The sequence below is a fragment of the Rhinolophus ferrumequinum genome, chromosome 3, assembly GCF_004115265.2.
Source record: "Rhinolophus ferrumequinum isolate MPI-CBG mRhiFer1 chromosome 3, mRhiFer1_v1.p, whole genome shotgun sequence".
Lineage (NCBI taxonomy): Eukaryota > Metazoa > Chordata > Mammalia > Chiroptera > Rhinolophidae > Rhinolophus > Rhinolophus ferrumequinum.
In genome coordinates, this window is record NC_046286.1 from 83,201,520 (window position 1) to 83,345,698 (window position 144,179).

General features: G+C 38.4%; 2 protein-coding genes across 2 annotated transcripts; both read right to left on the bottom strand.

Annotated features, from left to right (window-relative positions):
• Nucleotides 1-28,113: 28,113 nt before the first annotated feature.
• Nucleotides 28,114-46,584, bottom strand: IL22RA2 (interleukin 22 receptor subunit alpha 2). Its single transcript, XM_033103142.1, has 5 exons — nucleotides 46,372-46,584; nucleotides 42,754-42,889; nucleotides 40,258-40,436; nucleotides 29,639-29,808; nucleotides 28,114-28,650 (listed from the first exon to the last, which is right to left on the bottom strand). The coding sequence occupies exons 1-5, from the start codon at nucleotides 46,430-46,432 to the stop codon at nucleotides 28,501-28,503; spliced, it is 696 nt and encodes a 231-aa protein (XP_032959033.1). The 5' UTR covers nucleotides 46,433-46,584; the 3' UTR covers nucleotides 28,114-28,500.
• A 12,441-nt stretch (nucleotides 46,585-59,025) lies between these two features.
• On the bottom strand, nucleotides 59,026-80,396 carry IFNGR1 (interferon gamma receptor 1). Its single transcript, XM_033103276.1, has 7 exons — nucleotides 80,121-80,396; nucleotides 70,415-70,529; nucleotides 69,205-69,368; nucleotides 67,476-67,645; nucleotides 64,711-64,900; nucleotides 61,609-61,736; nucleotides 59,026-60,170 (listed from the first exon to the last, which is right to left on the bottom strand). Exons 1-7 carry the CDS (start codon nucleotides 80,311-80,313, stop codon nucleotides 59,592-59,594), a joined length of 1,539 nt encoding a protein of 512 aa, XP_032959167.1. The 5' UTR covers nucleotides 80,314-80,396; the 3' UTR covers nucleotides 59,026-59,591.
• Nucleotides 80,397-144,179: the final 63,783 nt, after the last annotated feature.

Below are 144,179 nucleotides of genomic sequence, written 5' to 3' on the forward strand. Positions count from 1 at the left end.
ATAAACTGTACCAGATTAATAAATTATTATAAAGCATTTTCAAATAATGATAAATTGTTTAAACATTAAATAATAATGAAAAAGAAGTAGAGCTTAAGATCACCTCTGTCCTAGGATGTTCTCCTTTCACTCCAGCTCATGGGACACCCCTCCTTATTGTCAGATTGGATTTCACAGTCAGTTCAAAAGTGGGATTTCTTCCTTTTATTTATTTATTTTTTAGAAAAAATAATCATTAGAATATAATTATAATATATTATTGACTTTGAAGATGTAAAGGAAGTCTGACATTTATTCAACAATTATGGATGGTTGGATATCTTATATACAAAGTATAGGGAGGGCATCCTCTCTGTGTTGGGATGGGTAGGTGGTTGATTGAGCACATGGTTTAGGTCTGTGTCTTGGGAGAGCTGTGGCTCTGAGAAGGGAAGGGCTCAGCCAGTTGGATATGATCGTTCATGCATTCATGCATTATGGATAGAGCACCTACTGTATACATGCCAGGCAATGTGTTTTCAGCATCAGAGCTCTGAACAGTTTTAAGTCGAGCTGAGGCCTGGACGTTGCTCCAGGGGTGGCTTAGAACAGATAGAATGTTTTATAAGAATAGACTGAACTGGTTTCAGTTCTCCTCTGCTATTGGGGCTTCCAGGTATTCAATGAGATGGTACTTTCTGCTCTGGAGAGAGATTTCAATTAAACGGGGATTGTAGTTGTCGTAGTTTTTGGGCAATTCAGGAGAATGCTAAGGATTTCCTATGGTTCTTGAAACATTATACTTTAGGAAGAGCTTTCACAGGAATTAATTTAACCCTTATCCTTCTGTAAGGTCAAGACTGAGACCTGTCACTATCACATATGCAGTAAAGATCAGGAGGGTCTGATCTTGTGAACATTCTCGTTTCTGTCCCCCACTTGCCTTCCCAAGGCTTAGAAGAGGTGCCAGCAAACTATAATGTGTAGTCCAAATCTAGGTTGTGGGCATAACCCAGCTGTTTAGGTTTTTTTTTTTTTTTTTTTTTCAGGAGGGTATAGCTCACAGTGGCCCATGCGGGTATCGAACCGTCAACCTTGGTGCTACCAGCACCACACTCTAACCAACTGAGCTAACTGGCCACCTCCAGCTCTTTTTGAATAGCCTAAGAGCTAAGGGAAAAAATATATATAGATGATATAGATACAGATATAGATAGATTAGGTAGATATTTATATCTATCTTATCTATTTAATCTATCTATCTATCTATCTATCTATCTATCTATCTATCTATCTATCTATCTATCTATCTAAAAGGATTATAAAAATAAAGAAGAGTATGTGACAGAGACAGTACATAGCCCGCAAAGCCTGATATGTTTACTGTCTGGCTGTCTTATCCATTCGGGTTTCTGTAACAAAATAACAGACTGGGTGACTTATAAACAACAGAAATTTCCTTCTCATGGTCCTAGAGACTGGAAGTCCAAGGTCCGGGTACCAGCAGAGTCGGGTGAGGGCTCTCTTCCCAGGGGCAGGTGTTTCCTCATGTTCTCACATGGCAGTAGATGGGAGCTAACTGTGCCACTGACCCCATTCATAAGGGCTCTGCCTTTATGACTAATCCTCTCCCAAAGGCCCCATTTCCTAATGTCATCACCACAGGCATTAGATTTTCAACATATGAAAGTTAGAGGCAGGGACACAAATGTGCAAGCCATATCGCAGTGGCCCGTTACAAAAAAGTTTTGCCAATCATTGTCTTAGTTGCTTATGTACGAGTCTTCATGCTGTCTACAGACTATTAGTATAACTTACTCTGGAAACACATGTGACAAAATTAATAGTAATTCAAAAGCTTGCCAAAATTCTTGTAACCTAGTCTTCAAAACAAAGCAGTTCCGGCTTATTCAAGAATATGAAGAGTACCAGCTTACAAACAGCTTGTACTTGGCCCTGGACCAGTGATGTGTCAGAACCAGTTTGCAAGACTTGACTAGGCACAGACGAGTATCTTCCCAGCTCCAAGTTTAGTGATGTCAACTTGGTAGCTTGAAGTGGGCCAGGATGGAAATAAGTACACCACAGAAATTGGCAAGATCTAAAAATTGGGGCCTTATCTCCCCAGGAAGCTGGTTTTGAGACATTTACTAGTACACCACTGAATGTTTGTCTTTTGATGGCTAGTCATTTATAACCCACACTGACGTACCTATTCTAGTAATGATGAGTTTTATAATTTCATAGAAGCTATTTTTTGACGTGGTATCGATACATTTTCTTAGAACCCAAAGCAAAGGGCATATGTAGGTATATATCATCTCTATAAGAGGAATAAGAAAATTAACTACATTATTGGGTTGTTGTGAGAATTAAATATGTTAATACTTGTAAATTTTGAAAGGTAAAACATTTAAAGCAGTGCCAACACTTGCTAATTATTCTACCAATGTTAGTCTTTATATATCCATATCCAGATTCTAGCTCTGTGGAACAGAGCACATTCAGACAAATCCCATCTAGGTCCCATGTGGAGATAACTTTGGGCTTGGAGTCAAAAGAATGGACTCTCCATCCATGTTCTGTTCTTTACTAGTTTGCATCTCAGGCAAGTCAACCTCAGCATGTCTGACTCTCCTCATCTGCAGGAAAAGCTTAATGTCACCCACCTTGCCACTTAGTGGGAGGATGAGACAAGATGATAAATGGGAAGGCACTTTGCTAATGGTAGCACACCACACAAACATAAGGTGTTATTATCTTACAATAGTACGGTCTTGAAAAGTATGCGGAAGACTCAGACTGACATTCTGTTGAAAAGAAGAAATAAATGAGTCACATCTTTCTTTGCCTCTCACCCCCTTCTGTCAAAAGAGGTGAATCACTGCCAAAAATGTAAATGAGACTGTCTTAAAGACTCATATGAAAGTTTTTATTCCACTTGGAGTAGCTCTGATGGCAAAACTAAACTATCGACTGGAAACCAAAATACTGAACTCTACTACTGCAGAAAATAAACATATCTGTTCAATGTAGTTCATTTGGTTTTCTCTTATGTAAAATATTTTACCCTCTTAAAATGCAAGTTGTGCTATGTACTTGCCAAAAAGTGATTTTACATTGATGTAATTTTACTACTATTGCAAAAGTTGGTGAAGAAATGTCTTATAAGGTACTATTCTAAACATAACTCATAAATTAACTAATAAAAATGAATAAAATAACTGCAAATTAAGCTTCCAATGCAAGATTGAGTTGGGAGAGAACAATCCTTTTATGAATATTTGCTACTAGCACTCCAGAGCTTTGCTACTCAATCATTAACGTACATATGAATCGCCTTCAGATCCTGTTTAAATGCAGATTCCATTGCAGCCAGTGTGAAAGGGAGCCCCATTTAGTGCATGTCTCACAAGCACCCCGGCCATACCCAGGCGGCTCTTCTGCAGACCACAATATGAGTAGTGGTAGAGGCTATGCAATCTTTAGCAGGAGGAAAAAATTCTTAGAGCCTCTGCCAATTGACTGCAGGTTCTATTCAGGCTGTCAGTGGTTGAGGTCCTCAAGAGATAATGCCCCTCTTTTTGTATAAGTTCTACACTATTTGAAAAATTGATCAAAAGGGTGAATATTGAAGAAAAAGTAACACCTTTATTACTGATGAGAGACTAAAGTGGAGGATGTGACATCACATGAGAGCCAAATGGACTTGCTATGCCTCCTAGGCAGGCCAGCCTTCCCACCTGCCCGAGCAATGCAGGGCTGTGGCGGACTCCTACGGAGAAAAGCAGAGGAGAGTTCCTGCTCTCCTGGACTAGCTTACTCCCAAGAGGAAGAAGGGCAGCGTGCGATTGAGAATGCCTAGTTGTTCTTCCTAAACTGAGCAATCAGGCGATTAAAGGGATGGAGAGCAGCCTGGAGTTATAGTCCTTCATAGGAAGTAAACAACCAGAGGACAGAAGAAACAGTTCCCTTTAATATCGGGGACTGCATCATCTCTCTTTATTTTTTAAAAAAGAGTTATTGACTCATTGATTTTATTTTTCCAGTTTCCTACAAACAACTTCTTTTATTCCAGAGTGCCCCAAACTCATGACTTGATAGTTTATTTCTGTACACTTCCTTCAGTACTATCGATGATGGGAGGCCCAAGAGCGAGGCCTAGTGTGGGCACCCTGTGAGTTAAAGGGGAGTGGATGAGACACAGGACCTAGGACCCCAGGCAGAACAGAGCACGGTGCTCACCACACACACCTGCTGCCTTTGCACCAGGCAGCGCCAGGTCAGCAGCATCTCCATCTTTAACCCTTAGGAAGAAGATGCCTTAGAAGGGGGCAAACTCCCCAGGAATCATCAGCAAATTTAGGGGGTTGGTGGGCAGTCTGCACCTGTTTCATCAGCATTTCATCTGAGCTGTGCTTTTGTGCTGCCCAGATAGAACCCCTTGGAGTCCAACACTGGAGACCAGCCACAGTTACACAGTGAAAGGGAGGCAGGGATTACCACAGGACAGTGTGGGGAGAACAAGGGAAGAACTTCAAAGGTTTCTTCCAGACTCACTGCCTCTACCAGCTGCCTTCCCTCTCAATATCATCTAGATAGTGGATGGAAAACATCAGAGTAATCAGTATAGCTTAAATCTATATCAGAAAGAAAAGAATTATGGGGAAAAAATGCAGAAGAGATGTTCAGAGAGTCACCAGAATTAAATGGAATTGATAAAGATGGAAAATAAGATACACCAAAAAAAGATATGGCCAATAAGCATGCGAAAACACACTCAATATCATTAATCATTAGCAAGATGGCAATTTAAAATCATGAGATAGCATTACACCTGTTAGAATGGCTAAAATTAAAAAAAAAAAAATGACAATGTCGACTATTGCTGAGGCGGATGTGGGACAACCAGAACTCTCTCATTCTTGTGGTAAAATGGTATCATCACTATGGAAAATAGTTTGGCAGTCCCTTCAAAAGTTAAACATACACCTACCATAAAACTCAGACATTCTACTCCCAAGTATTTACCCAAGAGAAATGAAAAGATGTATCCATACAAAGACTTACAATGTTCATGGCAGATTTATTTGTAATAGCTCCAAACTGGAAACAATGGAAGTGTCTTTCAAAAGGTGAATGTTTATTTTAGAGGCTAATGTATTTAAAATAAATATTAGTTTATATTTTGGGGCATACAATGTATAAGGACGTAATTTTGTGACATCAACAATCAGAAGAGGTGGGGACCGAACTGTAAAGGAACAGAGTTTTAGTATGTTACTGAAATTAAGCTGGTATAAATTTAAATTAGCGTATTATAACTTTATGATGTTCAATGTAACCCCCATGGGAACCACAAACAAAAGAGTTATACATATACACAAAAGGAAATGCGAAAGAAACTTAAATGTTTCACTACCAAAAATAAACTAAACACAAAAGAAGACAGTTATGCAGGAAATGAGGGACAAAAAAGCTATAAGGCATATGGTAAACAAACAGCAAATTGACAGAAGTAAGTTCCTCCTTGTAGCTATTTAAATGTATATGGATTAAAATCTCCAATCAAAAGACAGTGATTGGCAGAATGAATAAAAACATGTAATCCAACTCTGTGCTGTCTATAAGAGAATCACTTTACATCCAAAGACACAAATACATTGAAAGTGAAAGGATGGAAAAAGATATTCCATGCAGTTAGTGACAATAGAAAGCAGGGGAAGCTATTCCAATATCTGACTAATATCAGATAAGATAGACATTAAATCAATAAAGTTTACAAGAGACAAAGAAAGACATTACATATTAATAACAGCTGTACTACAGCAAGAAGATATAGCAGTTTTAAATATTTATGCTCCTAATAACAGACCATCGAAATATATGAAGCAAAAACTAACAGAATTGAAGGGAGAAACAGACAGTTCTTCATTAATAGTTGGAAATTTCAATACCCCACTCTCTATAATGGATGGAACAACCACACAGAATATAAGTAAGGAAACAGAGGACTTAACACAATAAATCAACTAGATTTAACAGAAATATACAGAACACTACCCAACAACAACAACAGCACACACATTTTTCTCAAGTGCACATAAACCATTTTCTAGTATAGACCATATTTCAGGCCACAAATTAAGTCCCAAAAGATTTTAAAAGATTATACAAAGTATTTTCTCTGACCACAGCAGGATGAATTTAGAAATCAATAACAGAAAAAAAGCTGGAAATTTTAAAAATTTGTGGAAATTAAACAATGTGCTCCTAAAGAAGCAATGGATCAAATAAGTAATGGCAGAGGAAATTAGAAAATACTAGGAATAAATTAAAATGAAAACACAACGTACCCAAACTTATGGGAAACAGCAAAAGCAATGCCGTGGGGGAAATTTAAAACTATAAATGCTTACATTAAAAAACAAGAAAGATTTCAAATCAACAGCTAACCTTACAATTTAAGAAACTGAACTAAACCCAAAGCTAGCAGAAGGAAGGAAATACTAAAGATTAGAACAGAGATAAATAAAACAGAGTACCAGAAAACAATAGAAAAAATCAGTGAAATCAGAAGTTGCTTCTTTGAAAAGATCAACAAAATTGACAAATCTTTAGCTAATGGACTAAAAAAAGAGAAGACTCACTAAAATCAGGAATGCAATGAGGACATTATTACCAATTCATACAGAGACAAAAACGGATTATAAGAGAGTACTATGAACAACTGTATGTCAACAAATTCGATAACCTAGATGTAATGAATAAGTTCCCCAAAACACCAGACCTACCAAGACTAAATCACAAAGAAACAGAAAATCTGAATAGACATAACTTACTAGTTATGAGATTTCTAACCAAGAAAAGCCCTGGACCTGATGGCTTCACAGGTGAATTCAACCAAACATTTAAAGAATGAAATCAGTCCTGCTCAAACTTCTCAAAAAAACTGAAGAGGAGAGAACACTTCCTGACTCATTCTCGAAGGCCAGCATTGCCCTGATGCCAAAGCCAATGAAAGACACTCCAAGAAAGAAAACTACAGACCAATGTCCCTTATAAATATTGATGCAAAAGTCCTTGTGGGGACAGAGTCCCATAAAGCAGTTTCCAGGCTCTCAGCCTCACGTGGAAAGGTGCTGGCTCGTGTAGGAGATGGCCATCAGCTGTAGCTAGTGGGCCATCAACTGTAACCAGTTAGCCATTGGCCACTAATATTACTGCCGTGGCTAAGATAGCAAGTGCAGATTGCAGTTAGCAAGTAAGGTTGGTTGGTTGGCAGAGAAGTGGACAGCAGGTTGCCAATCGTGTGGCTCCTGCTTCCTGTGTCTCCAACCCAGCCGCCAGCGAGACTATTGTGGTATGAACCCCCTAACCATGGCTCTGTGGGTGTTCCTGTTTGGCCTCAGCATGTCCTGCATTCTTGTGTGGGGAGTGAGACCAGAGACCGCGCATGACACCCTACATGACAGTCCTCAACAAAATACTAGCAAATTGAATTTAGCACCATATTAAAAGGATTAAACCCCATGACCAAGTGGGATTTATTTCTGGAATTCAAGAATTTTTCAACATACAAAATCTGTCAACCTGGGTTTATAAGCTCAGTAATTCCACATCCGAATATAATGACAAGCAGCTTCCCAGTGACGGGGACCTCTCCTGCGTTGTTTGCCCTCAGAAGAAATTGGTTTTAAATTGAAAATGGCACCTTGGAAGATGGCTCCTTGAAATACGGCCACAGGAGGTCAGTAGCGTGCTGTGGGTCTACAACAAGGTGAAAAAACTGAGCCCCCCTTTGCTATCTTTAATCCATACATTCCTTATTCTAAACCAGGAGGACCTTAGACCTTCCAAACTTTCAGAAAAGAATTGACAGATTAGCTTGAACAAAGTATGTTTGCAGCTTACAAAACAGAATAGACACTGCACCTCTTTTTAAAGATTCATGTACTGTGCTACTGGTGTGTTGAAAGAAATGGTATTTGGAGCTAAATTGGTTTGCCACCCCATAATATGGGAAGCCATTTGTATCATCTGTAGTCTAGGTGGATGATAAAACCCTTTCGTAAAATTGGGGTTCAACTGTTTATGTTGGAAAAGTGGGGTTTGGAGGGAGGTGTGAGGTAAAGAAATTGATGGTAAGGGAAGACTCAATTTGTAGCTTTTACTAGCGGTAAAATCTGAAGCCTTGTAAAGTCTCAATAGTGCCCAATTACGTAAAAACAAGTTAATGTTTCTCGCGTTCAGTCAAGATTTAAAAGCAACTTTGGTGAGCCATGTTGGGACACCTGTGTGTTGAAGCATGTGAAGACACAGCTGTGACCACATTTGTAGTATTCCATTGAATACTATGCCTCAAATTCAAGATGTATAATTGCAAATTTGTAATGTTTACAGACCTGTTTGCATAAAGTGACTAAAAAAAAGTTACACTGAGGTAAAATCATGGAAAAAAGAAGGCATCTCGTTTCCCTCACCTCCTTCGCTTTTTGAAACCCTCTCTTTGAACTTAGGGCTTTATCTGATGGTTCTTGCCCTCTAATTCTTAAATATTCCCCAAATCACTTTAAAGTCTTAAATGACTCCTTTCTGTGTGAAGCAGAGACACCTTGCAGTAGCCCCTTTGCTCACCAACTCTGATATGTGAACAAACCTCCATACTGATGAATGTTTGGCATATGGTCAAAGGGATGTTACCTTTCAAAAATAAACACAGGAAAAATGTGGGTAACCAAATCTAGTAAAGAGAATGCACTTAAAATCAGAGTGTAGTAGAAACAAACAAGTTACTTTTTCCTGCATCCCTGATGTTGCTCAGTCACTAGATGAGTCATTTTGAGACACCTCTGTTTGTAGCATTCGAAGCTGACAGCTGGATCACATTTATATATCATTCCACTCACTAACGTGCTTCAGAGTCCAGGTTTAGAATTTCAGATTTGCAATTCATAGACATACTTGCCTCTGTGTATCAGAAGACTTTTTAGTCGGATAAAATCAGAGAAGAAGGCACATCATTCTACTGCAAATATTTTGGTCTTTTTTTTTAAACTCTCTTTTTGCAAAGAAAGTATTACTATTAGTATGATAGTTCATCCTTATATTGCTTTATTTTGAGTAATCTGAAGATCATAAACTATTCGCCTTCCTACTAATCAGAGTCATAGGTAGTAGTTTCTTTGCATTCCTGCCCTAAAGCCCAAAATGCAACCCTGCAAACAATTGAAAACAACTTTTTAACGTGGAATATTGTTGAATTTTACGATGAGTCTTGTTGAATTCTCCAGTCTTTCGAGCATCAAATGGTGGGATGGACGCGGTCTGTGGAACCTGATAGATCTCTGTTCAAATAGCAGTTTAGTTAGACATCCTAGCTCATGGAGCCTTGCTTTATTCTTTGATGAAATGAGTAAAACAATGCCAACTTTACAGAGTTCTTTCAAGGATTAAATGAGATGACAATAATAGCTACGATTCATGAAGGAATTTTTATGTGCCAGAAGCTGTTAGGGAGGAAAACTTTTCCTCTACCCTCCTATGTTCAGTGTCTGGGGGCCTGTGCATTTCACTGGCAAAAGACAGATTAACAGGAGAGAAGGAATACAAATGTATGAATATTTTTTATGTGCCCAGGAGTTCACAGAAGTGAAATTCAAAGGAGTGTTTAGACTTGGGAGCTTATATAACATTTTAACAAAGGAAAGAGGGTTTGGACTTCAAGGCTCTATAAATCGTGGAACTAACTAGGAAATACATGGGAGAACTAATGGAAGATAAAGGTCACTTTAGTAAGATTTGTTTATGCAAACTCATCTTGATGCTGACTCTGTCTCTGGTGATAAGGGTTGTTTTCCTTATCGTGGTACAGCAGAGTGGGGAAAACTTATTCCACCTTCACAAAAGGAAATTTATGCCCTCCTTGTAGGCAGGTAAAGGGAGGGCAGAGAACTCTTCCTGTACCTTTTAGTTCTTCATCGCCTTTAGCTCAAAATACTCTTTATGCCAAAGTGGCATATTTGGGGGAGGGGGGCATATACTGATCCCTTCAGTACTGTGTTGAGAACATCACATAGACTAGACACTTCATACAGATCAAGTGTATGGAAAACGTGGCACATTAACTAGGCCAGAGAAATGTGAATTTAATCCCCCTTCCTTATGTCATTACAAATTCTTGTAAGAATGATAAAAACCATTCTTGATTTTTGGCTATTATGAAATCATTCTGGGCTATTATGAAAACATAATAGCCTCGTGAACACATCCTAATGTACTTTACCATTTCCCTATACTTAAACAACATTTGGATTGTTTCCACACTTTGTTTTGCTCTTACTACAGCAAATATCACTGTACCTGAATTTATATCTGTGTTTTGAAAATTTTACCTTTAGTATAGAGACCCAGAAATACAAGTACTGATTCAAAAGATATGAACACTTAAAAGCCAATTTGTTTTCCAAATTGGTTGCCCTAATTTATCGATCTCATTCCATCCTTGCTACTACAATTTTTTTTCTAGTTGATAGGTATAGAATGGCCCTTTGTTTTAATTTAGGATTTAACATTACTAGTTAATTGAACAATAAAAAAAATTACTGAAAATTTGTATTTCCTCTTTGAGAACTGCTTATTTATGTCTTTTTTTCTATTTGTCTATTGCTTTGGGGTTTTTTTTTCTTGTTGATCCCCAAGAGCTCTTCATATATTAAGATTATTAATTCCTTGTTCACTATCTCTTGCAAAAAAAAAAAATCACACCTTACTGTTTGTCTTTTTATTCAGTTTATGTTAAATTTTAAGATTTAGAAAATTTTAAGTTTTATGTGGTAAAATCGATCGATCTTTTGCTATTATAACTTCTTCCTTTGGTTTTATAATCTAAAACTTTTCATCTCCTAGAGATCAGAAAAAAATTGTTAAAGTGTTTTCTTCTAAGTTTATTTTTGTTTTGAGTTTTTCAGTTTAATTCTCTGGTCCATCTAAAATTTGTTTTGCTGTGTGGGATGAGAGGAAGAACAGGGTATTCTTTTGATTGTACCTCCAAGATGAACACACATAACATGGGTCCTATTTAAAAGAAATGAACAAGGACACCTAAAGGAAAACACCCAAAGCCAAGAAATCAATTAATGGATTTTCTTCTGGAAAAACTGTCTTTATAAAGGAAGGAAACTTAGAAAACTTTTATGTAACCTCAGGTTTAAAACTTTTATGTAACCTCAGATTTTTAAAACACATGGAAATCTCTTTTCTTTTTATCCTAGTTGTTCAAGGCATACGAAACATTACTTTTCCCTAATCTGGTTCTTTTGGTATATAAAGACTCTGAGAATTATATATCTACCTCTATCTATATACATGCATACATTCCTCACTTGGCCACTACCCACCTCCTACACCTTGTGAAAATAAAATGATCCTCCAAGGGAATCAGGAACTTACAGTTGTGAACAAAGGACCTATTGGGCTAAATTCTCTACCATGCTGCAAGTTAAGATCTCAGAAGGGTATCCTTACTGAGATTGAAATCAGCTACATAAATGAATCCCCAGCCAATGCCTTATTTGAATAGATATATGGGAGTTGGGGACAGACTTGACCAGATGCTGGACCATATGATAAACACAGTGGGTTGTGGTGTGGTATAACTGGGCATTTATATGGTACAGCTGGCCATGCATAATCTTCTACGAATTTATAAGGTCGGAGCATCTGCTCTCTAGCTGCCACTCTTTCCGATTTTCTAACGGCCTTCTCCTTAAGTCTCTTATTTAACTGAGCTGCACCCCCATGCTGTGGGAAAAAAAGGGGGGTCACTGCCAGGGAAAAATGACATACCCAGAATCCTTCCTTTCAGGGAAGAAAGAGAGAAATACCTCCAGAAAGAATGAAAGCCTCTCATTGCTTTCAGTCAGTGTTAGTATTTTTGTTTGATTCAAACTAACTGGCATTATTGGGGACCACACAGGCAAAATTGGGAGGCAGGAACTATGATTCCCCTCCTCGCCATACAACTCCGTTGAGCAAAAAACCTTTGAGAATATCTGTCTCTCTACTCACTATTTTTTTCTTCTGTTGCTATTTTTCTTTCTACATCTTCCCAGGGGAGGAAATTATGAGTTATAGTGGTGGCACGCCCTTTATTCCTGCTAGATTAGGCCCAGCTTTCTATGACCCCTTTGTTTAATGCCACAGATTTATAAGTTGATGGAAGCTTAGAATATTTTTATTTTAAAAGGAACTTCTATTGATATTAAAAGATTAAAAGGAATGAACATCTCAATGACAAATTTTTGTTTTCTGGGACACATAGGTAATTAGTTTAAAGAGATTGTGGGGACAGAGCCAAGAGTGCAGTTTCCAGGCTCTCGGCCTCACGTGGAAAGGTGCTGGCTCAGGTAGTAAATGACCATCAACTGTGATTGGATGGCCATCAGCTGTGGCTAGTTGGCCGTCAGCTGTAACCAGTGAGCCATTGGCCACTAATATAACTGCTGTGGCTACGCTAGCAGCAAATGGGGGCTAGCAAGAAGATGGTGGCTGAGCTAGCAAGCGCGGATTGCAGTTAGGGCAGATTGCAGCTAGCAAGAGAGGTTGGTTGGTTGGCAGAGAAGTGGACGGCAGGTTGCGGATAGTGTGCCTCCTGTTTCCTGTGTCTCCAACCCAGCTGCCAGCGAGAATGTAGTGGTATGACTCCCCTACCTATGGCTCCGTGGGTGTTCCTGTTTGGCCTCACCATGTCCTGCGTTCTTATGTGGGGAGCGGGAGCAGAGACCCCGCAGGATGCCCCGCATGACTCCCTGCATGACAGAGATGGACTACTTTACCTTCAAATAATACTATTTTAGAAGATACCCATTGGTCTAGAGTTTAGAGGAGGCTTCAGTCTTTATTCTGCCACCGGTTGCCTTGCGTTGTTCATATCACTTAGCCTCTCTGAGCCTGTGTTTTCAAAATGTCCTAGTGAGGATAATAAGACCTAAGACCTCCAACACATTTTACAAAACTCCCTTTTAAGATACAAGATATTAGACAAATATGAATGACTATGATGAGACCCATATGTGAAATATTAGAGCTATAAGTAATTTATCTAATTTAAATAACTAATATAATTTACCTAAACTAAGATACTTCTGAGAGAGAATGAGGGTGAGGACTGCACAGGAAGCTGGCGTAACAGTAGGATGTCCTGGGATACCTGCACATATGGCCTCCTTGGCCATAAGAGTCCCTGGAAGCCATATGCTGTACTTACTCATAAGACCAGCTTTGTCCCTGAACCCTGGACACACAAGAGAGGATATAAAAATAAGTAAATAAAAGGCCTTTCCATTGATAAGTTTTTATGTGTTTGGGGAAACCAAGCACATTCAAAACACTCAATGAATGTTATGTTTGATGACCTTCCAATATTGCCCTTTGACCCAATGTCACCCTTGCCATTTGTACTAACTCGAGTCTTCTGCCCTCCCATCCAATAGTATTGATAGGGTAGTGCAGAAGCATGCCAAGTGGTTGAGGTGATTTCTGCAGTGCTTTACCCACAGTGGGAAAGGGTCAAGGCCAGACTGTGACCTTGATGATCCCTTCTTACCCCCTCCTTCAGCTTTACCCAATTCTCCTGCGACCTGCTTGCTCTCCTTGAACACCACGATCTACCTATCATGTCTTGCTTCAACCTGAGACCATATTCACTGATGGTGCCCTGAGTTTTGCTATAATAACATTTCCCGCACTCCTCTGGTCATAAGAATCACCTGAGGTGCTCTCCTGGTGATTCTGATGCAGTAAGTTTGGGGTGGAGCCTGTCGATCTGTATATTTACCAAGTTCACAAGACAGTCTTATGATCACATGAGTCTGGATTTAGTAAATATGAAAGTAGATAGATGTTCTTGAGCTCATTTAAGCCAGTGGTTCTCAAAGCATGGCTCTCCAACCAGCAGCATCAGCCTCATCTGGGGACTTGTTAAAAATGCAAATTATCAGCCCTATATTGAGTAGGAACTTAGGAGGTGGGGCCCAGACACCTGTGTTGTAATCAGCCGTCCAAGTCATTCTTATGTAGGCTAAAGTTCCCGACCTCTGATTTAGAGCAACCCTTTCTTCCTGTCCTCCATTTATAGGTAAGGAACATCGGCACTTTCATCTCTCACTTTAGGACCTTGGGTGTTGGGGTTAGGGAGGGACAAGTGCTATAATCCCTAGATGGTTGTAAACAGGCTGGGAAAACGGATGGTAGGGGGCTATTGAAGATGGGGCACCAGTGGGCATGGCCCTCAATTCCTTCTCCCTACACCCAGAGGGAGGGGTCTTGTCTATGTAGAGAAGGTCTCAAGTTTGCCAAGGGGACTGTTAAAAGACACAAGACTTCCGAATAGCCACGCCTCTGTGGTAAACCAGAGTCTGGGTTTTAACTGTGACTCGTCACCTAAGAAATCCCCTGAGAACCCAGATGCCAAGAAGCCCCAGTTTCCTCCAGCGAGAGACATGTACTCTTGAAGTTTCAGCTCTGCTTTTCGTGGTCAGTCTCTGCTCACTCTCAGGGTGGTTGATGAAAGACTCTTCTAAGTAGTGCTGCAGAAGGATCACCTGAAATTATAACCTATGGGTAGAAATTGCTGTGGTTTGATCACATGCCTTCCCCTGTCAGACAGGTGGGAAAGAATGAGTGTTCAGCAGCGAGTTCAGACGTTCCTCTTATGGTCAAAACCAGTGTTCCCAAACTTCAGTCACTGACTACAATTTTCACAATGTTTTCAATGTTCAAGTACCATATGTACTATCATTTATGTAGTATTTTTTTATTTACTGAACTTAAAAAAATAAACTTTTTTTCTGTTCCTGGATCCCATCCAGGCTACCACATTAAATTTAACCATCGCATTATATTTGAATCCTAAACAGATCTATTGAACAGCGAGCCACTGTAAAATAATGATACTCTGGCTACTGCTATTGCTGTGAGTATCAAAACCTTTGTCTCTGACCCAGGATTTTCGTGTTTTCTGCCAGGGTTTAAGAAACTCTGACAAGCTATGTACCTTGTTAGCTTCCAGGTAGGGTAAAATACCAGACCTCTTACAGCTCTTGACAACTTCTTTGTTATATAGTTGAAGTAGTCAAAGATGATATAGAATATATCGAATTCATAAATATTTCAAATAATTCAATTAAGTTATAAAAGCCCTCTTAAAAGTGATTATTACAAGTTGCCAGATTTATAAACAGAGTAATAAGATTTATGAGTTAAAAACTCAAAGAATAAGAAGGAATTTGAATTTGTAGTTTTCATAAATCAAGTATTAATTGAAAAAAATCACATCTTCTGAATAATGTTTTCTGGCCCAAACGCCACTGTTAAGGATATTGTAGGTTCTTGGGTAGAACTCACAAGTTCTTGGGTTGTACCGTCCAATATGATTCAAATCCAAGTTTTGATCATAGGCTCAGGCCTCTTTATAAAACCATTTTCACTCGCTTCATCATGGAGCCCTCAGATCTGCGCCTCTTATAAAGAGTCTTACTTTTTGAGCCATGTCTTTCTTCAAATGTTACAGCCTTCAAGTTTTTTGACACTAGCTGTCCATTTTGGTATGTAGACATTGACTAGTGATATTTTTTAAATGTAAGTATTTATCATTAGTATTTTATTAAAAGTAATAACTATAATTAGTAGAAATTTTTCCTTCCTAGAAAATGAGACTTTGAGTTTGCCTAGGTACCTCTCCTTTTTAGAACATTTGGTGTTTATCCTTTTGAAAGCCTCTCACCAACCATCTTTGTAATTGATCTTTATGGGTAATCACTGGTGCTAATAACTGTTGGGGCCCCCATCTCCCTAACTGTTGTGTGAAATCAGCAGAGCTGATCAAACCTTCCTATTCTTGGTACAGTTCCTGCTTCTCTGAATGTGTTTGATTCACTCACATGTTTTTGTTCACCCTTTCCTGTTTCTGTAGATAGAAACAAATACATATGTATACTTTGAAAGATGTATAGGTTAATAGAAGAAAAAAATTCCATGAATATCAACATTTGCCTATATTTAAAAGTCAATAAATATAACCAATTCTTTTTATTTTTCTTTAGTATTGCAACTATTTTTTGTGCTTCTTGTGCTGACTTTTCTCTTTTGAGCGTTGTTATGAGCTCTTTCTCAAATAGGCATAATTTGGCTTTTGCTAACTCTCTTCAAGCTACCTTATACTTCATCCTTCTAGCTCTGACCCTGTTGTTTTATGACAAAAATAGGATGTTCCAGACCAATTCTGATATTTTCTTTTTCTGTTATAAGCTATAGGACGCTTATATCTGTGAATTGGGGGCTAGTGTTAGAAATCAAAATCTGAGGGAAGGTTGCGGGGGGAGAAGGAGGGGACATATGAGAATTGTGAAGAGCACGAGTACCATTGTTGCAACTGTTGATTGAACAAGAAGTAAAGATGTTAAGATTATAGTTTCACATTAATCTTTCAAATTTATCCTATAGTTTTATCTCACTTTTATTGTAATAATTGGTTTCATGCACCACTAAGATGTCCTTTCACAGCGACAGAGTAAAACTCAGTAAAGGGTAACTGTCGTATAGTCAAGGGGTGTGTGTGTGTGTGTGTGTGTGTGTGTGTGTGTGTGTGTGTGTGTGTGTTGGGGTGAGAGGAGGGCTTAGCTGAGGTGAGACTCAAGTGAAGACAGGTATGACACTCCCAAACATTCCTGAAATTTTTGATGTAAAGATACAGCTTTATTTTCCTCTCTTTCGATGTTGACTAGGTTAAGGGAGTAGATAGCATTGTTTTTGAATGTGTTGGTTTTGGAAGCGTTTTGAGTCAAAGGAACAAACATTATAACATCATTACTTTTTTTCTATTTTGAAACAAAATTCTTTCCTCAAAAACTAAAACTTACATCCTCATGACTGCTGATTCACAAACCAGAGAGAAATTTATACAAAGAAGGGCTTGTGAGTAGAGGCAGGTGGTCCAGGCACATCACGGCAGTGCAGTGAGCTCAGGGACCCAGGCTCATTTTTGTCTTTCCACTTTCCCATGCTGCCTCATGTAGGCTTTCGTCCTTATTCTTGTTGCCTCATGACTGCAAGATACTTTCTGCACCTCCAGGGCTTGTGTCCACTCTGCCATCAGGAACAGGAAAGAAGAGGCAAGGGTAAAAGGTGCAGCAATCTCTAGTTAATAACATAATTAGAAGTCTTGAAAGTTCCACCCAGCATGGATGGTGGAAATAGAGAGATGCAGATGAATTTAAGAAATGTTTGTAAGGGAACATTAATAGGACTTGGAATTGGATTAAATATTAAGGATGAGAAAGGGGAGGTGCCAAGGATGATGTTGAGTTTTCTGGTTTGGGTACCTGAATAAACGGCATTACCAGTCACTCAGAAAACGGCGGAAGAACACACTAGATTACAGGAGAAGATTATTAATTTTGTTTTGGATATGTTGAGCATGAGATGCCTTTAAAACATTCCAAAAGAGATGTCACATAGACACTTGGATATATTTACTCTACTTCTTTCCCTGTCAAAAGAGTTCTTCTGTCAGAGCAGTATTGTGATAGTGAATAAGACACTTAGTTAAGTCCATAGGTGCTGGGCCAGACAGAAGCATTATGGGCTAGGAAAGCAAACCCAAATCTTGATGTGGAGGGAAGAGGGAGACTGGGGACTGCACTGGGGACAAATCACTGCCCCCTCCGAGATGTGGTGACATATGAAGTGTTAAAAGGTTGCATACTGCTACTGCTGAGGGGCGCTCCGAGTGGCAGGAGTCAGGTCAGCCTTAGAGGAAGCTTGTGCTTTTGGGTGCTGTATAATAAATAGCCCCCATGCCTACTGAATGGATATCTGCTCATGAGCACATTGGCTAAATGCTGTTGTGGAAAACACAAAGCAAAACAAAACAAAACCAAAAACTAAAGAAAATACTATCGTGTCTGGGAAAGAGGCTGAGGAGTTCACATTTTCTAAGAATGCGTCATCTTGTCTATTGATCCTCGAGGTCCTGAAGCTTATTTGTGCTGTAAGAACATGTTTGTGCCCAGTGTTGATTATTTCTTTCCTGCCTGATGGTTTGATGACCCAAGAGAACACCCATTTGTGATGGGAACCTCAGGTCATGTGGTCACCTGGCATCCCTCAGGGCTTGGTAAAAAGCCAAAAGCTGTTTTCCAGAACTAGACTAGTTATTTGCTGACGGTAGGGTTTTGTTCCCAAATCCAAGAAGCCCTGGCTGTGGTCTACCATGAAGACGTCACAGACTTCCTTCTTGGTTTCCTATCAAGTGTTGCCTCCTCCCATCTAATGATAATGTGATTTCCAGAGTGATTTTCTAATACTAAAATCCAACTATAGCATTTGCTTTTTGAAAATCATTAATTCGTTCAGTCACAATGCTTTAGCACATGTTTAATGAGCACTAATTATGTACCAGTTCTAGGTGGTGAGGGTTCAGCAGAGACCATGTTAGGGGGCCGTTGCTGTGAGACACTGCTACATCTAGAGGAGAATTGAAAATAATGTGAACAAACAATGGTCAAAGAGTGTGATAATTACAAGGAGGAGAAAACAGTCTTGTGATACATAATCATATGGCGATGGGAGACTTATTCTAAGTGGGATAATGACAGAAGGCCTTTTGAGGACATGACATTAATCTGAAAGCTGCAGGATAAGGAGCTAGCCAAATGAAAAGGGAGGAAGGACATTCCAAGGTGTGGGAACATGATACCTCCCTGTCTCTTACTCTGTGAAATAAAATCCAATAGACTGTGGCATAGCAAGGGCTTTACAGTCTTGCACCTGTTGTATTAGTTGGGGATTATGTTCCACTATGAGGAGCAGGGATCCAATTCCAATGACTTAAACAAATTGAAAACTGAAACTGCTATCGGGGAATTTTGGTTCATCATGCCACAATGTGACTGCCCCAAATGGGGTAACTGATTATCTGGGGTAATTGATTCTGAACTTCAAGAGTACATACAATTGCTCTTTCCAATGCAGTCATGGAGGAATACATCTGGCACCCAAGACATTCTCTGGGGTTTCTCCCAATACTTCCATGTCGAGTAGTAAAAGTTAAAGAACAGGTGCTGGAACTAAATTCACATATGGTTCTGAAGCCCCAGGAATGAAGGTGATGGTCAGTCACCTGTTACGCATCCTGTGTGACCTCAGGAGATAGATAAAGACAAAGAGAACATGGAATGGGTATCAGAGGAGGGGAATCCTGATTAGGAAGATGATTGTAGAATCCTTCCCTGGGTTTTGTCTCCCCTGTCATCAAAATTGACAAAGCTGAAAAATTACAATCACCAACACACTCTATAAAAAGTGGTGAGGGATGGAATAGAAAAGAAGAGAAATTAACAAAATAAATATATATGCCTATGTATTTATGCATAAATATACCTAATATATTATACAATATACATATTTTTTCTCTTCTATCCCTTTCCTCACTGCTTTTCATCAGGTGTGTTGACAGTTCTTAGTTTTCAGCTTTGCCCACAAAATACAATGAATTGGTTATTCTGGATCATAATAACCGATTAGCTGAGCTGCTTATCAGGTAGCCTGAATGGGCTAGAAAGCCATCTCGTGTTCTGGATCAAACTCAAATGTGGCAGTTTTTCAATGTATCTGGTAAATGCTTAGAAGTAGTAAACTACAAACCTTTTCACTGTCAAACAGGCCTATCCTTGTCCTACTGGTTGCTATTTATTAGGATATTTTACAATTCAAGATAGATGTTAACTTTGAGAACATCGAATGGCATGTAAACCATTCTCTCCAGAGCAATGCAAGGGATTTTTTCCTGTAGAGATAGAAATGATTTCCAGTAGAAAAGATAGCCCTGAAGGTTACAGTTTTATTGACCTGTGGGACATTGACCACGTTTGTATCTAAATTAGCATTCTTTCTTTCAATGACTATAAATACTTCTCCCTCTCCTATAACCTTTTGAATAAGCTTTACCATTCTTCTGGTTTCCTCTGTCACGAGTTATATCTTTAATTACATGCTCACTTAAACACGCGTATACACACACACACACACACACGTACACATGTACCACAATGGAATATGACTAAATACCCGGTTAAAATTAAAATTAGAAACAATACCAAATATTTACAAGGATGTAGAACAACTAGAATTCTCTTATTTTCCTTGTGGGAATATAAATTGAAACAATTACTTTGAAAAACTGAGTTTGTTAGTATCCACTGAAGCTCATCACACTTAAACCAAATGCCCTACCCCTGGGTATATATCCAACAGGAGTCCATGAGGCTGTCCACCCCAAACACACATAAGGAAGTTTCTAGAAACTTTGTGATAGCCCCAGTCAGGAAGCATCCTAATGTCCATGAATGGAGCAGATAAATTGTGTTATAAGTATACAATGGAAATCTGCACATTAATTTTAAAAATGAATAATTGATACATGCCACCACATGGATGAATTTTACAGACCTAACATTAAATGAAAGAAGCCAGCTGTTGAACATTACACACTGTGTGATTCCATTTATATCACGTTCAACAGCAGGAACACTTGTCTCTGGGATAGAAATCAGGGCTGCGGTTATCCCTGGGGAATACTAAGTGAAGGTTCTACATTTAAGCCTTAAGTGTGTTGAAAATACTTTAAATCTTGATCTGGAATACATACAGGACACATATGTAAAACAGAGTATCACCCTAGATCCTTAAGACTTGTGTACTTTTCTGCGTATGTTATAACAATTTTAAAAGAAAAAATAAATGGACTTTGGGCAACTCACCGCCTCCCCAGGGAATTGAAGATGGGACAGGGGACGAGAACCAGATTTGGAGGCTGTAAGGCCAGGAACAATGTCCCAATTGTGTCACGGACTGGTCCATTGAAGACTTTTGTGCGGCCACTGGTCACACCCACTACAACTTATACCCCTTAGAGCTCTCACACTAGACATTGGATACTGCCACCAAAACTGCAGCCACAGCTGTCCCTGTGCCTCCTTCCCACCACTCTGGCCAGAATGGATTCTGCACAAGACTGCTCATTTGTGACCTAGCTTGCAGTTCAAATTCTAGGGCAGGGATATCAGATTGGCAGAGCCTCGGTACTTGTCCTTTAGTTGCAAGGAAGATTTAGAGAGAAAGGAGCTGCTACTATTTCATAAACCAGGGATTTCGCAAACGTAAGACAGGGATTGCAACATGAAGCATCCTGCAAGAATGACAAAGGTCTGTACAGTGAGGTAATTCAGTTTGTCAACAGATACTTAACGCAAACCCATCTTGTATTAATCATTGTGCTAGTGAAGGAAATCCCTGGGTTGCTTTTTCTATTAGATCACTTAGTTGCAGGAAGGCAATGGAATTTGTTCCCATTCAGGGTGAAGCTGCTGAGAGATTAGCTTCAGATATATGCGTAGTAGCTTAGTTCTTTTCTTTCCACATTAACCTGAGTTCAGTTTTCCTTTTATAGGTTTCTGAAAAGCAACTACCTATTTCTTAAAAGAGACAGATTTATTATTTTTAATAATGAACTTGAACCGTTGTAATACTATACTTATTAACGGCAATGGGTCCCAGCTCGTGGAGGTCTGTCAGACTATCAGTCTCTTGCTTCCACAGCTCCATTCTTGCCACTGTTGCAAAACTTTTGATAGCCCCAGCTCTGTGCCCTGGAGTGTAGCTGCAACATCAAAAACAAGCACTAATATGCAGTTGGAGGCTGTTCTTCTGATGAGTAGTAGACAGATAGTTGTTTCTAGAAACATTCCTCTTTGCTAAAGTCATTTTTAGAAGGCAAAAAAATGACGGATTAATTTTGACCCATGCAAAATATTATTCTCCACTTACAGATGAGGATACTTGGATGGAATTTAGACAGAGTTACAAAGCCCTGTTCTCAAAACAGTAGAGATGACATGCTGGGGGCCTACAATTGCAGATGGTGTGTCTGTGATTATGCTATGCATGTGTGTGTGTGTGTGTGTGTGTGTGTGTGTGTGTGTGTGTGTGAGAGAGAGAGAGAGAGAGAGAGAGAGAGAGAGAGAGAGCTGCAAGCATTTGAAACAAGCACTAAAGATATTGTAGATATGGTATATGGAACAGAGTCACTAGCACTGCACTAGGCATACATTAGGATGTCAGTAAGTATTTGTGGCCTGAACTTGGGACATTCCAAAAGGACTTGTTCACCTTGAAGATTATATAATAGAATAAGAGGGAGGTATGTACTGACTCTTTGGTTATAGTATTCAGGCAGCCCTATGATTTCCGAAGAATATCAAATGGGAACTTGATTTACTGTTATAAAAATAAGTAGAAATAAAATTCCACATGTTTTTAGTACCAAGGTAGCTCTGAATTGAACCAAGTAATATAACCAAGATGAGAATTTGCTGAACCCCAAGACCTTGGCTGACACCATCTCTGATAAAGACTTGACCAGAATCACACACACATTTCTGTAGAGCTTTCCTGAACTCAAACTGCATTAATTGTATTATCTGTAGAAATACAGATTTTCTAGCCATGTTTCTCTCAATATTTAGAGGTTATAGTAGACATGGAAAAAATGTACTTTTGTTAGTACAGCACACAATTCATGCCACACATACTTGTGATTTTATTCTATTGATCCTAGTCAAGGATCTTTTGGTTGAAAGTGATACAAATTCTAATCAAAGTAAAATAAGGAGGAAAAGCAAATTATTTGCTCACTTAAAGTCAAAAAATTCAGAAGCTAGGCTAGTTTTCAGCACAGCTGGACTTACTTGAATACCATGAGAAATCTGTCTGTCTCTGCTCTGCTTTCTTTTGTGTTAACTTCATTCTCTAACGGGCTTTATCTGACAGGAATGTTGGCCTGTGGCTGCTCCATGCTTAGTCAATCCTTACAGAGCATAATCCCAGAAGAGAGAGCAGGCTCCTCTCTTCCATTCTTGGTGTCAACATTTGACAATAACTCTGAGTAACTTACTTGAGTCCACAAGGTGATCATGGTGTGTACGTGTGTGTGTGTGGAGGGGGGTAGGTCGGAGGCATCCCTTTGACAAGGTGACAACAAACAGGGACACAGAAAGGAGACAATAAGCAGAGCTCTGGGGGCTGTCATATGGAAATCCTGGGGTTGGTGGGTAAAATGAAGGGTAAGTGTAAAGAAAGGATAAGCTGTGCAGAGACCACAGTAGCTGCCATACTGCCTCTTCTCAGCCATCTCTTTCCTTCCTAGATTTCCAAAAAGATTAAACAGACTCATCTCCAGGATCATCAGCCCTGGGCACAGTATGATTTGGGGGGCAGGATGAAGGGCCTTTCTGTCTAAAATATATTGTCCAGTTTGGAATGCCAGTGTCTGGAATCAGTTTCACTTAGGGCAAAGCAAATCATTCTAGATTAATCTTTTACAGGTGAAAAAGCCCCAAATGCAAATATCTGGCAGAACTGTGTCATTCATAGAGTGTCAGTCAAGCATAACTGGCTGCTTTTTTTAACCTTCTGGGGATCAAAAAGGAGGAAGGCCTGGGGCTCCTGAGAGGGAAAAGAATGCCCAGTAGACCAAATCAGATCCAGAAGGTTTGGGTAAAGGGAGACTAACTATTATTGAAGAAGTGCAGAAAGGAATTGAGGTCTTAGCTTAAAAACAACCTGCATCTTTAGGGCATTGGGGTTAAGGTCCTGTTCCTTGGACCAACCTCTACTCTGTAGAGATCAGCTTTAGTGATTCAGTCCAGGTAAAGTCAAGCACTTGGCTATGTTGTGAGTTTTTTCATTGTTTCAGCACAAAAGCTTATTTTCCTTTCCAGGAAACATGGTCCCAAATAGCAGGATAAAATAAACAAAAGAAAATTCACGGAAACAACGAAACGTTCTACTCTCCAAATTCACTTTTTTTCTCTAGGTAAATGGAATGTAAGTAAAGGGAACAATATAGTTTGGGGTAAGAATTTCAAAATGGTTATACTTTGAAAAGGCTTGTCTAGAGTTCACTCTAAATCAGATTTCAAGCTATCAGGTCGTTTTATTGTTGTTGTTCTTTGCCTTGAAAACTTTGGAATTTCAGTTACAAAATAAATTTCTGCATTTTTGCTTAAAAATCAAGACACCATAGAAATGATTGACAAAAACAAATTGGTGATGGACCTTACCAACTAGTGAATGTTTGCCAATAAATGTGTGGACTTAAGAGATCTTTCAGTGAATGCACACCTTCCAACCGTGCAGGACAAGTAGGTATTGTTAGGTACTGCTCTTATTTGTTCCCAAAAGCAGGTAGCCACCCACCAGCTGCCCAGCTGTCCTACCAGCTCTCCCTGCCCCGATGCTCTCTTGTCCTAAAGGTCAACACTTGCCCTTAAATATCTTGACTGACATTAAAGAAAGGAAAAAAAAAGAAAGAAGAAAGTACCGAAGTTCAACAGAGCAAAACTGACATTTAAGAAAGGAATTTTAATTAACAGACTTAATGGAAAACCATATGTACAAAAACCTAGAGGAATTTCTACAGGGTCTGATAAAAAGTGCTTCAGCTGTGGCATTAGACAGATGTGGTTTCTGACATTGACAGATCACCTCTCGAGCTCACCTATGGAATAGATGACTACCTTTCATAATAATCATGACCACCTTGTGGGCAGCTGTGAAGGTTAAAGAAATAATGTCTGTGCAAGTGTAGACTGTAGACAGGCCGAAGCCTGGACCTACTGAGGGATGTGCCTGAAGAAATGACTGTCATTTCACCCACTCTTACAGCCAGTTCCCCTGGGAGAGATGGGGCTGAAATTATATGTCACCATATATACTTGTTCCTTGTGTTCAGGCATAACTTTTCCAGGCTTCTCAAAAAATAGATGAGAGGGGAACTAAGATGGTCTCCAATCCCTGTGAGATTGGCAAAGAGGGCCTTTCACCTGGAGGAACTTTGTTCTGAGCAGCTGGCAATAGCTGCAATCCTATGTCTTTGTGGGGAATTGTAGGGCTCTGGGGAACGAACGCCCATCTCAGAGCTGTGTGTTGTGCTTCATGATTTAACCATCTCCTGAAATGTCCTTATCTTTTACCATTGAAGAAACGTTATGCCTTGTGTGTCCATTGGAGTCTTCCCGTCATTCTCATCATGATCCTATGGACAGCCCCTAATGTGTAAACGCTTGGCACATCTAGAAGCACAATAGAAGTTAGCTCCTTACTGTAGCCCACTCCAACAGACCATTGATCCAACCCCAAATGTAACAGGCTCGCCTGCTGATAGGCCAGCTTAGTTTCTCATGATTTTCTATTAGTCACCTCAACCCTTTCTTGAGAACACTCTAAAGTTCCTTCTCATCAATGTGGATATCTCCTTTTCACATTCCCAATTGCACTCCCTCTCTTCTTTTAAAGAAAATCTGGGACAGGCCTTCTGGACTTGACTACCAGCCAACAAGAACAAATAATGCCTAGGAAGTGACACTCAGTTGGAGGAGAAGCAATTATTCTAGAATAGCTCTTTGCTATGGTGTCAGAATTGTCTGTCTAAGACCTCGTCTCCACTTATCTCCACCTCTGCTTCTCTGTAAAGAATGGCTCACTCCCGCACACTAACCTATAGAGAAGATATGGCAGGAGGTTGTGCAAATTATAAGGAAAGCCTCTAATCCAGTCATCCTCACACACCCCTCCCCTGCCTTCAGTGGTTCCACTCGTGATTCATTAATTTTTCCAACAAATATTGAGTGTCTGCTACGTACTGATTCTGTTTTAGATAATGAAGATACAGCTGTGGAGGGAAAAAAAAAGGCAGACCTGCCTTTACATTCTATTGAGAGAGAGGAAGACAAACAATGAACAAGTAAACTATAGTGTGTCAGGTGGTTTAAGTGCTATGCTGTGGAGAAAAATGAAGGGTTGAGAGAGTTGCAGAGCATAGTTTGCAATTTTAAATCAGGTGAGGAAAGTCTCACTGATATGGCAACTTTCTAGCAAAGGCCTGATAGAGATGAGGGGAGGAGCCTATGGATATCTGGGGGCACAATTTACCAGAAAGCAGCTGGTGCCAAGGCCCAGAGGCCAGAGTATTTGTATTTGAGGGCCAAGCAACAGGGTCAGTGTGCTGGAGCGAAGTGAGCATTGCTTGAATTAGGGAATGGGGTCTGAGAGATTATGAGAAAAGGAATCCGATCATGCAGGGCCTTGGAGGCCATGATAACGATGGAGTTTTACCCTTAGGAGATGGGAAACCATTGGAGACTTGGGAGCAGAAGGTTGTCATGACCTGATGTATGCTTACAGGGTCGCCTGGCTACCCTGTTGAGACTAGACTAGAGGGAGGCAAGAGCAGCGTGGGGAGATCAGTAAAGTGGCCATAGCCATTATCCAGATGAGAAATGATGTCAGCCTGGAATAAGGTAGTTGTGAGAAATGTTATGGAACTAGATCCAAGAGAATTTATTGATGGATTGAATATATGATGTGAGGGAAAAGAGAGAGAGAAAGATGGCCCCAAAGCTTTTGGCCTGAGAAACTGTAACCGTAGAATTGCCTTTTGATCATTGGGCAAGATCGGTGAATGCCTGGAGTCCTGCTAAACAGTTTGCTTCTTTCGGGCTGGAACTTAGTGTGGGTCCAAGAAGTCTAATTAGGATTTCATCTGGATAGACTTAAAAGGATAGACTTAAAAATTCTATCCTTCTTTTAAACAACCCAAACAACAAGGATTTCACATTGCAAAGCAAAAAATTAAAAGATTTATTAAAATAGGATGACAGTATATTCCCAACACAATGAAGAATGTGACAATTATTATTTTTTACAAAGTATTTTATTCTTGACTAAGCATGCCTAAGTGACTTGCCTAAGCATGAAAGCAAAAACAAAGCAAAACAAACAAAATAAACCCAAAACTTGATGCTGTTAATAACTTCTGTTGGCTGCATGCAATCTTCACCCTTCACCCATCCCATTGCCCCTAATTCACTCTCAAAAGGACAAGAAGAAGGAGAAGGAGAAGGTAAAAAGCTCATTTCAAAAACATAGATTAAAATAATTTTTTGTCTCCAGATCTGTGCTCCATTTCATATTTTTCTGACCATATAGGAAAGCCATGAAACCAGTTCTCTAGCTCTTGCTGTGTCTCTTACTCTGTCCCTCCATGCGTTTCTGAATAATTTTTAATCTATTATTGTGTATACTTGTATATAACCAGAAGCACTTACTATATTTTTGTCACATTTTGGAGCAGTTTCCATGAGGAATTGTGCAAATGTTCTCCAATATATGTATCCTCACAAGAAAGACAACCTTGGACACATATGTCAGATTAAACCCAGAGGGAAGAAGACAACTTTCTGTTGATTACACTGAACCTTAGGCCACACCCCTTTATCAGGGGGCAATGGAGCTGCTAGGAGGTTGTTTGTGGGCTTTAATCCTATAATCTCTGCCAGCACCAGACCCTCTCCCAAGTAAACCTATCACCCACCGCATGCTTTCAGCTTCAAGCAGACTTCTCCACCTGGCCCTCAACCATCCCCCTTGTCCCCAGTCAAACTGTCATTCATCAAATCTTTGTACATAGAGACTAGGAACATGCAAGTGGCCTGAGATCCTTCACCAGGAAGGTAGAGGAGTATGATATAAATTAGAGCTAAGATTTCTTTTTTACTTTGTTGCTGAAAAACATCTCACCTGATTTTGAGAATAAGAAGAAATTCTTAGGACGACATTAAAAAACAAAATGAAACAAAACAGAAATAGAAAAGAAAACCTGAATGTGAGTATGTGTTAAATGAGGGAAATTGTGTTGAGTTAAATGAGGGAAATAGACTTCGGTATTTAGATGTTATTGTGGATAATCTTAATCTAGACAATAATCCAGAGATCATGAGGTTTTTTGTCAAAATCTATTCTTATTTACATGGAATACAATTTAAAAGAAAGCATTGGTTCATTAAGTAGAAATATTTTATAATAGAAACTAAGTGTATGAAAAGGTATATTCATATAAAATAGAAAGATATGGGAAAATATTCATTCATGTAAAAATTCCATTCATGTAAAAGTTGGCACATCTGTGTCAAGTTGTCTAAATAGAAAATGAAAAATATTGCTTCAGGATTGCCTATTTATAATGATATTTGTAAAAAAAATTAATTCAACAAAAGTTTGTTAAATGCCTACGATTCTTTAGTTCTTAAATTTTTTTAGAAGAATGGGGATTGTTAGGGGAGTTATATTCAGAAAGAAAGGTCTATATTTCATAGAGCCCTTATTTTCTGCCACTTCTTTAAATTCTAATGTTTTTGTTTGTTTGTTTTTGGAGGGATAGGTATTGCTTAAATTTACTTTACAAATAAAATATAAAGGGAGAAAGAATGGTTAAACAAAGAAGTACCCGAAGTGCCATGTTGCTTTAAGAAAACACAAAAACTTTTCAATGAGATCCTTCAAACAGGAGCCATCCCATTCTCAGAGAGCTGCTGATTTCTGTATGGCAGAGCACTCCACACCACTTTAAGGCATTTCCACACATCTCTCTTCACTTTTCTGACTTCTTCTGTCTAGCATGGGCTGATATATTTCAGCTACTACACAGTAACCAGTGTGAGGTGTTAGAGCTTCAATTTCAACAACTCTGTGCGTCCCTTCATATACCTTTTGCTCCTATACACAGGGGAAAATAAAAGAGATGATAAACGGTTTTCAGTAAGTCACTGGTTTACTCTCTTTTTGATAAAATTAATAAGTTATTCCTGGTCACAGCAGTAGATGGCCTGTAGGGTTTCTTCCCAGACACATCCTTCTTCTCCAGAGTCCTGAAACACAGCCTGATAGAGCAGCAGGTCAAAGTGGCTGTGTAGGTACTCCATGAAGGCTACTGATGGACTGACCCAGTGGCCAGTCTCTTTTTTAAGAATTTGAACTGTGCAGTAAGGAGAATGGAGTAGATTTGGAAACAGCTGTAGACGTGCAACATGCGACCACAGAGAGGCAGACTAGGGTTCTTTAAGACTTGCTTCTTCATTTTTCCTTCCGTCACTACAAAGCATGGCAGTACTTTATTTCTTGCTTCTGGCTGTCCATAAGAGTACTTGTTATCTCCTATCAAAACTCTTCCCCTTTTCTTTTTGAACAAGTTTGAATGGGTTCTTTACAACCAAAGGAAACCTATTTTAGATGAACACCCAAAAAGGAACATACACTTAACCACCAAACCAAGATAAACGCACTGACAATGAATTAGAATATTACATAAAAATTGGTGCAAGCATATAATGCTCTGTTTGATCCAAAAGCCACTTTAAAATAATATGTGGAAAGTCCATAAAAATTAATAGTTGTCACAGTCAAATTGAATTAAATATTGTTAATACCAATCTTTAGATATGCAGGGAAATCAAGTGGAGAGAGGCTGAATGACTGAAAAGATGCAAACACATATACACATACACACACACACAAATTCTGATGGCAATGGTAAGCACTAATTGCTTACCAATGAATGTGAAAGTGAGAAGGGACTAAAAGAAGATAAGGAAAAATAAGAAGGGATAGAGTAGCAAGAGAGATAACATTTTATGGCTAACATTTTGTTCATAGTCAAATGAACAAAAGAAAAAAATACCAAACTTATTTATTCATTTGAACTTACCTTTTCTAGTGAATTATTAATTATAAAGACTCGGTATACTAGCTCATAGTAATTTTCCATTGACACATTTTTTCCTTTTTGGTTTCTATATGGTATATTTGGAGCATGGAGAATCACCAACAAGGATCCATTAATTTGGGTTACATTCATAACTGGAGGATCTATTTTTGCTGGAGAAAGAACAGGACATTTTGACAAAATGTTTAAAAAAATGTAATATTTCACATGGCCACATTATGCATAGCAACAAGTCATTATTAAGTTCAGAGACCTGGGAAAAATGAAGAGGTACTGCTGACACCTAAAATATACCTGAGATATACCTAAAATATACCTAAAATACCTAAACATATACCTAAAAATATACCTAAAAAATACCTGAGACGTTTCTTTGAAGATAGATTTTTATTTGCAAAGACTCATAGATTCTGTTTCAGCTTAAAAGGACATTTATCAATCATTTCTACAGTCTGCAGTGATTGTTTTTGAAAATGAAGTCTAAAAAGTTATTTGAGTGGAGATCTTAGAGGAAGGCAAATATTTTGTAGGTCCTTAAAAGATGTAAAATTTCAAAGCAGCTTTAAAACCATTTGAAGACTTGTTTCTATAAAATTAATTCAAAATTATGTACTATAAGACAACATGGGAAGGATCAAGAGAGAATTTTTGGTTCTTGCATTTTGGTGTCAATAACCAGATCTTTATTAACTAGGAAAGAAAATTGGATAAATTAATCGTCACTTTAATTTTCCCCAGGTAAACTACAGTAATTCTAGGTGGATTTAATTCTTTAATAGATTTTATTGTTCTTTCCTTGTTTGTATTCATTGTATATTTTCAGTTTGTAGATTCATAACTTTTGTAATTCTTGAGAATTAGCCATGATCAATAGATAGGTAGATGATAGATAGATAGATAGATAGATAGATAGATAGATAGATAGATAGATAGATAGATAGATAGACAGATGCTTTTCTTTTGGAATTTCAATCAACATCTATTAGAATTTCTTATTCTATTCTCCATATATCTTAATTCTCTTATATTTTTCCTTTTTATCTCAGCAGAATATTCTGAATGGTTTCTTCAGACCTGTGTTCATTCCACCAATTTACTATTTAGTCATATATGAACTGATCTTTAACCACCAAGATTAATTATTTTTATTTCAATGGTTGTATATATTTTTATTCTATGAGATCTACTTAGGTCTTTTTCAATCTATCTTGTCTTTAAAGAAATAAAATGTTGTCTTCTGATTATGTTTTTATTCTCTCTGTTATATCTTTAAACTTATTTATTTTATTATCTGCTTGCAATATTACAAAACTTGAAGTGCTGGTCAGGTCAGTGCTTGTTTCTTCCAAATTTGCTTATGTAAATCTGTTTCTTTGTGTTTTTATTGTAAGCATATGTTTAAAAGTTGATACTTTATTTTTTGTTGCTTTGGTTTGAATTTTTATTTTAAATGAACTTTTTATTGACCTATAAGATAAATATAGATAAATAAATAAACCATAAGGATATAGCTCAATAAATCTTTACAAATAAACACTGTATAGCTACCACACAGATCAAGAAATAAGACATCACTAGCACCCAGAAACCTCCTTTATGTTCCCTATAATTACTTAACCCCAGAAGATAACCACAATTGTCCTGACTTCTACCGTGTTTCCCCAAAAATAAGACCTAGCTGGACAATCAGCTCTAATGCGTCTTTTGGAGCAAAAATTAATATAAGACCGGGTCTTATTTTACTATAAGACCCGGTCTTATATAATATGATATGATATATGATATGATACAATATATGATACAATACAATATAATACATATAATATAATTAATATAATATAATATAATATAATATAATATAATATAATATAATATAATATAATATAATATAATACTGGGTCTTATATTAATTTTTGCTCCAAAAGACGCATTAGAGCTGATTGTCCAGTTAAGTCTTATTTTCGGGGAAACACTGTATTACCATATACTTTAGTTTTTGAAATCATATTTTGTGTCTGGCTTCTTTCACTGTTTCACTTTTATTTATGTATATAATTATGAACTGAACTGTGTCATGCCCAAATTCATAGGTTGAAATCCTAACCCCCAGTACCTCAGAATGTGACTGTATTTGGAGATGGGGACTTTAAAGAGGCAATTAAGGTAAAATGAGGTCATATGGGTGGTATGGATGGGCCACAATCCAAAATGACTGGTGTCCTGATAAGATGTAGACATGTACGAGCGCAGAGGGGTGACCGTGTGAAGACACAGGGAGAAGGCAGCCATCTGCAAGCCAAGGAGAGAGACCTCAGAAGAAACCACCCCTGCTCACACCTTGATCTTGGACTTCAAGCCTTCAAAACTCTGGGAAAATAAATTTATGTTGTTTAAGACACCCAGTCTGTAGTATTTCGCTATGGCAAGCCCTAGCAAACTAATCTCTATCTCTATCTCTATCTCTATCTCTATCTCTATCTCTGTCTCTGTCTCTGTCTCTGTCTCTGTATCTATATCTATATATATTGATAGCTAGCTAGACAGCTAGATAAAGACATAGATACATAGATATATCTATAGACTCGTATATTTATCTATGTTGTTGCATGTATTAATAGTTTGTTCTCTTAATTGCTGTGTGGTATTGAATTGTATGAATATCACACTTTGTCTATTATGTAATTCAAACTTTTAGGTTATTTCTAGTTTGGGGATATTATGAGTTCTGTGAATATTCTTGTACGTGTCATTTGGGAAATATGCATGTTGTTGGGAATATAACTAAGAGTAGAATTGCTAGGTGGTAGAGTTTATATACGTTTAGCTTTCGTTGACATTGCCAGTTTTCCACGGTGGATTCACCAATTTATATTCTCTTCAGCAGTATATAGAATTTCCTATTTTTCACATTCTCTCCAACACTTAATATTATTTTTAAAAATTTTAATTTTAGCAGTTCTGGTAAGTATGTATACCAATTCTTTGTATTTTTTAATTGCATTTCCCTGATGGCTAATGGAATTTCATGTTAGTTGCTCATTTGAATACCCTCTTTTGTGAAGAGCTTGTTAAAATCTTTTGCCCATTTTTTAATTGATTGTCTTGTCTTTTTATTCTTGATTTGTAAGAGTTCTTTGTATGTTCTAGACATAGTCCTCTGTCAGATACATGTATTGTAAATTTCATTTTTTTAAAAGTTTATTAGGGTAGCAATTGTTAGTAAAGTCACATAGGTTTCAGGTGTACAATCCCATAATACATCATGTATATCTCACATTATGTGTTCACCACCCAGTCAGTTCTCCTTCCATCACCATATATTTGACCTCAAAAAATTAAGAATAGAATTACCACATGACCCAGCAATCCCTCTCCGGGGTATCTACCCAAAAAATCTGAAAACATTTATCCATAAAAACATATGTGCTCCAATGTTCATTACAGCTTTGTTTACAGTGGCATTTTCATTATTTTAATGCTATATTTTGATAAACAAAAGTGCTTAATTTTAGTGTAGTCCAATTTACGTTATTTTCTTTAGCATTAGTACTTTTAGGGGTTTAGCTACTTCAAAGTCATGAAAATATTCTTCCATGTTACATTATCGCATAGCCGTCAGCAAACATTTGCTGTAAAGGGACAGATAAATATTTTAAGCTTTGTGGACCGTATATGTTTCTGTTGTAACTCCTCTGAGACTTAGCCATTGTAATGCATGTGAAAGCATTACGTAGACGAAATGTAAATGAATGGGTATGACGGATGCTCCAATAAAACTTCATTTACAAAACAGAAGTAGGTCAAATTTTGCCCATATGCTGTAGTTACCAAGTTTTATTGTTTTCATTCACCTAGACTTGGCTTTCTAAAGGGGTGATGTAGGGTCCCAAGATTTATAGTTTCCCACCCGTTTTAGTCTCATTTATTAAAAAGACCATAGTTACTCTATTGCATGTAGATCAAATGTCGTGACGCTTCTGATCTCTGGTTTAACTATTTGGCTTTGCTTCTGTAAGGTGTCCTGTGCTACCATCAGCCTGGTACAACCTCAAATTGGTGTTTTCTAGAACATGAAAGCTGTATATGTTGGAATCTCAGACCTTGATGAATTTAGGAAATACTTGGTTCCTAACAGAGTCAAAACTGAAACATTAACTCTTCTTTGTTTCTTCTCTTTTATGGAAAGGCTTTCCTGAGTCTGCTCTTTTTTTTTAAGGAGGTTACAGCTCAGTGGCCCACGTGGGGATCGAACTGGCAACTTTGGTGCCATCAGCACCACGCTCTAACCACGCTTTCTAACCATCTGAACTAACTGGCCATCCCTGAGTCGGCTCTTTTATTGAGAGTGTAGCCCTTTGAGATTTTATGAGTCACTACTTGTAAATCCCCATCTTGTGTTGGCGTAGGACCTTGTTCTCTGCCCCAATCAGGTTCTAGTTACCAAGTTGGGCAAATGTCGTCAGGGCAGTGAGATTTCACTTTGTTTATCCTCTGGTTTCCCCTCTGGTTACAGCTACTTTGTTTTGGCCCCTGGAGATTTCCTTTATTTTCTTTCATGCTTCTTTGTAGCGTTAAAAGAATGTGGTTTTTCTTTCCTATAATTTCTAAGCATTTTAGAAGAAAAGCAACCCTTCCCCCCAATCCTACCTCTGGCTTTTCATCTGGAACCAGAAATTTTTAATTTACTTTTCAACTATGTTGGAAATTTTGCCAAATTGTTCAAAGGAGAAGGAATTCCTCTTTATTTACACTTAATCCTGCAAAGTGGTTGATATATAATCCTGTTTGTGTTTTCCATGCTCAAAATTCTGATTACAATAGATCCCTTGCCTGTCCCTTACAAAGTGAGAAGAATGAATCACTGCTCAGTTTTGTAGGCTACTATGATATATAATTAATTTTCTCCTAGATAAAAAAACATAATTCTCACATTCTTGTCCTGAATCTGTACAGATATTTTCCCTGGGGTGGCTAAAAAGCAACTTAAACTCAACATATTCAAAATTGAACTCATGATTTCCATTACCGTGCACCACATTTCACTGGTATTTTCCCACCAAACCCCATCAAAAACATTTCAGTGATTCATCTAACTATGCAAGCCAGAAACTTATAGGTCGTCTGTGGCATGTCCTTCTCCCCTACCACTTTATCCAACCCATCACCATGCCCTGCCAATTTTTTCTATCATATTGTCCCTCCAATGGTATATTTTCTATAGCCCTTTTCATTATCTGAACTCAGGTCAAATACTGTCTCCTGTCGACTACCTGTCTCCTGTCAACTATTACAGGAATCTACTATCTCCCTTACCTATATCCAATCTGTTCTATTTTTTTTAAACTGATATTTTTAAATTTGGTTTTAATTGGGGAATATTGGGGAACAGTGTGTTTTTCCAGGACCCATCAGTCGTTGTCCTTCAATCTAGTTGTGGAGGGTGCAGCTCACTGGCCCATGTGGGAATAGAACCGGCAACCTGTTGTTAAGAGCTCACGCTCTAACCGACTGAGGCATCCGGCTGTCCCCAATCTGTTCTGTTTTTTATCTGTACCCCCAAATATAACCAAAGTGATATTTTCAATACACAACTCTGATCATGTGGCCCCCTGATTAAAATTACATTTTTCTGAAAGAAGTCAGAGCTGCTTAAAGGAAAACACCCATTGACGACCAACTTGTCCAGTCTCACCTCATTTCATATTTTCTCCTGCCTGCTCTTCTTCACCATACCAGTGGTCTTTCAGTCTCTTGTATTTGCCATGCTTCTTTCTGTTAGAGGGGCTTTGCCAATGCTGTTCCCTTTGTCTGGAATGCTCTATTCTTCCCTCTTTACCTAGCTAACCCCTATTCATCTTTAGATATCAGCTCAAGCGTCATTTCCCCAGAAATGCTTTTCCTGACATCTCTCTCTGATCAGGTCCTTCCTTGACTAGGCTCTCATACACTGTGCATGTCTTTTGTACCACCTGTCATTGGTATTATTTAGTGTTTGTGTGATTATTTCATTAATTTCATTAATGGTTGTCTTCCTCATTAAACAGAAAGCTCTATGAAGAAAGAGACTTATCCGTGTCTGCTGTGCTTTCTTTTTGCTCCCTAGGGCCTAGCCTAATACCTGGAACATAGTAACTACTTTACAAATACTTGCTCAATGAATAAAGAGACAAGGTAATTGTTTAATCTGACATTAGCCCACTCCATAGAAAATCAGGCCTACTGCAAAACTCTGTAACTATTTTTAATCCAAGAAATTTGGGGGTTAGATAATGTTGAAATCTTATTGAACCTCAAAGCTGATTTTAACTTAAGAAACTTTTTAAAATTGTTGGTTTGCCTCTAGATAGACAGCAGGAATCAGAACCTCTTAAGCTAAAATAATACCTGCTGTTCAGAAATAGTTCCCAGGTGAGTCAGTGCATCCAGTTGGCCCATTAGAGCTATATCACAGACTCTAAGGACATGATGTCCTAATATCCTAGAAGATGTTTTCCAAAACGTGTGCTTCAGAAAGCCTCAGGATCTGTGGCAGGGGAGGGCAAAGCTGGAGAGTGAGGAAACAACCAAGTGGGCGGAGCTCCTCACTATCGTTTCAACAAGAGTAGCTCTAATTTTTCCTGTTTTATGCACTGGGTTTCTTACTCTTCTAAATCAAAGGTCCGGGAATAAGGCTTTTTCAGTTGGGTTTTATTTTGTTCTTGATGAGATGGTCATATAGAAATAACACAAATCATTCTTAACTCAATACTATTTCAATTTAAATAGAATTGAGCCAAAGCCTCACCTCATCTCACCTCATGTCTTTGGCTACTCTTACCAACTATCCTAATGGGTCACAGTCAAGAAGGCTTTGTTTGATGAATACATTTAAGCTTTGACCCCATTTCTAGGCTTGAATATAATAATTAAACAGCCCTGAAAATTCCCCTCATTGGGGCATACCAGCTTAGTCATGCAATCTCCTTTTCCTCACCTAGAGAATTGTTGTTGGAGTGGATTGGGCTTGAATTCCAGGTTATTCCAACAAACAACGTGCTGGATACCATGGATTGGTTTGTTCGATTCTCATGCCACTCTCCAGCTAGTTGAAGAGTTAGAAAACTGAAAATGACCTTTCCTCAATGCCCTTGCATCTAGCATTTTGGACATGATCCAGTTAGTTTGGATCTAAGTGGACATTGCATCAGTTAGATCATTAGGGTGAGATTTGGAAGGCAAGTGAGGTAATGTTACAAGTTTTAAAATAAATCTTTTATCCCTCCCCATAGGGTAATCGTGAACTGAGAAAGTTAAGTACAGATCCTTTGGCCAATAACGGACACTGATTCTGAATTTATGATAATCCTTGGGGACTCAGAATGCACTGTGGGTTCTTAGCTGTCAGGTAATAAAAGCAAATTCAATGAAATATACACAACTGTCAGAATCCAATTCCATTTTGGTTCTCTGACCTGCGGCATGAAAGTTATTATGCTATGACAAGCCAAGTGGAAGCCAATGGAATTTCTCCTTTCAACAAAATAGAAAATCAAAAGTACTACCATGTCCCTGGGGAAACTGCAGAGATTTATGCCTCAAAAACACCTTGAATGATGCAGAGGCAGTAAGATGTATCACTTCCCATTTAACTTATTTATTTGAATCATAACCACCTCGTCCCCTTCCCACCTCCCCCCAGAAAAGATGGGTCTTGAATAATAAAAGGGATCATTGTAAGTGTACTCAGGTGGTGACTATGGTCTAAATGCTATTCATTATAGTGTCTCTGTTCTGGAGCCAATCCATACAGTCTTTGATATAACATTATTAATTTAGAGAATGATTTTTTTCCTTCCTTTGTCCGAATCAGAAAGCATCAGAACAGTTTTTTTTCACTTGGCTTTCATTGTCATCCTGGTTCTCTGTCACATATAGTCTACAGTGTCCTTGATCCTTTCACAGGATATCTTGTTGGTTCACTAAATTGATCACACGATACTCCCTGAACTTGGTGTGCCTAATGTACTAGGCACTATGGATGCTTGAGTAAAATATGGGGAAGCATAATGTTGGAATTAAGTTTTCTCTGGAATTAGTTGAGACATTTCCTCTCAAGTGAAAGACAAGTTGCTTTACTTTGCATCCCCTATTACTAAGAAACATTCACTGGGCTTGTTAGACCTCTATGAATTTTGGAGGGTACACATAGCACATTCAGTTGTGCTACACATTTGCAAAGTATCTCATAAGATTTTGAGGTTTGAAAGGGAAAAGGATTTTATGAGTCCAGCCTCTAGCTGGTCTTAACATCAAATTTATTTGCAAAAGTAGGTGGCTCATCCTCCCAGTGCATCTACACCTACTACTGTCATATCACTTCTTCCTCCTGGCTTCTTGAGGAGTTCCCTCTGACCAGTTAACTTAGGGAGAAAAGAAAAAGACTGGTGTCCAGAAGGTTCTGCATGACATGATGGCACTGGCCAGAAGTGGACTGCTGTAGCATTATATACCACTCAGGTGGTAGAAGGAGGTCTGTAGAAGAGGTATATGGATGGACTCTTAAGCAAATACTTCTGCATCCATGTGAATGCAAAGCAAGAGGCACCTACAAAAAGGAAGCTCTCAAAAATCTAGGTGGGTATGGAATTGCAGGGGATCCAGAATAGCCAAAACATCTTGGAAAAAAAGAACAAAGTAGGAGGACTCACACTTTCCAATTTCAAAACTTACTACCAAGCAACAGTAATCATGATGGCGTGGTACTGACAAAAAATAGACATATTGATCAATGGAATCTAATTGAGAATCCAGAAATAAACCCAGAGATCTATGACCACCTGATTTTCAACAAGAGTTCCAAGATCATTCAATAAGGAAAGAATAATCTTTTCAACAAATGATACAGGGACAACTAAAGAGCCTTATACAAGAGAATGAAGTTGGACCCATACCTCACACCATATACAAAAATGAACTCAGAATGGATCAAATATCTAAATGTAAGAGCTAATAAAAAACTCTGACAAGAAAACTTAAGGCAAATCTTCACAGCCTTTGACTTGGCAAAGGATTCTTAGATATGACACCAAAAGCATGAGCAACAAGAGAAAAAATAGATTGGACTTCATCAAAGTTAAAAACTTTTGGACTCTAAATAACACCATCAAGAAAGTGAAAAGACAAACTGCAGAATGGGAGAATATATTTGAAAATCACACTTCTGTTAAGGAACAGGTGTCTATGATATATGAATAACTCTTGCAACTTAATAATAGAAAGACAAATAATCCAATTTAAAAATGGGCAAAGGACCTGAACAGTCAATTCTCCAAGGGAGATACATAAATGGCTAATGAACACATGAAAAGATGCTCAACATCATTATTCGTCAGAGAAATGTAAATCAAAACCACATGAGCTACCACTTCATAACTACTGGGACGGATATAATAAAAAAGTCAGGTAAGTTTTGCAGAGGATATGGAGAATCAGAACCCTCATATATGACTGAGGGGAATGTAAAATTTTGAACTACTCATGAAATGGTTTGTTTCCCATATAACAACAACGGTTTCAAAGAATTGGAAGTTGGGGCTGCCTCCTGTTTGAAGCTCTTGGTGCCATGTGACTAATAAGGAGAGAATGAGGTCCTTGTGTTGGCTAGGACAATTGGTTCTGATTATCAAGGGGAAATAGAATTGTTACATATATACAATGTGGTCAGGTAAAAGTATGCTCGGTATCCTCTAAAGTGCGTCTTAAAACTCTGTACTCAGTGATAAAAATTAATTTATGATTATGTCAAGCTTAAACAGGATAGACCAAAAGACTCAAACTCCTCATGAATGAAATGCTGAGGTGCTGGCTGAAAAGAAAGTGAACGCTGAGTTAATAATAAGAGAAGTTATAAATATTAACTACAGCTTCATGATTGGTTTCAATTAGGAGGTTTGTAATGAATTCCCACATTTTCTGTTTTGTTTTGTTATGAATATCTTTGTACGTATACATTAAACACTCACTTTCTCTTTATCTTTTGTCTACTATTTTATATAAGGCTTGTTGGTAATGGTTTATTTTATAAATTATATCTTAGATTATAATATTACTCTGGGATTATGACTAAATTGGAGAAAAGAATAGCATCATGAAGAAATGGATAGAGAGTGAACTTTTGGTCTCCCCTTTGGGGAGGTAACTAAAACAAAGGATTCTTCTAACGAGTATTTTCAAGAACTTAACCCCCATGCTTAGGAGGGGCCTAGGGTAGTACAACTTCTTTCCTGCCGTCTAAAACTACTTCCCCACCCGCCACACCCCTCTAGGAGGTAACACTCTGGTAGCGGGATAGACTGCAGCTCTGCAGTCAGATGCAGCAGAATTTGAATCTTGATTCAGGTTAACATGGTGTGAGACCTGGGCAACTACTGAAGGCTCTGTGCCTTGATTTCCTGGGCTGTAAAATAAGGATAGTAAAAACCATCTTCTAGAGTTCAGAGAATTAGATCAAGTGAGACAATGGTGTAGACCACAGCAAAGCACAGGGCCTGGTCACTAGCCATCCTCTGTGAGGGTTATGCAAGGGCAGAAGAGCAGATGCAAAGAAACTCCATAGAACTCACTTTCCCACCAGGGAATGAACCGCTGTGTCATGGTCCAGCCTGATTGGATGCCAGCCGAGGCTGTCCTCACCCTCCCGTAATAAGCCTCCTGTATCTCAGAGGTTTCATTCGTAAGGTCACAAAAGAATTCTCGAATACCCCAACAGTCCTCTTTATTTCTCCATTGTCTCTGTCCATATCTGTAGAAGGGAAAAGACAAATAATCTGAGTTTCTTTTTTCCACTGAAGGAGTCTGCAGTTATTTCAGTCTATTACTTTTTTAGACTGATTGAAAATTGTAATCCTATATCAGTACCACTGTTAAAGCTTACGTGTGGCTAAGTATCCTTAAAAAGATTTCTTCTTGTTAACCGAAATGCTATCTTGCTAAGATAAACTCAAGCGTGATACCTTCTGTATCACTAGCATAGGGGGTTTTGGTTTTTTCATGCTTAGTGAAGTTTTTCTTCTGGTGTATGGACCAACTTCCATTTTTTAAGTACTAGCTCTCCACATCCTTAATGCTTCTGAGGTTTCAACTCTTTGTGGTTTTCTTCACTTCTCATCAGCTTACTGTTGAGTAACATCGCTGATTCTGAGAAGTTGCTACAACTTTTCATCTCAGGTGATGCTTACCCAACACATATGGTCAATTTCTTTATTGAAAATGGAGTGGGTGTTGTCGTGAGGGCTATATTAATCAGTCCTGTACTAAGAAGCTGGAAGATAGGGAGGGGAACCCATGGAATAAAAAAGGTAGTGAGACAGAGGCACGTAGGTTGACTCATTCTAAGACTATGGGATGGTGTAACAGCAAAAGGGAAGATTAATGCTCACTTCCTTACTGGTCACAAATCAGAGAAAGTGCAATAAGGTGAGGGTGGGAACAGAGCAGGAATCTGAGGCTGAGAAGAAAGGCTGCCTTGTTGAAGGACTTAAAATTTATGACTTTCTAATGATGAATATTGCTGGTGTCTGTACTTTGTAAACTCTATGACAGCACTTTCATTATATCATAAGATACCATTAAAGCAGAACCAACAACATACATGGAGTACAGTTTAATGTTTTTTTAATTGTTCTTTATTGATGAGACATTGTGTTTGCTAGCTGAATTTAGCTGTAATGATTGGCCTCTCATAATGTGATACCTCATTTTTTGCCCTATCCAAAATGGCACAGATATTAACCGTAGACCCACGTGAATTGGCTAGAACCCAAGTGAAAGATTTCAAAAGTAGAAATCTGCATCGTGCTGTTGAAAATTCCACATAGTTAGAAATGAATCCAGGTATTCTGAATTTTATACATGTTTGGGAGCCCTCTTTAAGAAAAAGAATTGCAAATATAAAATTCTTCCATGTTGCCCTAAAGTTTAATCATCATTAATATCATGATAAAACAATTTCTAATCCGCTTTTTATGTTGGACCACAGATAGGCCCACTTTATGCCTGAGGGGGAAAGACCAAGACTGCTTCCTGTATGCTGGAAGCGGCTCCAACTATGTACAAATCATTTTGGAATGGAGAAATCTTTATTGTAAAGATTTGTAAATCTTATAGTTGCTACACGAAATGTGTTGAGAAAAGCAGCAGCAATTAAAAAGACTGATAAACTGCTAGAAATATTCATTCTGAAGTTAGTCAGAGGTTAATTAATGAGAAAAATCTAACCTTGGACTTGCCCCAGGCTGGAGAGATATTAATGAATTTATGGAATAAAACTTGCAATTTTGGTCCATAGCTGCATCTGATTTCTGAATTTCTAACGATAAACCATGAAAGTTAAACTATTATATTTCCTGTCTCATGCTCAACCAGCATTTCAAACTATATAAGAGAAGGAAGAGCTTCCAAAAAACCCCAGGAAATGTATAAGTGTGAAAACCTGCCATTTGCAAATCAGGAGCTTCTGTCTCTAGGCTGCAGTCCAGGAAAGGAGTTGATTATATCTGAGTTTTGTCTACAATCTACTAGAACTAGCTTGACGATTAGATGACAGGAACACGCAGCAGCACGTTCCAATCTGTGTTCATGCTTATAGAAGTCATTAAATTTTGAAAAGAATTTTCTAAGTAGTAATCCCACACTAAAGAAAATGGCTTTTAAATTAAAAATGTATTTTACACACTGATCTCTGTGTCCCACAATTTCTTTTTCAAGTATCAACAATGTCGACTTAATTGAGTACCTACTATGTGCTGAGCAAGTTGCTTTCATTGTTCACTTGACAAATATGTGCTAAGAACCTACCATGTGCAAGGCTCTGCTGTGATGCCAAAGGCTGAGTCTGTGAGGTCTGGATGCTGGGTCTTCAGGGATGACGTTTGCCCCCAACACACTGCAGAGCATCACGCATTTTGTGTCACCAGCCAGCCTTCACGGGAGACAAGACACTCCTGTCCCTACCTGTGCTTTTCCTCAACCTCTCTGAAACTGAAAAAAAGCTCAGATCCTCACCCTCCATTGCATTCTAGAACATGTTCTCTCAGCTGGAGAAGGCTTAAGTTACTTACATTTTATACTGCACAAAGTAGACACTGCTGTTGCTGGCAGCAGCCCTCCCAGGCTGCCAGTGCAAAATGTTGTGAAAATTTCGGGACTGGAAATGTACTCTCTGAGGCTTCAGAGACTTATGGGCGGGCTGAGTTTCTAAAATAATAAGAGAAGGAAAAACGCTGAACTTTGATACAAGCACCATCGTTGTTAGCAACAATTTTCCGCGTCCTACCTGGACCAGGATTCCCTAAAGCGGTGCTGTAAGTGCAGATGACGGAAGTGGAACATAGAAATCAACATTTGAAATCTTCAATGGGATGACTTTTACGTACTCTGAGGTTTCAGACGATAAACACATGAGAGACTGCCTCCCCCCCTATTCCCAAACTGGAAAGGAAATAAATAACAGTAAAAAAAAATATCGTCCTCAGTCCCTTTCCTGATAGTGATGAATGTAATGATGGAGATGAAAGACCGATAACCAAGCCATACGCGCACCTTCCTAGGAGTTAACTATATTACTGCTGCTCGGAGGCAAAATTTTGTCCTGGGATCAATCTCCAGGACATCGACTCAGCTCTGGGTTCCTTCTTTCTCAGCCTTTTGCTTAACCTCTGCGACCTGACTCAGTGTTCACCTCTCCCAGCTGGCCTGGCTTTATTCCAGGTAGGTCAGCCTTTGCTGTCCCACGCCTGAATGGCTGCACTTACCTGCCTGCATTGGGGCTTCAAATACTCAAGCCTGTTGCTTCAGATAAACTGGTCCATGCTATCGAGAGAGACTGTCCAAGACTGCCATGGGGCCTAGTGTTCCTGAGAAGGGTCTCGACAGCAGTCATGGAATGAAAAGGGATAATTTTGCACTGGCATGGCTTGTGCTTTTTTCCTCAGATCATGTGACATAGGTGGTACAACCCCACTTGCATTTAGTCCCATGGAGGGAAGAGACCTTTGACAAAATTTTATTCTATGTTTGAAGTAAAAATATGTCACCCCAAAATACGCCTCTTTGACATAAAAATTATTTTGAGCTGAAGACAATTAAGCAGAAAAAGCTCTTTCTATCTTCCCCAGTTTACTGTCTAAAGGCAGGATATAAATTCTCCTTTTTCTGGAGACGGACTCTTTTCAGCCCAGAGACAGCACCAGAAAAATCTGCAAACAAGCCTTACTCCATTAGTTTCTTCTCATATACAGAGGGTGCCCCCCAAAAATCTATACACATTTTAAGAAAGAAAAAAAAACACTATTAAAATTATGCTGATGGTAACCACTTTGAGCACCTCTTGTAATTGCAGAAGTCAAACGTGACTTGTATTCATTTTTTATTATCAGTATATATTGAGCATTACAATTTTAATACAGTTTTTTTCCTTTCTTAAAATGTGTATACGTTTTTTTGGCATCCTCTGTATTTACTTTTCCAGAGTGTGCCACCCTCGGAAGCCTAAAATTGCTTTCATTTGTCCTGTTATGTCTCGACCAATGTATTGGTGTTTGTTGGAGGTGCTACATACTCATCAGTGGGATTCTAACCTGCCATTTTGAGTGACTCTTCATTTAGATTTTCCCCGGTGATGTGCGCTGCATGCATTCCCAAACTGTTTTTCTTTTGTTAATCTTTTTTTTTTTTTTTTGTTAAAGAGTCCCAGCTGAAAACCTAAGGTGGGCACAGGTAAAGCTTTGCATCCCCTGTGGCTCCAAAGTTTCTGATCAGGGGTAGGAAGCTGGGCAGGAGAAGTCAGGAAGCATATCTCTGTCTTTTCCCTGACCTCATTTTCTTTCTCGTGCTTCTATGTGAGGGTGTGCAAACTAGCCCTTCCCTTTTCCTGGAATACTTTTCCCTGGATTTCTACATACCTCACGTCTTTGCTCAAATATCATTGAGATGGAAGCAAATATTCCTAAATCAACGATTTCCGCTCTGAACATTCAAGATTTGTCATTTTCTAATGAATGGGGCTGTTTCTTTAGGTGTTTATTTTTACCAATCAAATAGTATTAATACTGTTATTTGTTTGTTTTTATTTTTATTTTCTGGACCTCCTTCAGTGCATCAAATGGTGGTGTGTATTTGGGAAGAGTCTACTGCCACTCTTGATTTTGCTCACCAAAACCACTACCTAACCACTCATATTTAGTACATAAGAATTCCAGAGTTTTTTGGGAGATGACAAGCACAATTTCCTAAAGCCCCTGCCAGAGTTGACTTGCTGCTGTGCAGACAGATGGCTCAGTGCCCTTTTTCTCCTCTGTCTATGGATTTCTTCTTTCGTTTTTGTAACACCACCACTGCTACCACCATCAAAGATAATAGCAAATCACTCAGTACCAGACACTGCGGGTCTTTTACCTGCATTGATTCATTGAATCTGTCCAGCTCGTCTATGAAAAAGGTACTATTGCATTCTTCCTCTTACAGACTGAAAAACTAAGTCTTGAAGAGCTGAAGGCACTTGCACAGCAGCAAATAGTGATGCTGATTTTGTACCTGGGAATTCTGATTCCGGAGCCTGCCTGTCACCTACTACAGAAAACCAAGGGCAAAGCCTCAGGAGAGAGGAGCTAATGGAGGAAGCAAAACAACTAGAGGCTGAAGATATTCTTCCTTTTCCTCCTTGTTTCCCTCCTCCTCCTGGCTGGCGTTCACGGAACATTGAACATAGATGAGCAATAGACATATATCATGAATGGTGCTCAAAGCTTTACATCTTATTTCTTTTCCACTGCCACTAAATATGGTGGGTATTCTTATTCTTATAGTTTACAATAGGAAAGCTGAGACTTAAAGAAGTTGTGTATCTTGCCCAAGGTTATCGGCCCGGTAAGAAGTAGGGCCAGGATCATTTTGGTAGCATGAGAATTCCTGCTGTATTTTGCTAATTGAGTCCTTGGTGTTACCAAAGGCATAGTCTACACAAATCCACACATTTCTGGGAGATGGAGGCTTGAATTGTTTTTATGTTATCACTCACGGGGCAACTGTACAGTCCTGGGAAAGTTACTTTAGCCCCTCACATGGAGGTATGTTGGGGTGATAAAATGTTCTCTGCTTTTGAAGAGTTCTCCGTGAATACCAAGAGCAAATTCTCCCATGTTATTTACGGCCTCTAAGTGGTTAGGCATTGCTCTAACCACTTGGCATATATTAATTCATTTAATCCTCATAATACATGCAATTCCCATTCTACAGATGAGGAAATGGAGACACAGGGGGTTAAGTCAATTGCCCAAGTTTTCCCAAAGAGCAAAGAACAAAACTGAAATCCAGACCCAGTCTGACTTAGGAGACTGATTTTACCCACTGTGCTATCATGTCCCCTGAAGGCAAAAAAAAAAAAAAAAAAAAAAAAAAAAAGAAAAATAATGCCAAGGAGACGGAGATGTACATTTGTCCTGTATGAAGTTTTCTGCTCCCACTAGAGAGCCTCCTCTTTAGTAGCTACTCAGTAAGTCCACGTGGAGTTATTCAGGCTGAAGATAGAAACCGACCCCATGTCTGTGCTGATAATTTCATGACAGGAGAAAGCTGAAATTTTTCCAAGTCTCACAAAGTGCCAGTGCCGTTTCTAACAGTCCCTTGAACACACTCAGATGATGAAAGTGTGAGCAATTAAAAAAAAATGAAGCACTTACCTACTACACCAGCCAGGGAGACACTGATGAGGAAGCCTAGAAAGCAGTGTTCACGCGTCATGGTTGCGCGTGTGACTGGTCAGACAGCCAGCGTTCCCCTCAGTGAGAGCACAGATCTGGACAAAAGAGGAAACTCACATTTTCACTTTGAGCATCCCTCTTGGTTACCAATAGTTCCTTGAAGCAAATACAATTTAACTTAATATCTTTCATTATTTTAGGGAGACTATGAAAGTAGAAGAATTGCTTCAAGAAATATTTACTGTAAGTGACTTTGATGTGGAAGCTCGATTTTATTGGGACCGGGGTTTTCTTAGTGGTGAAAGGCAAAACACTGAGGATTGGCAAACTAGAGGCAGGATGGGGCAGGAATTATGCTCCTACATGAGCGAATGGAGCACGCGAGATCTTGAGATCTTCAGGTAATCTCCCTGGAGGCAGAGATGGCTGCCAGCCAGCAGGACTTGGCTGACGGGACAATTTTGAGCACTGTGTTTGGCAGTTGCAACAGTCAAGGCCCCTGACAGTGATTCAAAGTAGGTGGGTCTCTGATTAATTCTTATTTTTCTCTCTTCTTGGAAGCTTCCTGACTAACCTCCCTGACACACCTAATACTCTCCACATCCTCTGGCTCTCCACAGGGCTCCCTGCCATACTTATCTGTCTTCCCAATCCATGGTGGCCCTAAGCCCTACTCAGCTAATGCCTCTTCTTTTTCCATTTCCACCTCAGTTCCCAGCAACCTGATGAAGGTTTTGAGTGCATCAAACCACGTGAGTCCTTAAAAGGTTGTGGAGAAGTGAGTCCTTAAAAGGATGAATGTGGAGAAATCATTCTTCGATGTGGAAAAGAGCTAAAACATTAGATCTTTTTCGTATCTTCTTGGAAATCGGATCAAACTAGGTCATCTGTTGTTTGCCCCTGATTCATTACATCATCTTTCTTACCAAAAAAATTTACCACGTGTTTTTAGAGGCACTAGAATTATACCTTAAAGCACAAGAAAGTCGTAAAGATTCTTTTTAAAAGAGGCTCATTAGCTCAAAAGAGGAAATATATTCTGACTTCTTTTCCCTCCTATGTAGTCTCTTTCAAGTTCTTGGTAGAATGGCCTCTGTAAGGAATAACGATGGTTACTGAGCAGTGCTCATTCATCCGTTTAGGCGATCATATTTAACAAGTGCTGCAGTACCATGTGCTAAGCATTGCTCTCAGCAGCAAGGACACAGCAGCAAGCAAGGTAGGCATTGCCCCTGTCTTCCCAAAGCCTACTGCTAAACGGGAAAGTAGACATACTGCCAGAGCAGTATGGAGGGACTCATCAAAACCAGGTTTTCCATTGCCTCCATGCTACTGTCAGACTTCTGAATTCGGACTTTATCTCCTCCAAGTAAAGTGTTCATTGCTTATACACTAAAGTAGGTTTTCAGAGAAGAAACTTGCAGTAGATCTTAAGTTCCCTTTGCACCATGTTGATGCGCTTTGTCTTCTAGCCTTTTCAGCATCATCCTTCACTTACTCGCTGATATTGCCCACTGAACTCTGGACATGGCATTCACCTTGGTTTTTAAAGGAGAAGTGATAATCTGGGTTTTCACTATTGATGTTCAATATCTTCAACACCAATAGCTCTTGTGTGAAGCAATCAAGTTGCTCCAAATTCCAGTTAAGAATAAAAAGAAAAATATTTTAATTCAAGGTTTAATAAGTAGAGCAGCAGAGAATGAAATCGAGGTTTTTCACTGAGTTACTGACTTTGTAGAACAAAGTTAGAGGAAATTAGGGGGAAAGGGAGAAGAGCATAGAATATACCGAGAAATGAGTTCTCGCAAAGATGTGTAAGTTTTTGTGCTATGTGAAATTTCAGAAACTAAGCCAGTGTTGTTACCATTCAGTGAGCTCATTAATTGTGTGATATAATCTGTACTAGAAGCCAACACTGCCAACAGTGCCTCAAGGGAGATGAAAAGATAAAACTAAATTCTGAAATCCCACTAATTTGGAGGCAGAGGAATTTGTATAGAATTGTTTCAAATAAAATGTCATTTGCTTTGGAAAGTAAGAAGATTAAAGAAAATGGGGAAACCCCTGCTCTACTTTGCTTCAGCAATGAAATTCTGGCTTCAAGTTCATTCCCTCCCTTCCCCTCTATCCCACCCCGCTCAAACCTCAGCAGGAAGGGTCCACCTTGACAGTAAGAGTGGATGCTTCCATTGTGTTTTGTCTGGAGAAAATTTGACTAAACTCCGGCCTTGATTCTCTTCTTTTCTCTTTGTGGCTTCCAAGAGGCCAATAATTCATCTTATTAATGAATCATTACTTGTTTTTAAGTGTGTCATTGGATTTTGGTTATTACTTTTTTTATTTTTTAGAGCTATATATTGACATATTACAGATGACATAACACGATGTCTCGTATTTTCTTTGAAATAATCCAAGGGGCTGGGGAAGGGGGCCATGAGCTGATAATTGTTGGAACTGGTTATTGAGTACATGGAGGTTCTTTATGCTGTCTGCTTTTGTATATATACTTGAAATTTTTCATAACAAAAGAAAAACATTTTTAAAGTTTATAAAGATGCCATCTTTATAAAACTCCTTTTGGTAACTTTAATGCTACTTCAGTACCAATGGTAAGATCTAATAATTGTGGGGCACTGGGTTAATTTCTTTCCATGCCGTCTCTTGGTTAAACCTCACAACAAGCTCAGGATTGGTATTATTATCCTGATATAACAGATAAAGAAACTGAGACAGAGAGAGGCCAAGACAAACTGACCAGGCTCTACAGTGCATGTAGTGACTAAGTCAGGAGTAAAATCAGGTCGGGCTGATCTCAGGGCCTGAGGTCTACTATAAAATCACCATGCATTGTTCTTCATTTGTAATATTCCCTCCATAAATGGATAAAATGATGTCAAAGAAGATTCTGCTGTTCGTTCCTTTCATTGTTTATTCATCAATCAATTCTTTTTATTAAATTTATTGGGGTGACATTGGTTAATAAAATTATATAGGTTTCAAATGTACAATTCTATAATACATCGTCTATATATTGCACTGTGTGTTCACCACGCAGAGTCAGTTCTCCTTTCATCACCATATATTTGACCTCGTTTACCCTCTTCTACAATCGCCTTCCTCCCTTACCTTCTGGTAACCACTAAACTGTTGTCTGTGTCTATGAGTTTTTGTTTGTCTTGTTTATTTATTGCTTTCAGTTTTATATTCCACATATGTCTCTCAAACAAATCTACTGAGCATGTGCTGTATGCCAGGTACCATGCTAGGCAAGCAGTAGTAAACAAGATGGCAGAGCCAGTGCTCCTGGAGCGAGATCACGTCCTTCAGCTAGGTCTTGTAGTGAAGGGCCACATGTTCCTTATTCTCCTTTAGAAAAGTGTTTAAAAACTGGTGTCCTGGACTACTTCCTTGGGATCAGATGGCCTAGGTTTCTGCTCTAGGCCCTTTCCCTTATTCTATAACTTGGTAAGCAACAGGATAACTTTTTAAAGTTTCACAATGAATGATAGCTTGAACACCACCGTTCTCTCCTTCAGACCTTTGGAGAACCATATACCTGTAGCACCAAAAACTGGGAAACTATTTGTTCTTTTTGTGTCTGCTGGTCCCTCAATAATTCTGCTGAGTAATACCTATGACCTTTAAGCAGTTCTGCATTCTGGAAATAATTGTCATGCATTTCAAAATAGTTGATGAACTTGAATTTTAAAAAGGAACTTCTTTGTCAAATATAGGCAATAAATACAATGAGCAATCTGATCAAGTTTAATTTTGATTAATTTTTAGACTATGAACACTAACACATTATTTTAAAATCTCCATTCATGGGACTTACGGTTTCATGAATAACTTTCTCTGCTCTTCACTCATATTATTCTGATTAAAAGATGCTATAAATATTGCTTTGATTGTCCTTGACCAAGGTCTTTCACTGACCTTGAAAACCCTGCTGGATATGATTAATCATTGTGCCCATGAATTAGCATATGCCTGTACGTTGTTTCCACTCTAGAAAGATTTTCATGGCATAAGCAGAATCCAACCAGCTGTCACCCCCTCAACTGCAACTACTTAGGTCCCCGCTACCATCATTTTTTGCCTGGTTTGTAGCCATAGCTTCCTTTCCATTCTCCCTGCCTCTGCCACTGTCCTCTGCATTAGGCAAAGTGTTCCTTTTAAATGACAGATCAGAGCCTTTGCTTAGAACCCTCCAGTGTCTTCCCATTTCTCTCAGAATGAAAGTCAAACGTTTTACAGTCACGTACGAGGCCCAGTAATCTGGCCCCATTAATGCTAAAATCATCTCCCACAACTCTCCTTCTAACCCTCAGGTCTCTAGCTTGGAAGGTCTTTTTGCTATTTCTCAAACATGACAGGCACATCCCCACACTATGAACTTTTACTAGTTGTCTCCTCTGCTTGACTGTTTTTCCTGAGATGTCCAGGCTTACTCCCTCACCTCCTTCATGTCTCAGCTCAGAAATTATCAGGGAATTCCTCCATGACCACACAACATGGCAGCGCTTCTCCCTACCAGCTGTCCCCATCCTTTCATCTGCTTAATATTTCTCCATAACACTTCTCATCATTTGATAGGCTATGTTTCATTTTATTCTTACTGTCTGTCTCCCCTAGTATATTTTAAGCTCCATGATGTCAGAGATTGTGGGGACAGAGCCCCAGAGAGCAGTTTCCAGGCTCTCGGCCTCACGTGGAAAGGTGCTGGCTCAGATAGTGAATGGACATCAACTGTGATTGGATGGCCATCAGCTGTGGCTAGTTGGCCGTTAGCTGTAACCAGTGAGCCATTGGCCACTAATATAACTGCTGTGGCTGCGCTAGCAGGAAATGGGGGCTAGCAAGGAGATGGGGGCTGAGCCTGCAAGCGGAGCAGTGAGAGTTGCGAACAGTGTGGCTCCTGCTTCCTGTGTCTCCAACCCAGCCGCCAGCGAGAATATACTGGTATGACTCCCCTATCTATGGCTCCGTGGGTGTTCCTTTTTGGCCTCACCATGTCCTGCGTTCTTATGTGGGGAGTGGGACCAGAGACCCTGCCTGACACCTGGCATGACAGAGATGTTGTATGTTTTTTTCCTTTCTTCACTGAGGATGGTGCTGGGCACATAGTAAGCACTTACTGCATATCTAGTGGATCAGTGGAAAGGAATACGATGTTAGCTGCGGGTATGAATTTACGAGGTTTAAGCTAAAAGAACAGGACGATGCTTCTCTGCTTTTTTATGGTCTGGGATGGGAATCCTGCTGGGAGAGGGCTGATCCGTGAGGTCACTAGGGTTCAGTCGGACACCCGCAGGCAACACTGGCCTTTGCAACATCATGTGCTGCCACTGTCAATTCTTCAGCTGGACCACTTCGTCTGTGTGACCTGTGAATGAGTTGCTTCTTCAGGACGGGTGGGCTTGCCCTGAGAAATCATCTGGTCCTTTTCTGGGTGGGGCAGAGGGGCTCGCGGGGACAGCCTCTCTTTGGCAATTTTCTAATTCTAATTCTACTATAATCATAAATCTGTTTAGATTTTCTAGCTCTTCTAGGTTCAGTTTTTACAAATTATCTTTAGAAGGGTGTCCATTTCATTCATTAAATTTATTTGCACAGAGTTGAGAAAACTATTCCCTTATGATGTGTTCAATTTCCGTTTCTGTGGTTTCCCTTTTATAATTTCCTATTTTGAGGAATGACATTTGTGGGGACAGAGTCCCAGAGAGCAGTTTCCAGGCTTTTGGCCTCATGTGGAAAGGTACTGGCTCAGGTAGTAGATGGTCATCAGCTGTGACTGGTTGGCTGCCAGCTGTAACCAGTGAGCCATTAGCCACTAGTATAACTATTGTGGCTATGCTAGGCAGTTGGTTGGTTGGCAGGCAGAGAAGCAGAGGGCGGATTGCGGATCATGTGTATCCTACTTCCTGTGTCTCACCAGCCGCGAGACTGGGGAGCGGGAAGACCCCTCGTTGGGGTACTGGCGGATATTTGCTCCCTATGTCTCCAACCCAGCTGCCAGAGAGAATATAGTGGTATGACTCCCCTACCTATGGCTCCGTGGGTGTTCCTTTTTGGCCTCACCATGTCCTGCGTTCCTATGTGGGGAGCGGGAGCTGAGTCCCTGCATGACAACATTTTTCCTGTGTTTTCTTATTTTTTTAGTTAAGTTAGCTAGTTATTTGGCTTTAATTTTTTCCCAAGGAACAAGATTTCGTCATTAGTTATATATTCTACTTTAAAATTTTTCATGTCTCATTCATATCTTCTTTTACCTTTTAAAATTCCTTCCTTTTGTCTTCTTTCTATTTAATTCATTGTGTATTTTTATAAGAACTCCTTGAGTCAGATGTTTACTTCATTTGTTTTATTCTTTATTTTATATCAACATGTACAAGTATTTACACAAGGAATTTACTCTGAAATATATTCCATAGGAAGGCTTCCCCTTTGACTCTGAAGTAAGCTATTTTCTTTAACAATTTCCAATTTAGATTACTTTTTTCTGATCCAGGAACTTAGAAAAAGAGAATTAAAAACAACATTTACAAGTGGAAAAGTTTTTTAATTCTCATTGTTGCTTCTCATTACTTCCAGAAATGAGAAAAACACTGACTTATGCAATCATGCACAATTTGGAAATCCCCTCTCATTGCTTTGCTTTCTGGGAGGCAAAGGGCAGAGAGAGGGATTAGTATTAATTTATTATTCATGAACAGAGATAAACATGGCCAGACAATTGCTTAGATATCATATTCGTCCAATAAGATGTACACTTAGCTTCCAAGCAAAATTTAAAAATCCTTATGAAACTCAGAGTAAGGAAAATACCTCTTTTCATTTTAAAATAATGACTTTTTGTCTCACTTTTACTGTAGCATTATGTGTAACCACCATAAGTAACTTATTAGAGTATGTTTCCAGCTTCCCCTAAGGCTATTTCTGGAGGTAGTTGCTGAGTCATCAGAGTTAAAGCATACCGTATAGTCAAACATTAGGTTTAATGAGCCTTTTTATACTTCCATGGGCTCCAGGCTCCCGTGTCCCAGCTCCTGGTTGACCACTTAGCCTCTGAACTGTGCTTTTCCCAAGCCCGGTGGCACCCCACGCCAACCCCCAGCTTCACAAGCTCAACCCTGCCAGCCTCTATGTTTTATTTGCATTCTGAATTCCTACTATAATATATTCCCAAGACATAGCTGTTTGGTTCCTCTTTTACATATAAAACAACTTCTAACTTTCCTATGTCCCAAGTTTTTTACTTGGGAAAAAAATACGTAATACCTGTCCCACCAGGTAGCTAGGAAAGTCAATAAGAGAACTTTTGCCAAACAGCTGCCTGTCACAGAGGCTTGACAAACATTAGCGCTCCCTCCAGGCTTGGTGAGTTGTGATAGCTCCCATGTTTTCCAAACATTCAGGCAGGAATCCTGTAGTGTGGAAAGAAAGGATCACCACAGGCCTGGAGATTGAATCAGATCTGGTTCCATGTTACATGAGAACAATGGAAATGATGGAAACAAACAGTTTTGTAAATGGCGTAACACAGGCAGAATTGTTGACGTACAATCATTCACTGAATTTGGTAAGCTGTTATAGGGCATGGAGGTTAGTACTTTTACAAAATAAAAAAGCTGGATTTTTTTTCCAATTTGTCTAGCTTTTTGTCATCTGACTATAATCCCACATCATTATTCCATTGATTCTGTATATATTGTTGACTCAGTCAATTCTGGCTTGCAAGAATTTCTGCAGTTCTGCAGAAATTTTCACATTTTCTGGAGTATCAAAAACAAACATATTCTCTCTCTCTCTCTCTCTCTCTCTCTCTCTCTCTCTCTCTCTCGCTCTCTCTCTCTCACGCACACACACACACACACACACACACCCCGCTGCAAAAGGAGTAAAACTGACATGGACATAATGATAAGCCAAATAGAAGAGTGGTTGTGTGGATAATTCATTTAGACAAAAAATATTTCCTGAGCACTTGCTCTGTGACAGGCACTGTCCTAAAGTCTGGAAATACAACAGTGGATGAGCTAAATTCTTGTTCTCATAGAGGTGACATCCTAACCTATGTTTGGGAGGCAGGGAGTGCACAGACACACGACTGTTTCGTCAGTTGACAGTCAGCGCTGTGGAGACAAATAAAGCAGGGTGTAAGGAAAGAGACTGCTAAGAAAGTGCTGTTCCAAATAGGGGGCAAGGGAAGGCCTCACTGACCATGAGTAGAGGCCTGAGTTAGGTGAGGCAGGGAGCCATGCAGACGCGGCGGGAGCACAGTCTAAGCACAGGGAACAACTAAGCCCCAATGAAAGAGCAAGAGGCTATGTGACTGGAGGAGAGGGAGCAAGGGTCAGAGTGTTGGCGATGAGATCAGCAGCATCCCAGGCTCAGAGCTAAAGCCCGTGGACTCCACGGCATGTAATTTGGATGCCTTCTGAGAGAAGGGGAAGCCACTGGAAGGTTTTAAGTGGAGAAAATCTGAAATAAGAATGATCATAAAATGTCAATATTGAGGTAGTTGGGTTGGCAACAAAAACTGTGGAAGCTATAACATCTCTGTTTAAGTTGTTCCTTATCTGGGTCAGTGCAAAACAAAGCCATTTATTTATCTTTTGCCTGTAAGTGGCAATACTTCCTAGGGTGAGTCTTGACTTTGCTTGAAGGCACTGCGGAACTGTGAGGATGAAAGCAGTTTCAAATGGAAGAGAGAAATGGAATTAAAAATAATATCTTTATGTGTATTAAAAAAAAAATTTGCAGCTCAGGATCCTACATTCATTTCACCTTACATTTTTGTAAGTTCCTTCCAACTCACTCTCCCTGCATCCACCATCCAATTTATGCTTAAGTACCACTTCCTCCACAGTCTGACCTGATCCCCGGTCTCATAAGTCCTCTCGTTATGCTCCATCTGCACCTGTGTTTTTCCTTCATTACATTTGTCAGTTTTGTGATGAAAAATTTGATGATTTAATTGTTGTTTTCTTCCCACACTTATGGTAACTAATTTTTATTAAGTGATTGCCGTAGGCCACGTACTGTGCTAAGGGCTCTATGAGGTCATCTAATAACCATACTATGTATGAAGTACTGTTATTATCCCTGCTTCAGAGTAAACTGAGGCTAAGAGAAGTGAAGTAACTGGCTTCAAAACACTTGATGAGGAGCAAAGTTAGGGTTCTAACTCAAGGGTCTGACTTCAGAGCCCCTCCTTTTCATTAGCCAATGTCCTACACATATTCGGGACTGGAGGCCTCCAGTGTGTCCTTGGCTATTTGTAGGTGCTAAATAAATGTTGACTAAAAGAGATTTCTTGGACCATATAATCATTTGAAATTGATCCATCTTTGAGATTTTGAATTTAGAGCGCCCTTTCTCCAGCCAAAATTTTGAAACCAGTGTGTTAGTTTCAGGGATGCCTCCTTGCTCAGGCCCACACACTTCACCCTGCCCATGTGTACAATATGCCATTCTTGGCCTCTTACCAGCAGGAGAGGAGAGCCAGGTCAACCCTCTACTCAGTGGTGCTCTGGATTCCCTCTTTCCTAGAACTAATAGGCTGGCAATCCCCAGTAACTTTCCTCATTTTGAAAAAGTGGTTTTGCACTGACCAGCTATGTGACAAGACGGAAGTTACTCTTCTTCTCCAAGCCTTAGTTTCTTCACTTATAAAAAACAAACAGGTAATATGGAGTCTTAGCAATGAGGTAGCACAAGTAAAACACTCAGTATAGTTCCTGGCACACAGTAGGAAGTCAATAAATGTTAGTGTTTATGCCTCAGCTCCCGGGTTACAGAGCTTTCTAGAGAATCTCAAAGTATCCCCCAAACCTAACCAATGATCTTTAATGGAGAACTCAGTGCAACTGTGCTATCCTTCTTCCATCTCCTTGCTGGCATGGATAATCAGATATCTATCTCTGGCTTTATCTTCCTCTAACTGCTTAATTCCTCCCACTTCCCTTTAGATGTTAACTATCTGTAAAATTATTTCTACTTTTATAGTCTCTTAACGCAGCTTAACATACCAGGAAACATTCTCTAAGTTCTACCACCAAACATGCAAATAACCACCAGCAGCCAGATAAAATTTACTGGAAAAAGCACGGAAGGCAGAATCCTCAACCTGTCCCTCAAAGGGCAAGTCACTTAACTGAGTCATGGTTTTTCTCATCTTAAATGGGAATAGCAATTCCTCCATACAAGGTGTTGTAAAGATGAAATGAGATGGGGTATTTTTGAAAACAGTTCAATAATTATACCTTTGTTCTCTTGTTCATTCATTCATTCATTCATTCATTCCTGATTGGTAGCTCTCATAGAAAGTGGCCAGGAGTCCAAGCTCCAGAATGTAGAGACATAAAAGGGGGAAATGCAGAGCAAATATTGCACCTCATAGGTGAAGCTGACTAATCATCCTACAAACAAAGCTCGATTTTACTTTCTAAGTCATCTATTCATGTTCTTCTTAGGCATGGAAAGCAGTTATCTTAACTGTGACACAGCCAGTAACCTTAGATAACTAAACTTGGCATGAAATGATGCAATTAACACAAGTTTTTGGTAACCAGTAGTAATTTAGGGAAAATATTTAAGAAGCAGAACTGTATCAGAAAGAAGATTCCCTTATTATTTAACATAAGGGGAAACACTGACTCTTAGAGCCAAGAGGCAGAGTTTAATCCAATTCCCATGAGACTAAGTATTTACCCTCACTTGTCAGCTTTCAACCAATTTAGTAGTAGTTATATTGCTCTAGGGAAATGGAGAACCTCAAAAAGTTAAAATATATCCCAGTATAAAGCTATAATTTAAAAAGTGTGATGCCGATACAAGAAAAGACAGAACAATGATACAGTCTCTGGAGTTTGGCAGATGATGTGACATTTGAAATCAGCACAGAAAACTGGGGTGATTTAATAGTATTGGGGCAGTTAATTTATCAATAAAAATGAGTTGAATTATGTCCCCCAAGAAGATATGTTGAAGTCGTACCCCTGGTATTAATTAATGTTGTCTTATTTGGAAATAGTGTCTTTGCAGATCTAATCAAATTAAGATGAGGCCATACTGGATTAGTGTGGCCCAAATCCAAGACTAGTGTCTTTACAAAGAGAGAGAGATGGACACAGAGACACACAGGGAAGAAAGCCATGTGACAGACAAGTTGGAATGTTGCAGCTGTGAGTCAAGGAAGACCAAGGATGGTCAGCAACAACCAGAAGCTAAAGAGGCAAAAAATCATCCTCCCCTAGAGCCTTCAGACAGAATCTGGCGCTGCCTCTGAATGGTGAGAATAAACTTCTGTTGTTTTAAGCCACCCAAGTTGTGGTGATTTATTATAGCAGCCCTAGAAACCAAAACAATAAAGCTGGATCCGTCTCATGAAAAAAAAAAATCTAGATGAATTTTGAAGAATTAAATGTAGAAATCAAACAAACTATGGCTCCCAAATGTAGAAAACATGGGTGAAAATGTGTATCTTCTTGGGAAAGGGTTTTTAAGAATGGAAAAGAACAAATTTGGTCTTATAAACATTTTAAACATCTGTGTGGTAAGAGACTTAGTCAACAGTCAAGGAATTATAAACTGCGTATCTCATGAAAAAGGATACAATCAAAAAAGACATAAACAGCCCAGAAAGAAGTGAACAGAGGACAAGATCAATCAAGTCACAGAAGGAAAACCATACCTTATAAAATATGCTCAACTTTACTAATTATTAAAGAAATGTGAGTAAAGTATTAAAATGGTTTACCTGTTAAGACTGGAAGAGATTAAAAAGACTGATATCAGGGTAAAAAAGCAGCTACTCCATTCACATTTGGCAGTAAAATCTATTAGCAAAATTCTTTAGGAGAGAAGTGACTTGGCTATTTCAATTATTTTTGTATTTTTGTTTTTTCTCATTTTAATGTGTCCAAATTTTCATTTTGTCTTAAGAATTTAATTTTCAGTTTTTCCAGAAGAAATTTTGTAAGGGATATGTATTTTTATTGAATGTGCTGTGTACTCGCATCAGTTAAAAAAGCAATTCACAAGACACTGTCCCCTAGATATATATACTAGTTTCACCGAAATCTCACCAGTATTTGATGTTTTTCCCACCAATAAAATAGTACCTCATTTTGATTTGCACTTTTAAATGAGCAAAGTTTTCCATGTTTTATTTCCTCACATAAGTTGTACTTAAATATTTTGTCAGTTAATTAATTTGAATCTTAAAATTCCTATCCTCAATAACTTTCAGGAATTCCTTGTATAATATAGGTATTAGGTCTTGGTTTGCCTCTCGTTGAGGATTCTCTCTTCATACCACATGCTTTTCAGGGCTCCCTCACCCACTCTTATGGTTTGGAGCCACCATCTGTATGCTAGAGACTCCTCAATCCACAGGCTCGACAGATAAATCTGCTTTTTTTCCCAAACAGCTTGGAACAGTGGTCTGCACACTGGGTGATGAATATTGAAACACAGACATAAAAGACCATTTTTAAAGATGAGATTATTTTTAGAACTGTTTTATAGATATGAATAATTAGAAAATGATTCTATAGCATTAATGCATGGGAACAAAAAAATACAAATATTCAAGTTAAGTGCTTGAATAAATAAACACAAAAATAAATTCAAAAATTTTTTATTTAAAATCTTGATACAATGTCTCATAAAAAAATATATATACATGATTCTATTTACATAGTTTATTAATTCTATTGGTTTGAATTCGATATTAAATGCAACTTGAAAAACTTTCACGATTTCTTTTGAAGGCAGCATTTAAAAATACTATAAACTTAACAAGAATAACAACAAAAAACAAACCACCACCAAAAACATATGGAGGCACAGAAAAGAAAAAATCCATTTTATCTCCTGAAGTGCATCTACTATCACAGGAAGCAGGGTTATTAGAGCGTACGCACTGCTACTGCTAACCTATCTATATGGAAAGGTTCATATGTGACAGTTGGTTTGTTTTGTTTTTTTTTAAAAAAAAGTCTTTGCTGTTCTCAGACCACCTGCAACGGTATGAAATAGGCTCTTTACCCTTTTACCTAAATCAAGCTACTGTATTTGGTTAATATCAACGAAGATACAATTTCTGAAAACATGCTGAGACATGAAATCGAAGCAGAAAAATTATTTAGGGCAAGGAGATCCTTTAAGTTGGTGCAGGTTGGTTGATCTTACGAAAACTCTTTGGAATCTGCTGTGACTCTGTAACCAATCAAGGACTCTTGACCGCCTTCATCCACAAGCAGATCCACTAACACATGTGGTTTATTATAACCAAAGGAGGTAGTAGTATTTCTCAGCATTATGGACTCCTGTCCTCCTGTCTTTATTTCAGTTTTAGTATTTGGAGGAAATTCTGAATCAGATAAGCTGTCTGATTCTACAAGGCCACTATCAGAACCATTTCTGGAGTGATAAGAGTTTAAAGCACCGCTGCCGGGTTCAGACTGGTTACTACTTGAGTGGAGAGAATCCTCTCTGATGACGGAGGTCAGGGGGCTGCCAGGGACCGTGTCAGAAGTATTTTCTTCAATGGTCACTACTTCTGTTTCACTGGAAAGAACTTCTCTGTGTTCTGCTTTTCCTAGATTGTCCTCCGTATGCGTACCTGAAGTTACTGTTGGTGACAACTGCTCTTCCCAGATCACCTTGTCACCTTCATTTTCAGGGACAATTACTTCATAGCTGATGGGTGACACATACTTTGGTTCCGACTTTGCCTCTGAAGAGGCATTTTTTACCACAGACACCTAAGAGAAGAGGAAATCAATGATTAAAAACAATAAACTACTACACATAAGTGCCTATTCTCAAAAAAACAAAAAAATGGTCTAAGGCTAATGAACAACTAAATATACCACTAAATGGTATACTTAAGATAGCAGTATACTATTTTTAGATTAAAAACAAGGATTTTTAAAAAGTTACTATCTCACCAATATATGTTGCTTTTCATGCATTACTTTTCACACGCATGTTATACTTGGGAGTACAGCTACTCATTTTACATAATAATTTTACCATTCGCCTTCATAATTACCATTTTCATTGGCTCATAATTTCTTTATACTGATGATTAAATAATTTGTCTAATAGTAAATGTTAAAGTGTTTCCAATTTTTACTATTTACCAAAACATGTTGAAAAAAATATTCTCACGTGTCTTTTTATTTGTGAAATTATTTTTTTTATAATAAATTCTGAAGGGTGGAATAACTAAGTCCAAGGCTGAGGCATGTGTATGGAATTATGACACTGTATACTCATCTGATGCTTATCTTCCTACCCAGGGCTATATGACTTTTTACCAACATATATCCATTTTACCACTACTAATACTCCTAAATATTCAGGTTTCTTTTTCTTTTTCTAGTGGGTGTAAAGTGGCATAATGCAATGTTGCTTTGTGCTTAATTACTAGTGAGGACAAGTGAGATAATTCATACATGAATTGTCTACTAATTGTTGCTAGTTCTTATCCACTTTACTGAAATATAGCATATTCATAACAAATTTAAATGTGCCTTTTGCATATCAGCTATCACTCCTGTCATATGTGATTCAAAAAACTACCATTCTGTTATCTTTTAACTGTTTTTTTTTTTCTCCCAGCATACAAAGGCTTTTAAATGTTAGGCATTGAAATGTTAAACTTCTAGTTTAGTCTCACTCTTGGCCATCTTTCCTTCTACACTCCAACCATAATGAAGTGGCTTTGTAGCTGCAGATTTTCAAAAGCCATATTTTCTTGATGCTGGACCTCAGCACATACCATCCCTAAGTCCCTGGATGAACTACTATATGTCCCTCAAGACTGCTCAGGCATCACGGCCTCTGGAAAAGGCACGACTGACTCCCACCCCACAAAATGGACAAAGTCCTCACTGGCATGTAGATAAACCTCTGTTTTTGAACCTAATCACACCCACTGAATACTTATTTTTTTTCTCCCACTAGACTTGAAGCTTCTTAACAGACTTGCCTAACTGTGCTTTTGCCACATGCATAAAAAAGTGCCTGGTGCATAGTGAGAACTATGTGGTGTTGGGTGTGTGGCAGATGAGCGACTTATGGTAGGTGACACGGTGCTGAACATCAGTCTACTTTTAAAGAGAACTTTTAAGAAACGATCAAAAAGGTTCAAATTAACATCTGAGTGTATATAATTAAAGTATTTAAATACATTACCAATGACTTGGGTAACATGATGTTTTTTCTCTTACACGGATTCATCTCCTTAACGTTACAACATAGAAATACCAGGGCAAGTACCAGAAACAGGAGGACAGCAGCAACAACTGGAATCCAAACAGAATCTATGAGATGGGAAAAATCACAAATTAGAATTAAGATAGAATACAGCTGTAGCCATGTACTAATTATAAACTCTTGGAGTTGTCCTTTAATAGACGCACACATCAGGTGAAGAACACAGTCAGAGGGTAAGGAACACTGGACCGATGTCAGGAGAGGAGTGAAAAATCAGCTCCTGACCTACATGCAACATTGTTCCTCCCAGCTCGCTCATTCTACACTGTCTTTGATTATACTTTCACGGCACAGTGTGGATAAAAGAGCGTTTTCCTAACAATGTTCTTACAACCCCAAATAGAGGGTGTTTCCAGAGTTATGCTTTTTTTCTCATTTAAAGAGGCGAAGTAAAAATTTTTAAAATATATCTCCTTAGAAATAAATTCTGGCAATGTCTATAACTCTTAAAATAATGTAGTCCGACTCCTCAGAATTCTGTTACATTTCATATTTATTTCAAGATTAAGATATTTATAAGGATACACAGATGTACACACATGCACACACGGACGAATGCTGCACAGAAATAAAGTCTCCTTGACTGCAAACCGGGTATAAAGAACAATAGAAAATAGGGAAGATTGTTTCAGAGCACATACATCTAGAATCACTGTTGGGTATTTGTCTCTAATGCTGCTTTTTCTTTTCATAGCCCAATCTTCAGTACTTTTTTTCATACTCATCTCTTCCAAATCAATAGTACCCACATATAGTGGTGGTGTTTGGCCTCCCTTCATGGCATTTCATTACCTTTAATTTCTATTCCAAAGTTATTTCTTTGGAACAGTAATTCTGGAAGTTACTACTAAATGAATGCTTGTATCACACCTGTTACAGGATGTGGAAATAAATTATTATAATAATAAAAGATAAAAATCAGCACATAACTAAACTCACACTGGGCTTAGAAGCACGCAGGGAAGGCTGCTGTGAGCCACAGTGGTGCCACCATGTGGCCACGATATTGGCCCAGTTTATAATTCAGGATTTTTTTTTTAACAGTAAATCTGGGGCATTTGCATTATTTTCAAAATTTTGTGTATTTTAAGATTTTGTTTTTCAAAATAGCATAATGAAAACTGGCACAAAATGCACAGCATTATTTTAAGTCACCTATTTGAAACTCTCATATAATGGCCTAAAAGTTATTATTAATAGTATTAAATTTTAGGTGTTTGGTTTGATTCTTCAACCTAGATTTCCATTCTTTAAAAAGATATGTAACCGCAATGCCCATCGGTAGATGACTGGATTAAGAAAATGTGGTACATTTATACAATGGAGTACTACGCAGCCATAAAGAAGAAAGAAATCTTACCATTTGCAACAACATGGATGGACCTAGAGAACATTATGTTAAGTGAAATAAGTCAGACAGAGAAAGACAAATACCATGTGATCTCACTTATATGTGGAATCTAAAGAAGAGAATAAGTGAAATGAACTAATCAGAAACAGTTTTGGAGACATAGAGGAAAAACTGAGGGTTGCTAGATGGGCGCGAGGGTGGGGGTAAAGGGGGAAGGTGAGGGGATTAGGAAAACAGTCAGTAACCACACGATGGCCATGGGGTTTTGAAAATTAATCTGGGGAACGTAATCAATAATGTTGTAAAGATTTTGTAGGGTATCCGATAGACACATGTCCCATTTGGGTGACCATCACAGGGAAGATGTAGATGCCTGATCACTGCACTGTACACCTGAAGCTGAACAACAATGAATTCCAACTATAATTTTATATATATATGTATATGTGTATATATATATATATATATATATATGTATATGTATATATGTATGTATATACTTACAAGACGCGGAGTACAGCATTAGGAATAGAGACAGTGGAAATGTAATGGCTCTGTGCGATGTCAGAGGGTTAGTGGATGGGGGAGAGGGGTTCACACAGTGTGAGGGATATAAATGATAAATGTCTAAGTATTACTTTGTCTTGTGCACCTGAAACTAATTAAAAAAAGATATGTGTACCATAAAATTTTTGTATTTTTTTAACCTAGGAAATATATCCTTAAAACATCCAACAAGTGAAAAAATATATATACTATATAAGTAATCTAAAAGTCCAAAAATTGGGGAACATTCAATAGAATACAATCTGCATGATGAAATATTCTACATACATTAAAAAGTAGTATTAATAAATTATGTAAAATAATATGGAAAGAGATTTATAACAGATGCTTAAAGCAGTATGTAAAATTATATGAATGAACAACATGACCTGGATATGTAGAAAAAGAGAAAAACAGGATGGGAAAAAATCCACCAAACGGTGAGTAACTTATGTGGATGGCAGAACTACAACTAATTTTGTTTTCTTCTGGCTTTTCATATTTTACAAATTACCTACAATGCACATTTAAATTTCAAAACTTCAAAGGCCCCAATTTTTGTTACAGTACCTGACACATGAGAATGTCAGTTCTAAAGTTCTATATATCCCCACACACAAAGAAAAGATGATTAAATAAAAATAATTATATTAAAATGTTATAAAAGTGACCCATAATTCATTATTTAAACCAATCTAAATTTATTTTTGAATATGAATTTCTAGTGCTTGTCCAGTTCACGTCACACAATTTTAATCAACATTCCTCCTATTCAGTTTTTCGGCTTACTGTCCCCATAAAGAACACCTTAATGAATATGTACCATCTTGCTATACTGAAGTAATAAACTGACTTATATTGTGCGTAATCCTGAAATGCAGACATTTATGCACGTAGTTTTACATGTTTATTATATTTTTTTCTTTCCTGTGTTAAAAGGTTATCATATGGCTTTACAAATTGGCTGGCTGAGAAATGGCCTTATTTTTAATTTTGAACTTCTCTGAGGAATGGAACTATTTTTAAAAGAGAAGAGATTTATTGAAATTGCAAACTGCCTCTTTTCACATTACCCTACGTTAGTTACCACTTTTTATATTTAGGAAAAAATGGCAAGAACTTACCTGCTATGCTCTTCGGACTGAGAACAGTAACACAGGATTCTTCGGATTTTTCAGTTTTAATAGGCCATACATCTGAGAATCCTTCTACTGCAATACAGTACTCAGAATTCAGTGAGGACACTGGAATACTCAGGCTGCACGGAGTCTCACTGCAATCATCTTCCTTTTGTACATAACTTCTCTCTGTGGTCTATATGGGCAAAAACAAACATGAAAATGCATGGTTCCTTTTAATCTGCAAAAAACAATCATATGTATGGTGGTCAAATACCTGGAGAAAATGTATGTATGATGAATGTTGAGCATGTCTGAAAATAGTGTTGACATCAAATAAGTCAGTTTGTTACTTCAACACAGATGATGCTATGTATCCATTAAAATGTTCTTTATAGGGATAAATTTAAAAACTCAGGGGCCGGCCCGGTGGCTCAGGCGGTTAGAGCTCCATGCTCCTAACTCCGAAGGCTGCCGGTTCGATTCCCACATGGGCCAGTGGGCTCTCAACCACAAGGTTGCCAGTTCGATTCCTCCAGTCCCGGAAGGGATGGTGGGCAGCGCCCCCTGCAACTAAGATTGAACACAGCACCTTGAGCTGAGCTGCCACTGAGCTCCAGGATGGCTCAGTTGGTTGGAGCGCGTCCTCTCAACCACAAGGCTGCCTGTTCGACTCCTGCAAGGGATGATGGGCTGTACCCCCTGCAACTAGCAACTAGCAACGGCAACTGGACCTGGAGCTGAGCTGAGCCCTCCACAACTATGACTGAAAGGACAACAACTTGCCTTGGAAAAAAGTCCTGGAAGTGCACACTGTTCCCCAATAAAGTCCTGTTCCCTTTCCCCAATAAAATCTTAAAAAAGAAAAACCCAAATAGCAGGAATGTTCCAAATAGCAGGAATGTTCACTATTACTTGCTATGTCAACAAATGTTCATTAGTCTTATTTCTATAGTGCTAGAAACTTAGCTGGTGAGAGATAAAAGCATCTTATGTGAAGAATAATAAAGGTATTATGCAAAGGCTGTAGAATTATCTTGGCAGTAATACATAGAAGGGATTGAAGCAATCTCGGGGATTTTATTCATTCAAAACAGCCAAAGTACATGGCTTACCTGTGCTAGGATGTGGAGACAGAGGCAGGACAGTGGTGCCTGACCTCAGATAACATCGTAGGGTACAGAAGAGACGTTAAGAAAAATGTTAAGAGAGTAATGAGTACTGCAAGAGGACTACTATAAGGAATTAGAAATAACCAGACCTTAGAGGAGGAAATAGTCTACCATGGCAGAAAAGAATTCAAAGGGGAGATAATACGCCAGTTGAATACTAAAGAATGAGTAGAAATTTGCCAAAGGAGAAGGACATTCTATGAAAGAACATGTTATGTGCAGGGAATTAGGAACAGCAAGTTCACCAAAGCAGGAATAAAAATAAGGTTGGAAAGAATGAGGAGACAGGCAGCTGGGAAGGATGCAGCAGGCCCCAGAAGGCTTTGGAGGCCATGCCATGAAAGAGAATTTAGATATCGTTTTGTAGCCGATGGGGATTTGTTATAGGATTTTAAGAAGAGAAGTTAATACGGCTAGATTTGCACTTTAGAAAGACAATTCTGCTAGCAATCAAAGTGATGTTTTAAAACCTAAATCAGGGGGTAGCCGGTTAGCTCAGTTGGTTAAAGCACGGTACTCTTAACAACAAGGTTGCCAGCTCGATCCCCACTTGGGCCACTGTGAGCTGCGCCCTCCACAACTAGATTGAAACAACTACTTGAGCTTGAGCTGATGGGTCCCGGAAACACACACTTAAAATAAATAAAAAGTTAAAAAAAAAACTAAATCAGACATCATTCTTCTGCTTAAACCTTTCCCGGGGTACAACATCTCAACTCACAATAAATGTCAAATCCCTCCAACGCCCTAAGGCGAGTGGCCCCAGTGACCTCTATGGCCTTACCTGCCTCCACTCTGTGCAGCTTTGCTGCTCCCTTCACCTGTGCAGTGTCCTTTTGCTGGGATCTTTCCCTGAAACACTCTCCCCATCATTATCTATGGAGCTCACTTCCTCCAGCCCTGCTTCCAGCAACACTTTCCCAGTGAAGCCTGCTCTGACCACCCTACTGAAAATCACTGCTGCCCCCAACCCCCCTCTCCCTCCCTCTTCCCTGCTTTATTTTTCTCCATAGCAGTTATCACTGGAGATTTGTCTGTAGTGTTCACTGTTCTCTCCTGCTGCAGAAGGCACACAGCACATGCTTGACAAATATTGTTAAATAAAGGAATGGCTGCACTATGGAGAATGGATGGAATAGAATAGTTCTAATCAAGTGTGGTCTGCATACCAGTGTCAGAATGTAATTATTTCCCCACAGTGTACTATTAACTTTTTCTTTGAAAAACAATGACTCCAATTAGAGCTTCGTATTATTTTACACTACTACCAATGAGGAAGAAAAAGATTCAAATTATCCTCATCTTACTGGTGGAAAAATGAAAATATACACATTAAAATCCTAGATTAGGGCTATGCTGCTACACAAGGCAAAGAAAAAAAATGTGCTCACCTGGCCAGTGTTATTGATAAACACCAACACTAATTCCCTTCAAAAGCATTCATCTATTTCTTTTTTTTCTTTTTTACCAAAACTTAGGATCCATGAGTTTTGCCTGAAGAGTCATAAGCATTCTATTTTTTTACACTACATGCACAAACAACTTATGCTAGCAACAGAAAAATTTCCATTTTGAAAAACATGAAATACAAACACATACCTCACTTCCATTTATTCTCACATACACATTGTACACGAATATAGAACAAGAATTTTCTTCATCATAAATAGCTTCTGGCTCATTTCCATCTACAGCTAAAGGATGATATATATTAATAATGATTTCGTCTTCCTTCTGTCTGATACTTGCGTTAGGTGGTCCAAATTTCCCTAGGGCGGGGGAACAAAAAAGAAGTAAAATTAGTACTGGCCCTGGAACTTTATAGTACATTATATAAATTACCAAAATCAATCAACCTACACTAGTTGTTACTGCTGTTCTAAAGCAAAACCACATTTAAACCATTCCAAAATGATCTAGAAGACAGTCTATGTGTCCTTAATAAAGAAATGCTTAATAAATCTCTTCAGGCAAGAAGTATTCTTATCTAATCAAAACTCCTCTTTAACACTTTAAATTCATTTCTAGTCCTAAAGAAAAATAGTTGGTCATGAAATCTTGGTAAAAACAACTTGACATAAAGAAGCTCTATTAAGTTACTTTTTCCTTTTTCTTTGGTTCTGTGGATTAAAAAAAAAAAAAATGGTTTTCTAAAAAATGTTTCAGAAAAGGCATTTTAGTTATCTTTGAACCCTCACCGAAACTTTGTAGCTCCACCTATGGATGTCTGGCATGAAGGCTATATATAAAAATTTCCTAAATACATTCAATTTTTATTGTGAAAATCAGAACTAGGTATTTATTAATTCAACAAATATTTATTATGTGTCTTTGATGTCTGGCACTTCGTTGGTGAAACATTTATCTATTCTTCACATATGTATTGTATACCTGCTATGTCCCAGGCAGGTCTGTTTTTGACTCATTAATGTATCCTCTCAGGGCCTAACATACTTTCTGGCACATAGCACGCCTCTGACAAATCTATGTGGGAAAAATCTGACATACAGATGGTGTAGTTATCAGATGACAAAGGTGTGAACTTGGAGGAATAAACCTATTTCAAAGGCAAGTACAGAAAGGGCTGTGGAAGAGACCCAGTAGGCACAATCGGAAAAGGAGGAGGAGAACGAGGCAATGGTTGGAGCAATGAAGCATGAAGCTGAACAATGAAGGAAGTGAGGCTGGAAGGCAAGGCACGGAAGGACTGGAAGACTAGGGAGGAGTAGGTGACTAAAGGCTTCTTTTACCCAGGAATGAGGGCATGAGGGCTACAAGGTAGGATGTGAATCAGGAAAGAGGACTTGGCATTGAAGAGCCGAGAGCTTGAAGAGGTAACGAAGATCAGGTACAGATGGGAATGGAGGGCTGGAAGTGTGTAGAACTGAAAATCATTGAGATTGAAGAGATTGCGGAACTCTAACATTGTTTTAATGTATAAAATTGGGATTAAAATTCCCTCAGGCCTTGAAGATTTAAGGCAGAGAGGAAGAATGACAGCAACTGCCAAAGTCCTCAGTGAACGTAACTTAGAAAGGAATGACCGAGAAGGTACGGAGGCGGAGGGTATGTGGAGTCTGGTTGCAGAGCACTAACCCATATTTGTAGGGAGAGAAAATGTAACGATCTAGTAGGGCCAAAGAGATGGGCCCCTCTTAGCCCCATTTTGTGGGACCTGGGAAGAGGAAGACACGAACTCCCTGAATTCTTCCAAATGTTTCTTGGGCATTGTAATAATTTTTAGCAACTGCTAATAAAAGCAAATATATACAGAAGACGTGTAAGTATTTTCAAATTCAAAATTTAGACATGTATAGATTCTACTCACATTCTTCGCACAAAATAAATTCTTTTGACTCTGCATAGGCCGATTCTTCCTGTCCAAGCCTAGCTTTAACTCTGGCCCACAGACCAACTGATGGATCGCCAGTCATGGAAAAGATATTACACTGAGGATCAGAGGTATTGCAGGCATCAATCCATTTTGCATTCCTAAAATGAAGAGGATTTTTATTAATATATAAACTTGAACCATCTCAGCCTACGCTTTGCTTTTTATTCACAGCACAGAGCTGGTAGAAGGAACTGAATAAGAATAGGACGGAGAAGCTAGACAAAGTAGGAAGCCCTTACTTTGGTGACAAATACTACAAATGCCTTTACAATAAAAAGGCTCAATTCAAGTTATAAGACTTGTACACCCATTCCACATGCAATTTTTAAAAATCTGCTCATTAAGCAATTTTACATTCTATTAACATGATCACTACTTAATTACAGAATCCAACACATTACATATACACTATAAGAAGAGCAAGGCCGCCTGGTGGCTGAAGTGGTTGGACTCCGTGCTCCTAACGCAGAAGGCTACCGGTTCGATTCCCACATGGGCCAGTGGACTCTGAACCACAAGGTTGCCAGTTCGATTCCTCGACTCCCTCAAGGGATGGTGGGCTGCGCCCCCTGCAACTAAGATTGAACACAGCACCTTGAGCTGAGCTGCCACTGAACTCCCGAATGGCTCAGTTGGTTGGAGTGCATCCTCTCAACCACAAGGTTGCCGGTTCGACTCCCACAAGGGATGGTGGGCTGCGCCCCCTGCAACTAGCAACGGCAACTGGACGTGGAGCTGAGCTGCACCCTCCACAACTAAGACTGAAAGGACAACAACTTGACTTGGAAAAAAGTCCTGGAAGTACACACTGTTCCCCAATAAAGTCCTGTTCCCCAAGTTAAAAAAAAAAAAAAAAGAAGAGTGCATCATTACTTTTAATACAGAACTGTAAGCTTTATTTGCCATGCCTTAAAATAGTGGAAATTAGTGATACTTGTCTACAATTTTGACAGGAAGAAGAACTAAGAGGCAGGAAGTTCTGAAAAGAACTAATTGTACCCTTAAGACTTCTGGAAGTCTATAAGCAGTTCAGGACGTTTTGCCACATCGGAAGGAAGGATGACAGAAGAAAACACAGAGCATTATGGAATATGCAAATTCCTAGACAAAAACAGAATAAAAAGTATAAAAGAGTAACACTCACCCATATTTCTTTACCTGTACAGTAAAAACAGGTGTCTGTGGCATGACCGGGTAATCCCAACGTACGACAGTATTCAAGTTATAGGCGTCAATTTTAACATTGGTTGGTACAGGCACTGTAAGAGATTCAAAAAGTATAACGGACATAGTAAGCAATTAACATTGACATTAGAAAAACCTTATTATAAGAAGCCGTGTTAACCAAATATATATTTTGAAGAAAAGTAGAATTCATCAAAATAGATAATAAAATTATTTAAATTAAGAGATTTCTAAAAATTAATTTTATTGAAAAATGCACAGAAGAGCACTGATTCATTTTAAATTACTAAAACAACATTGTGATACAAGGAAACACAAATGTAGTATAAGGCAATACGTTACTATAACGTTTTAGGAGTTTTTAAAATAAATGCACTGCCTGTTGTAGTAATAATCCTCAATTTATTTAATTAACACTAGAATTTTCTATATTTGACACCAAAGATTGTATTCAATATCTAGAGAAGTGGCTACCATAGGGATGGCCAATATCACTCTAAAACCTCTCAGGCTCTCAACCCTACCCCAGTACTATTATACACCTTTAATACCTTTTCTAAATAGCACAGGAATAGATGCCTAATGATTGACTGAAGGAGAGCCAACTGCCATTCCAGTTTCACCAACATTTTACTCTCTGTGGTGTGCAGGGCTTTATACAAAACATATCCAATATTTCTTCTTGCCTTTGCTCTTTTATCAGAAAACGTCTGTTGATAAGATGTGAGCCACATGAGAATAGGCAGAGTCACTTTTATATTGTCATCAGACATTACCAAAACTGAAACCTAGTTATTAAAAGTAGGCATTTTCCCCCTGCTCAATGCAGCAGGTTGTCTTCCACCGACCCTTGGAAAACGGACACACATACAATGTCTTCTCTTCCTCTTCCCCACTCCCTTTCTCTCTTTCTCCCCCCTTCCTTCCATTTCCTTCTTTATGAATGAATACGAAGGTATAGATACAGTTGGGGACATGACCCAAAATAGAAAACTCTATTAAACATGATTTATTTATACAACTTAAATAAATGAATGGCAATGTGGCCAAGGTTCAGTGGCTTCCAACCATTACTCATCCTTCTCCTCTAAAATTCTGAGGTGACACCTCAGATGATACCCCAGATGACAGTGATGGTGACTCAGGTGTATACCGAGTGGACTGTTCTAATAAGAAAAATATTCCCTGCATTGGACATTAAGAAATCTGCCTTCTTTCCTGGCTATACTACTAAACAGTTATTTCAGATTTCCTCATCTGCTAAAGTGAGGTGTTAATTTCACATATATATTTGCTTACTTTTGAAGGAAATACCTACTATACAGGGTACAGCAGGGTCGACTGAGGCTTCCTTAATAGGGTTCCTTTTTCTATGACATGTTTGCTCATCAACTTCCCGAAACAACCTAATCTCAAACAGCTTACAGTCTACGGTTGAGGCGGAAATAAAAGGCACCCCACACTGGTTCAATTCCACACTAATATCAAATAATAATCACAGATATAAACGTAATTTTGCAACCAGCTAAGAGAGACATGATGCTAAGAAAACTCATAATGAATGTGCAGAAGACATTTCTTAATTTTAGCAGCTTTTGCCTCTTCAGAGGCTGAGAATTTTCAAACCACCAGGTTCTGGTTTCTTCTTATTTAACAGTCCTTCCCTTGATTACACTCTCTAGTCTTGCATTTACTAGAAGCAAGAAGAAACCACATGGCACCTTCAACACTTTGCTTGGAAACCTCCTTAGCTAGGTCATGCGGCTCACCAGGCGTATTTCATAGTAGCTTTCTGCCAGCACCTAACAAGGATATGCCTTCCTCCAGTTTCCAATTAGGACAGTTCTTTCTTTCCGTTTAACCCCCTTTTAAAAACTGATTCCCAACAGGAATGCCTTTTTAACTGTATATGCTCAATCTGAAATTCCTGTATTTGAGAAAAAGGCATACAGAAGTCAATCTATATACAGAATATCAAATAAAATGCATTTATATTTAAGAGGTTACTGATTCATATATTATAAAACCAAAAACAGTAGATTTGTGCAGCATTAGATTAGATTTTAATGTGAATCAAACTATGTTTCCCATAATTTAAGTAAAAGCTTGACATGGTTAGACTAGGACAGGGACTTTCAAAGTAATCAAGACAGGTGGCAGGAAGAAGAGGTTTTGATGGATTATAGCAGACAGAAATTACCACTAGATTAAAGGAGAAACTTCTAAGTATTTACATCAAAGGATATATTGTGGTTTTCATGCTACCAGAAGAGAAACCATATAGTTATTAGACACCTTCCTTTGTTATCTTTGCCAAAAATCACATGATAGACATGAGTAGTTTTCTCATTAAATTTCAGAATTTTGTAACCTAACGTTCAAATTGTTACATATTCAGATTAAAATAAGGTGTACGGCAAACTCCTATTCATAATAAATTTACCTTATGTAAATAAAAATATAGCAAGAGAGTACTATGCATGGAGTTTCAGGAAAGATCCTACTCGAGTATCTCATGAAATAAAATAATCTTACAGATTTTCCCATCTCTTTAAAATGCCCAGGATAGTTTTCTGTAACTCATTTTGTCTTTGGAAATGGGTTCAGTTATTTGGTGCATTATATCTGCAGACGACCCAGAGTACGCTTGAGCTATTTTAAGATTTGCTTCCCAGAACTCCTCTAGAACTAGCAGCTGAGGATTTAACAAAACCAAACACAGGAGAGAAAAATCAGTTTTTCATAACACTCAATTACAATGCGGGGGTGGGGGGGAAGGAGGGTTCTCGGTACAGCCAACTGTTTCCTGGTGATAAACTAGAAGAGACAGGATATGAAAAAAGAGCCAGGGAGAGAACAGAAAATAGGGATGACGATTAGTAAGTAATGAAGCATTGCCACTAGACGGGGCAATGAGGATGTCACAGAAGACCAAAACACAGCAGCAAGAGCAGCTCTGTAATAATTCCTGGGAAAGGCAGGGTGGTGGGGGGGAAGCAAACAACTACAGGTATCTTAGGAGTTCCTCTGCACGGATGGTGACAGAAGGGTATAACCGCCAAAAGCACCTGTGCCTTTACTGAAAGAGGGGCAGCCACAGTTCTTCACTGATTTTGACACAATAGCATACAAAGACTGTCTAGAAGATGTGTACATCTATGGCAGAACAGAGTTCTGTACCCTGTAGACACCATTAGATTAGACAATCTGCTTACTAACCCCTCTACGGGAAAGACAAACTGAGCAGCAAAAAGACATGAGAATAAAGGGGCCAGCAATTAAGGTGTTTTTGTGGATTAGAAGTCACTTAATACCACAAGTCAAAAACAAATGTTCCAAGTTAAAGCATCCAGATCCCTTCCTGAATGAACGAACAACTCTCAGAGAAAAGATGTTAACACCCTCCTCACCTGAAAGAAGCAGGCCATGGGTATTTTCACAAAGGTTTCTTCTTATACTACAAACTGAGAAATGTCATGAGAAATTCAGACAGGAAAAGGGGAAAATATCAAACCAAGACTACAGCATTTTTTCAGAATATATTTATGGTCACAATCTCCCTCCTGAATGGTTTGACAGTATTGATAAAATGGCTATTTTTATTAATGCTTTCCAACTTTTTCTCTTAGCAAGCGGCAGTGTCCTATAGATTTCAAATGAAGAGACACTTTGAGAATTCTTGCACATGATATTTCAAGTGTTCATAGAAGTTTTTTCACTGAAACATTTCAATATTTGGGGGCTTTGAAATTTAGGAATATATCCATCACTTTGTGAAAGGAATGGAAAACAGTCTATTTTCGACTTCTTTTTATTATTATTTTCTCTTTTTATGGTTTTTATTTTTTTCTTTCCATTTTATTGGGATATAATTGACCTATAGCACTGTATAAATTTAAGGTGTATAGCACAATGACTTGAATTACATACACTGTGAAATGATAACTACAAGGAGTTTAGTTAACATCCATCATCTCATATAGATACAAGAAGGAAAAAAGAGAAAACAAATCTTTTTCCTTGTGATGGGAACTTCTGGGATCTATTCTCTTGGCAATTTGTGAATACACTATATAGCAGTGTTAGCTATAGTCATCATGTTGTACAGTATATCCCCATATTATTTTCTTGCACCTGCAGAAAAAGATAGTTTCAGAACTAAGGGTTCAACTGAGAACACCTAAAATGTTTCAGGTCTATTTTACTTTCTAAATAATAGGTCCTCAGCTGGGTCAAGGCCCCTCCTATTCCTGCAGTCTTCTCTTATTCCCAACCGTCTTTGGGATTTAGTCTGGTTTTATCACATGCTCCACCTCTTAAAATGTGGAGCCCAGAAGTGATGCAACAGATGTGAAGGAAATACTCTCTTTTCTGTCTTTTTTTAAGAGATGGGCTTATACTGAGCTTGTAATTAACTAAAATCCCTTTGACCCAAACCACCACCAAGTTAGGGCTTATCCAATAAACATCTGCTCAACTACCTTGTTTCCCCGAAAATAAGACCTAGCTGGACAATCAGCTCTAATGCATCTTTTGGAGCAAAAACTAATATAGGACCTGGTCTTATTTTAATATAAGACCAGGTATAATATAACATAATATAATATAATATAATACCGGGTCTTAGATTAATTTTTGCTCCAAAAGACACATTAGAGCTGACTGTCTGGCTAGGTCTTATTTTTGGAGAAACACGGTCCTTTACTGACCTGAAATGCAGGATTTTATTCTTGCTCCTGTTCATCCAATTTCATCTAGATGAGTTTACTTGGCAAGGCAATGAATTCTAATTGGATTAGTCCCCTGATAATAGTCATTTCTCAAGACCAAGTCCCCTCTGGACTAAGTCATTGTAAGTTGAGAAATACTTTAAGAACTTAAAAAATAAAGGCCTTTTCAGTCCATGAAAAGAAAAAGGTGGGAGAACAAGTTAGCTGCTAGGCCTGTTTAAATGTCTTATATTGATCTGGATGAGATTTTTTTTTTTTAAGTCAACATAATTTCTCATATGTAACTAAAACAATCTAATGTTTCAAATATATTTGTTAAAATAAAGAGGCACATTATTGAATAATAATCACTAATATATATTAAACATTTGCTACAGGACAAGGAATGCGCTCAACTTTTTTATGCATTATCTCAGTTAAGCACCACGACAGCCTATAAAGGAGGTACTGTTATTGTACATATTTTCACCAATGATAAAACGGAGGCTTAGAGAAGTTACCTAAAGCTTTGACAATATGTAAAGTTGTGTTGGTTTTAATTAAGAAAAACTGCTTAGGTGTCATTTTTGTGATAGTGTGATAAAAATAAGGGGAAAATAAGGGGAAAATAAGGGGGAAATAACCTCCATCTACAAATAGGAATTGGAGACGATTATTTTCTGATGACTTCACAAGCACCTGCTTCAAGTAATTTTCCGATTTATTATACTATCACGATTAAACGATGGCCACTGCAAAATTTGAAAAGTACATTTAAGTAAATCATTTCTTTAGACATCACATGGGCATGATTAAAATGGATATCTCATATTAGGGTTACTATGTATTGGGATAATCTAAAATAAAGACACTCCCTTCATAGGAAAATTACAAGTGAACTGATTCATTCCTGTCAGGAATTCATTTAAATATGGTTCAACTCTCATTCTGACTATCCAATCAAAATGGAACCATTAATTATTCATCTAGTTCATACAACAACTGCATTATTGCTGTGTGCTACAAAATTTTGTAAGACAGCTCTTTAAATAGGTTATTTTTCTCTTCAATTCTTTAAGTATTCTTTTACGGAGAACTGAAATGTGGAACTTTCATAGCCCATTTGAATCATGAATCAGAATAAATTGTAAAAGAAAATTATTATTAACACCTATTCAATAAATTCAATTAAAATGCATTGTCATAAATATTTGGAATCTCTGAAAGAAATAAAAATAGAATCCAAAGAAAACAATGAAAAAATTAAATACACTCAGAGCATTATCCTAAAGTCAGAGAATGAACAGAAGGACAGTTGAAAAACAGAGGTGAATTAGTACAGTAAACTGTACTTTGGCCACATCTGTGCCAAAGTACAGTTTACTCTTAAGATAATACCTGTTGTCACACAGCAGCCTAGCAGACTGTCCCCCCGTGTCTTTCCTTAAGGAAAGAAGAGTCTGTGAGACTGTGCATTTCTGGGACTGTATATTTCTCTCTATTTAGTCTCCAAAAGAGGGTTTGCAGCCAATGACGAGTAAGATTCCCCATGGGGGGGACAACTCAAGCCAGGCGGAACCCCGTGGAGACCCCCATGAGCTGCCTTAGAAAGATTTGGGAAGGGGCCTTGTCTCCCCTTCCCCAGGCAAGCGGCTGCTGACTCTGGCTTCCCCTCTCACCTAATTGGGAGAAAAGTCTTGAGAGTGATAAGATTAAGCTCTCTCTGCTCAGCTCTGTGAAACAATTTCGACACATGATATATGTCCCTTAAAGGAGTTGCATACCTCACCTCAAGGACTTTCTGCTTCGGCTGTTTGAAGAGCAACATAATTGGTTTGGGTAATTTCTATAACGTGATAAGTGAGTCCCACAGACCGTGCCAAAAACACTGCTACTCCCTTGTATACTTACCAATAAAAACTTCCAGTCGGCTTTGTTCTGGGCTCCAGTCTTTCATGACTGTGAGACCCCTGGCCTTTTGAGATTTAACTGCATTAAGTCTCTGTATGTTTCTTTCTTAAAACTTAACCCAAAGTCGCCCCTTCTCGTACCCTCACTGCCCGTGTTGCGCTAGACGCGACAAATATCCAGAGTGGGAGAGCAAACTGGAAGAAGGCAGCTACTAGCAGGCACTGATTCACATCACAATATATACTTCTTTTATATGAAAAGTGAATGAAAAGTGAATTATTAGATGGCACACATGTATGTATTTTCCCTATCAATTCACTTAAGAAATATTAACAAAAGCCCACAACTGTAATGCAATACATTCTCAACCACTTGGATTTTTCAGAGACTGACTATATTCCCTTGTCGGCTTCGCTGTTCCTACCAGATCCCATCTAAGGTGAACTTCCAAATACACCATCAAACCCAGCACTAATAAGGGTTAACACACTGAATATGTATTAAGTGCCAGGCGCTGGAGAGACAGGGAAGCTGCCAAGAGCCAGAAACAGGGCGTCCTTGTGGGTTGTCCTCTACACTCTGGAGAGTTTGCATTTTAAACTAACTTTAAAAGCATAGGGAACACAACAAAATCTAGAGAAACACACTGAAAAAAGGGGGGGGGGCAGGGTTGCCAACACTTGGTTACAAAATGCTGGCATACAGAAGGCCAGAGTAGATCTTTCTATGGGGGAGAGACAGGCAATTCTACTCCCAGGGCTGCTTCAAGGATGAGCAAATAGTGCAGTCACAGATGTGCCATGCTCAGGAGTGCCCTGTACTCAAAGGGAAGAGCCTGGCACTTGGTATAATGCCCTGCTTGAGCCAGGAACCTTAGTCATCTTCCCCTTCTCTTCCACATCCAATCAGTCACAGAGTTCTGCTGATTCTGCCTTCTAAATGTTCTTCAAACTGTCCTCTCTTCTCCATTTAAACTGCCACTTCTCACCAACTCCTCCCAGACTTCAGCAGTGCCCTAAGTGGTGTCTTTCCTTTGATTCTATCCCCAAACCATTTTATAATGTGCATGGTTTTTTCTATAGGGCATATCCGATCCTGCATAAAATCATTTCTCCTCTTAAAATCATCCAGTGGCTGCCCACTGACTTGAGCAAGGTATGGTGAGCATATCATTTTGTTGGCTCAGCACTGGTATTTCTTTCAGAAACATGATTTTTCTTCTTCTGGGAACTCCCCTACCACAATCCCCTGCAAAAATATCGTTCCCATGTGAACTGGCACCTGACCCAAGCTGGGTAAATCAGGGCCTCCCTCTGGGATTTTGTTAGGATAGAAGCTGCAAGATGTCAAAACCCAAAAGTTGTCAACATCCACGATTCTTGCCAACTAGGGAAAGCTGTCAATGCTCCGAGAGTTAGTAATAAGAAATGGAGAGTGTTGGCGATTTGAACTTCTTGGTTCGGCTTCCTGAGGCCCAGCTAGCGTCTCTACCTTTTTGTTTAACTTTTGCTTAGACTCTGAGCCAATCAATACCTCTTTTTGCCTAAGTCACCCAAAGCTGTGTTTCTATCCTTTGTAGTTACACGTGACCATACCAAGGCACTTCCCCCCTCGCATCCCCTTGTATCCTCACACATGTAATACAAGAAAATGCTTAATACTCCACTAATTCAACATGCTGTTTCACACCTCTTCCTCTAAACACACACAAGTCTCCTGCACCTTCAGTTCCAACTCTGGGGTCATCTTCTCATTTTGCCTGACTACCCTGGCCAGAGCCAGGCACCTGTTCCTTGCTTTCTAGTAGCCAGCGCGTAAGTTCAAGCTCTTACCACAATGTACTGACCCGCCCTTGTGGATGACTAACTTGCCCACAGTAATGGCAGTTTGCAGAGTAGTTAAGAACTTGGACTCTGGAGCCCAACTGCCAGGCTCCCCACACTGAGTACCAGCCACCTCTCTACAAGTTGGGCAGACGTGCCTCAATGTCTCATCTGTAAGTGGAGATACCAACAGTACCTACTTTATAGAGTTGTTATGAAAATGAGATGTGATGAAAATGAGAACCCACAACAGTGCCTAGCACTGAACTGGTAGCTATGTAATGATCCCTGAAAGCAAGCAGAAACTGACAACTCCCATTTTTATATTCCCAACAACACTGACTGTCCCAAGGAATGAGTATTTGTTTGCTTGATTTTCTTTTTTTTAAATTAAAGTTGATTTTTAAAGAGGAAGCCGAGCAGAGCTGGAGCACACCTAACAGAAGCTCGCGGAAGAAGTCCTAATACAGAGCTTCAGCCTCAGTTTGCCAAAGGTGGTGGAGCTGGGCCTCCCTGACCCATTCCAGGCGAGTGCTAGCTGTGAACACTGAGGGGACACTTAAGACCCGACAGCGTTTCTGATAATTTAGGTTTATCCCTCTTGTAGAAGGGCTTTCCTGATTTTATTGGAGCTCCGAATCACCATTACATCGGGTATTCTCAGCATCTGATTCCGGGGAAATCTCAGTAAGGGAGCGGAAATAAAATGCTCCAAGAACTAAGCGATATGAAGAGACCTATCGCCTGGCAAACCTGCTCTTCACCACTTCAAGACTTATCCGTAAGATGACCAAGAACTGCCACTTAACTCTCAGCTGGCGAAAGAACAACTTTTCTCCCATCTCCCAAGGATTTGGGGGGTCCACCCTAAGAGTATAGTATTTAAGTCATGAGCTTTGGCCACAGTGTACAAATGCTGACCAGGAAACTCACTTATTTAAAAATGAATACAAAGCACTGGAGAATTGAGAAGCTTGTTTTGTTATTTCGGCAACAACGGAAGAGGCGAGAGAAAGGGAACTAGAGTGTGTGCAAATCGCGGGGACCCACAGTCCCCTTCCCGGGTGCCACCCCAGCAGGACCCAACGCCCCGGGGCGTCGGGAACCGAGGCGTCCGGGACGAACGCGGGTGCGGCTCCGCGGGGCGAGGCTTCCAAGCAGGGGCGGCGGCCGCCCCACCCCCATGCCCCCCCGGCCGCGACCCTGCTCCGAGCGGCAGTACCTGACAGCCGCGGCTTCGCGGTGCTGATCACAGTCCTGCTCGCCGCCTGCGTGACGACGACGAAGAGGAGGAGGAGAGCCATGCTGCTCTGGATAGACTCAGAGAGTGGCCCCGAGCGGCGGCCAGCGCCCCTCCGCACGGCCCTAGGCCCTGGAACTCGCGTCACTTCCGCCCCCGCGTACCGGAGTTCCATCGGGAACCAGGGCGTGGACACGGCAATAAGACGCGGACAGCGAAGCCAAGACCTGGAACGGGAGGCGGGACTACGCGCAGGAGGCCGGAAGTGGTCAGGGAGGCGGGGCCCGCGGCGGGGAGGCAGGAATAAGACGAAAAGGCCCCGAGAGGCCAGTTTCAAGGCAGCACGGCGGAAGGGTCACGGCAGTCCGTGGGAGCGATCTGGGCTCCTGGGTTTCTGAGGAACTTGGGTCCAGAGACTTGGCAACACCTTTCGCGATCCTTCCTATTTTGAAAGTGTTAGGGCAGAACTTTGCCCTAGGCCACAACCATTTTACCCTATTAGCCTTCGCCATCAAGGCATCTGGGAACCTGAGAGTTTAGAACAGAAAGAGCCTTTAAGTGCTTTCCCTAATCCCTGAATTTGTATTATATTTAAGGAATCTGAAGCTTCACTAGTGACATGGTTTGTGCATATTTACACAGCCCAAATCCAATTGGTTTGGCCAAGAACTACATTTTCCTTGGTGGAAAAACAACTTGTATTACCTTTTCAGCAATTAAATATCAAATAGCAATTTATTAAGCAGCCTTTTATCATGAGATCTGCCCTCTTTCATTTCTGACGGCATCACCTATTACTCCGCATCTCTCCCATTCCACTTCAGCCATATTGGACATGCACATAGCTAATCACCTCACCTGCTTTAAGTCTTGGCTTGTCATGGCCTTTTGCAAAAATTTCAAATTGCGGCCCACCCCATTCTCTTTATCCTGCCTACTACATTTTCATGGCACTTACCACTTTTCCCCACACTCTACAATAGGCATATTGATATTTATTCCCCCCACCCCTTGTAGAATACAAACTCCATAGGACTGAAATCTGTGGCAATCAATTAGTATTTGTTGAATGCAAGAATGCATGATTAGTGTTAAGCAAAAATTTAGAAAAACCTTATGGAAATACTGTATAAACTCGAGAGGAATTATTAGGTGGACCATTTTATTTATACTAATAAATCCTTGAGCTCAGTACTTCAGTGTACAGGTGAAGCACCTGGGGATTTTGTTAAAATGCAGATTTGGATTCAGTGGGTCTGATTCAGGTTGGGACTCATGTTTCTAACAACATATACAAGGAATGCCAATGCCTCTGGCTCTAGACCACACTTTGAATAGGAAGGCTTTAGCTCCATCTAGGCTAAGTTTGAGGAAATACTTTGTTTGATGTGTTTAGGATGCCCACTACCTTAGTACATTCAGGCTGTTATAACAATATGTCATGAATTGGGTGGCTTATGAAAATCAGAATTCTATTTCACACAGTTTTGAAGCCTCAAAGACTGAGATCAGGGCACCATACCCAAGATGTGGGTAGCAGATTTCCTGTTGTAACCTCACATGATGGAAGAGGGAGAAGTGTCTCTGGAGCCTCTTTTATAAGGCACTAATCCCATTCCTGAGGAGTCTCCCCTCATGACTCAAACACCTCTCAGTACTATTACCTTTGGGAGTAGAATTTCAACTTGTGAATTTTGGGGAGACATATTCAGACCATAGCACTCACTATATGGAAGGCATCTTCTAGTCACTGTAAGGATGAACAGATAATAAGAACTGATCTTTGCTGTTTAGGAGTTCATGGAGTAGGACAGAACATAATATTCAATTCAGTTCAGTAAACATTTTTATATTAGCCATCACAGGAAGTAGAGTCTGGGGGAGAGATTAGTGTGCAACACATGCTCTTGTATTCTCTTGGGATTGACCCCTATGAAGAGGTGGAGGAAATAAGATTGAGCAGAGGGAGAAGTTGATCTGTGATGCCACTGCAACAAAGACTTCAGTGACCCCTTGGGACTGGGATGGCCTTTTAGAGGTGTGTTGAGTTAATACGAATGTCTGGGCCTTCAACTGTTAGCATTGATTAGTCATTGGATGCAAACCACTCTTGGCATGGGACATGATTTGGGGCTGTCCATTTCGTTAACTGAGGCATTCTCCAAAGAGTGCTGAGAGCTGAGGGTTTCTGCCAACAGCACCCCCACTAGCAGGGAGGACATGGGGCTAAGTCTTCTACTCCTGAATGGGGGATCTGGGCAGAGTTTCACAGGCAGCGTCTGCCACAGTGAAGTATCTTTTTGAGGCACTGTGCTAGTCACTTGCAGACTAAAGATATTTATTACTTCATGAAATATTATTGAGTGCCACAGTATGTGTCCAGTACTACTATGCATTAAGATTAGACCTGAGCATGACAGATATGGCCCCTGCCCTCATGGAACTTACAGTCTACTGAGAGATTAAATAAGCATTAAACAATTTATTACACAAATAAGTACTGGAATTGTGGTAATTATTATCAAAGAGAGAATGAATTTATAGGGCATGAAGAGGGACTTAGTCAAAGTTTTAAGGAAATTTTTTCTTAAGGCAGGTACAATTATATTACAAGGTGAAAATAAGGGAGTTTAGCATGGGTAAAGCTGGGGGGTGGGGGGGTCACAGGCTAGTAGGAGAGGTAGGAGGAATATCACTAAAATATATTTTTAAATCATATATATATATATATATATATATATATATATATATATATATATATATATCTTACATAGCCACACAGAAGGCAAATGAGCAGTGCCAGTTTCCAATGCCTAATGGCTTAAGAATATCCAAGTATATATTGGTCTGACTATATCCTCTAGTGAGTTTCTAAAACCAAGAAAACCAATGTGGGATGAGGGATGGATTATTCCAGAAACAAGTGCAAACTGAAGTGCTTTTCAGGATCAATGCTATGTTTTGTAAGCCACACTCAGCACAGACTAGAGGAAAGAAGTTACTAAGCTAAATAAAATAATTTAAGAAACTTGAACTATGATTGAATAAGAACAGAGACTGGGAATGTAGCACAAACTGTATGCTTTTGTCTCCTGGCACTGTGCATTTCCTTCCTCTTTTCTCTAGAGCAAAAACGTCTGCCAGTTTCCTTTTGAAGGAGGAAGATTGTAAAGTTTGTGGCCAGAGCATGTAGTTCTGAATTATGATTATTCTATAAAGTATAGGCAATACTCCCCTATGCTCTTACACTCTACCCATGCTTCTACATTGTCTCTTTCTTAACTGTTTTTGTCATAGCACTTATGACAAAAAATGCCACTCACAAATATGTATTGAAATTGTGGTAAGCATTACCCAAAGAGAACAACGGCACCTAGACAAGTGCCTATCATTCTATGAATATTGAATAAAGATTTAGTATTTTGTAAAGTCTGCTAGTCGATGCTCATCTTGCAGCACTGCCTAAGATAAATGCCACATGCAAGATAGTGACTAACAGACATTTTTCATTAGCTGACCGCTAATTACCTTTCTCAATATCCTTCTACTTTGCTTCCTTCCTACTATAGAGGCTACAAAAGCTCAATACTCACTTTCCCAATGTTCATGGCAGCTAAACATAGTCATATGACACAGTTCCAGTCAATGAGTCATAAGCAGAAGTGCATGTGTGCATGTAACAGATGTAACAAGAAAGATTGCTGGCCTTGACGCTTCTCCAGTTTTCCTGCCTTAAATGTAGACATGTGCTTCCTGTATCTGCAGCAGCCATCTTGCAACCACGAGATAACATGATTGAGGATGAAAAACCAACAACTAAATGGAAAACTAGAAAGATAGACAGCCTGAGGTATCGATATTAGCATTGAGACGCTGAACCAATGTCTGCAACCACCTACCTCTGGAGTCTTGTTATAGGACAAAAAATAAAGTCCTATTGATTTAAGCCACAACCAGTTTGGTTTTCTGTTAATTGAGCTGAATTTTTTTTTTTCTTACTCAATGCCAGGCCGACCTAAGTAAATTTTCTTTCAGAGAGCTGGAATGTAAACCACAGTGGAAGGGAAGATGGCTGGAGGGAAGGGGGAAAGAAAAAGGAAGAAACAACAAACTCAAGGACAGAATGTAGAACACTAGAGTAGTAAGCAAAGATCTCTTGTGGATGAGGAGAACAAGAGGCCCAGGTCTTGGAGCTGCAGCAGTGCCCAGAGGCTTTGTGTGTACCCTAACAGTGCTCCCTCAATGTGACCTCCGAGGTCCAGCTCACTGTGACTGTTTCCTCTTCTGATTGTCCCCACACATCTTCACCAGAATCACTTGTCACTAAAGGTAATCTCGGTGTCTGTCCCTTGCAACTAAAAGAGCCTACCTAACATAACTTCTAGCTACGTGTGGTCAGTCTCATAAAGGACAGTTACCATGTTCTTTTAGAAAACATTTCTCAACATCACACAAAGCACTGGTCTAGATAAACTGTTGCTGAAAAGAACCCAGCAATGTAAAGAAGCATACAACTTGTCCTCAGTGCCTCACATTACCTCTTTCATGGTGTCTTCCTCTCTAAGTGTTTTCCTTCACCACACCAATGCCCAGTGCCCTCTGCTACTTTTCAGATACCCAGAGTCCTCCTACTTTGAGGACCTAGAACTGCCCTGGTTCACAAGACTTCAGCTTAAGTCTTCCGTTCATCTTGATCTTTGATCAACATTTAGGTAAACGGTTCTATAATTTGCAGGCAGAGGAAAAAGGAGGAGGATCCTGGATTCTTACCATTTGGGCTATAAATAAATGTCTCCACAAAGAAAACAAGAGTACCCCGCTTTAGAATCTCCAGCTTTAGATCCCAGGAGTTGTCTCCATTGTTCTGGGAAAGGGGGCGGGGGTGAGGATGGTGGTGTTCATTGCTCCTTGACATAAAAAAACACACAGCTCCAGGGGAGGTAAATCTCTCTGGAATTCTCATTAAGTAATCACTCGTAAATTCACTTCCAGGCTTGTTCTTTTAGTTTAGGTCCCAAAGGTCTGTAAAATTTGCTCAGAAAATTTAACTGTACAGAACCCCCAATTTTCTCTGTAGCCCACAGTTTCCCAGTTGAGCCACAGGCCCACTGTCTAATCACCACACAATCTGCTTAATTGATGTCACCTGCTTGTTTCCTGCAGGCATTTCTGCTTGGGACCATTATCTTATATCATCCTTTAATTAAAATTAACCTTTAATTATAGCTTGCCACTAAGCTATCGCAATCAATACTTCGATGTAAATGTGCTACCGTCCAGACCTCTAAAAAGAGAATTGAAATATATTAAGATTGTGCGAACGAAGAATTTATAATATGATTTTTAGACCAGAGCTCAAACTAAAATGAAAAGGTAATTTCCTGTTTTCTATTGACTGAATGTCTGTGTCCCACAAAATTCATATATTAAATCCTAACCCCCAATGTGTTGGTATTTAGGGGTGAGGCCTTTGAGAGGTGATTAGATCATAAGGACGGAACTCTCATGAATGGGATTAAAGCCCTTATAAAGCAGATCCCAGGAGCTCCCGTGCCCCTTCCACCATGTAAGGAAACAATGAGAAGAATGGCTATCTATGAGCCATGAAGCGAGTCCTCACCAGACTCTGAATCTGCCGGCACCTTGATCTTGCACTTCCCAGCCTCCAGAACGGTGAGAAATAAATTTCTGTTGTTTATAAGCCACCCAGTCTGTGGTATTCTGCTATAGCAGCCTGAACAAACAAAGATACTACTCCAAATTATGTAGTACTCCATTACTACATGAAAATTTGTGTGGATAAGTGTGTTAATCTTGTCACAGAATCCTACCTAATGGTTAGGAGTGAGCAAGACAGTCTTTTCTTTAGGCAATCTGTCATCAGACGTTTATGAGAGATAGTATAGTACAATAATCCAGCATGAAGCCTCTGAAACTGGACTACCGGGGTTTAATGCATCCCTCACCACTGATTAGCCATGTGATCTGGGGCAAGTTACTGTGCCTCAGTTTCATTACCTATAAAGTAGAGACAGACTAATGTATACCACATAGGATCATTGAGGAGGTTAAATAAGATCATTGTGAACAGTGCTTAGCCCCATGGCTGACAGGTAAGTAGGTGAACATTACCTGTATACTATTATTTGCTAGATACCCCTCATCACAGTAATTTAAAGAAGAATAAGCCTATAATTCCTTCTCTAAAGGAATTTATTCTGAGAAAGTGAGAGAGAAACTAAAAATGGCATTACAGCTTTATTTTTCTTGTGACAGAATTTGTGCCAACTCTGGTAAGAACACAGCAGGGAGTGGTCAGTTCTACACAAAGGGTGAAGAGTACTTAGAAAATTCTTTACAAGAAGAGAGAATCTTTGAACTAAATCTTAAAACGATTTTCTACTCTTACCTCGGACTCCTAGCAATCACCAAACAATGGTGAAGAAAATAAAATAAAAAATTTAGCAACATGTATTTTCCTAAAGATGAATAAGAAATGACTATATCTTTGACCAAAAAAAAAAAAAAATGCTTACTACCTTAGATTTCAGTGATTGCAAGTAACAAATCTGTCAGCACCATCAGCTTGCATTTCCTCTGTTTTTGTCTTTTATAGGTCCTGCACTTATAGACCCACAAACTCTACACCTCCGCCACACTCCTTTCCTTAGTCATTCGTGTCAGGTTTAGTACGTCAGCACTCTGATAAGAGATCATAGCAAAAGTTTGCTTTTCTAAAAAATTTAGGTATAATTGACATATAACATTATATTAGTTTCAGGTGTACAACATAATGATTCAATATTTGTATACATTGTGAAATGATTGTGAAATAATCACCACAGTAAATCTAGTTAACGTCCAGCCCCATACAGAGTTATAACATTTTTTCTTAGAACTTTTAAGATCTACTCTCTTAGCAACTTTCAAATATGCAATACAATTTTATTAACTATAGTCACCACGCTGTACATTACATCGCCATGACATTTATTTTATAACTGGAAGTTTGCACCTTTTGACCCTTTCACTCATTTTGCCTACCCCATCCGCCACACTCCAGCAGCCACCAATCTGTTCCCTGTATCTATAAAGGAGCTTGCTTATTAAAATCAAAATATAATGAAGTCATCACTCTCCCTTGGGCTAAAGAGGAAGGAAAAAGTTAATTATGACCTAAGTGGAGACATTAGCATATTTTTTTTAAAAAAAACTGCATGAAAAGAAGAAGAATGTCGTTGATGGAAACACAGGAAAAACGTCGAGTTCAAGGATACAAAGTTGTTGGCTGTGTCCCCAGCAGAGTCCTAGAGAGGATATCCTTTCCTAAGTATGCACATACCAAGTCCCTTTGCCAGAAAATTAATCAAGGGTGTGGAAAACCAGACCGCCTAGGTCCAAATCCCAGCCCCACTATTTATTAATAATTTGTGACCTTGGAAAAGTTCTTACACCTCTGTGTGCCTGACTTTCCTCATCTGTGAAATGTGGGTAATAGGCATACTCACCTTTGGGGCAGATGTGAGAACTCAGTGAGTATAGTGCAGTGCCTGGTGCAAGAAAGTGCTTAAGAAATCATAGCTAGTAGTTCTCTTTTCTCTAATTATCTCAGTTTCATCCTCTTTCCTCTGGCCCTCAGCTCCAACACACTCTATGCACAAGCCCACTCCATTTCGACATTCCTGATGTTAACTTTGGTTATTGAGTGGGGCTGACGCTGAGACTCAGGGTGGTGGTGTTAAGTAAAACCACCTGCTACAACTCCTCAGTGAACACAAAACAAACAAGCCTGGGATGGTGAAAGAATATTGGGGACTTGCTGCTGACTGTCATGAGATGTTCAGGAGCTTTAAACAAGTGCTAAGCCACATTGTTTGACTTAAATGGGACTGGAAACTTCTTGAAATGACCTTGAACCCTGACTGCAGTTGGGACTCAGGAACGTGGATGCTGATGAGGGACTGCAGGGAGAAATGGAAGGCCTCCAGGAGAAAATCACCATGAGAGAAGACTGGCTGGGGGGTCCATGACAGGCCACAAGGCCAGGCCATTATAGGAGCTTCATTTAATCAGTTGGATCTTATTAGAACAATGACTGACCTCCCCCTACAAGAAGGAATTCTATCGGCAGACAGCCTTTGGACTTGAACTGAAACATTGACTCTTGGGTCTCCAGGCTGCCAGCTGCCCTTCAGATTTTAGACTTGCTAACCTCCATAATCATGTGAGTAAATTACAGTTCCTTAAAATTTCAGTCTCTCTCATTCTCCGGGTTCTATTTCTGTGGAAAATCCTGACTTAGTTGGTGATTTAATAGCCTATGATGCTAGCATTTTATGACCAAGACGAAGAATGTGAGGATACGCTCTGAACATTATTGTTGTCTCTTGTAATGTCTATCCCAGCCCTTCCCTGCTGCATAGCAGTCATAGGTTTTGGGTAGAGTGAACCCCACCCCTCACTCTAGGCCCCTCACTCTATATTATGCAGGGCAATTTGCTTTACTCAAAGTCTGATGATTTAAATGTAAATCTCATCAAAAAACACCCTCACAGAAATGTCCAGAATAATATTTAACCAACTATCTGAGCACTGTGTCACAACCAAGTTGACACATAAACACATAAAATTAACCATCACAACTATTCTATTTGTTCTGCAAAAGTGAATAAGATGCCTTTTTTTTTTTTTTTTTTTTTTTGGTCAAGATAGACACTGACATGAAGATAGAATCTAAGCACTTTCTCAACATAATGCAATCCACTAGCGCTTAGATACTTCCCACTCACTCAGGTGTTGGTTTATGTTATGGGCAGAACTGAGTCTTCCTATTGCAGTTTGGGGGTGGATGTCTCTCAGTGGGCTTAGGATGCGGGTAGAAACTGGCACAGAACCAAGTTCCCAGAAGCAGGACTGAGAGAGTAAGAAAAAACCTCAATACCTAGCCACACAGTTGAACTTGGCCCCAGTGACCTCTGAAAACAAAACATCCAGCAAAAGGCAAGTTAGTAGCATCTGCTTCAGGAAAAAGGCAGTTGGTTGGTGTCCAGTATTGTTTTCACATATGTTCTGGGTGTGGTATCTCAGAAAAATTGGAAATCTGAGACAGAGGAGAAATTAGGGAGATGATTGGTATGCTGGTCTTGCCTTGCAGGACCTGAGCCCCATTTCTGACTCGGTGAAGATGAAGAACCCCCACCCCCAATCCTTAAATCATTGTTGGGTGTGTCTACTTCACTGGAGACAGATTCTGAATTTATGTCTTAGTGCCTTAAAATCTTCAACAATTAGAAGTGTCATTATAAAATGGTTATTGTAATGTGACTGTAATAAAATTTAAGTTAGTTTTCTATTCCTTTTAGGAAAATGAATGAAAGACAAAAATAATCTTTTGATGGTAAACATTATTCTCATTTTCTCTTTCGAAAAAAAATGGGGAGGTTTTGAATTAGAGCCTAGAAGTTCAAATAGCTGTAGCAATGGGTTTCCTTTTTAGAAGGTGTTAAATTCTAATCATCACTTCATTATTACTTCAAAGGATTTGTTTTTTCCACTTTGTGGTTTAAAATGTGTGTGTTAATGTATCAGCAGTAAAGAAGAGCTGGGGAGTTTGTTGAGGTATAATTGTAGTTTTTCGCTAGAATACTCACTGTAAACATTGCTTTAGTCCAAATTTATGTAACAGACTCTTGTCTTTTAAATAGAAGATATTGAAATAAAAAAAATGGACTGGGCATACAATCCAGTTTTAAAAGATGAAGATGTGGATTTAAAAATCTGTAAATCCAGTCCAGTTTGTAAGATAGGAATTGAGAAAGAATAAGACGCCTAAAGATATTTTAAATGTCCAGACTTGCCTCTAGCTACATATGGCCACTGAACACTTTTAATGTGGCTAGTTCAAATAGAGATATGCCGTAAGTGTGAACTACATATTGGATCTGGAAGACTTAGTACATATAAAAAAAGTAAAACATAGCATTAATGTTTTTTGATATTGATTACATATTGAATGATCATGTTTAATACAATGGATTCAATGAAATATATTATAATTAATTTCACTTGTTTCTTTATACCTTTTTTACAATTAATGTAGCTACTAGAAAATTTTAAATGACATATGTGGTGTGCATTACGATCTACTGGACTAGAAAATGATGTTCTTCACTTCTGCCATTTTCTCTTCATGTCTGTAGTACCATGTTGATCTCAGCCTCTTTTTTGGTACTGTGACAACCTGCCATCTGCCACCAAGTTCATTCTCACCTCACTCCATTGTAGGGGATGAAGAATGACTTTCCTTCTACCCTTCTAGGTTCTTCTGGCTGGTTTAATAATCAAATTGACATGAAACAGATTAACAGGAGAAAATAACCAAGTTTATTATGTATGTGCATACGGGGATTCCCTAGGAATATAGGACCTGAGGACAAATTGGGAAGTTGAGGCTTATATGTCATTCTGGACTAAGCAGAGGGAGGCAGGGGACTTCAAAGGGAAAGTAGGCAACTTACATGCAGATGAGAAGAAGCAGAGGTGCAGTAAACAAATCCCTGCCGGGCCACCCAGAAATAATGGGACACAGGGGAGTCTAACAAACAGGCTTTGCTGGATTCTTCCCTGTCTGCCACGCTTAGTTTATAATATGAAGCTAAGGTAATAGCTTCCTTCCTTTAGCATCTTTAACAGGGTTTTCTATCTGAATTTCTTTAGGCTGGTAAGGAAGGAGGTTCAAGGGTTTTTTTTCTTCTGAGTCTTTTGTTTCTTAAAAATAACGAGCTTAAAACAATCAGTATCCCAACAGGAAAATTTTGGAGTGGCAAAAACTCTGCTTCCCCACAGAGGCCGTGGCTTCTGATTTTTATCCATGAGTCTATTTCAGTTATAGGTGGACAATGACACCTGTTGCAGTCTGATTCTAAAGTGGAGATGTCTAGCTTGGGGCTGTGGTCTAATAACTGTATCTAATACTTCTTTTAATCTTTTACGTTGCGGTTGGTCCAAGAATATATGCCATCTCTTAATACTGACTGACTGATATAACAATAGTAACAGGAATTTATCATTGTTTGCTTTACAGCTTAGGAAGCACTTTTAAACAGCCATTATATTATTGGATTCCCACAATTGAAAGCTCTAGATAGAATCCATGGGGACAGAGCCAGGAGAGCAGTTTCCAGGCTCTTGACCTGTGGGAAGGTGCTGGCTCGAGTAGTAGATGGCCATCAGCTGTGACTAGTTGGCCATCAAGCTGTGACCGGTTAGCCATTAGCCACTAATATAACTGCCATGGCTAAGCTAGGGGGTTTGTTGGTTGGCAGAGAAGCAAACAGCAGATTGCAGATCGTGTGGCTCCTGCTTCCTGTGTCTCCAACCCAGCTGCCAGCGAGAATATAGTGGTATGACCCCCTATCTATGGCTCCGTGGGTGTTCCTTTTTGGCCTCACCATGTCCTGTGTTCTTGTGTGGGGAGCGGGACCAGAATCCCTGCAGGAAGCATCATTATTGGTTATTATTTTCTATATGTGGTAACAGAGGTGTAGACCAACTAACTGACTTTCCCAAAGTCCCAAGCCAGGTGACTTGGTTGGCTCATCCTGAATGCTGAGCTCTGGACCAAGGACTCTTTCTACTCTCGCCCACTTCCTGCTACTTCCTGTCTTTCTTCAGGAAAATCCCCTTGGCTCTGACCTCTGAAAGAAAACATATCTTTAAAGTTGCCAGATAATCTGCTCTGCTTTCTATCAAAGGTTCCTTGGATTGTGGGAAGAAGAAAGTATTGAGCTGTGCTAAAGTGATATCATTGTTTCAAGATTGAGGAAGCAAAGATTTTATCTTGGGGACTTTTCAGGATGATGATGAGAGTTTCTTGATGTTAAAAATAAATAAGCATTTCCACGTCATAGGAATGGCGGCAGCGGGGTGCACTTTCTGAGTTCTCCTCCGGATCTTATTACAAACGGGACCTATAACCCATCAAAGAACTCTTTGCTCATCACACAGAACAGCTAAGAGACTCGTGGAAGGATTACTTGAAGGTGCGCTAATTGGGCGAGCAGGGGAAGGAAAGAGGGGAGTGGAGTGAAAACGCATGGTCCCGCTCCAGAATCCCGGGCAGCGGTGGCGTGGGCAGTGAAAACCGTGGTGATACCCCGCAGTTCCAAAGAAGCATGGGATCCCAGGGCGGAACAGAGAACACAAAAACCAGGAGGTGGGCTCTTTCCCTGCGTCCCACAGCTGATCTCTCCCGCCAGGGGAGCAGCTAGTGGGCCCTAGAGCGGACAAAGAACACAGATTCCATACCTGGGCCCCCCTCCCCACCCCTGCTCTTCCAATCCTACCCCCATGTCCCCCCCCATGAGCAAAGATACACGTCCCAAATAAAAGAACAGAAGAAACCTCCACAACGGGAACCAAATGAGGCAGAAGTAACTAACCTTTCAGAGACACAGTTCAGAACACTGGTGATAAGAATGTTTAAGGAGCTTAGAGAAGGCATAAAGAAGGATGTAGAAATCATAACGAACAACCAGTTCGAAATTAAGAACTCACTTGAAGGAATTACCAGCAGGTTAGATGAAACAGAGGATCGAATCAGTGACTTAGAAGACAAATTAGCAGAGATCACCTAAACAGAACAATAGAAAGAAAAAAGAATAAAAAACAATGAGGATGGTTTAAGAGACCGTTGGGATAACATCAAGCGTAACAACATGCGCATCATAGGAATAACAGAAGGTGAAGAGAGGAAGCAAGGGATTGAGAACATATTTGAAGTAATAATGTCCGAAAACTTCCCCAACCTGATGAAGGAAACCAACATACAAGCCCAAGAAGTGCAGAGAGTTCCAACCAGGGTAAACCCAAACAGGCCCACACCAAGACACATTATAGTTAAAATGGCAAAGCTTAAAGCCAAAGAGAGAATCCTAAGAGCAGCAAGAGAAAGACAGAGGGTTACATACAAGGGAACTCCCATAAGACTATCAAATGACTTTTCTACAGAAACATTGAAGGCCAGGAGGGAATGGCAGGAGATACTCAAAGTGATGGAAAACAAAGGCCTACAATCTAGATTGCTTTATCCAGCAAGGCTATCATTTAAAGTTGATGGAGAGATAAGAGCTTTCCAGAAAAAAATAAGCTAAAGGAATTTATTACCACCAAACCAGCACTGCAAGAAAAACTAAAAGGACTTCTGTAAATAGAAGAAAGATGAAAACAATCTAACTACAAATTTTAAAATGGCAATAACTATGTACCTATCAATAATCACCTTAAATGCAAACGGATTAAATGCTCCAATCAAGAGACATGGGGTGGCTGAGTGGATAAGAAAGCAAGACCCTTGTATATGCTGTATACAAGAGAACAAAAGACACACACAAGCTGAAAGTGAAGTGTTGGAATAAGATATTTCATGCAAATAAGAAAAAAGCTGGAGTTGAAATATTTATATCTGACAAAATAGACTTTAAAATGAAGAACATATTAAAAGATAAAGATGGGCACTATATAATAATAAAGGGATCTATCCGACAAGAGGACATAACCCTAGTAAACATCTACGCACCCAACATAGGAGCACCTAAATATATAAAACAGGTACTGACTGACATAAAGACAGAGATCAACAGTAACGCTATCATAGTAGGGGACTTCAACACACCTCTGACAACAAGGGACAGGTCTTCCAGACAGAAAATCAATATGGAAACAACAGCCTTAAATGATACATTGGACCACTTGGATTTAATCGATATTTTCAGAGCATTTAACCCCAATGCTGCAAAATACACGGTTTTCTCAAGCGCACATGGAACATTTTCCAAGATAGACCATATGTTATGCCACAAAACAAGTCTTGATAAATTTAAGAAAATTGAAATCATACCAATTGTCTTCTCTGATCACAGTGCTATGAAATTAGAAATGAACTACAGGAAAAAAAATGGAAGACACACCAATTCATGGAGGCTGAATAACTTACTACTAAGTAATGAATGGGTCAAGCAGGAGATCAAGGAAGAAATCAAAAGATATCTCGAGACAAACGAAAATGAAAACACGACGACCCAAAATCTATGGGATGCCGCGAAAGCAGTCCTAAGAGGGAAATTCATAGCATTGCAGGCCTACCTAAAGAAACAAGAAACATCACTAATCAACAGTTTATCTTCACACTTAAGGGATCTGGAAAAAGAACAGCAAAATAAGCCCAAAGGGAGCACAAGGAAGGAGATAATAAAGATCAGAGCGGAAATAAATGAAATAGAAACCAGAAAAACAATACAAAAGATCAATGAATCCAAGAGTTGATTCTTAGAGAAGATAAACAAAATTGACAAACCTTTAGCCAGACTCATTAAAAAAAAGAGAGAGAGGACCCAAATTAATTAAATCAGAAATGAAAGAGGAGAAGTGACAACGGACACCACAGAAATACAAAAAATTTTAAGAAATTACTATGAGCAACTATATGCCAACAAATTTGACAATCTGGAAGAAATGGACAATTTTCTAGAGGCGTACAACCTTCCAAGGCTAACTCAAGAAGAAACAGAAAACCTGAATAGACTGATTACCACCAGGGAAATTGAATCAGTAATCAACAATCTCCCAACAAACAAAAGCCCTGGACCAGATGGCTTTACAGGTGAATTTTACAAAACGTTCAAAGAATTATCACCTATTCTCCTCATGCTCTTCCAAAAAATCCAGAAGGAGGGAAGACTCCCAAACACTTTTTACGAAGCCACTATCACCCTGATCCCAAAATCAGACAAAGACACCACAAAAAAAGAAAACTACAGGCCGATATCTCTAATGAACATACATGCAAAATCCTCAACAAAATATTAGCGAACAGAATTCAGCAGTACATTAAAAAGATCATTCACCATGATCAAGTGGGATTCATCCCTGGTATGCAAGGGTGGTTCAACATCCGCAAATCAATGAATGTGATACACCACATTAACAAAATGAAAAATAAAAATCACATGATCATATCAATAGATGCAGAAAAAGCATTTGATAAAATCCAACAGCCATTTATGATAAAAACCCTTAAGAAAGTGGGAATAGAGGGATCATATCTCAACAAAATAAAGGTCATATATGACAAACCCACAGCTAACATCATACTCAATAGGGAAAAGCTAAAACCATTCCCCCTAAGATCAGGAACAAGGCAAGGTTGCCCACTATCTCCGCTTCTATTCAACATAGTGCTGGAAGTTCTAGCCACAGCAATCAGACAAGAAAAAGAAATAAAAGGCATCCAAATTGGTAAGGAGGAAGTAAAATTATCATTATATGCAGATGATATGATACTATATATAGAGAACCCTAAAGACTCCACCAAGAAGCTATTAGAGCTGATAGATGAATTTAGTAAAGTAGCAGGATACAAAATTAATATTCAGAAATCATTTGCATTTGTATATACCAATGATAAAACATCAGAAGGAGAAATTAAAAAAACAATCCCATTTACAATTGCTCCAAAGACTATAAATACCTGGGAATAAATTTAACCAAAGAAGTAAAAGATCTGTACTCAGAAAATTATAAGACACTGAAGAAAAAAATGAAAGAAGATATAAATAGATGGAAACACATATCATGTTCATGGATAGGAAGAATTAATATAGTTAAAATGTCCATACTGCCTAAGGCAATATACATATTCAACGCAATTCCTATCAAACTACCAACGACGTTTTTCACAGAAATAGAACATATAATCCTAAAATTTATATGGGACCATAAAAGACCCCGAATAGCTTCAGCAATCTTGAGAAATAAGAACAAAGTGGGAGGTATAACAATACCTGACTTCAAATTATACTACAAGGCTACAGTAATCAAAACAGCATGGTACTGGCATAAAAACAGACACGTAGATCAATGGAACAGAATAGAGAGTCCAGAAATAAATCCATGCCTATACGGCCATTTAATCTACGACAATGGAAGCAAGAATGTACGATGGGGTAAAGAGAGTCTATTCAATAAATGGTGCTGGGAAACCTGGACAGACACATGCAAAAAAATGAAGCTGGACCACCTCCTTACACCATATACAAAAATAAATTCAAAATGGCTTAAAGACTTAAATGTAAGATCTGAAACCATAAAATACCTAGAAGAAAATATAGGAAGTAACTTCACAGACATTACCCGGAGTAAGATTTTTACTGATATATCCCCTCGCACGAGGGAAGTAAGAGAAAAAATAAACGTATGGGATTACACCAAACTAAAAAGTTTTTTTCACAGCAAAGGAAACCATCAATAAAACAAAAAGGGATCCTACTGAATGGGAAAAGATATTTACCAATGATATATCTGATAAGGGATTAATATCACAAATCTATAAAAAAACTCACTCAACTCCAAAAAAACAAATGACCCAATTAAAAAATGGGCAGAGGACTTGAAGAGACATTTTTCTAAAAAGGACATACAGACGGCAAACAGACATATGAAGAAATGCTCAACCTCACTAACCATCAGAGAAATGCAAATAAAAACCACAATGAGATACCACCTCACCCCAGTCCAAATGGCAATCATCAATAAATCAACAAACAACAAGTGTTGGTGCGGATGTGGAGAAAAGGGAACGCTTGTGCACTGTTGGTGGGATTGCAGATTGGTGCAGCCACTATGGAAAACAGTATGGAGGTATCTCAAAAATCTGAAAATGGAACTACCCTATGATCCAGTAATTCCACTCCTAGGTATCTATCCAGAGAAATCCAGAACTCCAATTCAAAAATCTTTATGCACTCCTATGTTTATTGCAGCACTATACACAATAGCCAAGACATGGAAACAACCGAAATGCCCATGGGTAGATGACTGGATTAAGAAAATGTGGTACATTTATACAATGGAGTATTACGCAGCCATAAAGAAGAAAGAAATCTTACCATTTGCAACAACATGGATGGACCTAGAGAACATTATGTTAAGTGAGATAAGTCAGACAGAGAAAGATAAGTACCATATGATCTCACTTATATGCGGAATCTAAAGAAAAGAATAAGTGAATGAACTAATCAGAAACAGTTTTGGAGACAAAGAGGAAAAACTGAGGGTTGCTAGATGGGCGGGGGGGGGGTGGGGGTAAGAGGGAAGGTGAGGGGATTAGAAAACAATCAGTAACCACAAGATGGCCATGGGGTTTTGAAAATTAATCTGGGGAACGTAATCAATAATGTTGTAAAGATTTTGTAGGGTATCCGATAGACACATGTCCCATTTCGGAGACCATCTCAGGGAAGATGTAGATGCCTGATCACTGCACCGTACACCTGAAGCTGAACAATAATGAATGCCAACTATAATATTATATATATATAGGTATATATATAAAAGTATACATTTACAAGAGGCGGAGTACAGCATTGGGAGTGGAGACAGTGGAAATGGGATGGCTTGGTGCGATGTCAGAGAGACAGTGGATGGGGGGAGGGGGGTCCACAGTGTGAGGGATATAAATGATAAATGTCTAAGTATTACTTTGTCTTGTGCACCTGAAACCAATAAAATAAATAAATAAATAAATAAATAAATAAATAAATAAATAAGCATCAGGAGAGGAAAATAGAGCCCAAGTTTTTATTTTCCCTTCTCCCTTTTGAAGCATGTACTTCCTAGTACATTTCTCACTGGCCACGTTTCTTACTAATTTTAACAACTTTTTGTTAAAAATGCTCATCAATTAAAAATTATTTTTACTTCCCAACATTGCAGTTTGCTGTCTATACCATGCTCTTAATTGACTACCTTTGTACAGGTATTGTTACATATGCTCACCAGGTAGCTTTTCAAGAAACCTTTCCCACTAATACTCAAATGTGGTCTTATTTGTCTCCTTTCTTCCTTTTCTGTTTGGCTGCCCTCATTCTCTTTCAGGATATTACCCATTTGTAAAAAAGTATTGAAAAATATGTCTTTACCTCCTTGCTGGGAGGGAAAGAGCAATGAATTTTTTCACCAGTAGACACGCAGATGAGTCTCATTCATAGCATAACTCTTTCCTGTGTATGTATATTCCTTAAACATTTTTTTACCAGCCTTTAAATGCTTTGGGGGTATTTAATATTATCTGAAAATCTGGAGGACTAGTTAGTATTAAGGTCTAAACTGTTATTTTTTTACTTGGTTGCTTGTTATAGTGTGATGAATTACGTTCTCTACTGAGAAAATAGGTTAATTGGACAATGTTGTGTTTGTGCACAGTTTTATGAAGACATCTAGGATCTTTAAAATATCCCAGTTTGCCTCTTTCTGGAAGGGAAATATAATACTTTTTCTTAAAAAAACAAAAACTTTTGGTGAATTATAATATACATACAGAAAAGCATGCATAAGAAAATATAATTATTTATTTAAAAAAAAAACTGAATATAGCTAAGTAACCAGCACTCAGAAGAAGCTGAATATACCAGCACCCCAGAATTCATCTCATGCTGTCCACCTGGAAGATAAAAGGAAAGGAAAGAAATAATTTAGAAATGAGTTTAGAAACGGTACCTTCTAATATATGGAAGCTTATCTATACCATTATAGATTAAATCTTTGAAATGGTGTTGTTCACTTCTTTTGGTTCACTCATCTTCCAGATGCTTTGGGCCTCTTGGAATTTCTCAATGCTCAACCTTGGAGTCACTTGTTTGTTACCAACCTTAGTCTTTCAACCTCAGCTATACCGGGAGCACCAAAAAAATGTGTATATTTTAAGAGATGTTGTCGAATTCAATTAGAAGTTGAATTGAATTACGGTAGCAATGTGTAGTAATGACGTTTGCTCAAAAGACGGCGTTAATCAAATGAATGCTAGCATCATTCATTGTATTATAACTTTAATACAGTTTTTTTCCTTTTTTAAGATGTGTATACATTTTTTTTGGCACCCTCTGTAGATTGTCACTAGTGAAGACTAGCCACTTCCATTCCTTGACAGTTACTCATTATCTCCTCTGCCAGACTCCTCCCCTCAATCTCTGGGTCTCAATCTTCTCTCACTTTAGCCTGAGAAGAACCACTGTTCTGACTTCGGACACCAGAGATTGGTTTTGCCTCTGTTTGTACTGTATATAAATGGAATTGTCTTGAGCGTACTCCTTTGTGTCTAGATTCTTTCACTAACCATACATAATTTTTCAAAGTGTTTTTTGATATTGTTTTCAATACATTCTCATGTAGAAAGCCTAAAATGTACAAAGAAGTCTAAAGAAACAGAAAACTCCTAAACATAATCTCATCACCTAGCAGGAACTACTAAGATTTTTGGCTATTTCTTTCCAATCCTTTTCAAATGAAATATTTAAAAAATTTACATAGCGAAGATGTATTGAGTATTCAACTTTGAATTCTGCCTTATTTTGGCTTAATATTTTCTTTTCCATGAAAGACCCTACATAATATCATTTTAAAAGGCTGGCTATTGTTATTCTATAAATAAACCATTGTATCATTGCTCACCCTCCTCAGGGTGAGTGTTTAGAGTGTTTCAATTTCCTTGCCAAACAAGTAATGTGGTGGTTGACATTTCAATACATAAATCTTTTCCTGCACTTCTCCTTATTTACTAAGTAGGTATCTAGATGTAAAATTACATGTCAAAGTGTCTGAACATTTGAGATGCACTTGATAAATATTTTCAGGAATATTGTACCAACAGCAACATGTAAAAGTGCCCTGTGTTATATCCTTCTATCACTTATTATACTGTTTCTTATATCACTGAAAAAAGTTTCTGGTGTGATGGGGAAAAAATTGAATCTATTCAACCTTTAAGTGAGATTGAATATTTTCTCACATGTTTACCGGTCATTTGTATTTTTTTCTAGGGCAGAAATCAAGTCATTTCCTTTGTCCTATTGTATGATTTGTAAACCATGATTTACACACTTGTATTATTTCTCACTACTCCATCTCAGAAAGGAATTGCTGTCTCCACCCAGAGACTGAAGGAATGGGTCTGGCATAGGAGACAGTGAGTAACGCCAGGGAACAAAGATGGCTAGACTTCATAGTGACAATCTATAGCTGACATTGGAAGACTAAAGCTGCTAATAACAAGTGATTCTAAGAACAGGCAGTGAAAAATCCCCAAAGGCCCAAAGCATTTGGAAGATAAGTGAATCAAAGGAAGGGAGAACCACTTGTAACCAAAGATTTAATTTATAATAATATGACCTTCCATATGTTGGAGGGTACCATTTCTAAAGGCATTTATTGATATGTAGAGTATTAATCTGCTAGCCCCTTTTAGGATGCTCTTCTTCTTATCTTAGTTATGCTTGGCTACTGTTATTCTTTAAGCTTGGTCCTAACTGAGGCAGCCCCAATACACTATACCTTGGGACCACACATAGCCTGCTTTTGTACTTCAACTTCATATACCAGAAGTGTGATACATGACACAGTGATTAATCAAAGTCAGTTTTCTTGAAGATGTGTTGTTCTACTGAAACTCATTAATGTTTGCTTCTGATGAGTCTATGTAGACAAATCTAACTTTAACCAGTTTTGAACTCCTAGCTTAAATAATTTGAACAGAAAATTCTACAGTTATATGCAAAGACAAACTTGTTCTATGTTCTTTTACACTCCCAATCGATTTAAAAAATGTGTTGTGAGCTTTCTTCCTTTATTTTATATCTGTATTATCTCAACCAGAAATGTATACAGTTTCATAATCCTTATTTTTTAGAAATTAGAAGGAAGGCTATAAGGACTACAAAATCCAAGACATAAACTTTTATTCTCTACTCTAGACAATAAAAGAAATTTGTAATTAAATGTTTAATAAATTGGAGCTCTAGGATGGGTTACATACTATTTCCAGAATTTTCTTTTCTTTTTTTTTCTTTTAAAGATTTTTTTATTGGGGCAGGGGAACAGTATTTATTTCCAGGACTTTATTGGGGAACAATGCGTTTTTCCCAGGACCCATCAGCTCCAAGTCAAGTTGTCCTTCAATCTTAGTTGTGGCAGACACAGCTCAGCTCCAAGTCCAGTCGCCGTTTTCAATCTAGTTGTGGAGGGCACAGCTCACTGGCCCATGTGGGAATCAAACCAGGAACCCTGCTGCTCAGAGTTCACACTCTATCCACTGTACCATCCAGCTGCCTCTCCAGAATTTTTGTATGAGACAATTTAAAGAACTTTCAGACTAAAATCTAATATAATAAGATGTTCCTTCCCTACGCCCCCTATCTCCTTCTGTCCTTTCTCTCTTTTCTTTCCTTCTTTCTCTCTTTTTCCTTTCTTCTTTTTTTTCATTCTCTCATTCCTCTTTCCTTCTATAAATACTTATTATGTGCCAGTTACTGTTCTAGATGTTAGGGATAAAGCAGTGAATAAAACAAAGTGCTTTTCCTCATAGAACTTTCTTTCTAAAATCAGGTTTACTGAGTTGTTATTTATGTGCAGTAAAATTTACCACTTTTAGATACATAGTTTTATGACTCTGACAAGTCTGTACAACCATGTAACTACCACTGCAATCAAGTTATAATGTATTGTCCAAAGTTCCTTCAGGCCCTTTTGTAGTCATACACTCTAGGCTCCAACCACCACCAGCCCCTGCAAACATTAATCTGTTCTTGTCTCTATAACTTAGCCTTTTCCTGAATGCAATATAAATGGAATCATTCACTATGCAGCCCTTTGTGTCTGGTGTTTTTCACTTAGCATATGCTTTTGAGATTCAGCCATAGTGTTGCATGTATCAGGACTTTATTCTTTTTATTCCTTTGTAGGATTCTGCTTTATGGATGCACAGCAGTTTGTTTGTCTGTTCACCAGTTGAAGGTCACTTGGGTTGTTTCCAGATTTTGTGGGATTATGAATAAAGCTTCAAACACATTCACTTACACATATTTTTCTGTGGACACATATTTTAGTGTCTTTGGGGAAAGCACCTAGGAGTGAGACTCCTGGGTCACATGTTAAGTACTTGTTTAACTCTAAGAAACTGCCGCACTATTTTCCAAAGTGGCCAAACTGTTTTTGCATTCTCACCAGCAGTGCCTGTGAGTTACAGCTGCTCTTTGTTCTTGCCAGTACAATATTGGATGCTCTGTGTTTTTTGTTTGTTTGTTTGTTTCTGTTTTAATTTAACCATTCTAACACGTGTATGAGTTTATATTTTATTGGAAAGTATCAGTCCTTTGCCCAATTTAATCATTGTTGGTACTTTTCAGTCTCCCATACTACCTCTTAAATTAAGAGGCTGAATCAGTCCATCAAATTCTGACAAATACAGGGGCCCAATCATTCTACCTGGTGGCTCTAATTGTGGATTCCCTTCTGTGGAGTTCAGGCAGATCTTTGCTTTTCACAAGTGCACAGGTGTATGTTTTGTATCAGGACAGCATGTTCGTGCACTGGACTGGGGAAGTGAGTAAGAGAAGGCTTTTATTAGTATGTTTCTGATGTAAGTCAAAGAGCCTGGAAAAACCCTGAGAAAAGCTTTCTTCCAGGATGACTAATCAGGATGGATTGCTGGTGAAACTAGAAGCCAGGAAATATTTTATGAGTTGTGTCAAGCAATACGGTGAATGTTTAAATATATTTTTTAAATTATTACAGTAAAAGACACATTGCCATTAATCCTCCTCAAAATACCTCCCAGCCCCCAACCCCTGCCTTTGCTTTGAACACACTTATCCCATTATTCTGAAGCAGTTCTGGAAGTCCTCTTTCGTGAGTGTCTTTAGTTGTGCTGTTGTGGCTGCCTTGATGTCCTGAATTATTTTGATTTTGGGGAAGAGCCAGAAGTCGCACGGTGTCAGATCTGGTGAATAAGGTGGATGAGGACACACCGTAATGTTTTTATTTGACAGAAATTACCATATACCAGAAGTGATGTGTGACACAGAGTATTGTCATGATGGAAGATGATTTATAGCACACTTTAAAACAAACCTTCTGTCAACCGTAGCTCACACCCAACTGACTGCACCAAACAAGTTGAAACTTGTCACACACTGTTACTAAGGTTTGACATGCTGCTTCCCATATCCCAGCCTTTCCGTTGGATAGCACTCAGCAGCAGCATTCACAGTATTCTTTGATCACAACAGAAAGGCTCTGTGTCACACATCCCTTCTGGTAAAGGGTAATTTCTATCAAAAATGTAACGGCGTGTCTTCATCAACCTTATTCACTGGACCTGGCACCGTGCGACTTCTGGCTCTTCTCCAAAGTCAAAATAATTCAGGACATCCAGGAGCCACAACAGCCCAACTAAAGACACTCATGAAAGAGGACTTCCAGAACTGCTTCAGAAAATGGCAAGAATGATGGGATAAGTGTTTTCAAAGTGAGGGGGAGTATTTTGAGGGAGATTAATGGCAATGTATTTTTTACTGTAATCAATTTTTTTTAAATTTAAATATTCACCGTAGTTTTTGATCACACCTCGTAGAATGGGCCTCAGCAGTCCAGTCCTGAGATAACCGGGCCCTGAATGACAGGGTTGTACTATTGGTAAAGGCTGAATATGAGTTTTTTAAAGAACCAAAAGAATGGATATGATAAAAGGAGAATCTAAATCAATGGCTGAATATTGGTGTGAAGGTAAATAAGAAGTTGATATACTTGAAATTTTGCATTTAAATGACAAGGAGAAAGATCTCAATAAAGTGAAACAGCATTTTACAAATTTCCCATCTTGTTAAATTCAATGGTCAGGCAATTCTCCAGTGGCGTTTTACTTATCAGCAATATTGACACACATCAACCAACATACCAGACACTTCCTTTTTTCTTCTCTTAACCTGAGAATACTCCTTTCTGGGTCTCCTCCATAACATCACCTGCTGGACCTACCTAGAGAACACTATGTTAAGTGAAATAAGTCAGACAGAGAAAGACAAATACCATATGATCTCACTTATATGTGGAATCTAAAGAAAAGAATTAATGAATGAACTAATCAGAAACAGTCTCAGAGACATAGAGGAAAAACTGAGGGTTGCTAGATGGGAAGGGGGATGGGGATAAGGGGGCAGGTGAGGGGATTAGAAAGCACAGTCAGTAACCACAAGATTGCCACGGGGAAATGACAGTTAATTTGGGGAATGTAATCAATAATGTTGTAAAGATTTTGTAGGGTATCCGATGGACACTTGTCTCATTAGGGAGTCCACCTCAGGGATGATGTAGATGCCTGATCACTGCACTGTACACCTGAAGTTGAAGCTGAACAATGATGAATGTCAACTACAATTTTATATATGTATATATAGTTACAAGAAGCAGAGTACAGCATTAGGAATAGAGACAGTGGAAATGCAATGGCTGTGTGCGATGTCAGAGGGGTAGTGGATGGAGGGAGGGGGGTTGTCACTGTGTGAGGGATATAAATGATAAATGTCTAATTATTACATTGTTTTGTGCACCTAAAACTAATATAAAAAATGAAAAAAAAAAGTTTAGAGATTAAAAAAAAACGAAACACCTGCTTCTTCTCATTCTGCTTTGTTAGTTCCTCCTCATCTCCTCCACCTGTGACTATTTGTATCTCTGGCCTGGACCTTTTTCTTGAACACCAGGCTTGCATATCTAACTACACTATGACCATGAAGTGGTGAACATATAAACTGTTGTGCATCCATAAAGCAGAATCCTACAAAGGAATAAAAAGAATAAAATTCTGATGCATTCAACAACATGGATGAATCTCAAAAGCATGTGCTAAGTGAAAAAAGCCAGACACAAAAGGCTGCATAGTAGGTGATTCCATTTATATTGCATTCAGGAAAGGGCTAAACTATAGAGACAGGACAGATTAGTGTTTGCAGGGGCTGGTGGTGTTTGTGACTACAAAGGGGCCTGAAGGAACTTTGGAAAATACACTATAACTTGATTGTGGCAGTAGGTACACAATTGTACAGGTTTGTCAGAGGTAGGTATTCAACATCTCCAGTCTGGTGTGTACTAGGCATCTCAAACTCAATATATCCACAACCAAACTCCTGGTATCCATAACCCCAAGCCTCTGTCTCCTGCGACCTGCTCTTTTTCCAAATGCTCAGGCCCCCAACCTTAAGATCATCTCTGACTTCTCATTCTCTCACATCTACGTCATATCCATCAGCAAATGCTTCAGACTATGCCCAGAATCTGGCCATTTCTTTCTGCCTCTACCGCTACTAGCATAGGATGAATTACCATTATCTCCTGACAGGATTGTTTTGCGTCACCCTGGTTTCACCATCACCCTCTTTGATCTATCCTAAAAGCAGTAACCAGAGTGATTAAAAAAAAAAAAAAAAAAAAAAAACACACACACAAAACAACAGATCTTATCATTCTTCCATTCCAAATCCTTCAAGGGCTTCTCATCTCATTCAGAGATAAAGTCCTTACAAGGCTCAATGGCTACAAGACTCTAGAGCAATCATCTCTTGCTACTGCTCTGACCAGGACTGGCTACATAGTTTGCAGGGCCCAGTATAAAATGAAAATGTGGGGCTCCTTGTTAAAAACTCTTATTAATAATTCCAAGGTGCCAACCACAGGGCATTCAACAAAATGCATGCAGACACCCCCCCACACACCCCACCATGACATCATGTCTGTGATCTGGCTTTGCTCTGACCTCATCTTCTCTTGCGTTTTCTCTTGCTTACTTGAATCCTGCTATGATGGCTTCTCAGAGTTTCTTCAACATGCTAATCAGGCTCACCCTCACCTTCAGTTTCCTCTGCTTAACTCTCTCCTCTCTAGAGATCTACGCTGCTCATGTCCTCCTTTCTTTTAGGTGTCTGCTCAAATGTCCATTCATAGACATAGGCAAATTGGGAAGGAGAGGTTTGGGGAATAATATGATGGAGTTTAGTCCTATATGTAGAATCACAGAATGAGAACTGTGTTGTTTAGAGTTTTGGGGATGATTTAAATATACAACAACAACAAAAATCAACCTAGGGCCAAGGAAATTAAATGATTTTCTAAACTTGTACAATTACCTGCTATGAGTTGAGTGTGTGACATTTCACAATAGAAACCCTCATTTGGAAATTAAGGATAAACAGAGGAGCAGTGACAGATACATCAGCCCTCACCAATCTGCAAGCTCTTGCAGGTAGGAAGTGTGCTGATTCTAAGATACTCATTTGGGAAGAATGTTTTTAAAGGCAAGTTGAAATAAAGGAAAGAATTTGTACAGGAAAGAGCAAAAGTCTTTGGACCTGTGCTTTTGCAAATACCTATAGTTATGGGGAAAGAGAATTGGCTAAAAAAAAAAAAAGAAAAAAAAAGAAAAATAAATAGAAGCACTGATTCTGGAATCAGATGGATGTGTTTTTAATTCTTGGCTCATTGATTTATTAGCAGTGCAACCTATTCTTTAAGCCTTATTTTCCTCACCTGTAAAAACAGGATAATGATAATGTCCTTTTCATAGAATTTTTGGAAGAATAAATGAGGTGGCCCACATAAAACAGTACAGTGTCTTGTACCTAGCATGCACTACAGAACTGCTATTTATTATGTCTACAACTTACAGAAAGAGGTATTCCGCATCAGAAAATATAGAAAGCCAGTTTTGAAAAAAGTTTTCCCTTTTTCCATAGTCCCAACTCTGAATCTCTGATTTTCAGATGCATCGTTTTGAGGGTGTGACTGTTGACAGTGAGACTGTGGTTCGGTTGAGGGGAAGTTGCACAATGCCCTTCATTTATGCTGACCACTTGAGAAATGTCTCTGCTGTCACAAGGAGTTGAACATTTCTGAGTAACCTAAAGCATGGTTTAAAAATGGGCATTTCTGGGTGTTAAGAATAACCAGCATGTTTCTGAATTGTTGTTCAGCTATTCTTTCTGTTTATAATAGAATGAGAAATGCTTTGGATTGGCAGTCCATTCTGATTGTCGAGACTGGAACATGTAATATTTCTTGTCTGCTTTCTTAGTCTCTAAAGGGAGGCCCCTCATCCTGACACTGAAAGGTTTTTCATCAAAAACTGGAGGATGGTTTGATTCTCTGTTATTTGATAGAGAGATCTTTAGAAAAAACATTTTTTCTGTCAGACATAGTTATCGAGAAAAAGAGTCTATAAATGCTCGTATTCAAAATTCCTTAACTTTGTCATTCTAAAAGATGTAAGGTTTAGAGTTTGTAAAAACGTCCCAAATAAATGTTCTGTTGGCCACTGAAGTTGCCTTTATTATTGTTGACCCATTATCCCGAGGACCTGGGTTTTTCTGGTCATGATTTAAAAACAAACAAATAAACAAAGAATGTTCACTAACCCAATCTTTCTCTCAGGACTCCTTGTGAACACTGACCATCTGTTAGAAGCGGCTGACCGGGATATGGGACATAAAATGTAGGCACTGAAAGTGAAGCTAATTGGCCAATGATAGAATGCCGTATCTAGCTAGAGATGACAATGTGGCACTTTGTTCTTATAGTATCTACTGTGCATTAGTCAAATATTTGAGGGAACAAATCATAGAACTGTGTTAGTTTCTTGGAAGTCCTTTCTGCTTGTGGATTGTCCTGACTGGCTATGACAAGTGTGTCAATCTGTACTTGCTAGAATTTATCAGCTCAGTGCTGGGAATATGTGTACGAGTTCAGACAATTAAGTTTGAGAACTTGCCACTGTGCGCTTACATTGGCAGCACTGTACAAACAGCTCGGTAAGGTTTCATAACCTTGGTATATAGTGTCTCATAGCTGTGTTCCTGTCAACGTGTGGCGGTGTCTTGCTGAGTGGTGTTCAATATTGTTGTTGCACATTTTTGTGTGCTGTCACGAGGATGTCTGAGCTTGAATTAGAGCAACGAACAAACATTAAATTTCTTGTTAAACTTGGCAAGAGGGGAAATGAAACCAGGGACGTATTAGTCCAAGTTTATGGGGATAATGCCATGAAGAAAATGGCAGTACACAAATGGGTTAAATGTTTTTCTGAGGTGAGAGAATGCATCACTGATGAAGAGAGGTCAGGGAGGCCAGTAATGAGCAGAACTGATGAAAACATTACAAAAATTCATCGAATTGTGTGTGAAAATAGACGGCTGACTGTAAGAAGCACAACAGACCAAGTAAACATCAATAGAGAAACAGTTAGGAAAATCTTACCTGACAATCTTGGCATGAGAAATGTGGGTCCAAAGTGGTCCCGAAGGAGCTCACCGCTGAACAAAAGCAAAGGAGAGTTAAAGTTTGCAAAGAACTTTTGGAGAAGCAAGACAATATTTTGGGCCATATTAGCACTGATGATGAAACATGGGTGTACCTGAAATAAAGCATCAAAGTGCACAATTGAAATCAGCTAACTCTCCATGACCAAAAAGTTCCGTCAGTCCAATCCAAAGTCAAAATGATGTTACTAAACATTTTTTTTGATATCAGAGGGGTTATTCATCATGAATTTGTACCAACTGAACAGTTAACCAAGTTTGCTATTTGGAAGTGCTAAAAAGGCTGCGTGGAAAAGTTAGACAACCTGAACTTTTCACCAACAATTCATGGCTCTTGCATCACAACAATGCACCAGCTCACACAGCACTGTCTGTGAGGGAGTTCTTAGCCAGTGAACAAATAACTGTATTGGAACACCCTCCCTACTCACCTGACCTGGCCCCCAGTGGCTTCTTTCTTTACCCAAAGATAAGGAAATATTGAAAGAAAGACATTTTGATGACATTCAGGACATCAAAGGTAATACGAAGACAGCTCTGATGGCCATTCCAGAAAGAGTTCCAATATTGCTTTGAAGGGCGGACTAGGCGCTGGCATCAGGGCATAGCTTCCCAAGGGAAGTACTTTGAAGGTGACCATAGTGATATTCAGCAATGAGGCATGTAGCACTTTTTCTAGGATGAGTTCGTGAACTTACTTGTCGGACCTCATAATACCCCTTACTCCGTGGTTGAAGACTTTTTATTTCAATTCTTTCAACTATACACTCTGGAACTGGAGAAACAGTCACAAATTGAGTTTGCAGACTATCTGAGACCAATTCAGGCTAAGACTTCACCTTCATCTGCCCCTTGACCTCCACCATTAGTCCCATTCTGTCAGATGGACCAGAACAGGATTCTGGTTCCACAGGGATTAAGGTCAGCTCAGATCCAGTATCTGAGATATTTTGGGAATATCTAATGATATTCCCAAAGTCTGGGAGTTTCCTTTTTTCCAGTGCTTAGACACCCTGGTAAAAGACCACATGCTTCTCTGGTGAAAATTTAGGAAGAAGATTCATAATACAAAATTATGGCAGTGATGAAGGGTCCTTTCTCAAGGGAAAGCTATCACCTCTTCGTTCGAGGGACTCTGGGTCTATAACTGGCTCAGATCTGAGAGCTGGATGAGACACCACGATTCTTGTAATGGTTCAACTTAGGTTCCTGTTCACTAGCTCTAAAAAGTTAGGTTCCTGTTCCTTAGCTCTAAAGTTCTTTGTTTTTTTTAAACACATAGAGATGTATAGATACATATATCATGCAAAGGATACCTTGCTGATTGTATACAAATGTTTTTATTTTATTTAAATAGTATTGTGTTAGTGATCTTTTTTCCTTAAACTTAAAACTCAATATTCTGTTTTTAAGATTGTATCCATATTCCTTCTGACTGCTGCATAACATTTATAACAAAAACATGAAGATTTTACTCATCTTTTCCTGCAATATTAGACACCTGAAATGCCTTTAGCTTCCTGTTCTGCACAGGCGTTCCTGCATGAAGGCATGTTCATGGTCCACGTGTTCGTGGACCTCCACGGAGACCACTCTGGGAACACACCCAGGAGGAGGATTGCCCGTTCATGGCCTGTTTATCTGTGTGCTCTACCCATGTGCTCTCCTGAATTGTTAAAACACTACATTACCACCTGCAGTGCACAATCATTCCCATTTCCCTCTGTTTTTACTAACACTTAACATGATTGTTGATCTATCTAAGTGTACCTAAAGTTAAATCTTGTTTAGTTTGCATTTCTCCAATTAATGATCAGGTTCAGTGTCTATTTCTATCCCTGTTAACATTTTGTATTTTCCTGTCTATAAATTGCATCATATCCTTTGTCCATTCTTCTATTGTGTTTCCTGTCTTTGTTAATTTATATATATTCCTTCTCTATTCTAGACATAAATCTCTTTTGGACTTTAGGGATCACAAATATTTTTTCCCAATCTGTCACCAAAGAGTTCATCTTGCCTGTGGTATTCTTTGTTGGAAAGAAATGCTGAATTTCAGTGTAAATTAATCTTTTTTTTTTAACCTTAAGACTGCTAATATTTGGTTTTCACTTAAAATATTCCTTCCTACGTTAAGTCTGCAAAATATTCTCCTACAGTTTTTTTTTTCTCTAGTACGATGTAGGGTGTTGAACCAGAAGGAGACAAGGGTGCCTTGTTGGAGGAAAACAAATAGATCTTGACAAGGATATTGTACGACAAAAATAAAATAAACAAAAACATCAATATGTATCTTAGTAAATAAGGGGTGATCACTGGACGAATTTTAAAATGTATAAATTTAAAGACAAGGAAGTTTAAATTGTCTAATGAAAAGTATAAAGAAAAAAAAGAAACAAAGTATGGCCAATAGAAAATATGAAATACAATCACAGAAAAAGTCCTGATACAATAGTGATTACATTCTATTTAAAAGGCTCAAATATATGATAATGGAAGGAGAACTGACTCTGGGTGGTGAACACACAGTGGGATTTATAGATGATGTAATACAGAATTGTACACCTGAAATCTATGTAATTTTACGAACAATTGTCACCCCAATAAATTTTTTTAAAAAATTAAAATAAAAATAAAATAAAAGGCTCAAACTTCTTGATCAAAATCCACAAATTTTGTGGAAAAAAAGAACAAAGAAAAGTTGAAAGGAATAAATGAAAAGAGATATACCAGGATATCATGAACCCAAAGGAAGCTGAGGGAACAATTTTAGGTTAAGTAAAACAGAATTTAAGGCAACAAACATTTTAAGTGTCAAAAGAGGGACATTACACATGGGAAAAAGAAATGTTAGCTCAAAAAGATATAAAACTATACATGCACCAATCAATTTAGCGGTCAAATATATAAGGGAACAATTTATTAATTGGGGAGAAGTGTTTAAGGCTTGTCAGCACCTTCATTATTTATTTGTCCTTAGATGGTGTATGCGGTTCAGGGAGGGGGAAAAGTCTCAGCTCCTAGCTCTTTGCCCTTCCAAGTACATCTAAGGCGTGAGCATGAAGGGACTTTCCTCAGCATGGAGAGTTCTGATGAGAAGTGCCGTTTATTGTATCCCCAACTCCTATTACTCAATCTCTCATGGGACCTCCTTTAATCTCAGCACTGCCTTTTCCCAAAAGCTGCCTCCCTGTGCTGTCACCTCCTGGTTCTCCGGGGTGGCCCGGACAGGGATTGGGAGGCAGTTGGTCAGCCTGTGTCTGCTGCCTTTCATCCCCATGGCAACTGGTTCCTCAGCTGTCCTGATGTGACAGTCAGTGTGTGGCCCCTGACTGGCAATGATCCAGCCAAGGAACATGGAGCAGAGAGCGAGCAGGGCATTACAGGAAGGCTCCCAGCAGGCAGTCCTCCACGTGTAGCACTTAGTCTTCTGCCCCAACACTGGGATCCAGCCCCTTCGGTCTCGCCTGGAGTTTTTCAGTCTTTGTGTACTGACCTATCCAATTTCTTTTCACTATAGCCTGTCTGGGCTCGGTTTGGGGTGGAGTGATGGCATTCAACACTAGTTCATGATCTCGTGAGGAACTAGACCAGCTTCTGCGTCTCTATTTCTTTACAGACCGTAGACGCTTAAAATGTGTTTGTAGCAACAGTGATCTGAAATGTCTCACCTACCTCTCAAGTTCATTATGAGGAACAACTAGGTTTGAAAAGTATAAATATAAACATGTAACACACTTTACTTAAAATAGTATGACTTAGCATACAACAACCACTAAGTAAATACTAATTTGGATGAACAGAATAGGCTGCATGCCCCTGTTACAGCATTATTTCCTGTCAGTACAGCAGTTATGCTTTGTTAGAGAGAAGAAAAGTTCACTTCAGGTCAATTTTAACCAAATCTTTTTAACACATTTAACAGTTGTTTGGGATTTGTCAATTCAAAAATATTTTAACTTCTCAATTTTGGCTAAAATACCACCAACTGTTTGTGAGTGAGCTTTGCAAAATTAAATGCAGAAGTTTTGATCACGAGGCGAAAACTCTCTCTTTTACTCTGTTTTAAAGAAAATTTACATATCTTTCTTGGTGATATTTTAGAAAGAAAAAGGAGAAGTGCTCTCAGGGAATGAATTTTCACTACCCTTGTTTTTCACCTCCTTGCAAGGGTAGAACAAGTCCCCATGTATTTGACAAGCAAAACATACTCCTTAATTTCTAAATAAGGAGTAAAATTTGTCATGTACAGATCTGGTACCTTGAATAGGTGGATCTAGTCTTAGTTAACAACAAAGAAAATTTTTATCCTGAAAGTTAAGTTTTGAGTTGACCTAATTAATTCACGCAAAAAATGCAATTGAGGTAAGTGATATTTGACAACAGTGTAAGTAAAATATTAACCTTTCACCCTTTGTAAGATTTCACTTCTATCCCTTTATCATATTATATCACCACAAATTAAACTATCTGGTCTGAATTAGAGTAACTCCCTGTAAAATTAAAATTTTCTTTACTAATGTACTTAATGTTGCTGTCTTTGGCATTCTTGAATGTTGATGTAAGAAATAGCTGTGGGGAATTAAGGTTTCTGCACCTTTTTAGATGTCTCTTTTGCAAAGATTTATAATCTAACAAGAGCTACTATTTAGAGAGTATACTCTATGTTCCAAGCACATGCTTTACTGAATTTAATTCTCGCTAGAATCTTGCAAAATTGATATTACAATCCTCCCTTTACAGAGGAGGAAACTCAGGCCAATTGAAACAACTTGTCCACAGCTAAGTAATTGAAACCACAGAATTCAAACCCAGGTCTGGTTGATCTTGAAGTTTGTGACCTTAACCAATGTTTTGCATTGTTATTATGCTACTCAGTTTCTGCAAGGATGCCAGTAATCAATTATTCTTATAAAATGGCAAGAGGTGATCTGTAAAAGGGAGGAGCTACACTCTCGATCCAGAAGTCTGGTTGTAGTGGCAAGCTACAACCTGGATGATTTGTGACACATAGAAAGTTGCCTGGAAGTTCCCCGATTCCTTTTGCCAAGCATGCTGATGACTTAGACATTAAAGGGAAACTTGATTTCACAGGCAAGGATGTCTGGGACATTTAGGTGACACATACGCACAAGAGTTTACCTTTGATTTCAGAGCCTTCAGTGAACCACAGGTTAAGAACTCCTGATCTTAGCCTGGATATTTCCCAGGTTTTCTTGGCTTTAAGGAAACTAAGTATCAAATAAAATGATTAATTCTAAGATTCTCCCAAATATTCTTATGAGCTTCCCCTCTTTAAGTTGGTAGGTTTCAAATTATGTTTCGTGAAGCTCTAGGGGTTCCACAGTCTCTCTCATGGGGTGCCCCATTGCTAAGGGAGAAGAGGATAAGATGGAGCTCTGGCTGGGCATCCCCACACCTCAGCTGGAGAAGCTCAGTTGTAAAGAACGTAGCTCAACTCCACTGCCTAGTGATTTGATTTCTTTATGCTTCCCTGTCCTCATTTGTGAAAAGGTACAATAATCCTACCACGTACGCTTCCAGTAATGATTGAATGACTTGATATTAAATGACACTTAGAACACTAGCTGACAAAGAATAAGCACTCAGTAGTTGTTGTTATTACTATTGCTTAGTTGTGCTTTTGTATATAATTTTCTTATAATCAAGGGTGCTGAGAAAAATTTTAAATTGCTTTCTGTATGATCACCGAATTTCTTTGTATTTAAACTTCTTTTTTTCTGTTTATATAATTTTTATTTAGTTATGTATCGTTTTCACAGTAAATGAAATCTAACTTATTCCCCACAATACTACGTTTGAGCCAGCAAACTGCCCTTCTTGAAAATGACCTGTTACTTATCACTTTTCCCAATGAGAAACTTCTTGCTAGATGATCTGATAAGTGAGATTGTGACAACTTAAAATATTTTGCTGTTCTTTCTGCAAATGAGGGAAAATAGAAATAAAGGAGTTGTCTAACAGCAAAGGAAAGACAATGTCTGTTACTCATTATTTCTAAGTTTCATATTTTCCTTGCTCCTCATTTCTATGTTTGAAATATCTTTAATTTTTCAGTGAAAAACAAAAAATCCCATTGTTTTTTCCTCCATTTTTGAGCTGTAAAGTATATCATACACACAAACTCACATAAAGAAAATGCATTTACTGAATTAAAAGGAGAATGAAATGAGCCCCATTGTGTGGGTATCTTTGGTTTGCCCTTCACCTTGACCCCCTTGCTCCACTCTGCCCTACATGCTCTGTGCTCTGGGGAGCCCACCTGTACGGTTTCCACCTACAGCTTCCTTTCCCTTCTGACTTCCACTTTGCTTTGGTCAATGGAGCACTGCATTAACTTATTTTTCTACACACTTCTCCTATCTTTGTAAGGAATCCCTTTAGTAACCTCCCTTTAAATTAGTCCTTTAAGGACCGAACCAGCTCCCCAGGGAGCACCCTCTGACTCCATAGAGAAGTACGGAACAGTTTCATCTTTGTGTTAATCGTTCCCTTGCTTTTTTAAAAATGTAATTTCATCACATACGTATGTTAAAACGCATATGGTTTAGTTGCCTTTTTTGACTTACGTAAATATGTTGATTGAAGGTCTCTCCCTGCCATGTTCCATTTTTTCTCTCTATTAATTTGGAAATTATACATTCGATTTCTGTATATTTAAAAGCTATTCTAGATACTTTAATATTCATCTTTAACTTAAGAAGTCTCAACTAAATCAAACTTTTACCTTCCGTCTAAACACTAGGATCTTCGAATGCTTTACCCCTTATGATCCCTTTGCCAACCTGAGTTAAATTTTTGCCCAGTATTGTGGTTCTGCCTTATGTTTATACTCGCAAAAGAAATAGTTATTGTTGATATTATTATTTTATGTAATCAGTGAGCCTATCTAGTGATACCCATGTGTTTATCATTTTCTTCACTCACCTTTAATCTTACATCTGAGATCTTCCTTCTGGGATCATTTTACTATCTATGGAAGAACATACTTAGTGAACACATTCTTTAGTGAGAGTGTGTTGCTAGTAAACTCAGTCTTTGTTTGTCTGCAAATATCTATTTTTACCCTTGTTCTTGAAACATAATTCCACTGAGTCTATAATTCTCTTAGAACTTTGAAGATATGACAATGTTTTATTCCCTGTGGAGAGGCAGCTGTTAATCTAATTGTTGACCCTTTGGAGGTAAGTTTGGGTATCTTTTGTTTTTGGCTACTTTTGGATCTTTTTGGTGTTCTTTTGTCTCAGTATATTTTCTATAGATATAAATTTCTTTTTATTAATCTTGATGGACGTTTCTTGGGAATCGGAGAATTGTTATTTCCCATCAATTCCCAAAAGTTCTCAACCGTTTCTCGGCAAACTCTTTTCTCCCTCCTTCTATTGCCTCATCCTGGAAAACAGATGAGATATACTTTATATTTTCTCATTCTATGACCCTAAACTTTCAACCTCTCTTTCCTAATTTCAATGTTTTCTCTTTAGGTGTGTGTAATCTGTTGTTCAGTTGAAACTGAGAGGTCTCACATTTTGTGGACAACCGGAGATCCCCACACCACCACATACACTCCACCATCTTGACAGCCTGTGCAATGAAGCACACGATTGGAAACTAGGGTTAACCAAGACTTTGAGTGGAATGTCATGTTTGAGAGAGACACGCACAGACTTTGTCACCAGAAAGCTTTAAGGAATTAAGATGGACTTTGAAAGCCAGTAAAAACCCGGTGGAAAAACAGCCTGGGACCTTACTTGATGGTTCACAGCAGTCTTTCCAGGCCTCACCTTGGGTGCCTGTCGGCATTACCCCCTCCTGAATTGAGACTCGACCGTGTAACTGAACTTTTTGAGACTGAATGGTTGTATCAGTGAAATAGGAAGCAGTTTATCAACTTAGCTTCTAGAATGTGAAACTTTTATTTAAAGTTTTAAAGGCGGGACTGAAGGGAACCAAAATTTTGCTACCCTGAAACTGCTTTTTGGGAAATGGATTTTAAACTATTTGTTAAGAAACAAGCCTCAGAAATAACCTTTGACTCTTTCCCCCTTTCCTGCCCAAGAGATTCAGACAGAAACCTGCTTCAGGAAGGAAATTTTAAGATGCTGCCTTAGCCTAATTTGAATTAAGTGTGGTAAATAAGGGGACATCAGGCAGGTTTCTGTGAGCTAGACACCCCGTGTCCCATTGTTTCTGCATTGCCCAGCAAGAATGTTCCTGCCACGTATGTTCCCGTCTTCCTCAACTACCTGTCAATCGCCCATTTTCACTTCTGAAATCTAATACCCCTTCCTCTCTTCTCCTTTGTCCAAAAATGCCTTTTATATCCAAGGTTGCCTCACCATCGTTGGAATTTTTATGCTTATGTAAATTCACTATGCACATGTATTAAAACATTTTATTTTCTCCTCTTAAAAAAAAGGAAATGAAAGAAACCGAGGGTCAATTATGACTTTGATTAAATTTAGTTTTAAATCCTAGTTCTAGAAATCGTATCTCTCTCTCTGTCTCTCTGTCTCTGTCTCTGTCTCTCTCTCTCTTTCTCTCACGCCCCCGACCCCCGCCCCATGTACATATATACACCCCTCAGAGACCTAGCCTTTCCCCTGGATAATCAGCAACGCCCGAGGCAGCAGAAGACAGTCACAGGACACCTAGTGGTCACATGGGCTGGACCTCTCAGGTGGAACTGATGATGGAGTGGGGCAAATCCCCTGGAGTGAGGACTCGAGCCCTGGACTAAGAAGGTTCTTGGCCTCTGAAAGAATTCAGATGTGAACTGATATAGAGTCTAAAATGAAAGTAAGTTCATTTAGCAGAGAGTAGGTAAGAAAAGAAAGGCCACCCCACACGCAGAGTGGCGGTGTCTAATTGCTAGTGGAAGAGAGACCTCCTCCATCCTACCGGCTAGGGTTTATATGTGTGTCTTGTTTCCATGGAAAACTTGTTGGGATGGGGAACTTCAGTGAGGTATTAGAAGAATAGGGGCAGGTTTACCTTTGACTTTTGTAAGGTACAGCCTGTGCCTAGTTTGTAACAGGTTTAATGATGGGAATGGCCATTACCATGGAATCAGTAGCCTCCGGGCTGTTCTGTTCTGTGTGAGTCACATCTGCTCAAGTTCTTCATTCTGCAGCTTGCAGGCAGTAGGGTTGGAGTCCGACCTCCAAGTTCCTTCTTCTGTAAAAATAGGCCATGAACCCCTTCCCTATATTAGAACAACCCCTTGGCTACTTTTCCATGAGACCAGAGTGAGAGACTCTGGAAAAGATCTCAGAACTGTCCTCAAGACATGAGGCAATGATTCATTACCTTTACATCTCCTCCAACCACTCAGGTCCCAACACAACCCTGAAACCCTAACCCATGGTGTCTTGTGATTTTGCTCTATATAATCTGTGACCTACGTGCTGGCAGGGAGCCAGGTCTTTATTAGCTCACCTGTGTCTCCAGTCTTGGTGCCATTTCCTTAAATGAACCTCTCCTTCCTTTGCTGCAAACTCCTGTTCCTGTCTCCTTTGGCTATTTGATGCACGCAGGCAAAGTGAACCCCTTGAGCTCAGTAACACCCACTGAGTTTCTAACTTCAAATATTACCTTTTTCATTTTCTATTTGATTATTTTCGAATCTGCTTAGTCATTTTTGATAGTCTCTTATTTCTTCATCTTATTTTCAATTCCTTCTATTATTTCTTTAAAACATAGTAAACATACTGATTTGACGTCCTGTATCTGATAATTCCGTTATTAGTAGACATTTTGTATCTCATTCTGCAGTTTTTATTCCTCCTGACCCTTTGGTAAGAGAAATTTATATTTATCAGGGAAATCTCCATTTGCCTCACTGTCTGTACCAAGAAGAAAAAGAGGACTACAAACTCTTAGCAATGAAGATGGCATGGACTGAAATCTGCATAATAACCCTCCCCTGGTTTCCTGTGCTTCTCCTGGTACCTCCCAAAACTGATTCCCTCTGCCCCAACATCTTCTTTTGTCTTTTTTTTTTATATTTATTGGGGTGACAATTGTTATTAATCAAATATACGGTGATGGAAGGAGAACTGACTCTGGGTGGTGAACACACAATGTAATTTATAGATGATGTGATATAGAATTGCACACCTGAAATCTATGTAATCTATGTAATTCTTTTGTCTTTATCTGGAATTGTATTTAAGGTGTTCGCTTGGGCCTTTTCAGGGAATTACTCAGTTTTCCTGGATATATCCCATGATTGCAGGAGGGAAACATGTTTACATGTTTTTAAAATTCTGTTTGTTTTTCTCCTGTTAAAAGCAATGAAATGGAAAAATTCGGTTTAAATATTTTGATTTAAAAATTTTTATCCATTTATTTGCAGTGGAATGAAGATTGTCTTCAAAAATCTAATTTTACCTATTGTAGTTGGAAGCAATAGCCCTGGTGATGTCAGTTATTCAGAAAAGAGGGCAGGTTTCTACTTGAGCATGGATTTTCAGGGCCAGGGCTTATATGGGTAAAACATCTAGGAAAATTATTTTTCTAAAACTGCACTGAATTAATAGCAAAATTCTCTGGGGTGACATTCTCATAGCCTGTCAGATTGATGTGTTCACTTCCTACATTTTGTTCCCTAAATCTTAATGACAATGACTCTTAGAATGGAAGCTGCAACAAAACTTGTTAAACTTAGAGGTAAATTCCTTGTTGATAGTAATTCTCTTCTCTCCTTTTACCCCTTGTTTGATGAGATAAAGGACTCCCAAGTTCCCAACAGTCAATGTTCTTTTCAGCAAGAGGGAAAATGCTTAGTAAAGAATTTTATACCTCACTGGGTATGTGTAAGTTAGTGACACTAAAGAATAACAAAACCCTATATATGTGGAGGACAAATTATTACTCTCTTTGGAAAAACTCTGACAAAGATTCATTTTTCTTGTGTCTGTTATGCATTGTTTTACAATTTCCTTTAAAAAGAGGTCATAGAAACCCATCAGAGTATTAAAAGAGTATACTTCATTTGTAATAACTACTGAAGATGCTCTGTGTATATTTTTCTTATAACTCTGCAAGGTAGACATTATTATATTCAGAACCTGTTCATCAGAAAGTTTAAGTGATTTGCCAAAGGTAACACAGCTATTAAGTAGCAGAACTGGAATGCGAACCATGTCATAATTTACTCTATTTGTTATTATACCACGCTAATGCCTCTTTCAAGCTTTAAAGATCTGAACCTGAATAAAGAAGATTTAGAGCAGGGAGGAACTTCTACAGCTGTCCTTTTAATTTTACAAATCAAGAAATCAAGACCCAAAGAAATCAGTAACCAAGATTACACAGTAATTAGAACCCAGATCTTTTTATTCTTGGGCCACATACTCTGGGCTTTGATTCTTGTTTCTCCATATAAACCTGCAATTTGAAATTCAAAAAGAGTAAAGGAAAAATTTTTAAATGAATGTTTTTAAAAATCCAAATTTTGGATGCTGTTTTAAAGTAGGGATATTTCCCACCTGATATCAATACTAGGGTTTCCAAATTCCTGATATTTTGGAACCTTTGGGAATCAAGAACAGGAAATCATATTTCCCGAGAATTCTCGAGAATTCCCGAAATAATCTTTTTAATTTAATTTTCATTGATCATCTGTAATAATGGCTGTAACAGTAAATGTTAATAAACAGAAAAACTGTAGAGAAGGTGGGGCAACCAGGGTTCGTGGCCCCAGCGCAGTCTTTCAGAGGTTTCGAGACGCTCCCATCTGTAAAAGATCCATGCAAAACTTGAGTAAATAAAATTTCTTAAATGGAGGTCGACCAGAATTTCATGACTAGTGTCTCTCTTGTCCTGAGCGCTAAACAGGGGTCACTACGGTATCATTTTGGCTAGGTTTCTGTTATATTTCAGGTTTTCTCAAAGTATGAATAATGTAATTAATACAAACTTTATTTAATCAAACCTTATAGTATACAGTGAGTTTTTACATACATCACACAATGTATTAACATTCCCAATCTCATTTAAATATTTTATTTATTAATTAAACATTAATAGAAAACAAATGCAAATATTATTCATTTGAAAATTAAAAAATGCTTCAAATAGTTTTTATTCGTCATTTTTTAAATGAAACTTTAACAAACATAGAGCATTAATTGCCCGATCAGACAATCGTGATCTTCACTTTGTTACAAATATACTTGATGTGGAAAAATTTCTTTCACTTTCTGTAGACGTTGGTAGAATTGTTATGAGTGCATCTGAAAGCATCTTCAAGTTGGGAGTGAGAGAATGTGTTGCTTCAAATATAAGCTCATTCCCTTCCTTAGAGAAGCAAATATTTTGTCCGCATGCATAGGGCTAGGCTTTAATGTCGAAATTGATATTGCTTTAGTCAATTCACACTTCAGATCAGATTCTGATTTAGTGTCAGAACTCTCTATAAGGACATCCTTTATTTCTTCTCTTGGAACTTCTTCTGCTCTAAATGTTCCTTTAAAAAGTCTTTCCATTAATGACTTCGCCAGTCATGCAATTTCATTCTTACTTGACAAGGCAAAAAATTCATCCTCTTCCATCTCACATAGACAACTAATGTTGCTCAAGTACTTTGTGAGAGACACAAGATCTCTATTTCTACATTTAACCAATTCTAATTGTATTTCCTTTGAAAGCATTTGGCTCATTGAAGAATTCTGTTTTTCTAAATTACTGAACAGGAACTTAAAAATTCCTTCACTTGTGAGAATATTAGCTTCTCTATTGCTTAAGGCTTCAACTGCTAATCTTACGGATTGTAAGCAATCCAACATAACCTCTCAATATTTCATAATACTCTTCTTTCCATAAGTGATCGAGTGTGGTTGGTAGTATCTGCTGTCACTTTGTGGAAACGATTCATCGTGGAGAACAGAAAACAGTTTGCATTTACACAGAGAAATATTTATTTTCACAACCCAGGGTTTGACTACAATGTCATATTAAGGGAAACTACCTTAGATTTCCTTAGTTGGTTCACCTGAAAATGACTTTGTAGTCAAATCCTGGGTTGTGAAAAAAATATTTCTCTGTGTAAATACAAATTGTTTTCTGTTCTCCATGATCAAATGTGCTCGATTTGCAAGGGCTAAAATTAGCTGGTCATGTGGTATCTGATTCTTGTGTCCCGCATGCATGTCTAGTGGCGCTCGCGTGTAACATTAAACACAATGTAACTTTAGATAGCGATAAATAGCAAAAATGTCTAAGGGATACATTGTGAACAGCACGTTTATTTCCCATTGTGGGTATTACTGGGTTCAAAGAGCCGATTTTCCCAATTTCCCGACCAACTTTTCTCTGGATTCGGGAACGGGAAAGCGAAAAAAATCCCTGAGAACGGGCGGGAAGGAATTCCCGCCTGGAAACCCTAATCGATACTGATGCTGTGAAGAAAGGGGAAGAGGCAATGCAGAGTAAAGAAGAGCGGAGGCTTGACCTTCCTCCCTGGAGGCTAACCTGCTCTCGGAGAGGACGTCAATCGTTCCTTCTTTTCCTTTTCATCCTGACTCAGGGCCTTCACAGGTGCTATTCCTTCTGCCCAGTATGCTTTCCCGCCCACCTCACTTGGTTAAAACCCACTCTTTCTTCAGATCTCAGCTCAAGGCATCACTTCCTCAGAGACATCTTCTTGGACCTCCCTGGTTGGGGAAATGCCCTCATTAGGCACTCATAGCACCACACCTTGCCTTTGGATAAATCATAACTGCAATTATGTTTGTATCTGTGATGTTTTGATTAGTGTCTGTGCTGCAAGTAGTAACCAGGAAGTTCCGTGAGAGCAGGGTTTGTTCATATTTGGCCTCCTGTTGTCTCCTGCTCTCTCACACAGTGCCTTGTATAGAGGACGCACTTTGACACCTATTTGTTGAATGAGTGAATAAAGGAACTCAGCAAATATTTATTGAGCACCTGCTAGGTGCTTTGTGATAGGCACTATGGCAACTTACCAGGGCCTATGAAAAAGGTCCTTTGCCTTACGCAGTTTACTGTATGGTAGGGGAGAAATGCAGTGCACAGCTGGAAGTTACACACACAGTTCTAGGCAGTTTAGACATTGTCTGGGGAGAAAGGACTTCATAGGATGGGATTAGAGAAAGTTTATGGAAGAAGCTTTTGTGCTGGGCGTGAAGACTGTGTTTTGAAACTTGCCTTTGAAAACTCCACTGTCAATACCTAAGATGGCATTTGCATTAAGGGCAAGGTCAGTTTTTTAAATTGAGATGTAATTGACATACAACATTATATTAGTTTCCGGTGTACAACATATTATTCGATATTTGTATATATTTGAAAGGATTACCAAAATAAGTCTAGTTAACATCCATCACCACACATAGCTACAATTCTTTTTTCTTGTGATGTGAACTTTTAAGAGCTAGTCTCTTAGCAACTTTGAAACATATGCAATATGGTGTTGGTCACCTTAGTTACTTGTTTTGTTTTCCTTTGTCATTTTCCCATCGTATTTTAATCCTTTCACTATGATTCAATTGCACAATGTATGAGTAAACGCTCAGAAGGAGCAAATTGAACAGAGTAGATGGAATCCTTACTTACTTTTAGATAGTCTCTCTAATATAACTTTAACTTCAAATTTTTTAATTGAGTAAATTTAGGAGGCACTCTTAGAGTTAGAAGGATATTTGTGTTCTCCCACAACTCTGACTGTTCCTTCTCATAATCTTTTGTAAGCTCATCTTCTCCCTTTTCATTTGCCTTTTCCATGCTCTCCCTTGAGATGTTATTGACTATCATTGTTTAATTTCTTAGTTTTAAATCTGCATTTTGGGTGAATTTTAAAAACAAAGAATACATACCAATAATAATAATAATAATAATAACAATAATAGTAATAATAATATTAATTAATAATAGTAATGAATGTTATCTAGTATTCAAGTGAATACATTTCTAGAATTGAATTCCAGCTCTCCCATTTGTAAGTGTTATGATCTGGGTAAATTAAGTTACTTAACCTCTCTAAGCATTAGATTTTTCAGCTGTTAAATGTGATAGCAACATGTACCACGGGACTGTTGTAATGATTAAATTTAATAATGAATATAAAGTCCTCCTCACAGTTCCTAGTATTTAAGAAGCAATCACTGGTAGAAGTTATTATACAGTGTATAGCTTTAGTGATGTTTATTTATTGGTAACTCCCCAGTCACTAGCTCTAATCCAGACTCTCTGCTGAGCTTCAAGTGCAGATATCTGACTGCCAATACACAGGCACTCTGAGGCTCAACCAGTGCACAATCAAGCTTTTCCTATCTCAGTGGTGATGCCACCCTCCTGTCAGTCAGTCAGAACCCTCTTGCTTTCTCTCTCTGTAAGCAAACGGATAACTTAGTTCTGGAACTTTAACCCATCTGTTATGCCTTCTTAACATCTCTAGCATATGACTTCCTCTTTGCTGACATCACTGACATATTGTCATCTTACACCCAGCCTTCTCTTAGGTGTATGACTGTCAGCGTTTCCTTTCTAAGCTGCAAATCCAATCTTGTTGCTTCCTTACTTGAAACTTCTCAGTGGGTCCTGATGGCCGCATGGAACACAGTGTCCCAGGCTTGCCCCTTGCCTTCTTCCTTCCAGAGCACTCTCCTCACTTTCCGCCCTCTCTTCACTTACACTCTGACCCTGCAGAGTGGAATGACTGCAGTTTCTGGAATCAGCCATGCCTGGAATCTGGCTCAGATGAAAATCTGCCTGCAATGCCACCCTCCTCCTTTATATTCCAGAGTCACTCCTACCCCACCTTCTTCACCTGGCAGATACTTATACTTCAAAACATAGTTTAATCATCATTTCCTCTTGTGAACCTTTCCGCCAGGGTAGTCACGACCATGGTGACCATCACGCTCTTCGCACTTCTGTCAGGACACTACTAAAACTTGACACTCTGGCCTCACTGCTAGACTGTGACTAGGTTTTTCAAATCTGCATCCAAAGGTATGGTTTGGAATAGAAAATAGTTGTTAGATGAATGCTCTAAAAAAAAAAATCAAATCATTGAAAACTGTTCAATTCATATTGAAACTCTGATTGAGAAATAGGTAGTATATATTTGTAGTTTCTCTGAATCGAAGGTTCTCCATTGCATGTGTAGATATAGTTATAATGCAACTTACTCTGTTTACACTGTATAAAGTAAAATTTCCACTGTGTCTTTTATATATAACACTATAAATGTTTGTTTAATTTATGCAATGGGCTAGACACCTGTGGGATTTAAAAAGTATTTGATCATTTTTTGTGCTCTCAAAGAGGATAATAAAGTCTAGACTAGGTGTTGGCACCATTGGGCCTGTCAAGAAAACCTATCTCCTTGCCTGTACTAAGATCACCAGCCCCAGGGTCTTGTGAGACCCCTCCTCACACCTGACCGTACTTTAGCTCGGGTCACATCCTCTCCAGCTTGAGGCCAGTGATTATGTCTGTGCTCTGCTGCACTGGGGCCTTCCCCCACTTTGGACCCAGGGTCCCAGCCCTAAGAACTCCCCCAGCTAAACATATTGTCTTTCCGTACTAACACCCTTCCCTTCTTAACTCCGCTGTATTCGTTTTCTTTTGGTGTTCTAACAAATTACTACAAACACAACAGCTTAAAAAAGCACACATTTATTATCTGATCATTGTGGAGATCAGAAGGCTGAAACGGGTCTCAGTGGGTTAAAAGGGGAAGGTAGGCTGTGTTCCTTTCTGGAGGCTCTAGGGGATCATCTTTACCGTTGCTTTCCCAGCTTTTAGATGCCACCCGCGTTCATGTTCTTTTTCCTCCTCACCAAAGCCAGCACATGGAGGTTGAGTCCTTCTCACACTGTATCTTCTCTTCTTGCTCGGATCTTCTCTTCTGCCTCAGTCTTCCACTTTGAAGGATTGCATTGTGATTACATTGGCCCACCTGAATAAAACTCATAATAGTCTCCCTGTTTCAAGGTCCTTAAGTTTATCAACATCTGCAAGTCCCTCCTGCCATATAAGATATCATGTTATAAGTTCTGAGCCCTGGGATATGGACCTCTTGGGGGTGGCGTTATGCTGCCTACCACGTCCATGATTATCGTCATTTTTCACCCAAATGTAGTTAACAATCTGATTATTCTCCATCCTTTATCAATTAATTCATAATAGATATTCATCGATTGCTTTGGTTATAAAGATGAGTTAAAATGTCTCTGTTTGCAGTCTAATATAAAACACACACAGCCAAGCAAATACTTATAAAACCACATGGAAAATGTGATATTAGAGGAATTTCAGGCTACAAAGGAGCAGAGAAGAAACAGTGCTCCAGTGTTCTCTGAATCAGACGGGAAATTGGAAAGTTAGGGAAAGGCCGCTAAGGGAAATTTCTTCAGAGGGAATCTTGAAGAATGTGTGGAATTTACCAAATAAACAATAGAAAGAAGAAGATGCTAGACAGTGTGTACAAAGGCTCTAGACTGTGAGAAAGTGTGTGGGGCTTGGGGATCTGCAATTAGTTTGGTGTGTCTAGAGCAGTGCTGACCAATAGAACTGTGTGCAGTGAGCAAACGGTCTGTATCTACGAAGCCCATCATGGCTGCCACGGGCCACACTGGCTCTTGAGTACTTGAGATGTGGCCAGTTGACAGAGGGATTGACTTTTTACTTTCGGTTCATTTTAATTGATTTAAATTTAAAGAGTCGCATGTGACTAGTGGCCACCACAGTGTCAGCACAACTACAAAGCATAAGGTATCTCTGAGCGATTGACGGGAGGAGATGAAGCTGGAGAGGTGAGTGGGGGTTAGGTTACTGGAGGCCTGTTTTTCTGTGCAGGTAATTGTGAATTTATCTTTTAGAGATGTGGTTTTCAAACTGTGTTCCACGGAGACCAGTGGTTCTGTGGTTATTCAGAGCTGCTGCCAGGGCTGGTGATAGAAGTGTGGAAGACCCAGGAAGGTCGAGTGGGTGCGTGGAGGTCTAGTCCTCCTCTTCCCATCAACCCATGAATTTCCTTCAGCTGAGCAGCTCCTGTTTTATTAGATTAATATATTAGGTTCTGTGTATAGTATTATGGGGGTGGGAATGACTGCTTTAGGGGTTTGTGAGGATGATTGCTTTAGGATGACAGGTTTGCATTTCTAATAGATCACTCTGGCTAGATAGAGGTTGGATTTCAACTGTGAGGAAGGGACTGGAGGCAGTAGAAGAACTGGGAGCTGATCTTGGTAGTCTAGACAAGGGGTGGTGCTACCTGAACTGGGCAGCTGCAGCATCAATGGGGAGCAGGGGCAGACTGAAAGGGAACTTGAAATAGAAATGAGTAGAGTGAATAGAAATGCCCAGGGAATACTGGAAGAGACAAAAGTTAAGAGAACTAAGATGATGATAAAGCAGGACCCTGTCGATTTCCACCTCACACTACTTGTTACCTGAGTACATTTTTATTACGGCTAATAAAGTGAGAGCCTGAGTCACGTGGGTTACTGTTTACAGACTGACCATTCACAGGCCGAGCTGGGCTGTGGGCAGCCCTCTGCAATGCAGTAAGAGGAAAGGTACAGAAATGACTTTGAGGACATGTTGTGGAAGCTTCAGACAGCCTGACACTATCCAAATCAGCAACACACGGGAGAGGTGCTTTCCAGGGAGCCTGTGGACTTTCAACACCAGAAATTCACTTCAGAGACCTGGATAGGGTTTAGCAGTCTACATTTTCAACAACTCACTGGGGGATTCTTACACGCCTTGGGGCTGGAAACCCACGTCTCTAGAGATGATTTGCATAGATTTCCTGCCCTTAGAACCAGGTAGAAACTCAGATCAGGGTAAAGATTTTGAGAATCAAGTAGTAGGATAATTTCAGGTACCTGGTGATCCTCAACTCCTGTGTTCCCTGGAGAAGCAGCAGCAGGGCCCACTCTGAGCTCAGGGAGGAGAAGAACAGATCTGAGCCCCAGTGCGGTGTGGAGGAGTGGCAGTGCCCTCCATAGTGTGAGAGGAACTAATCTGACACACCCGGAGGCACATGGGGAGAAGAACTTTACAGGAAAAACTAAATCCTCCATGAGCTGGAGGGGACAACTGCTCAGGACATATGTGTCATTATTGTTCATGTGACCTTGTCTGTCTGTTCAGCGGTGAGATCTGGAAGAAATCAGGTTAGGAGTATAAATGAGGAAGTTGAAGTTCACAGACTATAGGTTTGTTTTTATGTGTTGCGTAAGGTAACACCACTGCTGAGTAGAATTCTAACCCCGCTCTGCCTAACTTCAAAACATGAGAAAATACCCTACATGATGAAGTTCAAAGTTCTAATGGCTTTGAAAATGATTAGAGTGGGACACTGTCCAAGTTGGAACTCATTGTTTTGTTTGTTCTTGGCAAAGCTTCCACTGATGTAACTCAGGAAGCTCTACAGCTGAGTTCAGAGTAGTTTTCAAATGGGGTAAGCAAGAGGCTTATTCATTATTGATACAGAATTGAGTGCACGTACACTTTGCTTAAATTCCTTTTCTAATTTTTTTATATTACTCTTGGAAATCATTTATTAATTCAATTCTTACGTAAAAGGAAAAATAGGCAAAAAAGAGTACAGAGCCAGGAAGTCAAATCGTTTTTTTCTCTCAAAACACTTCCTGAAATCGAAGTGCTCAAATGGAGAGCAACTGTATAGGTTTGCAATGGGGCCTGAGTAATCTTAAAAGAAAGGAAAGCCTCTAGTTTTAGATGATGAGAAGCACAGCCTTTTCAATTCTGTGTAAATAATTGAGCACTTCCTTGAAAAATAATTAAGATTTCTCTAGAGTCAATGTGAATAATAACAAGTTACCTGAATACACTTTAGTTTTGAATAAGCAAATTGCTCAAGGCAAAGTGGTGGTTTTACTAACGTGAAAAGAAAAAAAAAGGTGTCAAGAAAGAGATTTATCAAAATGTTGTCAAGAACTAATGGTTACAGACTTTCTTTTGGTGGTTATGAAAATGTTCTGAAATTAGACATTCTGAAATTAGATGGTTGCATAACTCTGTGGATCTACTTAAAACCCCTGAGTTTTACATTTTAACAAGACAGCTTTCATGTTATGTGAGTTATATCTCACTAAAGCTGTTATTAAATAAAATAGTAATAAGAGAACATAAGAAGATGAAGTCACAAAACACACAGACACACACACACACACATCATACACACAAGGCTTTCTGGAACTAAAAGGTTTTTTAATTAAAAAATTAAAAGATAAGATGGTCACTGTTAAAACCCAAATGAGTTACCTAGGAGACAGAGACAGTTACCTTAAGAGACAGAGAAAAATCTATGAAGAAAAGGGAATTATGACTGAAAAAAATTAAAAACTTGTAAGATATAACTAAAAAGAACACATAAATAACACATTTCCAGAACAAAATATATGGACTTTAAATTCATATGGAAATGCAAGGGACCCAATATAGCCAAATGATCTTGAAAAAGAAGAACAAAGTTGGAGGACTTACATTTATTTAAAAACTTACCTCAAAGACAGTGTTGCTCTGGTGTAAGGAAAGAACACAATCGAGAGTCCAGAAATAAACTTATACATGTATGGTCAATTGATTTCAACAAGGTGTCAAGACTGCTCAGTGGGAAAGAATGATCTTTACAAAAATGGCACTGAGACATCTCTATTATTTATATGCAAAAGAATGAACTTGGATCACTATTTCATGCCATATACAAAAATTAACTCAAAATGGACCATAGACCTAAATGAAAGTGCAAAAACTGTAAAACTCTTAAAAGAAGAAAAGAAGACAGAACTAAATCTCTGTGACTTTGGGCTAATCAATTTCTTAAATATGACACAAAAAGCACAGCAACCAGAAAAAATTAACTGCATTTCATCAAAATTAAAAACTTCAGTGCTGCAAATGATGCCATCAAGAAAGTGAAAAGACAGCCCACAGAATAGAGAAAACATTTATAAATCACATATCTGAGAAGAGACTTATCCAGAATATACAAAGAACTCTAATAACTCAACAATAAAAAGGCAACCCAATTTTAAAAAGGCAAAGGATTTGAAGAGACGGTTCTCTAAAGAAGATATACAAATGGCTAATAAACACATCAAAATATGCTCCACGTTATTAGTCCTAAAGGAAATACAACTTAAAACCACATCTACTAGGATGGCTTAAAAAAAAAAAAAAGGAACAATAAGAAGTGGAAAAGATGTAGAAAAATTGGAATCCTCATACAGTGCTGGTGGGAATGTACAATGATACAGCCACTTTGGAAAACAGTCTGACAGTTCCTCACAGAAACGTAGAGTTACCATGTTATTCAGAAATTCTACCCTTAGCTATATATAGCTCAGAGAAATTCCCCCCCAAAATTGTATGGAATACAGTTCATGTCCATAGCAGCATTATTTATAATGGCCAAAAATTGGAAATAACACAAGTCTCCATGAACTGATGAATGGATAAAGAAAATGTGGCATATCTATACAATGGAATAATATTTGGCAAGAAAAGAAACAAATACCGATACATGCTCCTGAAACAGGGCCCAGTTAGGACCCCTATAATAGAGGCCTCTCTGCGTCCCCTGACTCGCCTTTCCTTGACCTGTAGCCTAGTCATAGAGTGTCCCCCTGCAGCTTGAGCTCGGAATGTCCCCTGTCCCAGTTCCCTGCTTTAGAAAATTACCCTGAAACTTATGATGAATTCCTTATGCTTATTGATCACAGTCTCTGCGATCTAGTATTCTTTCCAGGCTGCTCCCATCATTGTTCCTGGGTTGCTGAAGCCAGGCACAGGAGAACCACTTCGCCAGAGGGTAAGCTCTGTGCAGACTCCTGGAACCATGAGTAACCTCTGGAGGAATGCCTAGATTTTCCCTTAAATACCCTAAGCCAGTTTCAGAATGTTAAGGTAGCTTTTGAAGGCCGTTAACCTGCTGCCTTCTCAGACCACCGGTGCTCTAATAATAAACGCTTATTCCATAGCCCAACTCCTGTACCGGTCTATTGGCTGAGCGGCACAGGCAGCACGAGCCCCGGACTCCGTTGCCCTCTGATTTCACTACAACATAGATAAACCTCGAAAACATTATGCTAACTGAAAAAAGGCAGTCACAAAAGACCACTTCTTGTATGATTTCATTTATATAGAATGCCCAGAGTAAGCAAATCTACAGAGACAGAAAATAGATTACTGGATGCCTAGAACCAAGGTGGGGAAGAATGGAGAGTGATTACTAATGAGTAGGATGAATATTGGGTTATTTTTTAGGAGCGGGTGATGACAATGTTCTAAAGTTAGATTGTAAAGGTGGTTGCACAAAGCTGTGAGTTTATTGAATTGTATACTTTCATAATCCTAAATTCAAAACTACTTTTACATTTTATGGTTATGTGACATACATCAATGAAGATGTTTAAAAACATTAAAGAAAACTGACAGTAATACAAATTATGCAGTTATTTCACTTTCCAGAATCCTATTAATTAAAACTCCTGTGACTTGTTAGTTCTCTAGATCCCTAGGCCAGATGATAATAAACCTGTGTGCTTACCTAGGAATCTCCAGGACACACTCCAGATGAAAACTCCTTAGCCAGGCGGGGAGACTTCGAAAGTCTGCACTGTCTTTCAATCAACACAATTGGTCAAAATAATTAACCATTACTTCAGAAACACAGGCTTTCTGTGAGACATAAACTTTCAAAACATTATGTTAATAGGGGAAATTAATAGCAGGTAGTAGAAGCATTGTGAAGAAGGCCTGTAGGAGATAGCACCAGAGCACACCTGGATTTGGCAGGCACTCATTAAGCACCTCTATTGGCTAGAAATAATATTAGGCACTGGAAAGAAATGGTTACACGATGGTTCCCTGCCCCAAAGAAGCTTACAGTCTAGGGAAAGAAACAAACACATTTAAGGTATAGTCTGTGCTGTGGGGAGTTTGCAAGGATATGGAAGACAGCAGAGCAGGCCTGTGGCTAGGAGAGTAGCGCCCAGTTAGGGAGGATTTTCTAAGAATGGATTGGAGTTGAGGCAAGAATGAGGCTGCCAAGCACAGCATCTGGGAAGTGCTTTCCAGGGAGAGGAATGGCACCATGGACAGGGAGAGTCAATGTCTGAAAACCCCCACATAAAATCGTTCTCTTCTGTGATGTTGTGTTTAAGTTTCTTTGAGGAACTACCAGGTACTTTAAGAGGCAAAGTATCTGAGCTTGAGAAGGAAATGCCTTTGACTCAGTGTGATTTCCTCCTTAAGAAGTATCAGCTCAGAGAACTGCTAAAATGCGTACACCATACACCGGAGGAGAAGCAACATTAGTCTTCATTTTATCTTCCTTTCTCATCTCTTTTCATATTCTGGTAAACTGAAGAAAAAAAATGTTTTTCATCATAACAGCAGCAATTACGTATATTTTTAACCTCACACAATTGTTTACATTTCCTTTAAAAAATCTTTTTATTTCAAACATACTCAGAGAGATCAGTGTAACGAAACCCCGTATTCCTGGCAAAAAGAGGAAAATACTAAATGCTTTATAACTATATTAATATGTTTTCTACTTAAATTGAATTTTCATTTACCATGACCAATGCTATCTTTATTGCAAGTATTTTCACAGTTCTTTAAATATTTCTGACAAATTTGCTTTCTCTTTGCCTCAGTTTTCATAGCTAAAAAACTGTTGGATTAGCCTAGAGGTGATCTTTAAACTGACTTTCAGCTTTAACATTGTTTTAACTAAAAATTGAGTTATCTTCAACCTTGTAATAACTGCTTTAATCCACTAGATGTCAATGCAACATAGCAACCTGTTTTTGGTCACTTGAGCCTCTTAGATCCTAGACAAAATCAAGAGAATAGTCAGAGTAACTTTTATTTATGTTATTTACTTTAATTAAAAATTAAATGTAAAATATTCTTGTTAAAAGACAATAAATAAACTAGTTCTACTTCAAAGACTATAAGCATAAGTCTACTACAGTTAATATTTTGTAAAAGTATCTTCTCATTGTTTAAGTTTAAAAATTCAGTTTCTGTTCTAAAATCAACACTTGGAGATTATTTCCTATCAGGTAAGTAAATGACGTAAAAATTTGAAAGCAAATTGTTCAGTCACTAAATAACATTTAAAAACTTGGGCTGTTTAGGAGAAGTAATATTCAACATAACCAGCGATAATGGTCTTCCCCAAATAGTACAATATTTAAATTACATATTAAATGTGAAACTATTAAATTATTAATTTTATAATCTGCTTCATGAGAGATTTTAAATCTCTTATTATAATTAATATTTATTTGCAGACAAAAATAAACATTTTTTTCTCCTTGGAAAGAGATGATAATAATTTTTCATATAGATTAATGTCATGTTTAAATCAGAATGTTAGAAAAAGGGGTTTATTTTTTTTTCATTAAAATTTCAAATGTAGCTGGGTGAAAAACATTACTCATGTTGCAGTTGTTTCGTTTTTAAAATTCTATCATTTCTTGTGTACCATTATAAATACTATGTTTAACATGTTTGACTATCAAATACACACACACACACACGTCACACACACCACAAAAGGCACACAGTTTTTCCTAACCAGGAATTGTGAAACAGGAAAAGCATATTAGAAAGAATACTACTAGTCATTTCTTAGTTCCCTAAACCAGCAATGAAGATGAGGCAAATAAATTGAGGTAACTGTTGGAAATTCAAATAAAAGATTCATTTTGCATTAATTACCTGAATTATTTGACTTTATGTAAATTTCAACCTCAACTGTAAACTAATGATAAGCAAGTCTTCAATTTAGAATTATTTATTTCCAGTTAATGTCAGAATAGTAATCTATACTCAGTGAGATTACTTGCTATGTTTCAACAAACCTAAATCTATATTTTACAATTTTTTCTTTGTGAAACTATTATTAAAATTGTCACCAATTTAACTAAATGACATATTTTACTATAGAATTACATTATTGCTTGAACTTTAATATATAGACTAAGTTTTTAGGCTGCAATTATATTGTGAAAAACTTCATTCTTCCTGATAAAGAGCACAATATATAACACTCCTGGGATTTTCCATCATTATCTTGTTCTTATCTTGTATGGGATTTCTAGTAAGTCACTGAAAGATTCAGAGGTCTAGCTAGGCTTTTTTTTTTAAAGCATGTGATCTCCATATATTTTCATTTTATATTTACCTTAGATACACTTTGAACATGCTAACAGTGTGATATTGACAATCTCCGACCCTTACACAAAAAAGGAAAGATACACATGCTTTAGTGATTTCCTTCTGCAGAGAATTCCTCCTCCCAGCAAAGGTTTGCAAAGGCTTTTTCCGTGGTTGTGAACATTTACATTTTTGGGCGAAAGTAACCTGAGAGGCAAGCCTGGGAAGAATGGCCTTGCTGGACAGAGTCCCTTCCAGGTCCCGCTGTGGGCCTCCCCAGCTGGAGCCACTCCTGAGGCAGGGGAAGCCAAGTAAAAGTTCATTTAAAAATGAAAATCATAGTGACGCCCTGGAATGGGTTCAGGTCCATGTGAAAATGACAGTAGCATTTATATTTATTTATACCCTACTTGTTTATAAAGAATTTGAGGTATCAAAAGAAGAAAAAGAAACAGAGAGTAGAATGGTGGTTACCGGGGTCTGCAAGGTCAGGGAGTTGGGGGAGATATTGGTCAAAGGCTCAAACTTACAGTTAGGAGATGAATCATTTCTGGAGAGCTAGTGCATAGCATTGCGATTATAGTTAACAATCCTGTATTACATACTTCAAAGGCCCTAAGAGACTGGGTCTCATATGTTCTCACCCCAAACAGAGAATGATTATGTGATGTGATAGAGATGTTCGCTAACACTAGAGTGTTAATCAGACTGCAATAGGTTAATATGTCAAATCAACATGTTGTACAGCTTAAACATACACAGTGTTATATTTCAATTACATCTCAGTTTTTATAAATCAAGAAAAATTTAACGGAAGGGGAGAAAAGCAATGGCCACCCTTAGTTCCAAATTACCTTATAAACGAAAATTAATGTAAATACACGAGTGAATGCTATTTAAACCTGATTTAATGTAGCAGTTTATTGTGATATTTTGATATATGTATATCATAGCAGCATATCTATGTCGATATCTGTTTATCCTCTATCTACTTGTATCGCCTTGTTACCCCAATATTTTCCATGCATAAATTGTCATACCGTTAAAAAAATTTAAAGGAATTTTACAAGTATAAAAGGAATAGATTTCATTGCAGGCATTTTGGAAAATATACAGAAGAAAATAAAAATCATACTTAAGCTTATCACTATTTTGGTTTATTTCCATTTTTAAATGTTTATTTTAATAATTATACAAATACAAGTTTGAGTCCTGAATTTTCATTTAATATTTTATCATGAAAAATTTCCAAGTCTTTAAATATGCTTTGGAAGCATCACTATAATGACTGCATAATATCCTATCAAATCCATGAATTTTAAATCATAATTCATTTTACTATTTACCTACTGTTGGACGTTTTGATTCTTACTAATGTTTTACTATTATAAATAACAGTATGATGAACATCTTTATACATGTGAACCTATCTCTGACTATTTCTTTAGAAGAAGAATTACTGATGTAAAGACTGAATTTTTTGAGATAATTGTCTGTTTGATCTCGTAAAATTGTCAACTTACATTCTTACAAATAATGTGTGAGTACCTATTATAATAAACATTGAGAATTAAATTGAAAAATTATTTTGTCAGTTATACAAATTATAAATAGTATCTTACTGTGGCTTTATGACATATTATTCTACTAATGAGTTTGGTAATTTTTTATATATTTATGGCAATTAGTGTTTTTCCAATCAAGAATTGTCTGTGTTTTTTATTAGAATATTAGTGATTTTTAGTACCTTTTATTATTTATTAAGGATAACCATCTCTTGTCAAAATCATTTACCCAATTAAATATTGACTTTTATATTTTGTTTATTGTTTTGTGTTTTTTTAATGTATAGAAGTTTTAATTTTGTTTTATCATTTTTTCCTTTATGATCTCTTTCATTGCCTTTACCTTAGAAAATCCTTTTTTAAATCTTCCTACCAGTTTAAAAAGACACATCTGTTTTCATTTAGTATTTTAGAGTTTCATTGTTTACACTAAAATCTTTAAAAAATCCATTAGTATTATATAAGTTAAATGCTTATCTTAATTATTCTCTAAATAGGTATTTTCCAAAAATCTTTGCTGAGTTAATAATCCAGCTCTTTTGCATTTGTTTATGATGCTTCTTTACAATACACCTATTTTATATATATTAGGATTTTTTCCAAAATATTTGCTCTAATTTATGTTTTAATTCTTATATCAATACCAGACCACTTATTTTGAAATATTATAATACTTTTGAACACACCATTCTTTTCTTGTTTTGGTTCAAATAAAACTGGACCATTCTTGCTTTAAATTCTTCCAGAATCATTTTGGAAAGTATCTCCCATCTCAGATAAAATTTCATTACCATGTTATTTTTGTTTGGTTACCATTAACATACAAGAATTAATTTAGGAGGAGTTACAGTCATTCATTGTTCCATCCACAAATATGAAGTGTTACCTTTTATTATTCCTCTGTAAAAGTTTATAGTTTTCTCTAAATAGGTCCTGTCCCTAGCTTGTAGGGTTATTACTAGGCGTTATATGTCATCCTATGGCTATTGATTTTTGTATGCTTATTTTATATCCATTCACTTCATTGAAATTTAAGGTTTGTTATTTGACTTTTTTAGATGATCTGGGTATATAACTGCATCATATGCAAAGAATGATAATGGCTTATATGGAACATTAAAGCCTGTTAAGCTAGACTTTGATGATATAATCAAAACATGATTTAAATTTCTTCACTAAAACAATATTACTCACTAGTTTTTCATTTAACATTTTAGAGTCAAATATAAGAGTTAATATTTTTATATAATATGTTTTCCTTGACTATCATTAAAATAGATTATGAAATCTGGAATTTTTAAAGAGTAAATGTAGCTACATATGGTTTTTGATGTTATAGTACCCAAAGCACTAGAAATATTATACTAAATGTTATATTCAACACAATAAGACTAAAATTACAAATAAAATTAATCATGATTGTATTCAGCATTACTATGGTCTTCTATAAATAACATAAAAACCAATTTTGAATTTAGCTAAGAATATGTTTGTTAACCAGCTAGTTTTTAAAGATAAGAAACAATTTTTCTTCATGTAAATATTTTGGCAACATAGTGCATATATATTACTTGGCCAAAAGGTTCTTGATACTGTAAACACAAACTTAACCCTGCTCACAGTATAGACATTGTTAATCCATTTTGAGCTAAAATTATCTAAGAAGAAAACACAATGTGAAATAAAACAAATCACCTGTTTTATACAGTGTAGTTAGAAATATGTGGGAAAAATCTATGCTGATAAATTTGCAATCAAAATAAAACATACTTCAAGGTGACTTTTGTAATAAATTTAAAAAATTTATTTTAAAAAATAGCAGGTTATATATTTAATCATTGACCATTTACTAGATCCATTTCAATTTTCCTTTTAATAAATATTCATACTTGAAAGGAATTTGTACTTTTGTGCAAAATTGATATTTTTGACCCAAAATGACAAAATACTAAGTGCTACATTTATTAATATTATCTGAAGGGCAGATTACTGGAGTTCATTGAGAACAAATTTGCCAAGCACTTAAAGAAAACTCTGAATGAACAGCATTCATAGAGATTTTAAAATAAATTAGTGCAAAAAAAAACATGTTAGTAAATCATTTTGTATTATATCTTGATGAACTATGTAAGATAGTGATCTCTAATAAAATGATAAAATAAAAATAATTCTAGATGCATGTGTACGAGAACCAATTTGAATGATTTATAATTGTGATTTCAGAATTAAGATTTCTGCATGCTTCAACCATGTAAAAATGACAGAGCTTGGTTCTTATCCTTCTGATTGCTTAATCCTTAAACTTTTTGTAGCAAATAGTATGTTTTCATGCACACTGTCATAACATTTTATATCTTAAACAATGTCAGTAAAATTTGTTGTTGTTTACTTAAAATACAATATGTAAACATTTCTATATTTGTGTATTCCCTGGTGTAAAATGTATTTTTTTACATTTCTGATAAAGTGTCTGAAGGGATTTCCAGTCTTTTGGTTATTGGAGTTTTGGACACTGAGATCACTGTTAATTTACTGGGTCCAAAAAAAATACCCCCCCCAAAAAAAAACAAAACAAAAAACAACCAAAGAATTTGTCATCCACTCAAAACAAAGCTTTGTGCTTATTTCCACAAAGACACTGAGACAATTAATTTGAGTTCAGTTTGGAGATACATACTTCACAAAACTGTAAATCTCACAGATAAATGAGTGGTGCACAGATAAATAGTGGTGTTACATTTCATACTAAATAGTTTTAGCAATTATTATCAGCATATAATGCATTTTAAGGGATTTTCATTTTGGATAGTATCTATATGTTAACATGTTTTATGTATAACATGTTACATATCATAGTAACATATATTGAGATATAGTGAGGTAAAATTTATATTACAATGTAAATAACTAGAGCAAAGAAATACTCCAATTATATAGGTAAGTAGCCAGAGTACTTATTTTAAGTAAAATACATTCAGTGGGTGAGACCAAACATAGACCTTTTCATATTACATTTAAATTCTTAGCATGGATTTTAAATTCATACCATGGATTTAAATGCATGTCCTTATATTTAAGATTTATTTTCAAGAGGTTTAAATTACTATGAGTAGTTTTTATAACTAATTATATACATAATGAGTTGGGAATAAAATAAGAACATAAGTAAATTATTTTTGAAGCAACATGTTCTTAGTCTAATCTATGGTTCAAGAATTTAAGAATAATTTTAAAAAATTTTATTTTTGTATATTCTATTTAAACTCATCTTACAAGGGTTTGTTTACTTGCTTGCTTTTTTGTTTACTCTTTTTGTTCATCTATTTGTAAGCAGTTTTTATTCAAGGGCTTATTAGATAGTAGTGAACTCTACTTGCACTTAATTTATAACAATACATGATGTTTAATAAATTGACAACATCAGATGCAGAATAGTGCTGTAGAAAGAGTGTGCCTCTTCAGAACAGAGATCTGAGTTCTAGACTGGCTGAGAAACTTTGGATAACTTATTTGATCTAAGCCTCTCTCTTTATATATATTATATATTATTATATATATATATATATATATACACACATGTATGATGGTAGACAATCTTTAAGATGACATCTGTATACAGTTCTCAAATTTTAAAAGATTATTGACATTTTGTCCTTGAAAAAAATTATAACATTGAGCTAATATCATTTCTTCTTTTACTGAGAATTTTGAATAATGTCCAGTTCAGTACTACGCCTATAGCTGAGGGTCTGTGTTTATTCTTAGAAGAAATTTGAAAGATTTTACCATTGAAAGTCTTGTCACGAGCCCAGTTTGTCAACTTATTCTCTAAAGGATCCTGGAGCCCAGGAATTATCCTTGGATCGGAGGGATTTTACAGTGCTTAAAAGTTACTGAGAAGGAAAGTTAAAGAGAAGGGATGTTAATGCCAGCTTAGCCTCAGGACTAACTCGTCTGCTTAGTGTCCATAAGAACAAGGATCAATTGAAAAACTGTAGAATCTTTGAGGGAAAAGTAAAGCTAATCTATCAGGAAGGCTGATCTGAGCCTGTCGATGTAAGTGGATAGCAATCTAAAAAAGGTGGGAATACAAAACTAAATCTCTGTTTAGATTGATAGATGTGTTTATATGGCAACGTTGTATCGTTTGACAACTTTCTGGTGGGGCCTATTTTAGTAAACTGAAGAGCTAGGATTTTGACCCATTAAATTAATGTTTCTATCTCTGGTCTTCCAAATCTAACAGCCTGTGAGTAGAATTGATAATATATCCCCATAAAATCATCCAAGAATTTTAAACAAATTAACCCTTAAGCATCCCCACACCCCCAAAAGTCCATGGTAAATTCTAGAGAGTATTGTCCACCACCACTTCTGTGAAATGCACAGTTCCCTCGGGGAAAACTCTAAATTTGAACTCCAGCAGAACTTTCAGATCATGTTTTTGTTTTAATGAAGAGCTATCAACTTTGGGAAAATATTGTATAATTTCTTTCTCTCTTAGAAACAATTTTTTATATTAATTTGGAGAATGCGTAATTGAGTTTTAGCAATATTCTCTGTTATGCTGTCCCTCTCAAGTACAAATCATGCCTCAAGTCGTGTTTGTTTCAGAAGGCTCAGGGACTCCAACCTTCTACTACGTGTTTTAGAAAAGTCGCCAAATGTACTTCTTATATAGACTTAAAACGCATGTTCAGTACATGCAAATGAATTGGAGTCCAATTAACTAATGGGGGGAAAAAACAGCTCTAAATACCCTGTTAATGAACTGCCTTCAGGCGCGCTAAAAAGACATTCCATCGTGATGGGATTATAAAAGATCCTGCCCTTCATTATGAGTTCTAAAAGCCACTTTCAGGTAGGAAAAAAAGAGGGTAACTGTTGTTCAATTAGAGGTGAACATTCATCTAGGAGGGGAAAAAAGCCTTTCTGTGATAAGACCCAGAAATCTTGTTTTTCTGCTAATGCGATTTCATACATTTTTGTTGCACGGTGGGCTGAGCAGCATTCCTGGTCTGTTGCCTCGGATGGGAATTGTTCAGCGCCATGTCACACATAGCCATGCCCGGAGTCCCCATGCTGAGCGGTGACTGATCCCATGGTCGCCGTGACAGTTGCTGGAGAAAGCCGACGCACACTGATTCATTCTCAGCCTCCTCTTCCCATCTCTGTCTCCAACCTAGCATCCTTTTCAGGTTTATTCATGAGCTCATCACTTGAGAAGAAAAAACTTTATTTGCAGTATAACATTAGATTTAAAAGCTATAAATTATGCAGAGCTATAAATACTGCCCGCTGGTAAACACCACCTCTCGTAAAATCCGTGTGTTTGTGCCTGCACAGATATGGTCCTTGGATTTTCTCCCTACTCATCTTACAACTCTATTCATTGTGAATCATAGCAGTTACAACAGTGACCATTTTGCTTCGCTTTCTTGCAATGGAGAGGAAAGAATTTGGACTTGTTTAAAACAAGCTGTGATTCTGTGTGAAGCTCCAACTGGAGACTGTCACCATTCCACAACAGAAGTATTATTGCAATATAATGGATCTGGAAAGTTAAAAAACAAAACAAAACAAAACACAGAAGACCATTTTTGTTCTGCACTGTCCAACAAAGACACAGGCAACTGAACTGATAAAAACATTTTTCACTAGCCTTGCTGCCCTGGAATATCTGTCAAGTGCTTAATATCCAGGCCAGACTTGAAATCATCAAAATAATAATTACTGTTGGTCAAATATTTTTCACAAAATAAAGAGTTGATACTTTGAGAAGAGGCTAAACTCTTCTCGGGTTGAATACAACAGTAGTCATGGCTCCATGGTTCCCTTCTCACTGTAAAAAAGAAAATCCTGTACATCGAGTCTGTTACTCAGACATACAAACAAACATGAACTTGCAAAGAATCTTTGTGCACCCACTGGCTTGGGCACTGCAGGTGCTGCTGTGCTGGAGTCAGATGTTGGCTCAGGTTATTGTGTCTCTGGAACACTCTGAGACAGAAGTGGGGGTGGTGACCGAAGATGGGGTCGGCCCAAACTTCTTTCTCCCAAGTGAAATTCACATTGTATTGATTAATTCTAACTTATTGATTGACTTATTAATTCTAACTCATCATAAACCAAAATATGAACTACAACTTCAGGAAGATTATAGGCCAATCTTCTCTTTTAAAAATAATGTAATCATATCCTTTTTCTGGTAACATCTTTATATTCTAGAAAATCTTCCTCCAGCCCCACTGGAATCTTTCTTACCTCACTTTAAGCCCATTTCTTCTTGCCTGGTCCCAAGTGAAAATCAATAACTAAGTCAGATTACTCATATTATGTCTTTCCTAAACTCAAATATTGGTAATAAAGTGTTGCTCCATTTATATTTGGAGGAAGAGGAGGTGTACATATGATTCTCGGTCTACAACAAGCATGTAGGACGCGTATCTGTAACTGAAACACCTTTTATTGAAAATGCCCCATTCCTTTGGGTGGTAGAAAGTAAATTCAGTCAATTTAGGGTATCCCTAACTTCCACCGATGTTGTGTCACATCTTTCTTTTCTTCAGCATCCTGGGAGCAGGAAATCATTTCTTCCCTTTCTGTACCCCTCACTCATGCCATCCTGGGCCCGGGGGTAAACGTGGCAGTTCCAGGGCTGCTCCACAGACTCATCATACAGACCTTTCTTCTGCTACCTGCACCTTTCCGGTCACAGGAATCCTAGGGCCTGATGCTCCACCCCTGGGCTTCCCTCAGGGGAAGGCACAAGTCCTCCTGACCTTGGAATTTCCTCACCTACCAAAGGGCGGAGCGCTCAGGGCCCACCGCCATCTAAGACCACTCATGTTTCCTGGCGTCACTCCCCTTTCCTCGACCCACAAATTACCTGAGTATTTGAGACTCAAAAGCCAGACATCTGCTATGTCATCCCTTCCAGGAAGCTAAGTAAATGGAGAAGACCTGGGAATAAAACAAAATGCAGGGAAATAATTATCATTCTGCCACTTTTTGGTAAACTAAAGAAAACCAGTGCCCTTGGTCTTTTCTCTTGAAGACCTCTTTCTAAAAAGTCACCATTTGATTTCTTAGTGCCTTCCTTATTGAGTTCAGCATGAAGCGGGGGTGCTGAGGTGGTGAGGCAAGTGGTGGGGAAGGAATATGCATTTACCACAAAGAAAGACTATTATGTGAAAAATACAGAGAAGACACAGAGACCCTCCTGGGAGCATCTGTGTGCCCGGCGTGGAGTGTGACGGAGGTGAGGTCAACACGTGGGCCAGAGGCAGCCACTGAAGAGCCTCTGTGCTGTGCTGTGCTGAGGAGTTCCAAAATTGTCCTGAAGGTGATGGGGCCAGTGGAGAATGGAAGCAGGGAGAGGACATGATGAGCTTTGTGGCTGGAAATTCCAGTGTGGTCCCTATGGAGGATGGTGAGGTGGGGGGTGGCAAAATAGGAGGCAGTAAGGAATCCTTCTTAGAACATTAATTGATCTAAGACTGTGGCGGTTGGAATGGAGGTGAGGGGGCAATCTGAAAGATGAGGTGAAGGAGGAAATGTACTGAGTGAAGTAGAGGAGAAGCTAAGGATACCTCTTCTTGGAACTTTCCTGGTCAAATGGTGCATGAGCTAGCAAGACTGGTCCTTGGGGGAAAGAGCTTAGAGCTCTTACAGACACACAAACCAGAACTCCAGTTCAATGGAATCATGCACTGAAGGACCAGAGAGGGGAGTTTATTCCCTGTTTTTCTCTTTCCTTGTACATGTTGCTCTTCTTCCATTGTTAGTGGTATCTGTTGTCTTAGGGGAAGAATGATACAGCTGAAATAAGCCTTTTGATCTCTGGAAGCTCTTGACTTCCAGAAGTTAAAACTTAGAATGTCCCAAGACATTGAGTTTATTCACCAACATTAGATTTAGACTAATGTTTGATGATGAAAGCAGTCTTCTGGCATGGTGTAGTTAGTACATGGGTTGGGGGAGAAAGAGAGTTGGAAGGGGAGTAATGGACATTGTATCTGCCGGGACAAGCTTTGCTCTCTTACTTCTCAAATACCACCACTTCTGCCCAGCCCCAGGTTGAGTCCTCGAGGTGAGATGGACTCATAACTGTGGCCGTGGAGACACAGGGGCAACCCAAGAGCACAGGACACTTGATGCTTGCTTTTAGAGTAGAGACCAGACAGGGAAAAATCCATGAAGATTTTCCCTTGATTTAGCATGTGTGAGGTGGGGAGACTAGAGATGGCTGCACGAGTATACAAGGAGGATACTACCAAGAATTTCTCCACATTCTGCCTGGTATAGGGAGAGACCACATGTTCCCAGTGCTCTCTGGAGTGGTCCCCCACCTTCTGCATACGTTTCTTCTCTTATGGACAATTGTGGAGGGCAGGGATAGGAAGGCTGAGATAACAGACTACTTGGATTGACGCTGATTAAAAGTAAGTTTATGGACAACAAAAAAAATTACATTTCTTGAATACGTGAATTTGTGTTATACAGGGATAAGAAGCAAGCATGAAGTTCATCAGAAATGACAAGAAACAAAGTCACTAGAGACAGTGAGATAGGGCAACCAGATTAATAGGAAGGAATATGATGGAGGATAGCCAGATTCCCACAGGTGCTGTTGCATGAGGTCTCCAGCATGTATTGATCAATGAGGCAGTTCAGACAGCTGCTACATCTGGTGTGACAGGGCAAAACAGTGGTGGTTCTGGAAAAGTACAAAGGATAGAGCAGATATGCAGGAAAGAAGATGAGTCCATTTCAAATAGGTTGATACAAGTCAATTTGGAACATGCTGAATTTGAAAAGTCCAAGTAGGGTTATGCTGCAGTACTGTATTCTAGCTATCGAACAGAATTATATAGCGGTTAGAAGAAGTGAATTAAAGAAACATGTATTAATATAGATGGCTCTCCAAAATATAATGCTGAGCCAAAAAATAAAACAAACAAACGAAACCCTAGAATAACACTTAGAATATGAGGTCATCAAAGTTAAAAACATATAAAACAATATTATATTGCTTAAGAATACATATATATGTAGTGAAAATATCCTTAATAATAATAAAACACTAA

What these genes read in the sequence shown, in the direction of transcription:
- IL22RA2 (XM_033103142.1), bottom strand. Translation starts at nt 46,432, where the DNA reads ATGACGCGTGAACACTGCTTTCTAGGCTTCCTCATCAGTGTCTCCCTG. An exon ending in CTCCCTGGCTGGTGTAGTAG is followed by an intron (nt 42,890 to 46,371) that starts GTAAGTGCTTCA and finishes TTATTATTTTAG; the next exon opens with AAACTCAGCCCGCCCATAAG. An exon ending in TTAATAATTCACTAGAAAAG is followed by an intron (nt 28,651 to 29,638) that starts GTAAGTTCAAAT and finishes CCCTGTGTATAG; the next exon opens with GAGCAAAAGGTATATGAAGG.
- IFNGR1 (XM_033103276.1), bottom strand. Translation starts at nt 80,313, where the DNA reads ATGGAACTCCGGTACGCGGGGGCGGAAGTGACGCGAGTTCCAGGGCCT. An exon ending in GTACAGGTAAAGAAATATGG is followed by an intron (nt 69,369 to 70,414) that starts GTGAGTGTTACT and finishes TCTTCATTTTAG; the next exon opens with GAATGCAAAATGGATTGATG. An exon ending in TGAGAATAAATGGAAGTGAG is followed by an intron (nt 64,901 to 67,475) that starts GTATGTGTTTGT and finishes TTGCCCATATAG; the next exon opens with ACCACAGAGAGAAGTTATGT.